This window comes from Jatropha curcas, chromosome 1 (genome assembly GCF_041381405.1).
Source record: "Jatropha curcas cultivar XTBG-Jc1 chromosome 1, XTBG_Jcur_1.0, whole genome shotgun sequence".
NCBI lineage: Eukaryota > Viridiplantae > Streptophyta > Magnoliopsida > Malpighiales > Euphorbiaceae > Jatropha > Jatropha curcas.
In genome coordinates, this window is record NC_143151.1 from 620,067 (window position 1) to 738,907 (window position 118,841).

General features: G+C 32.6%; 17 protein-coding genes and 1 pseudogene across 26 annotated transcripts; 8 read left to right on the forward strand and 10 right to left on the reverse strand.

Annotated features, from left to right (window-relative positions):
* Positions 1–315: 315 nt before the first annotated feature.
* FBX2 (F-box protein 2) lies at positions 316–2,695 on the reverse strand. The gene is made up of 2 exons (XM_012210901.4): positions 2,541–2,695; positions 316–2,175 (listed from the first exon to the last, which is right to left on the reverse strand). The coding sequence occupies exon 2, from the start codon at positions 2,156–2,158 to the stop codon at positions 542–544; it is 1,617 nt and encodes a 538-aa protein (XP_012066291.1). The 5' UTR covers positions 2,159–2,175; positions 2,541–2,695; the 3' UTR covers positions 316–541.
* Positions 2,696–3,335: 640 nt separating this feature from the next.
* Positions 3,336–4,721, forward strand: LOC105629408 (hyccin). Its single transcript, XM_012211000.4, has one exon. It carries the CDS (start codon positions 3,445–3,447, stop codon positions 4,582–4,584), a length of 1,140 nt encoding a protein of 379 aa, XP_012066390.1. The 5' UTR covers positions 3,336–3,444; the 3' UTR covers positions 4,585–4,721.
* A 108-nt stretch (positions 4,722–4,829) lies between these two features.
* Positions 4,830–6,703, reverse strand: LOC105629328 (Bifunctional inhibitor/lipid-transfer protein/seed storage 2S albumin superfamily protein). The gene is made up of 3 exons (XM_012210900.4): positions 6,146–6,703; positions 5,483–5,524; positions 4,830–5,217 (listed from the first exon to the last, which is right to left on the reverse strand). The coding sequence occupies exons 1-3, from the start codon at positions 6,570–6,572 to the stop codon at positions 5,009–5,011; spliced, it is 678 nt and encodes a 225-aa protein (XP_012066290.1). The 5' UTR covers positions 6,573–6,703; the 3' UTR covers positions 4,830–5,008.
* A 2,783-nt stretch (positions 6,704–9,486) lies between these two features.
* LOC105629327 (short-chain dehydrogenase/reductase 1) lies at positions 9,487–12,349 on the forward strand. 2 transcript variants are annotated; one of them, XM_012210899.4, is made up of 6 exons: positions 9,487–9,660; positions 9,802–9,895; positions 10,016–10,259; positions 10,578–10,655; positions 10,761–10,946; positions 11,729–12,349. In XM_012210899.4, the coding sequence occupies exons 2-6, from the start codon at positions 9,864–9,866 to the stop codon at positions 12,104–12,106; spliced, it is 918 nt and encodes a 305-aa protein (XP_012066289.1). In that variant the 5' UTR covers positions 9,487–9,660; positions 9,802–9,863; the 3' UTR covers positions 12,107–12,349. The 2 variants fall into 2 exon arrangements, with proteins under 2 accessions (XP_012066289.1, XP_012066288.1); XM_012210898.4 differs by lacking the exon at positions 9,487–9,660 and having other exon boundaries at positions 9,667–9,895.
* A 463-nt stretch (positions 12,350–12,812) lies between these two features.
* On the reverse strand, positions 12,813–18,631 carry LOC105629326 (Glyceraldehyde-3-phosphate dehydrogenase-like family protein). Its single transcript, XM_012210897.4, has 12 exons — positions 18,370–18,631; positions 17,969–18,119; positions 17,806–17,883; positions 17,469–17,584; positions 16,733–16,786; positions 15,939–16,026; positions 15,708–15,800; positions 15,393–15,433; positions 14,747–14,800; positions 14,432–14,595; positions 13,744–13,813; positions 12,813–13,262 (listed from the first exon to the last, which is right to left on the reverse strand). Exons 1-12 carry the CDS (start codon positions 18,463–18,465, stop codon positions 13,137–13,139), a joined length of 1,131 nt encoding a protein of 376 aa, XP_012066287.1. The 5' UTR covers positions 18,466–18,631; the 3' UTR covers positions 12,813–13,136.
* Positions 18,632–21,665: 3,034 nt separating this feature from the next.
* FRS3 (FAR1-related sequence 3) lies at positions 21,666–31,472 on the forward strand. 3 transcript variants are annotated; one of them, XM_012210896.4, is made up of 6 exons: positions 21,669–21,832; positions 22,379–24,748; positions 24,921–25,010; positions 26,186–26,335; positions 30,046–30,159; positions 31,030–31,472. In XM_012210896.4, exons 2-6 carry the CDS (start codon positions 22,508–22,510, stop codon positions 31,072–31,074), a joined length of 2,640 nt encoding a protein of 879 aa, XP_012066286.1. In that variant the 5' UTR covers positions 21,669–21,832; positions 22,379–22,507; the 3' UTR covers positions 31,075–31,472. The 3 variants fall into 3 exon arrangements, 2 of the variants coding, with proteins under 2 accessions (XP_012066286.1, XP_012066285.1); XM_012210895.4 differs by having other exon boundaries at positions 21,670–21,832; positions 30,046–30,162; XR_016321865.1 differs by lacking the exons at positions 30,046–30,159; positions 31,030–31,472 and having other exon boundaries at positions 21,666–21,832; positions 24,925–25,010; positions 26,186–26,324.
* Positions 31,473–32,161: 689 nt separating this feature from the next.
* Positions 32,162–41,079, reverse strand: SE (C2H2 zinc-finger protein SERRATE (SE)). Its single transcript, XM_012210894.4, has 12 exons — positions 40,517–41,079; positions 39,076–39,197; positions 37,475–37,532; positions 36,943–37,017; positions 36,778–36,852; positions 36,655–36,702; positions 36,441–36,509; positions 35,532–36,335; positions 35,393–35,441; positions 34,330–34,604; positions 34,049–34,228; positions 32,162–32,698 (listed from the first exon to the last, which is right to left on the reverse strand). Exons 1-12 carry the CDS (start codon positions 40,927–40,929, stop codon positions 32,638–32,640), a joined length of 2,229 nt encoding a protein of 742 aa, XP_012066284.1. The 5' UTR covers positions 40,930–41,079; the 3' UTR covers positions 32,162–32,637.
* Positions 41,080–44,938: 3,859 nt separating this feature from the next.
* Positions 44,939–47,644, forward strand: LOC105629323 (Fe(3+) dicitrate transport system permease). The gene is made up of 3 exons (XM_012210893.4): positions 44,939–45,368; positions 46,066–46,396; positions 47,260–47,644. The coding sequence occupies exons 1-3, from the start codon at positions 45,218–45,220 to the stop codon at positions 47,468–47,470; spliced, it is 693 nt and encodes a 230-aa protein (XP_012066283.1). The 5' UTR covers positions 44,939–45,217; the 3' UTR covers positions 47,471–47,644.
* Positions 47,645–48,637: 993 nt separating this feature from the next.
* On the forward strand, positions 48,638–52,284 carry EMB1379 (embryo defective 1379). Its single transcript, XM_012210892.4, has 6 exons — positions 48,638–48,948; positions 49,054–49,250; positions 49,927–50,007; positions 50,896–51,135; positions 51,557–51,634; positions 51,732–52,284. Exons 1-6 carry the CDS (start codon positions 48,834–48,836, stop codon positions 51,975–51,977), a joined length of 957 nt encoding a protein of 318 aa, XP_012066282.1. The 5' UTR covers positions 48,638–48,833; the 3' UTR covers positions 51,978–52,284.
* A 3,470-nt stretch (positions 52,285–55,754) lies between these two features.
* LOC105629320 (bZIP transcription factor (DUF630 and DUF632)) lies at positions 55,755–64,153 on the forward strand. Of its 2 annotated transcripts, XM_012210891.4 has the most exons (7): positions 55,756–56,029; positions 56,253–56,346; positions 57,069–58,233; positions 58,706–58,777; positions 59,394–59,608; positions 61,419–61,642; positions 63,001–64,153. In XM_012210891.4, the coding sequence occupies exons 3-7, from the start codon at positions 57,123–57,125 to the stop codon at positions 63,686–63,688; spliced, it is 2,310 nt and encodes a 769-aa protein (XP_012066281.1). In that variant the 5' UTR covers positions 55,756–56,029; positions 56,253–56,346; positions 57,069–57,122; the 3' UTR covers positions 63,689–64,153. The 2 variants fall into 2 exon arrangements, with proteins under 2 accessions (XP_089575887.1, XP_012066281.1); XM_089719761.1 differs by lacking the exon at positions 56,253–56,346 and having other exon boundaries at positions 55,755–56,029.
* Positions 64,154–64,752: 599 nt separating this feature from the next.
* LOC105629319 (NDR1/HIN1-like protein 13) lies at positions 64,753–65,857 on the reverse strand. Its single transcript, XM_012210890.4, has one exon. It carries the CDS (start codon positions 65,711–65,713, stop codon positions 64,898–64,900), a length of 816 nt encoding a protein of 271 aa, XP_012066280.1. The 5' UTR covers positions 65,714–65,857; the 3' UTR covers positions 64,753–64,897.
* Positions 65,858–68,070: 2,213 nt separating this feature from the next.
* LOC105629318 (Leucine-rich repeat protein kinase family protein) lies at positions 68,071–74,041 on the reverse strand. Of its 2 annotated transcripts, XM_020677466.3 has the most exons (4): positions 73,029–74,039; positions 72,298–72,482; positions 69,925–71,469; positions 68,071–68,965 (listed from the first exon to the last, which is right to left on the reverse strand). In XM_020677466.3, exons 1-4 carry the CDS (start codon positions 73,196–73,198, stop codon positions 68,379–68,381), a joined length of 2,487 nt encoding a protein of 828 aa, XP_020533125.1. In that variant the 5' UTR covers positions 73,199–74,039; the 3' UTR covers positions 68,071–68,378. The 2 variants fall into 2 exon arrangements, with proteins under 2 accessions (XP_020533125.1, XP_012066279.1); XM_012210889.4 differs by having other exon boundaries at positions 72,298–74,041.
* Positions 74,042–77,341: 3,300 nt separating this feature from the next.
* Positions 77,342–77,902, forward strand: LOC110008978 (pectinesterase inhibitor). Its single transcript, XM_020677492.3, has one exon. The coding sequence runs from the start codon at positions 77,342–77,344 to the stop codon at positions 77,900–77,902; it is 561 nt and encodes a 186-aa protein (XP_020533151.1).
* A 2,538-nt stretch (positions 77,903–80,440) lies between these two features.
* On the reverse strand, positions 80,441–83,979 carry LOC110008977 (protein ETHYLENE INSENSITIVE 3 pseudogene; annotated as a pseudogene). Of its 2 annotated transcripts, none has more exons than XR_005176997.2 (2): positions 83,515–83,979; positions 80,441–82,772 (listed from the first exon to the last, which is right to left on the reverse strand). The product of XR_005176997.2 is annotated as a protein ETHYLENE INSENSITIVE 3 pseudogene, transcript variant X1 (transcript). The 2 variants fall into 2 exon arrangements; XR_016319978.1 differs by having other exon boundaries at positions 80,441–82,775.
* Positions 83,980–89,511: 5,532 nt separating this feature from the next.
* Positions 89,512–92,373, reverse strand: LOC105629317 (ETHYLENE INSENSITIVE 3-like 1 protein). Of its 3 annotated transcripts, none has more exons than XM_037635571.2 (2): positions 91,977–92,373; positions 89,512–91,087 (listed from the first exon to the last, which is right to left on the reverse strand). In XM_037635571.2, exon 2 carries the CDS (start codon positions 91,015–91,017, stop codon positions 89,848–89,850), a length of 1,170 nt encoding a protein of 389 aa, XP_037491499.2. In that variant the 5' UTR covers positions 91,018–91,087; positions 91,977–92,373; the 3' UTR covers positions 89,512–89,847. The 3 variants fall into 3 exon arrangements, with proteins under 3 accessions (XP_037491499.2, XP_037491497.2, XP_037491500.2); XM_037635569.2 differs by having other exon boundaries at positions 89,512–91,084; positions 91,977–92,370; XM_037635572.2 differs by lacking the exon at positions 91,977–92,373 and adding an exon at positions 91,830–91,970 and having other exon boundaries at positions 89,512–91,084.
* Positions 92,374–93,790: 1,417 nt separating this feature from the next.
* Positions 93,791–101,298, reverse strand: LOC105629315 (Nucleotidylyl transferase superfamily protein). The gene is made up of 12 exons (XM_012210882.4): positions 100,799–101,298; positions 100,516–100,701; positions 99,368–99,419; positions 99,174–99,239; positions 98,646–98,732; positions 96,877–96,969; positions 95,568–95,648; positions 95,059–95,130; positions 94,846–94,914; positions 94,426–94,536; positions 94,246–94,303; positions 93,791–94,128 (listed from the first exon to the last, which is right to left on the reverse strand). Exons 1-11 carry the CDS (start codon positions 101,149–101,151, stop codon positions 94,253–94,255), a joined length of 1,221 nt encoding a protein of 406 aa, XP_012066272.1. The 5' UTR covers positions 101,152–101,298; the 3' UTR covers positions 93,791–94,128; positions 94,246–94,252.
* A 26-nt stretch (positions 101,299–101,324) lies between these two features.
* Positions 101,325–106,446, forward strand: MEE21 (PIN domain-like family protein). The gene is made up of 7 exons (XM_012210880.4): positions 101,325–101,513; positions 101,629–101,828; positions 101,944–102,024; positions 103,208–103,328; positions 103,978–104,283; positions 105,219–105,284; positions 106,020–106,446. The coding sequence occupies exons 2-7, from the start codon at positions 101,638–101,640 to the stop codon at positions 106,116–106,118; spliced, it is 864 nt and encodes a 287-aa protein (XP_012066270.1). The 5' UTR covers positions 101,325–101,513; positions 101,629–101,637; the 3' UTR covers positions 106,119–106,446.
* A 359-nt stretch (positions 106,447–106,805) lies between these two features.
* On the reverse strand, positions 106,806–112,900 carry LOC105629313 (L-ascorbate oxidase). The gene is made up of 5 exons (XM_012210879.4): positions 112,420–112,900; positions 112,085–112,177; positions 111,120–111,332; positions 110,322–110,519; positions 106,806–107,919 (listed from the first exon to the last, which is right to left on the reverse strand). Exons 1-5 carry the CDS (start codon positions 112,702–112,704, stop codon positions 106,960–106,962), a joined length of 1,749 nt encoding a protein of 582 aa, XP_012066269.1. The 5' UTR covers positions 112,705–112,900; the 3' UTR covers positions 106,806–106,959.
* Positions 112,901–118,841: the final 5,941 nt, after the last annotated feature.

A 118,841-nucleotide genomic window follows, 5' to 3' on the forward strand; every position in this document is an offset into this window, starting at 1 on the left:
CAGAAAAAACAAAAAAAAAAAAAAAAATTCAACATAGTTCAAACATAAAAAATAAAATAAATCAGAATCACCAACAGACCATGCCTTTCAGGGGGTCAAGAGTCCTAAATTATGAATTATTTCTGAGAAAAAATGGAATTTTCTTTCCATAACTTTGTTCAAATAACTTCCCCTACAGTGGTACTAAGGATAATTCAATTGATCAAGAAATAATATCATATGCAAGAACATTGTCGTAAAGCTGAAGTGGTTCTTATTTTATCAGCCTAACAACTCTTACAGGTAAATTCTATATTAAAGAAAAACAACGAAAGCTGCAGTAGAAAATATCAACTGACAATTGCAATAAGAAAGAAACAATCTTTGAATCCCATCAAATTAAACTAACCTTTAAAATTCCAATGCTATTGCAAAAGAAAAGACTAACTACATCAGTAACTTGGCATGCTCTGAACCATTGTTGTGTAATTTCGTTACATAATCATCCATATAGTAATAAGAATTGACAAACCTAGAAGCATGTTGTAATCTTAGCCTGGTGTTATGCCTTCACCTTGCTACTCATTCCACGTTTACTGTGCCAGACATTACTCCTATCGCTGTGCATGGAGTTCTTGGCTGCCACAGAACATTGGTCATTTCGACTACCCTTGCTCGTCTCTATGTGGAGTTTGCGTCTCCTCATCCTACTCTCAAGCCGTATTCCCCTTTGGGCACGAGCTCTACGCTCAATTTCCAAAGCTTGTGAGAAGTTCCACATCCTAACAACACCTTCCTCTCCTCCACATACAATACGGTCAGCCCCAATGTCCACTGAAAATAAATTCGGCCCAAATCCATGTAGCATTCTTTGGGGTGGCTCCACACTGCTACAATCCACATTTTTCACCCTTGAAACACTCTTTCCTAAAGATCGCCTGCTAGTCCTTAGTAGTTTTCTAACATCTATTAGTGACAGCTTCCCATCACTAGAAGCTGAAACAAGCCAAGGAAACTCAAATGCAACTGAATGTACAGCACCAGAGTGAGGAACCCAAGTTGCAACCTTAAAATCATAAGCTGTGTGACTGTGACGTATGATCTCAAACATATGTATAGCCCCATCTTCTCCTCCAGTAAAAAGGAAGTCACCCGTGTGGCTTCGCGCCAAAGAATAAGTGTTACCAACGTGAGCATGATTAATGACAGTTAAGAGATTTCCGCTATGAGTATCCCAAACATACACATCTGATCCTGAAGTGGTAGCAACTGTTGTATCATGTGGAGTAAGGCTCCATACCCAATCATTATGCCTCAAGACCTTTAAGCATTTCAATGAGGAACGATCCCATACACGAACAGTCATGTCCCAAGAACCACTGTAAATCCTCATAAGGTCCAAGGCAAGAGAAGTTATAGGCCCCTCATGTTCCCAAATTCTAAATTCAATATTTGGCTCCTCAGAACCCTTGAGATTGAACAAACATGGGAGACCCTCCACCACTCTCCAACCTTGGATGAAACCATCAGTACCACCAGCAACCAAGAGCTTTGTATCTGCAGCAACTGCTCGAATAGTGCATCCAAGAGGCCTTGATGATGCGATGGATAATCCATCTTCCATGTCCCACATTCGCACAACCGTGTCATAACCAGAGGTAAAAATAAGCTTGGCAGAAGCCAAAAGGAAAACCGTTCGAACAGCTTCAGTGTGACCATACAAAACATCAATGCTATAACGACCTAAGAAAGTTCTACTCCTAAATTCTCTCTCCACGAACAATTCCTTCCATGACTTCTCATCTGAAAGCCCCAAGCCCAATGGTGCAGGAACCAAAGGGAGACCCCATCTCTCACAATAGACTTCCTTCCAAACCTGGTTCTCAGATGCAAGCCTATTAAGAACCTTCGACACACATGAAACTATACCAAGCTCCTTAGGGTCAAGGCAATCAAGAATTTCAGAAATCAAGGCTGGAGGAAGGTCAGTGATTGACCGGCGACAATTGGGCAAAATCTCATTACAAGGCAACTGTTTTGAACTATCAATGATTGAAACTCTCTCCTTAGGATGGCAATCAAATGTTGGATTAGAAATTTTTTTAGCTTTAGAATTAGAATTCTTCTCACAATTGTACTGTTCTGACACCTCAGTGTTTCCTTGGCATTCAAATGCCATAAAAAAGAATAGTTAACCTAAACAAAGAATTGAAGAGGGTTAATAACTGAATCCCCTAATGCAAGAACCTCAAAGAACTAAAATCCAGTAATAACTGAACGCCAAGTTCAATTTGAAGATAATTGAAGAATAACCCAGCAAAACTAGAAGAAAACCCTAAGATTAAAAACCTAGAAAACCCAAATTACTGAAGAAGCAAACTAAACAAATAGAATGAAAATCAAATCAAATGCGAGAAAGATCAGAGTTGATGAATGTAAATCAAAAGGAAACAAAAGGAAGTTAAAATCAATGTAAAGCTAATAAAATTATCCTATTAGGAAAAAAATTGACCAAAGACAAACTAGAAGTTACTAGAAAGAAATTGGGTTCTATTACGTACCCTCTATCGATTAGAAGACGATCCTTTGAAGCACAGAACTAAGAAAATCGATGTAGCTCAGGTTAATGGAATTTGGAAGGAGGAGGAGAGATCAAGAACAAAAAGGAAAGCTTATATATATTATTATTATTTTCTTTTTCATGGAGGAGGCTAATGCAGAAAAATGTTTTGAAAAATCACAGGTAGTAATCTGACGGCCAATATGAAAGGAGTAGAGAACACAGGACGATAGTAACCGCAAGATCAATATGCTGTCGGTATATACTATATCGTCTGTGGCGTGGAATTAGAGCCATTACGTGGCGTGCGTCGTGCAGGACCCTACTTTGCAATTTATTAGGGCTTTATTTATTTATAAATTAAAAGTTGATAAATTACATAAATCTAAAGCTTTTTATTTTTTAATTGGTGAAAAATAAATAAATAAAAAGAAATAGTTTCATTTTTTTTTTTGAGCATTCTTGTATTTTATTTAAATAATATAATTATTTGCATAAATTGTAAAAAACTCCCACGTTCTCAAATTTTAAAGCCAAATTACTATAGATTCTTTGAGATTTATTAAAATTACCTTTTATTTTCACTATTTGGAGAAATTATTCCAAATTTTTTAATATATAGTTTCATTAAACTATTTGTTCTTTCTGTCTAAAAAAGTATATTTTTACTATGAAACGGAAGGCTAGATAGTAATTCAATAATAAATATAAAAAATTAAATAATAATAATAGTAATATATTAAATGTAAAAAGTAAATAATTAAATATATGTAAAAAGTAGTTTAAACAACCCATCCTATTTTCCCTCCATAATTCTCTCCTCATCATCCTCTACTTCCAAAATTTCTCTCTTTAGTTTTCATCATCTCTTCCATTTCCTATGCTTCTCTCCTCTAACAAAACTAATGTCTCAAGACAGCTTACCTTCAGAAAACGCTGCCGACACCACCAATACAACCACCGCCACCTCCTCTACCTCCACCTACAACTCTTTACATAGACATTCTCGCTCTTCTATACCAGTTGATTTCTCTGCCAAAATCCAATCTGCCATCCAATCCCTAACCTCCATTACTAAAATTCCCTCCACCATCCTCTCTGCCCAAGATCCCGCCTCCTCTCTCCTTCATGACTCCAACGTCTCAACCGCAATCTCCGCCCTCCTCCGCGAACCTGACTCCGGCGCAGGAGACAACAACCTCTGCAGATGGTTCTACGACACATTCCAATCCACCTCTCCTCAACTCCAACTCGTCGTTCTCCGATTTGTCCCAATCATCGCTGGTCTTTACCTCTCGCGTGTCCCACTGAGAAAACCTTTAGCCGGATTCGAAGCAGTTTTGCTCGCTCTCTACGCGCACGAAACGACATCGCGCAATGGCCAAGCTATAGCAGTAAACATACCTGATCTATCAAATTCTAGTGTATATCATGAAACCAAAGAGACATCAAAGAACAACGCGACTGATTTAAACTTAGCAGTGATATCTCCAAGCTTAGAGCCTCATGGAACCGTTAGATCAACAAGAAGAGCAAGAATTGTTGGGGTTGCATTAGAATTATATTTCAGCAAACTATCATTAATGCCAATTGGGTCAAAAATAGATTTCTGTGAATTTTGTGAGCTATGGGCAGGTCAAGATGGTGAAATGTACAAGGAAGGTTATATATGCAAGGAAAAGAAAGAAGAAGAAGAAGAAGGAGGAGGAGATAGTGAAAGTGGAAAGAAACTAAAGGAGGATGGTGATAATACTGAGAAGGAAAAGGTGAGAAAAAAGGAAGGGAGAATTGCACTTCCATGGGATTTATTGCAGCCTGCTTTAAGAATTTTAGGGCATTGTTTATTGGGTCCTCAGAAAGATAAAGAATTGTTTGAAGCAGCTTGTGGAGCAATAAGAAGTTTATATGCAAGATCTTTGCATGATATAAATCCTAAGGCAATTTTGGCTACTGGAAGTCTTCTTAGGCTAAGTAAAATGGCTATGAATCCTGAGAATGAAATTGATTATACTGAGATCACAATGACTGATGTTATTACTCTCTAATATTTTTTCACTACTATTCTTTTTTCTTTTTTTTTTTTTTTATGTTTGATCTTCTATAACATTGTAATTTTGTTATCTAAGTAGTTGTTGGAATTCTGAAATTCGATATTTCTACTTTTTCCAATTAAATTCGCATACTTAAATTCTCTGACCTAACACTCTTATTAGCCGCTAGCCGTAGCTGTTTAACTTAAAAGGAATTGAGTATGTAACTTAACAAAAATTAGATTATCAAATAAACCAAATTATAGAAAAGACTAGAAGATTTAAATTAAGATTCTGTTTCGAAAGAATAATGATACATTTTAGATAAACTAAATATAACATCTCCAACATATAAATTATTCATGCTACCATAAATACCATATCTGGTTACAACATTTCAATAATGGAGAAGAAACCCAAAGAAGTCATCAATCAAACCTCAAAAGAATGTTAGAAGAAATGAAAATGCCAAGCCAATAAGGAATTCTTTAGCTGACCCTGCAATTTTTGTAGCTCCATTGTCATTGTTTCCAACTGATGGAATGCTGGCTATGCCTTCTGGTGGCTGAACACCTGGAATATTTGTAGCTCTATTGTCATTGTTTCCAGCTGATGGAATGCCGGCAATGCCTTCTGGTGGCTGAACACCTGGAATATATATTTTTTTTTAAAAAAAAAAACCACATTTCAATAAAACTTACGTAAATATCTATCCTAAATTCTTCGAAGAGTAGTATTATACAATAGGGTTCGTATAAGTAGAGAAAATTTTATTGATCGTAAGAATATTCTAATAAAAAATTAAAATTCGACTATGAGATGAAAATAGAAAAATTTATTTCTAAGATAATTAATTTAAACATATATGTTAAAATAAGAACAAAAATAAATATTTTGAGAAGAGAAATATTACCTGGCGCACTTGCTGTTGGACCTGGTACCGGATATCCGACGGCTATATATAGTATATATAAAAACACAAAGAAATAAATTAGTTTTTTTTTTTTTTTGTCTGTGACAAAAATAAATATATGAAAACTAAAATTAAAATGAATTATTATTATTATTATTAAAAAGGAGAAAGTTGAGTAGGTAAGAAGAAACCAAGAATCATAAATGGCCTTTTAAATGTGAACCAAATTAGCTTCCCTCTGCACCATGCGGCTATTTATAACCAAGTCCATTTATAAACTATTTAAATTTTCTTTTCCGAAAAAAAAAAAAAAATTAAATCGGATGCAACTAATTGATAAATCAGTAAATCGGATGCAACTCGTTCAGGTCCTTCTCACCGATCTCAAACGTAAAAAATAAAAAGACTAATTGACGAAAAAAAATTTCTTTTGAAAATTTTCTTTGCAAATTGGGGAGAATATCAAAAAAAAAATATAACAATAAAGTAATTGACGAAAAAATAATTTTTATTTTATCTTATATAAAAAAATCTTTTTCTAATTTTCTCTGCTCGCTTAATTCACGCACACGTAAATAAAGCAATGTTAAATAAATAAAAAAAAATTAAAATCAAGTCTGGCGGTAAGGGTGAAAGCAAGTGACAAACAGAATTCAAAACTACCTGCGCACGTGCTAACCGGAGGAGTTTCAACACCACAAACAGAAGGAAGCTTCAGAGCTCTGTTAATATTAATCTTTATACCAAAAGACTCCGTCAAGCTACTATTCCCTAGCAACTGACACAAACATATAGGATTACTATCCACCAATCCAGCCAATTCCGGGCAGCAATTCTTGTCCGGAACTTTCGCCGTGCTCGGTTCCTGCACATAACTCAAGCAATCCGACATGTTAAGCAACGGCGTAATACAGTCGTTTGTTGTCGTTGCTGGTGTCGGCGCCAATGGCCCTAACGGCTTCAAAGGTTCAGGTGATAAAAACGGAGCAGGAGAAGGCGCTTGAGCTGACACTGTAGAAAATGGTGTGGAAAAAATGATAGCCGCGATGAGAGAGAAGGCGGCGGCCGCCGCGAAACGGTGAGCGAGCATTGTTTCTTTTTGGTTTGGTGGAGCTGTTAGGCTTGCGAAGGGAGGGAAAGGAGTGTATAAATGAGAAGAGTGAGAAAGGGGAACTTGAGAGAGTGTATGCTTTAACTTAGCTGAGCTAGCAATAGCATAAATCAATAAATATACGTAACCACCAACAAAGTCCCAAATATCTGTTTTATGTACTTATGCCTGCACCGCCAATGGTGTAAATGCATTCAAAGTATTTACATTTAGGAAATTATGCTTAAACCGAGTACATATGTCTGCCCATAAACCCAATAAATAAAAATAAAAATTTTTAATTTTTATTAGCTTGGTATATCAGTAGAGTTATGGATCTGGTCGAGATAAATCAATCCCTCTTTTACATTTATTCTAGTACTCAATCTAAATTTTACTGGCTTGATGCATATATTTACTGCAATACATTTTATTTCAAACTTATAAAATTATATTGATTAAACATTTATTCAATAGTTGAAAAATATAAAAATTATTATCTCAAGATAGTATTAGGCAATATATCAGAATATCATTGTGGGCTAAATAGCAAGATAAGTGTTCCCCTTTAAATAACATTCATCAAATTGGTGATAATCGAAGATGATTCGAACTTGAGATCTCTCACTTCTTACATCTTCTATGAGAATAGAAAGACCAATTAGACCATATCTGATTATGATAGATTTTTTAGATTGTTTGTTTAGATATGTTTGTACAAATTAGATGCGTAAAGGGAAGTCTAAAATACATCAATTACTACTTAATTAATAATTAATATTACACCTATGATTTATCCTTAAATTAAAAACTATAGTTAAGATGTATTACATATTTAGATTAAAAATGAATTACAACCTGGCAAACTCTAACCAATTTTGTTGTTAGTTACTTGTTTAAATCACACATTAATGCAAAGGTCACAAGAAAGAAGGAAAAAGAGAAAAAGCCTTTCTTTGTTGTATGAGTCATCAAACCTTGTCCATGGGAAAAGTTGAAGTTTCTTTGTTCTTTTTTGGATTAAAACCTTTATTCTTGTGTGGAGAAGTAAGAGAGTAGATGTTGAAGTCATGATTTCTAATAAACATTGGAATTGAACTAGGACATAAAAGTAATTAAATTTTTTATAGTTTCGTTCTATTATTTCGGTCCATTGATCTCTTAATAAATTAAAAAAAAAAAATATGAGATCTAATAATTAGATTTATAACATTATACTAATATACAACTCAAATTGGAGTTCATGCTAATCTCGTTTGGAGTGCTATCCCTCTTTACAAGTGTTTTTCCAAATATTGAATCTTTAACCTTCAAAAGATTGCCTATTTGATTCAAGTGTGTCATACCACATGAGTCACTTTTTATGTGTAAATTAATTTAATTAAACTATTGCCAACTATGAGAGATTAAACTTCAAATTAATTCATTTGTATATTATGGGTAGACACTAAGGTTGCATTCGACACATCTTTTTAAATAATTTTTATCGTTTTAACATAATGTTATTTTTTAGAGTGTCGATAACATAGCATTTAACTAGATTTTAAAGAATAAAACAATCTTTTATGAAAAGTCAATCTGAGTAACGTTTAACTTTTAGCTTTTTATAAAAAGTTATTCAAATAATTATTAATTTCTAAAAAAGTTAAACACCAGTGAAACGCTAACCCTTAATCTTATTCAACATACCCTAAATGCGAGATCTACAAATTGCTAATTAGAATTATAACATAATGCTATTATACAACCGAAATTGGGCCCACAATGATGTTGTCCACAAGGTTTTGTTTTGCAGAGTATGGCAGTGACTAGTGATGGTTGTTTTATTGTTTCTACTCTTGGGAGTTGGAAGTTGATAGCCTTGAAGAATGAAGTAAGCATTTATGAAAGTTTAGTGAGTTAAAACTTGAAAGGGATAAAACTTAATGCCATCACATGTTCACACGTTGGGTTGTTAATTTTTTGTGGTCAGTAATCTCTAGCTGATGCCAAAAGGCAACTCACAATGGGAATTTTTATAAATATATGTATAGTTTTCATGTTGGAGAGAATTATTAGATTTGTTTGGAAAAATTTATCTAAATTAGGTTTATGGCCCCATCTATGAACTAAATTAACGAATTTAGGATCCTTATTGAAACGAGAGTATTTTTAACCATATACTTTAAAAAAAAATTAGAACACTTTTTAAAAAATTATAAATTTCATTAATTTGGTTTATAAGTGGGACCATGGACCCGATAAGTTTTTTCCACTTTGTTTGTTAATATTTTTTTTTTGGATACAACGGAGGGAGAGATCCACTTTGTTTGTTACTATTACTATTAGCAAACTTAAACAGGTGAAAGTAATTTATAAAAAATAGAAATAAATTTAGCTGCACTAAGTTTTATTTTTAAAATTGAAAATAAATGTTTAGTAAAATGTAAATATAAAATCTAAATAAATTTTCATTTCATGAAATTTTATGAAATTTACTTTTTTTTTTTTTTTTTAATGCAAAGGAGGGAATTAACCCTAATTACAAAACAACTTACTTGAAGCAAAAAAGTTCATATTCTTTCAGCATGTAAAAGCATTTTTGTGTTCGGTTTGATTATGAGTATTTGTATAACTTTGATTGGTATTAGATTTAATATTGCTATTAGATAGATTGAAGATGTGTTCCACGATAACCTTTTAAGTAATTTTTAAAATGTTAAACGATATTTTTTATAGTATTCGATAACATGATGTTTGAATTAATTTTAACAAATAAATCTTTAAACATAAATAAATTTAGAAGCTCATACTCTTCAAAGCATATAGACTTCTATAGTCATGTTGGTTTTCTAAGCATGGAAATCAATCTCTCATAAGTTGTTTATATTTACAATTCTGAAAAAACATTTTAACTAACAGCAAAAAGGAGACGTTTCAGATATTTAAAAAATACCATACCATAAAATAGAGTTGTAGGGCAACATCTTTAAAAAATATCAATAGTAGTGAGCAATCATTTTCACTCGCTAATGCTAACTTGTCTTCTTACAGCCGCCTTGTCCAGTGCGACGCAGCATCATCATTTCCCAAAGACTTTCTTCTAGCAGTGTGTTCAATTTGCTTTAGGATTGTTTTTGTTTTAATGAGAATATATTTTTTTTATTAATAATTATATTGTTGGTCAAATGACATGACAAGAGATGATCGAAAAACTGGAAATGGTTGATATAGCTTAGTTTTTAAACAGATTCATAAACCCAACAAAGAACGAGAAAGGAGATAATCAATCCATCAAGATCTTGCACAAATATGGAAAACAATGGAAAGCAGTCACCAGAGAAGTAAGCTAAAGCTAATATCTTGCGTTTCTTGATTTTGGGTTGCAATATAAGCTCTAAATCAGGGCATTTCTTGATTGTCTAGTCTACTGGTCTTTTTAATGGCTATATTGTAATATATAGGTTTGCGGTGGTCACTGGAGCAAACAAGGGCATTGGTCTTGAGACAGTGAGGCAGCTTGCTTCTCAAGGAGTCACGGTGGTGCTAACGGCTAGAGATGAGAAAAGAGGGATGGACGCGACGTCTATGCTTCACAATATGGGTTTAACCAATGTTGTTTTTCATCAACTTGATGTTTTGGACCCAGTTAGTACTGAGTGTTTGGCTAACTTCATCAAGAACAGATTTGGTAGGCTTGATATCTTGGTAAGTATTAGTTTTCAATTAATTGAAAAATTTTGGTTTTTTGATATCTTTTATTGCTGTTATGAATTGGGGTTTGGTGCTTGTAACTAATTTTGAGTCGCTTCCAAAAATGTGGGAAGCTTCTTGTACTGGGTTACCTTTTGTTGCTGTTATGAATTGCATACAAGGTGCTCTATCATTTGACTAGTAGGTCAATCATGTTAGCTTGAACAATAAAAAACAATCTTATTTGCTAGCATCCGAATGTTGCTTTTAAAAAAGCAGTTTCAACCTCAATGTTAAACAGACTTTAGCTTGATTTGATATAACTTTTGACAGGTTAACAATGCTGGAGCCTCTGGAGTTGTGGTTGATGAGGATCGCCTAAGAGCTTTAAATATAGATCCTGAAACTTGGGTAAAAGTTTAAGCATTATTTCAAAGCATGAAAGAATGGTTTACATTAGTGTACAAAGTCACTGATGATGAGTGATGAATCCTTAAACCATATTTGTTGGTGTAGCTTTCAGGGAAGGCAATCAATATGATTCAAGAGGTGATTATAACAACTTACGAGAAGGCAGAAGAATGCTTAAACACTAATTACTATGGAGTTAGAAGAGTAACAGAAGCTCTAATTCCACTTCTACAGCTATCCACTTCAGGGGCTAGAATAGTTAATGTCTCCTCTTTGAGGGGCGAGCTAAGAGTAAGTGTAGCCTAATATTCATTCTTTCTCATAATTTTTATAATTTAAAAAACTAGCTAGTATTTAACGAAGATGAAGTTCTAATTATAATCCATTCATTCTCATAATTTATTATTGAGTTTTTCATATCAACAATGAACAAATTCTATTAAAATATAACATAGTTTTAGTTAAGTGAATCTGCCTGTGTCATGATAGTGAACCCAAAGTCTGATTTGAGGAGGATATGTTCATATCTGCATTCTTCCTTCTTTACCATTTCAGTTTAGAAAATTAATAATAGATAATTTTATATTTCTTTAGGTTGTTTAGCAAATTTATTTTACCTTGATAAGGTAATTGTCTCTGAAAACATATTTGGTTTTTCTGTTAAATTTTAGTATTTTGGATATGAGAATATAGGTTCTATGCAACAAATGAATTTCCTCAATCCTCTTAAAACCAGCTATTCTGGGCCAGCTTTGGGACTGCAAAATCTGGCCAGTACCGGTCCAAACCGGCACGTTGGCCATGCCTACTTTCAAGTTCATTTATTTCAATTAAGGGGTTAAATATAACAGTGATGGTCATACTGATTTGATGGTTGGCCTTATATGCATACATTTAGAATCTATTAGGATCTAAGATGTGTACTAAAATTTCACCCAAAGGCTCAGTTTAAGCACATAAAGACATTTAGCATTTCTTTTCAACTTCCAAATGGTGAAAGAAACCATCTACCAAATGCAGTGAATATAGAAAGTGGAAAAGAACTATTTTAACAAAGTGTTCTTGTTTTGCAGAGAATCCCAAGTGAAGAACTGAGAAATGAACTTAATGATATAGAAACACTAACTGAAGAGAAGCTGGAGGCAATATTGAAGAGATTTTTGCGAGATCTAAAAGAGAATTCACTTCAAGCAGGTGGATGGTCATTAATGTTGCCAGCATATGGCATTTCCAAGGCCACTCTTAATGCCTACACTAGAGTTCTTGCTAAGAGATATCCAAATATGCTTATAAACTGTGTTCATCCTGGCTATGTCAACACAGATATCAATTGGCACACAGGGCCAATGCCTGTAGAAGATGGAGCTAAAGGTCCTGTGAAGTGTGCTCTTTTACCAGATGGAGGCCCTACTGGTTGTTATTTTGATCAAACAGAAGTTGCAGAATTTTGATTCTATACTTTCTTAGTTACAAGTTGCAACTGGTTTCTGGTTTTAATCATGTTCTTAAAATGTGATCATTTTGGATATGAACACTTTTTGTTATCCTTTTTTTTTTTTTTTTGGCATGAATTTGTTTTGAGAAGTAATCCCAAAGCCTTCTAGTTCAGTATCATGTCATTGCTAGATGCTGGTGCATTTTTATCTCAGCCATTTTTGTTAAATGTAATATTTTTAGAATTATAGGTTCTATAATATCTATTACCATTTATGATGATAAAATCAGTTTTGATTGCTGATAAATTGCCAATATCTTCATAAATGCATGTACAAATTTTCACATGATTGATATGTGGTAGAATTGGACTTTGGGTTTCTTAGAATTTGACTTGTGTATACATATAGTTTTTTTTTTTTTTTTTGGTCATATCATTCCCCTTTTTTTTCCCTTTCAATATTCAATGTTAGTTTATTTAGTTTTAAATTTCCCTAAAAACGAAGGGAACAATTAATTAAATTTCATTTTTGTTACTTCAGTATTTATTTAATATTTGGACAAAAATATGTCTAAGAGAATTGAAAATATGAAAATACAAACATCCTTATTAATCATTTTATAGTGACCTCTATAGTAATCACTGAATTACCAAACTGCTTGCAACTAAGTACTAACTACCAACTACCGGCTGCAGCAGAATACTAAACTTGAACTTGCCAATGGACTCGGAATTAAAACTTCCTGATTTTCTTCAGACTTGCATAAGGTCACATATCCAAACTTTAAAACAAAGTTTAAAGCCTATTGCCCCTAAGTTGGAATTCAGTTGTATAAGTAATGTCAATCACTCACTGATATAATTTTCCTTCAAAATTTAAATGATACTTGCAAATGCATACTTTGACACCACAAAACTTAGGGCCACCTGCATTACTAGCTTCCACTATACACTACTTTTCAAAACTGGCATCAGTTTGTTTCATGTCTTCACCGTCCGTCAGGTAACTTCTCTCCCTTTCATAATAGCGCAAATTACCCACTTTCTCAAGGGAATAAATCTTGAATATCCAGGATATCGGCAAGTACACCAGCGGCTGTGGTGTCGTTCCCCGCTCCAGCACCTTGAATGACCAGTGGTTGTTCATTATAACAACGGCTGTATATCTCCAACTGCAAAAGCAATGAAGGAAACATTGTCAATTTTCAGATGAAACCCCCGAAATGTTGGCTATCATGATACACGAAGAAAAGAGGAAAAAATTAACATTTATACAGAAGGCCACCATGGACCATATATACCTACTAATTTTTTTTCCCCTTATTATTTTTAAATTCAGATATTCAGCAGACTAAAATACATTTTTAGGATGCTAGAAGCAGTTCATAAAGAGAAATATACTAGAACCAATTGACTAATTGGCAGCAGTCGATTGCAAGAGCCTGTAATGAGAGAGAAGTAAACACAATTTTTAATGTCAAAATAACCAAATTGGTAACGTCAACTCAGTCTCTTCAATTAAGTCAATATGGTTGAAGACATTAGACCAGAATCATCTAAGATGAGGTGCTGGATAACATAGTGTGAGGTTTAGTTCATTAAGAAATGGCAAACATGATGAGAAGTGAATCGAGGGAAAAAAAAGCGCTTTACCACATTGTCACTTCCTCTCAATCGCCCTAAAGCGGAGTTCTTAGGAAGTTCTTGAATTCCGACTTCACACCTGACAAGAAAATATTTAGTACTAACACCACCATGTCAAGAAAAGTTTTAACTTTTTAAGAAGAGAAGCATACAACAGTTCCATTTTTTTGTCACAAAATTTAAATGGTGATGGATTAGACCTTGCAAATGTCAGATATCACACATGACCAATACCCAATATGCTCTTTTGCAAAAAGCATAAGTGTGTACAATAAACTCGTTATTTTTTTTTCTTTTACTGCAAGAATCTTACATCACCTAGGGACTAACTTCCCCATTTCCCTCCCTGAACTACCATACCAATCAGCAGTTCAATCAACTTCCATCAATCAGATGTAATCTTTCCTCCTTTTACATGGTAAAATGTCCCAATATTAATAATTCATGCTATTCTAATACAATTATTAAAGTGGTCTGGCAAAAGATCTGTCATTTATATGTTCAACAACATGAAAATAAGCAACTCTTTCCACGGCCCTGAAGACATGCAACCAAAATTTTCAATAACATCTTAATGTGACTGCATGTCTCTTATTTCTCAATGACTGCCAAAAATGCTAGAATATGACATTCAGCAATGTGTTTATCCTCATGAAAAAATAACAATGAAAGCCAATGATGAAAATAGAAAGAATACCTTGAGCCCTCAATTACACAAACGTAGCGGAGCACATTCTGATTCAAGGATGCTTTTTTAACTCTTTCTTGGATGTTGTTATCAAGTAATGCAATACCACTACCCAAAAATTTTTCAACAGACATAGCATGAGGTCCCATTTCATCAGGATACAAGCTCTCGATCTACAAACAGGACAAGCATAACAAAGGAAACTCAGGGTTGAAGGGGCACCACCAATTTATGACTTTATTATTAATGCAGTAATGGTTTAGCATTCAACCAAGAATGATAGTAACTTTGTTGGGTATGTAGAAAATATGAGTTGGAACTGACTTCAATGTTATCCAAGTTGATGCGCCTTCCAAGAAGTCGAGCGAGAATCAAAGCCTGTTTGACGTCCAAAAGAATGGAGTATGATGTTGTAAGCATTTATCACACGCTCAAACAAGTGCAACTGATCTCAACAATGAAGCACAGTACATAGGAGCCAATTTTATATAACATCTTGCTTTTTGTTGTGACAAAAGACATCTGCAACAGATTTCCAACTTTACAGGGAGAATAAGCAAATTTAAAGACCAAGGATATCATAATTCTAGATATTTCACACATAACAAGCCAAAAAAAAACTATTTTAAGAGGTTTCATGAACTTGTGGACCAGTGTGTAATTGCAACTACATGGTCTGTAGATTTTTGAGGGAAAAAAAAATATCGTTGATCACAATAAAATTATTGGACAACATCAATTAAATTATCATAATAATATAATGGGACAAAATTAATTTGAATATTGAATCATCAAAATAAAATAAAAAAATATCAGGTCAAGAATACAGAACATACGTAGATGAAAAAATAGATTTATTAGATAGATGGTATACATTTTAGCTCATTTGCATCACGACCAGACACAGGTGAACTTAAAACGTACAACAACCAATCATTGATGTTCAATAGATATATGTTTATATACAAACCTTCCTTGCAACATCCATCCCACTAAGGTCATCGCGGGGATCTGCAACAAGGATATTAACTTTAAAAACCAAGTTGTAAAAACTAAATATTATAGCAAGAATATGGGACACAAAGAAGCTGAACAGAAGTGTTCCATAAAATAAACATAAATTATAAATACTAATTTTCAAGTGACCAGGCAATGCCCATCATAATTTTACTTTTATCTTCTCTCTCTCTCTTGGCCCAATGCATGCAGCATCCCAATGCACACTTAGAAGATGCCACAAGATTCAGCTGTCAAGAAAGTGATCTAAGAGAATCTAAAAATGCACCTGGTTCAGTGAAGCCCAGACTTTTAGCAGTCCTAACAACTTCACTCAGAGGCTTTCCATCTTCAACCTCACTCATTACATATCCCAACGTACCTGTTACAACATTTTTACAAGAACCGCATAGAACAAGCAATGAGTATATGCATATAATGATCGTATATAAATAAAAGGAGGCACAATTAATAACCTAACAATGAAAGCATAGATATAAATCTTGCCAAAAATTTTTACCACTTAAACTCCCAATTATACGGTGAACAGGATCTCCTGATGAAAGTATGCGATTTAAGGATGCTATAACAGGAAGGCCAGCACCAACCTGCCCAAACAATTTCAAGTCAGTAGAAATCAATTATTATATTACCATACCGTTTCGCATACAAAATCTATTCTAGAACTGCTAAGAGGATGTGTCACCAAGCATGGGAATATAAGAGCATCATCCCTTTTGAGGTCCAAATTTTTATATTCGTTAGTAATCTAGAAATGGGCCCAAAAGAATCATATGTATCGCATTCCGATGAGCATATTAATGAGATGTAACAAACCCAAAACAAAATAAATGGTTGAAGAGTGACTAAATTAGAATTTTTTCCCTGGATTAGGACAAAATGATATATCTTAACAAACCAAATGATTTTGCCTTTGAACATACACCTTAGCCACCAAATAAACCTCCAAAAATTTTTTGCAAGGCTAAAATTTGACACAAATTACCCATTGGATCAGGTGCATGAAAACAACAAGTTCTATGTTGTCGAGATTATAGAATGTTAAACTGCATTTATGTGCAGGAGCAACACCCAATATAAGAAGTTGAGCCAACATGTACTAGTGAAACGAATGAAGACAAATTTCAATACAGTAATAACACCAATACAAATTTCAGTCTTGAATCATGCTGTGTGCTCGTTTGAAGCTTCCATTATTAGTTTCTTTTACCACTCCACTCACATTTTGTGTTCATCTTTTGAAAAGTTTAAGAAAGAACTCTGATATATGCATCAGCAAATAATTTGACTTACAGTTGACTCATGCCGAATGCGGCGTGGATAGGAAACTAATTTGTCATAATCTTCCTGCAAGAAAGAGTACAAAACGTTCTTAATATGTTGAACAGCAGATCTGTAATGGAAGAAACATTTGAGCTGCTGCAAAAAATAATAGCAAGAGGAGATCTGTTTGGATGAGAGGAGTGAAGCAAAAAGTTTTCCTTTGTCCAAATATTTACATGAGAAGTGAAGAGAGAAATCTTATATTCCTTTCGTTTGATTACTTTCTTCATTACCAACCTCAGTTAGAGATATCAAAGTTCACTTCTCTTCAGTACCCTATTATTATTTCTATCATAACTGAGGTTGCCAAACCCTTTATTAAAAGTAAAAATAAAAGATTGGATTCAAGGGCACCTGAGAAGTGACAACGAGTGGTCCACATATAATAGGAAATTATTCCAAGTGAATTAGAATAAGTCTTATATTCACAAAATGATGGTCCCTTGGACCAGAAACTCAAAGGCTGAAGCCAGCTATTCACAAATTATAACCAAAAAGATACCACTCTTCAGCCTTCACTTTACAGTCACTCTTATCCTTTCCCTCCCAAAAATCAGGAAATAGTTTCTATTTACAATAAAGTTGTTATCATTCCAAAACAGATCCATTCAAGTACCATACAATCCATATGGGACATCCAAACGCCTATAAGCCCTTGATTATTTTCTATCACTAGCTAACAAGAATAGCAACAAGAGTTCATTACCAGAGTAGATGTAAGAGGCTTCTTATTTGCCAGGACAATGCAACATCTTAGATCGACCACTTGGTTTAACACTCCAATAGTCTCAGAACTTGCAGAGCAATCTACAAAAGCCAAACCTGTCACATAAAGGAACAAAATAAGGTCATCCCAGAATCAGAAAGTTTAGAAGCTGAACGCCACATTTCAGCTTCTGTTCAAATCATAAAAAGTAACAAGTGAAATAATTTCATTACTAGAAATGCAATTTATCATTTACAAAGCAATAGTGTGGAGTCTAAATATCTAATAACTTTAAAGGATTAAAAGATAAAAACAAGAGAGGCACAAACAGTAGAACCTGTTGATTTGCCCAGAAGAGCTGCAATATCTATAACTTTTCTTTTTGACTCAGAATTCGAGTAGACTAGGCATTCATCTATATAGAGACACAAAAGAAAGAATCATTAGTACAGTGGTGAATAAACTTTAAATCGACCCTCTCACTAAATCAGGTAACTCACCAAAATCAGCAAGTGTTGAAAGTGATGAACCATTCAACTTGACGCGGCAAACTTCAGATAGAAATGCATCATTCAATTCCCTGGTAAATACATCAGATGCAGCAACCAATGACTTACTGTCACAGACACCCACCACTCTCAAGTGGACTCCCTGCCACAGCCAAAAATTTGTACAGCATACAAAAAATACAAGTATATAACAAACATAATTTTGGTAAATCTATTCACAGGTACTGTTCGCAATAAGTACAGCCAAATTTTCAGTATTATATGGAAATGTGAATTCTCTGAAGTAAAACAATTATAGAATGGACTGATCATTTGAAGAGAAGACGATTTTCAATTTTAAAACATATCATAAAAATCAAAGAAACAAACGAAGAAATAAAAACAAAGTAAACCTGCTTGGCATGAAGAGATCTGCATGAGACAATGTGCTGAATCAGCTGACGCCCGACACCTCCACAGCCCATCAGAATCAGAGGTATGCTCTTCATTATTCTTCTGTTCTTCTGCTTCTTTTTTTTGTTTTTACTGCTAAGTTGTTAGCTCTGAATTCTGTGCCAATTTTCGGAGGGATAGCTTCACCTTCACCTTGGGTTTCTTTCGGTTTTGGTGAAGAAGGAATATAATTTTCCTGTTTGCGAACAGAAATGAGAGTTTAATTACCTGAAATAATACTGAATTTTTTTTTAAGTTCGTAAGGGAAAATAATTATTTCACCCCTGATATTTGTCATAATTATCGAAATACTCCCTACTTTTTATGTAAATATTTAATGCGTCCCTCACTTTTATCTCCGTCACTCGTAAAAGCCCATCCGTCCATTTTTATTGGATTTTGCCGTCAAATTTCTGAAAAAACTAGAAACCTTGATTAATGTCGGCTAATCAAAGAATTTCAGTTTCTTTAATATACAAGCAATTGAAGGAAAAACGACAAGTCACTTTCTTCCCCGAAGATCAACTTCACTTACTACATGCTTTCTAAATTATTTTGATGCAAAAAATTTCATATAATTTTAAAATGTTCAAATTCAATTGTTACATATTGAAGTCGTAGTATAAATAAAACGATGAAGATTTAAAATTCAAAATTTTCAAATTTTAAATTTATAAAAATATATATAATGGACTAAAAAATAAGAAACCATTGATTGACACGTAGTCAATATCCAAAACTTTCTTTTGCTGTATTGACACCAAAACTTTCTTGTTCTCTATTGACCTTTTCATTCCTCGACTACTTTGATAAAATTTTTCTCTAAGAGTTCTATTTATCTAATTTCAATAAGAGTATCTAATGTCATTTACAATAAGCCCCTCACTTCCCATTCAAGATTCAGCCAATTTTAACGGTCAAAATTCAGTAAAAAGTGCGATTGACTTTTAGAAAAATGAGCAAGTATGTGTTAAATTTTACATAAAAGGTAAATACCGTTTAACTAATTGTGTCAAATCTTATAAATGAAATAATTATTTTTCCTTGCATTAATTTTAATTCTGACTATGTTTTCATAAAATTATGAGTTAATTATATTTTCCTATTTCAACTTTCTTTTAACTTTATATATTTTAATATTTAAGCGGAAAAGTTTTTTAGTTAAAAATTAAATTAATAATTTTTATATAATTAACTATATTTATTTAAAATTTTTCACTGAAAAATAAAAATTAATTATTTACTTCATAGTCTTCATTTACTTATTTTTCAAAGCTATAGTTTCCTTTCTTATTTATATTTCTCTTTTTCAAAATTCGGCTAGATTTGCAAAAAAAAAAAAGGTTATGGACAATTATGGCCACCGGTTCAGACTGAATTGAAATCGAACCATACTGTAGACGAATCGAAATTGACGGTTCAAGGGTGATTTAAAGTTTAGATGAATGTTAAATTTTGAACCTAAATTGGGGGTTCCGCTCCGGTTCGAACTGAAATTTTTTTTTTAAAAATTATAATCACTTAACATATTTTATAACTTTTTGTCACAACCCGAAATCATAGACCGAATTGGCACAAGGGCCTAGGTGAGCATAAGGCTCTCAAGACCCGTAGTAAGCTTGAATCACTAAATTCAATCACATTACATTAGATCACAAGAACAATAAGCTCATATTATTTTATATAAAAAATCTTATGATTATACTATATCTTGGCCCAAATTCACTATTTCAAATATTTCATAACTTGGGCTCAATTCATTACACATTATCTATGATATGGGCTAATAGTCCGTATATGCACATGTAGTTCTCTAAATCATCAACCTATAGTTATCCGTTAACATGACTGCATTCGTACATAATTGAATTTATCATGATCCTATAATATGAATTATCATAGCCCTACAACTGCAGGGTTCAATATCAGACAATAATAAATAAGTTTTTACACATAATGCTCACAATTTAAATAATTACTGGAATTAAAAAATTACTTTTATAGTTATGCGGTGAAGGAAACAGAATTTTAGCCGGGACAAAGAAGAATATACTTTCTAATCGAAGAGTAGTCGAAAATTGTTCGAGGTTGGCCAGTGATACCAAATTGGGGTCTATCTCTCTCATCTTTGCGCTAAGACTAGCAAGCTGGAGATAAGGGACGCAGTGATCAGAGCTGTTGCTTAGCAGAGGAAGAGATTGCGCCCATCGGTTGAAGGCTAGCGTCGTTGGAAAAACGAGACCAAGGGGAGGGGAGAGCTGCTGGGGTCGGTGTTAACGGGAAGGAGAGAAGGGGGTTAGGACCTCATGAGATTTTTGCACTTCTAGACACTTCTAATTATGGGATGGTTTGGTCCGATTCAGGGAGGATTTGGCTCAATTTCGGGTTTTGCTTGAATTTTTCTTTTTTTGGGTTTCTATTGGGTTTGATTTAGTTTTTAGGTTTGGTTATCTATAAAAATATATTTACATTTAATTTTGCTAAATAAATTCGTAGGATATTAAATTTATTTAATTTTAAATAATATAGTATCCCACAATATCATTGGTTTAGAATTACTAATTAAATTTTTAAATAAAAAATTTTTGAAAATAAAATTCCGGGTTGTTTCAATTTTAGTATATACTTATATTGTTTAATACAAATGAGAGTTTAACATTTTTTTTTCTTGTTAAATATTTTACTTAGTTCAAAATTTCACTGTTTGAAGCATTTTTAATTTTTTTTAATAATTTATTTAATTAATAACATTTAGACAAAACTTAATGATAATTTATTTGATTATTTTATAAAATTAATTAATTTTATTGCGTATATGAGTATGAACATTCTAAGAGTTATTTAAAATAAATTTACCAATATATATTTTTAAATTCACATTAATTTTTTGAAAAGAAATATGCCTTGTAATCAAATTTTTATGTTTTAGAAGAAATTAATACACAAATTGTCGTAAACCGTGATTAAAACTATCAGTTCATTGAAGTCGGTCGAAATCGAAATCGGATCGAAACCGGTAATTCAAGAGCCAATTTAGGCTCAATATTTTAAAAATCTTAAACAGCCGGTTCCATAAGTTGGAACCGCGGTTCATTGAACCGGGGATGCCTAGTTAAGGACACTCGGTCTCAACCGGTTTGACTTTTGGACCGGACCCGATAGTGTCAGGTCAAAATGAAAAATCTCCAACAGGTTTTGGGTGTCTTCGTAATATTTGTTTTCGAAATAATCCTCGTAAAATTTTAAAAAGTGAACAGGTAAAGTTAGGGTTCCAGTTTCACTCTCTATCTCCTAAAAAATCAAAAATTTAATAAAAAACCTACCTTTACTGCTACTCTCACTTCTATTTTCCCCCTAAATTCTCTCTCCCTTTTCACGTAACCTGTCCTTTCTTTTACGAATTTCGCACAATTCCAATTCTAGGTACTCTCTCGTTACTCTCGCGCCTGTTTTCATTTCTGCATGTTTTGAAGATCACTGTTTCTCTTTCTCCCTCTAGAAATGATTTTGAGTTTTACTTAAATGGGTTTTATTGGACAGCTCAATCTTTAATTGGGTCTCAATTTGTTAAGCTTCATTGTTTTGATTAATTTACAATTGATGTGCTTCTTGTTTTTGTTCCTCTTCTTTTTTTGTGTTCTTGTTGCTGCATGTTTTTTATTGCTGCACACATTGTCTGAGTTGAGTGCTTTCTTTGGTTGATTTTATGTGGACTTATGAAAGACTTACCTCTATTAGTTTGTATGTTTATTTACATGTTCTGTTTGTAGGGGCTGTGAAGTGTAAAACCCTGCAATATATTTGGCTGTTCGGTTTATAATATTTGATTATCTAGAATCAGTGGGAAATTTCTCTGTAGTAATTCATTTGTTCCTTTTTCAGTCAAACTGTGTCTCAAAACTCATTTTAATTTTTTCTTTTAAGATTTCTTGCTGACTATGTTTCTTTCTCTTCTTTTTGAATGCCAAGTGTGTTGAATCAGCCGTTTTGTTGTTAAATTCCGCTACGGCCTGCATAATTCCCACTTAAATAGAGAATTAACATGCAAACTGTGCAACGTAGTTGTCCCTAAGAATTTGGTTTGAGTGGTGGGTTGCTATGGATGTTCATGTGATTGATGAAGAGGAGGGGATGGGTCACCGTGTAATGGCCTATGATGGTGATGCTGAACCCATTGAGGGTGGAGAAGTAAATAATGCGGAGCATTCTTCGGCACATGATGAAGATGTAGTGCCCGAGCCATATGTGGGTATGGAATTTCATTCTGAGGATGTTGTAAAAACTTTCTATGATGAGTATGCGAGACGACTAGGTTTTAGCTCCAAAGTTGTTCATTTTAACCGTACTAAAACTGATGGGATCAATGTTCGTGAGTTTGCATGTGGCAGAGAGGGTTTGAAAAGGAGGTCTGCAGATAGTTGTGATGCAATGCTTAGGGTAGAGCTTAAGGGTCAAAACAAATGGGTTGTAACAAAATTCATAAAGGAGCATAGCCATTCTATGGTGAGTCCCAGCAAAGTGCATTACCTTAGACCCCGCAGGCATTTTGCTGGTGCTACAAAAGGCATCGCTGAAACTTACCAAGGAGGGGGAATTGTACCTAGTGGGGTAATGTCTGTTTCCATGGATGGAAACCATGCACCTGCAGAGGCTAATCGTGGTCTTAGGAATTCTCCTGCTGCAGAAGCAAATCGTGTAAGTAAGAATGCTTTCCCATTAAATTACACCGTTAGGCCCAATTTTCGAAAAAGGACACTAGGGAGGGATGCTCAGAATCTGTTAGAATATTTCAAGAAAATGCAGGCTGAAAACCCTGGTTTCTTTTATGCAATACAACTTGATGAAGATAATCGCATGGCCAATGTTTTTTGGGCAGATGCAAGGTCGAGGACAGCTTACAACCATTTTGGGGATGCAGTTACATTGGATACAAATTACAGAGTAAATCAGTATAGAGTGCCATTTGCTCCATTTACTGGTGTTAACCATCATGGTCAAACAATTTTATTTGGCTGTGCAATACTTCTAGATGATTCTGAGGCTTCTTTTGTTTGGCTTTTCAAGACATTTCTCACAGCAATGAATGATCGGCAGCCTGTTTCTATTATCACTGATCAAGACATGGCCATTCAGCTAGCAGTGTCTCAGGTGTTTCCTGAGTCCCGACACTGTATTAGCAAATGGCATGTCTTAAGAGAAGGCCAAGAAAAATTGGCTCATGTGTGTCATGCACATCCTAATTTTCAGGTGGAATTGTACAACTGTATCAACTTAACTGAGACTATTGAGGAGTTTGATTCATCTTGGAGTTCTATCCTTGATAAATATGATCTGAGTGGACATGATTGGCTGCAATTATTGTATAATGCTCGTGCTCAATGGGTCCCAGTATATTTTCGAGATTCCTTTTTTGCTGCTATATCTCCAAATCAAGGGTTTGATGGCTCCTTTTTTGATGGCTATGTGAACCAACAAACAACATTACCATTGTTCTTCAGACAATATGAAAGAGCTCTAGAAAATTGTTTTGAAAGAGAGTTAGAAGCAGATTTTGATACAATTTGCACTACACCAGTTCTGAGGACACCATCTCCAATGGAAAAACAAGCAGCAAGTATGTACACAAGGAAAATATTTGCAAAATTTCAAGAAGAGTTAGTTGAAACTTTTGTCTATACTGCTAATAAAATTGAGGGTGATGGGAATATCAGCACATTCAGGGTTGCAAAATTTGAGGATGACCATAAAGCATATATTGTTACATTGAACTATCCAGAAATGAAAGCAAACTGTAGCTGTCAAATGTTTGAGTATTCAGGCATTCTATGTAGGCACGTTTTGACAGTCTTCACAGTGACAAATGTACTTACATTGCCATCTCACTACATCTTAAAAAGATGGACGAGAAATGCCAAAACTGGTGTTGGAGTAGATGAACGTGGTGGTGAATTACATGGACAAGAGTCTCTCGCATTGCGGTACAACAATTTGTGTAGGGAAGCCATCAAATATGCAGAGGAAGGGGCAATAGCTGTGGATACTTACAATGTTGCAATGAGTGCTCTTAGAGAAGGTGTGAAGAGAATTGCTGCTGCAAAGAAAAATGTTGCCAAAGTTCCTCCTCCCAGCTCGCAGGCTGGTGGGATTGGTTACGATGACAGGAAAAGCTCTACATCAGCATCAGATACAACCCCATTGTTGTGGCCAAGGCAAGATGAAGTTACTCGGCGATTTAATCTAAATGACGCTGGTGCTCCAGCTCAATCTGTTGCTGATCTGAATCTTCCCCGCATGGCCCCTGTGTCCCTTCAGAGGGATGAAGGTGCTCCTGGAAACATCGTATGTACATCGGGTCTCTGTGGGTTCTTTAATATATAATAAAATCAAGGAAAATTATGTTGACCTGGCAAATTAAAGCTTTCTATTAAGTCTTTTTCTTTAAAATACTTATGATGGTTCTAAAATGAGGGAAGTAGTTGATTTGGCACATTTATATGTTCCTTTTACGCAGGCAGTTCTTCCTTGTCTCAAATCGATGACTTGGGTGATGGAGAATAAGAATTCAACATCAGGGAACAGAGTTGCTGTCATCAACTTGAAGGTACACTTATTGAGTTATAACTTGAAACTGTATCAAGCATCTCAAATCAGGAAGTGGTTTGCCTGACAATCAGCAATCCAAATGCCATTGTCTGCATGTCACCTTTTTAAATGCATTAAAATTATTTGAAGAAGTAATTTAATTATCAAACCTCTGTAACCACAAAACAGAAACTAGAAGCTAGTTTGATTTGATTCTTAAGTTTAATAGTTTAGATTTTTCTTATAAGGTAACCCTGCCACCACCCTCAAAATGTTAACTTGTTCCCTTAAAGAGAGTGGAATTGGAGGTCAAGAACTAAAGAGCGAAAATTCCTTATGCCTTCACATATATGCACCACCACCCCTCACCCTCCAGAGCAAGTTTCAGGAATAAGTCTCCATTGCTATCACAATACAAGCAATTTAAAGTATTTATTGTTTATAATACAAGCCGCACTCTGACTTCCATCTATAAATGGCTGTCATACACTTATCTTTTGCTTCTATGACTTTTTTGCCTCAATACTTTAAGCACATGCCAAATGCATCCTTAGGACCCCATAAATGCACCCTTCAGAGATAGGAGTATAATGTAACTTCTATTTAAGATCTTGCTATTTAGGAAATTCATGATTTTAGTAATGTTTAGAATTCTGGTGTTTAAATCCTTCTGAGGATTTTTCTTTTTGTTATGGTTGTTTGCTTCCTAGTTATTATTGGACATTTTCTTATTTAGAATTTGCAGCAGTCCTATAAATTTCTACATTACTTAATGAAGTACAGGTTTACTATGAGTATTTCAGGGTTTAGTGTGGCTAGTATGCTTTCCGTCTTTCTCTCCTTGTCTATCATCTTCCTTTTCTTCTGCTTCTTTCTTACATAGGCTGTCTGCTGAGTTACTGAAGACAGCTTCATCAGCCACCTAATTCTCTTCTCAACAGCTGTAATGCAGTCTTCTGAAAGTGGACGTCCTTTTTAATCCTGGCCATTAGATTTGTTAATTACTTTGAAATTTGCAAACCAAACATAATTGTTAGGCAAATAACTGAACCTGTCCTACATCTATTAAGTTGATACCTTCTACTATTCTCTATTTAGATATTTCAAACCTGGTTTGGGTTTTGCTCATATTTATATATTTCAAACCTGGTTTGGGTTTTGCTCATATTTATATTTTGTTTATACCTGCTACAGTTGCAAGATTACAACAAGAATCCTTCAACAGAATTAGAGGTTAAGTTTCAACTATCAAGAGTTACGCTCGAGCCCATGTTGAGATCTATGGCGTATATTAGTGAGCAGCTTTCTACACCAGCTAACAGGGTTGCTGTCATTAATTTAAAGGTAAGTCTGTCCAAATTTTAGACTTATGTTTCAGAAAAACTGGGATTATGCACCTATGAGAGTCAATAATAGGATATTTGGAAGCTCTTCCAGAGAGAATAATGCAATTAAGGCTTCCATTTTATTAAATTTAACTGTTAGAGATGTCCATATGCCTTGCTAATATGGTTCTAACTAGAAAGAGCTGTGTTTTCTGCTCCTTCTGAAATTTATGGGGGCTGCATCTGGCATTTTTGTGAGCCTGACTTAAGTTTGAGCTGGACTCAGATCACCTAGCCTAGGCTTGGTGAGGAATATAGCATACTATGAATTTAATGAATTTACTCCTCTCCATTGCTTAAACACTAATTAGAACCGGACTCTTCGTTAAAAATTGAATACTTAGCAAAATAGTGATTTTTTGTTTTACAGTAATAAACTGTCTATTATGAATTAAATTTATTGATCTTAATGTATAATTCAATTCAAACATTGTATGAAATCATAATTTCCTTGTGAATTTATTTCATAACTGCTTCGTGTTCAATTGAAGAAGCCATAGTATTGCTTGCCTTCATTATGTAAGTCACTGAATAATCCTAATATAAGGAATACAGAGAATGATCCTTGTTTTACACAGCTGATTCAGAGTTCTGTTTCAAATATGCATAGTTGTCAAATCAAGAATTGAAATTCTTTATTTTAGAACCGCGAATCGAGAATATTGTTAGATTCATTGTATTTTTTCAAAATTAATTAAAAGTAATACTCATACATTTATGGATATATTTCCCATCAATTTATTAAAAGATACTAGAAATCTGATTGCAAATATTGTATTTATATAAATTTCAATCCAGATCGTGTACTAAATAGAAAATGAAAGAGAACCTAATGAGTGCAAAAATAACATACAAATCAAATTATAGGATAAGAGGAGCCAAAGAGAGATGGTAGAGATAAATGAATGAGTGCACCTAGAATTATGATAAAGAACTCTTTGGAATCGACTTGAGGTCAAGTAAATTTTGTATTGTTAACTAGCATTGCAATGGTTACTTTGAATGCATTAGTAGGAGCAACATTTTTCACTTTGCGACAAGGAAATCTACCTTGCCTTGGTTTGAGACCCCCTCACTCCTCATTTTCTCTCTATTGATATGGATTTTATTTTAAAGGTTTCATGTTTTAGTTGAGAGCTCTCAGTTTATGATGGCATAAAAGATATTGTGAACATTCCTACACAATCACACATTGGGCCATGCGTGTTTTTCCTTGTTCTTTGCATATTTTTGGCTTAATCTCCTTGCTTATGGTACTACGGATTAGCCTAATTCTTCCTTTATTGGCTATTATTGTTTGGGAAAAATTTCAAAATAGGGTCTTATTCAAATACAGCTGCCCAAAATTTAAAAATAGACATTTTGGTCATAAAAAGTTATAATGTTCAAAGGACTCCCAAGATTTGATTAGTTTCTTTTTTAACAGCTTATAGAGGATACCATGTATGAATTTGGATATATTTTTGTAGGATGAATTAGTTTGGTTAAGTTTCAGGAATAAAAATTATTTTTAGTTAGTTTTCTTTTGGATAGCTTCTTTGTTGGGGATATCATAGTTTTGGTTAGTTTCTCTTTAAACTTTTGTTTAAATTAATTGTATACTATATAGCTATTCGAATTAGGGAAATCAAGAAAATCAATATATAATTTTAGAACTATGTTCCAAATTTTGTCTAGGATTTGCATCAAGGAGAGGTTCCCTTTAATTATGGGTTTACATCAAGGATTTTCCTTTGTACTTATTCTAGTTATGGATGAACTAATGAGTAGTATATGGGATGATATTCCATGGTGTATGTTATTTGTAGACGATTTTGTTTTTAGTCAAGTAAAAGAAATTACGGCAAAGACCTCTTGAAAGGGTTTTAGGTTAAGTAGAAGACAAAAAACATGCATTGTGATTTTAATAGAGGTGAGTTAGGTAGCATGATGTTGTGGTGTCTAAGCACAATCAATTCATATACCTAAGCTCTGTTTTCGAAAAGGATATAGTGATAAATGTAGATGTGACCCATAGGATTAAGATAAGACGAATGAAATGGAGGAGTGCTACGAGGTGTGCTATGCAACAAAAAGATATTTAACAAAGTCAAAGTCAAGTTCTATAAAATGACTGTGTGACCAGCAATGTTATATGAGAGTGAATGTTGGGTTACCAAGATCTATCATATTCACAAGATGAATGTTGTAGAAATGATGTTAAAATTGATCAATAATCATACAAGATTGTATGAGATTAGAATTGATATGACAAAAGGTGCAAGCAACAAAGAATGGGCTAGAATGAGAGAAGGTCATTAAAGTGGTTTGGTCATGTCCTACCTAGACCTCAACGTGCCTGTTTTGGAAGTGCAGTACCTTGATTATGGAAGATGTTAAAAGGGAAAAACTACATAGAGATAATATGTCTCAAAAAGGTCACTGTTTCTTGGCATTAGTTTGGATTTAGCCATAAATGGAGTGGAATAAAAGCAAATGATTCATATTGATGTCTCCAACTAACTTGGAATTAAGACTTAATTATTGTTGATTTTCAGATATTATGGTATATTTCTAGCCTATTAGAATCTTTTTTATATATGTAGTAAGTAAACTAGTTGTGGGCAAATAATTTAAGTAAAAAAGCAACTTTTTTAATGTCCAACTTTGCTGGAAAACTGTCCTGATTGGGAATTGTTAGTTCTATTTTTAGAATCTTAGTTCCTTGTTGCTTGAGGATAAAATTATTTGTCTTACTCTTCTTTAAGAGTTCCAACTCCTTGAAGAATAACGGCCACTTTCAGTATTCCTCTACCTTCAAGCTTTAGGATTTCTTTGGTGTCTATAAATACTCATGCTTTCTTGTAAGGCTTAATTTTCAGTAAAGCCAGTAAATTCCAGCCAGCTATGATTTATTTCTTGATAGTTAATAGGATTAGTCCTAGATCCTATCAATATGATGCTCATAATTCTATAAAGAAATTCAGATCTGCCATACTAACTTTTATGCCCTTCGATTTCTACAAATCCAATTTCGCAAAAGTTCAACTTCTCAAGCTTTCCTACACCATGTAGATATAAATACTGCCCAAGCCAGATATGATTTCATCGACGAAATAGATAGTGCTGTTTTACATCTTGTGTATTATATGCTATGAGATGGGATGGTTTATCATGTGCAAGGAGGATTGTCAAGGTTATGATTGCAAATTGAATGGTCATCTATCATGATCAAGCTTAAATGGTATTGTATTTCTTTATCCAGAAAATGGAAAATTAAAGCTATCTTATGGGAGTACAAAGTGATAGACCCCACTAGAAGCTGCACAAAATGTAACTGACAAAAATTGGTATCTTTTGAAAATTAAAAGCTCTTTTGGAAATAAATGTACATTTTTTTAATTTTGGGATCCCTTATTAAATAGCACTCTGCTTTTTTTTAGGACTTATTTTCCTTGATATTTCAATATATTATTCATCTGGCAGTCCACTTTCTTATGGTAAATGAAGCATGGAATTATATAGGATTTACATGGAAATACATCTTCATTCAATATACTGTCTAGTCATGATCACAGTGATTATCATGTTGTCTTAGACTTTGTGGCCTCGTTTAGTTTATCACAGCGATTATTGTGTTGTCAATTTATTGTCCACCATTTAATTTATCCTTTCTTCTGCTGGTTTCAGTTGCAAGATACTGAAACAACTTCAGGAGAGTCAGATGTCAAATTTCAGGTGTCTAGAGATACATTAGGTGCCATGCTGAGATCAATGGCCTACATCCGCGAGCAGCTCTCAAATGTTGTGAGCATTCTCTTCCTTCTCTTATTAATTAATTAATTAATTATTATTATTAATTATTATTATTAATTTATTTATTATTAATTATATTACTTTTATATTTGAATATATTATTAAATTAAATATATTATTATGATTATGTGACTTTGCTTCATGAACTGAAATGATCCTTTTTTTTTTCCTTATATAAATATGGCGTTTTTTTCTCTTTTTTGGTGGAAACTGCACTCATTTTTAGACTCTGAAAATCTCTAGTTAGTAATGCTGAATTTCGTCCTGTTTGATTCTGGCATAGTGGACTGCTTCATGCTCTTTGTGGTTTGCTTAATATCAAACTCTTTTGGTAATGGCAGTTGGGATGATTTTGAGTCAATTTGCTTTGAACTATTAATTGAGAGGAATACAACAAATTAAGAAAATGTCCATTGACTGATAGAAGTGCAATAAACAAGGCCGGATCACTTCTACAACTTAAATATCATTGCATCACAAGCAAAGATATTTTTTAAGTCCACTAAATAATTTGAAGGGGCTGAATTCTATTAATAATAAGCCATCTCCATCGGGAATTTATAAGGTGCTCATTAAATTGGTGGAATACTAGTTGATTACTTGATCCTTCAGAAATGTCTTGATATTTGCTTTACAATTTTCTTCTATTGACATGTTCTATATCTGTTGTTGAGGACCATGCGCTTGACATTTCATTTTTGTGAAGATAGTAATGAAAAATGTAAAGATAATAATGAATCGAGTATATCAGATCTATAAGGGGTATCTTCTATTCTTTTTGCAAGAAAACTGGGTTCTCCTCTCAATTCAACCCTTATTTAAAATTTTATTCTGATCAATTGAAACTTTTATGCGCAGGCTGAGCCCCAGCCAGAGCCTCTATCAAAGAAGCCGAGGAAGTAAAGGCATCGAATTTGTTGCCCGTTTTGTTCCCCCAGGTGCAATCAGTTTGCATAGATGGATAGCAAATGTTTGTTAACCAAATTCTGTCATTGTCTCTGTTGCTGTCCTCGAAATTCTGTCATTTCTCCCAATGACTCGGGAACCCCCACCAATCCTCCCTCTTCATGGGGCTTTTGATCTGGCTAGCATTTTTCTATTTGTGCCTCCGATCTTCCTCCCCCACCCAAAGTTACCATCCACTCAATAACCCTGTGTAAACTTGTGTAACATATTTGTACATGTAGTGTTGCAAATTCAAAAATCAAAGGCATCAAGTTAAGGTTTTTGATCTAGTCTTTCTTTGTAATGTGCCTTGTTAAATATTTTTCTTTAACATTTGTCAAGAAGTAAATTCTGGATGTGATCTGAGTCTAACATAGCCGTGACGTTCTGAACTTTAGTTCACTTTTGCATATCGCAAGAGCACCTTTTGGAAGTCAAGATTGTGAGACAGGTTAGGTTTGAAGGCTTTTCCAGTGAACTTTCCATGCTCTTTTGTTAGGGAGGCATTCCGTCTGATCTGATCAATATTTTTAGGGAAAGCCATTATAAAGCTCCGGTAGCTCCTGGGTCTGCTTTTGTTGCATGTTCACCAGAGATCTATGATGCATGGAAACTCCTAGCAATGGCGTTTTCGTGTTTCTTTAGCTTTTCTCCGTATCTGTTTCTTCGCATAAAATACTATTTTTCTTCTATAATAGACCATTTTTCTTGATATAAAATTATATCTTAAATGTCATTTCCATTTACGTCAAACAGTGAGATTGATGCAATTATGGCCTAAACGTATGGCCTATTTTCCATGGGGCACTCCACACAGGATTCACTATTTTACCTCATCAGTACCATCCATGACAAAAATGTCACCAACAAAGAAACGTAATAAATTGTAAACAGCGAGGGCACATGCTTGTGTTGATTCAATTTTAGAACTCTACTTTTACGAAATAATATTAATCCCTAATTAAAGTTTTGACTGCCACTGTTATACTCGAGACTGCTGATAATAAAGAAACCAATTTTACAATCAAACTCCAAGAGAGTATCATTCGCAAATGTTCCAATCTTTTTTTTTTTTTTCTTTTTCTTTATTATCAACAAAGAATAAGGCTACTCAGTATTGTAAGTCTAAAAGTTAAAAGAAAAAAAAAAAAAAAAAACAAATGGACAGCTATCTGAAATCTGTTTTCCATAGAAGTCCATTTTACAGGTACAAATTTTTCTAAGATTGTATATTCCCACCCCTATATGCTTAAAGAGTAAGATTCAAGGTAAAAGGAGGGGGTGAAAAAAATGAAGAGCACTTGGCATCACTAAACACAATTTGCACTGATATCCACTAGCAATAAAAAGCCGTCAGCACCCAACGAGCAGTGAAAACCTCAAAAGGATGATTGCTTCTACAGTTGGATTAACTTAAACCAATAAACGTCGGGAGCGCTGAACGCTGACTAGACAAGAGTGCCTCCCTTCAGAACAAAAAATTGCAGCTTTGAAATTTTAATCTCTTCCAAATAGTGGCACCTACAAACTCCTGTAGTCTATAACAGTGACTTCATCCTCTGGTGCATCTAAGTCTTGATAGCTGAAAAAATTCAATACTCGAAAGAGTTCAAATCATAACCAGGGGAATTAATACAACAAATGCCACAAAGTTATTCATGCCATAATCAACATCGACTTCAACAATTACTTTTTTGTAATGAAATCCGCATCATTTATTTAATTTCACCCCACTTTAAATTGATTCTATATCTTTACTAAACATGCCTTGAGAATAAGCTAAAGCAGTATAAATCGGTTTAGCGGAACAATAATATTTATTGGGAAAATTATAATCTTATTCATGTATTTTGTAAAAACTATTTTGTCCGCCATTTTAAAAAATAAGCTGCTTTATCCTCACATTTCGCTACCATTCCAATGTTGTCCTTCAATCCAAAATTTTGGGTCTTAAACGTTAAGTGCATATGAAATCACAGAAATAACCTTGTATAGATTCACAATTATCCTTCCTCTTATTTTTCTTTTTCCTCTTCCTCTAAATCCTCATATTTCCCTTCACAATCACAAACTCCACGCTCTCTCTCCACTTCTATTTTCCAAGCATTCATTTTTTCTCTATACAAATCTCATCCACTTCTCTTCATCTTTCTGAAACTCTCCACCACAAGCAGCCACCTCTCATAAAACATTCATCCTCCTCTCGTCAAACCACCAACAGCCACCTCCACCACAAGCCGCTGCATCATTTCCTGTCTCAGTCATTGCAATCCAATACCACATATCATATTTCTTTTGCAAAGGATAGGTTATTGATGGCTTTCTATGTCAGATTTCCATTGGGTATTTTGGTGGATACCCAAATGAAAAATCTAGACATGAATTTTTTTGAGATGGGGTATTGATTTGTAGAATTTAAGGAAAAAGACACAAGATTAATTGGTGAGCTAGGTTATGAGTTCGTAAAGGTAGAGAATTTGCTTGGTTTGGAAAGGAAATGGAGACAGAAGGAAGAGTGGAGATGGAGAGACATGAAGAGAGACAAAGAGAGAGGGAGGGGATGGAAATGGGTGTCATGAATATTTTGGGATTTTTAATTTCTTCCATCTCATCTGACCGTCTTCCTTTAATTTGACATATAGTCTAAAATCCAAAATTGTGGACGGAAGGGAAACCGTTTAATAGGAGCAAAATATGAGGATAAATTAGTTTATTTTTACAAAGACGGGCAAAGTAGCTATTTTTGGCAAAATACAGGGACAGGATTATAATTTGCCCTGCTTTATTTGTCTTTGGACTGGGCATTTCTCTCTCCTGTTCTCCCTCAAACATCCATACACAACAAGAAACACCAAATGAACAGCTCATATACACAAGTGCACACACACAAATGAAAGTGAATGTTCATGGAAAAGATACAAAAAGAAATTACCTGCGGATTCGACGAGGATCCTGTCGAAAGGCTGGAGATAGAAGAATGGGGGCAGGTCCGCTTATCTGGGGCCCAGGCCTTCCATTTCTGCCACCACCTTCAAATGGAGCAGGACCACCCTGCTCTCTGAACATCCGCATTGCAACTTCAGGAGGAGCGGGGACAAAAGGCCCTAGTGGACTGTTAGAACAACATATTTCCATTAATAAAAGCCACGAAAATTAAGAACCTGTAGTATTGCCATTAAAACCAATATTTTTAGTAGCAACACATTAACCTACCCAGCACCAGGTACAGGCATCAATACTGGTGGAGGAGGAATATCTGAAGGGAAAGGTGGAACACGCATGCCTTGACCACCAAAACTGTCATACATAGGATCATCATGGTTGACAGCATCAGGCCCATCACTTGATTGAAAATCACCTGACTGTTGGTTTTCAGACCTATCATATCTTTCACTGCCATTTGCTCTGTTTTCACGATCTCTACGGCCACCTCGTTCATCCTTCAATCGATTTTCTTGACCTATCTTACGTCTCTGTGGCTTGTCTTTCTGAAAAGAAAAGATCAATTAATGCAAGTCAAACGGGTAAGGAATGAGAGCATTTGACACTGTCATCAGGAAGACCAACAGTACAAAAGTGAACACATGAGTTGATGTCTTCAACATTGCCATAATGGATCCTCACTTTATGAGTATAGGGCAGTGAATCAGAATGCAACCAAGTAGCTCAACATTTAAGGAAACACTAGTCTCACAGTACATGGAAGATAGACAAGATATTGTACAGACGAATAGGCTGACAAAGGCATCTATATATGATTCAGTAATACAACACATACAACTTCATGAAGTGAGTAAGCAAGCTAACATATGTGAGACATCCACATCCAACTATTTGGTGGATAAATCAGAGTCACAATATCCAAAGAAGCTGTATTGATCTTTAAATCTTCAAGGATCTTCACTTTGAATCTTTCATATCAAAGTAATAAAAGTATCAATTCCAAAAAAGAGAAAGAAAAGGGAAATACGTTCATGAAGCTAGGCAACCCCCGCACTATTGTACAAGACTGCCTAACTTCATTTTCATACTACAGGTAATAATAGACTGGGAAAAACAAATTAGATGGTCTGTAAATGTATCTAGGAACTTTATTGTATATGCAGACCGCTAAATAATTTCAGCAAGTGCCATCCTGCCAACTTATACTCAACATAGGAAGCAGCATGAAACAGAAGCTGAATTTCAAGCTTTCAAAAGCCAAAATTATTAACAACCATATATGTTGTGTATAGCCATGTGGATCATGGGTAGTATGGGATTTGATGGACAATACCGGTAAAGGCTGCTGCATAACGGGTGTGCCGCCAGGTGCATCTGGATCACTGGAAATTGAAGTAATGCATTTATCAGAAAAATTACAAAATTCAGGACAATTAAGGATAAAAGGAAGAAGTTATGTTATATGACAGTACTTCATATAGTTTTGGAAATACAGCTCTTCCCGCACTTTGGAGGTCAGCTCCATCACAAGCTCAGGGTGCTTCAGTTTGAGATGCTTGTGCACAAATTCGGCAGCATGAAAGAGCTTTGTGCAACCCTTGGCTCCACAACCATACTTCCATCCATATTTTTCATCCCTAATCTTCCGGACATAGGGATCCAATGATTCAACGGCAGCAGCGTCTATCTTTTCCTTAGCAGTCATTATTTCCAAAGGATCTTGACCCCTCAACCTTTCTTGCCAACGTGAGTCCAGTTTCTTTTCCCACTCATTCCCACTATTAGTTGCATCAGAACTTTTTCCCTCTGCTCTCACATGCCTAAGACCCTTAGCTTCAGCTGTTTCAATCATTCCATAATAATCCAAACCATGTACACGCCAAAGATAAGTAATAAGTGTATCCAATAGTTCAATGCCTTCCAGACCCTTGACAGAGGTTAAGCCTCGAATAATAATAACAGGACCACTTGAGCTGCTATGGGATTTCTCCCTATGCATTTTTTCATTATCAGATCCACCTAAAACATTTTCTTCAATTCCTTTTTCAGAGTCGAGCTTGCGTACAAGGGCCTGAGCTTGGTCCACATCAATGTGAATTCTTCTGGGTTCTGAACTGACTAGGTGAGCCTTAGGAGCAGCTGAAAGAAGATCAGTTTCTTTTGCTGGCGCACGGCCATGCCGTCTTCTTTTGCCACCAGCGTCTACTTCATCATCAGAATTTGGATCACTTGTCTGTCCTGATTTGTTTGAAGATAGAACATTGATACCAGGACCTCTGGCATTAAGAATGAAAACACAAGTTGAATATTGAAAGAGCAATTAGTTTGCATGCAGGTTCAATTGAGTCAACATGATTGCAGAAAAAAACTGTTCAACTTACAGGTCCAATGTTCCACTTTGCAAGTCAAGTAAAAAGTCCTTGGCAACCTTTCTCGCCAGTTCATTCCTCCTACAAAGAATTCCAAGGAATAATATAGTCCACACCAACAAATTATGATAAATCTGGAAATTAAGTGATTGACATTGCATCCAGACTGTTTAAAAAACGAAAATCTGTAGAAAACACAAATCCAAGAATTCTCTAAGTAGCATACCTTTCTATGACTGCAACCAAATTGGTTGGATGATATTTGTCTCTCAACCTACATGCAATAAAATTCAATTAGACCAATGAAGTTAAAAATAAAGAGATATATCGCACATGAGAAGAGAGATACCATTCCTCGTCTTTATGAGACTCAAAAAAAACCCGTTTCTGAGTTGAAATGTACTCTGACTTATATTCTTGATACCTGCAAAAATAAGACCATGATCACTTTCACACTCCAAGTCATGAGTTCGAGTCTTTAACTTTAAAGTGCCAAACAGTCAACAGTTTGTACCTGCGCTCAGCTTCAGCTGGTAGAATATCATCTTCAAGCTCCTGAATGAACTGCTTGTATGACATCAAGCCTTCTCTGAAAAAAAGATTAGCTTACATGTCAAATTGAAGAGTAAAACGAATTCTACACCAAAGGATGCCACTTTGTATTATTGTAAGCCATAACAAAGGATGGCAATGCCTATGCATGAACGAGAGAGAGAGAGGGACTGTATGTAATCATGTAAGTTCTGATCAATAGTACTGCTCAACCTATTCAAATATCAAAATTTCGCTAGGATATCTTCCCAAGTCATTAACTACTCATATATGACTTTGCGCTATGCCCGTATGTATTAATGTTATTAGTTCACACATCCAAAACTTTAACTATCAAGAAAGCATGGTTCGCTGTGAAAGGTAGATGGCAATAACAAATGGATTATGCTAAGACATAATCTGCAGCCCTCCACCAACCACATATATAGCTAATTATAAGATGAAACAATATGAAATTATCAGGTAAATAGAAAGAATGAACTCTAAATACAAACCTTTGAGCAGTCACTGTGTTGGAAGCATCAACAAAACCACCACGTCCAGAATCCCAGTCTGCAACAGTAATATAATCCAGTAAGTTCTACCTCAGCAAATAACAGAAAGGGGATTAAATGAAAGCCGTAGCCAAAATACAAAATTCAGCATAGAAATTTGCTGACAACCAGAGAACTTGCTACATTAACTCTATTGTCTGGCTCAAATATTTGAAACGCAGAACATATGTCCCGAATTAAGGTTTTAAGACAGCCTAGCCTTCCAACTGGCCAAAGAAGAGGGCCACCAATCAAAACTTTAACCAAGTCGAACCAGGTAAAAAAGGAATTAAATTAATCAGATACTAAATGTAATATAAAATTAATACTTATAAGAAAATTAAAACTCTTATAAGTAAATTAAAACCAATTGAAACAGGCAACTAGAAAAAAAGGCAAGTTCAACAAACCCAGCTCCGACATTTAGAAATGTCCAGGTAAGTTAAATTAGTGGAAAAGTGATAAGTCAAAGGACCCAAGGACCTCCATCAAGCAGTTATAACTATCGCCATGAGGTCAATAACCAGCAATTATTAGCAGAACTGTGAGTTCACTACTTTACCGTCTCCAAACGTTTCATAAATGTCAGCAGCAATAATTATAAAACAAAATAACCACCAAGGTAATTCAATAACCAGAGGTTCTATAACTTCACCAAAACAACAGGAATGCCACCACCAATTTATTATTACTAAAATACCATCAGTAAATAAAAGAGGACATGATACCAAAAAAGTATTGAGACGTAGACAGGCTTTCCTAAATCAGATCCTAAAAGCATTCCAGGGACCTGTCTTCACAAAAGACAAGAACTTGCATTGGCTTTAGAAGTTGTACCATACAGTCCACTTCAAACTAAAGCACAATGAGCATGCATCTTCTTGAGTCCTAATATATCATCTAAGCATTTCCATCTGGCTCATCAAACAATCGACAGTCAAGCAAATCAATATCACTTCAGAATGCACAGTTTATAATGATTCTCACATTCCATACAAGCTAAATGTAAAGACTGATTTCTTGATTTATACTCTCTCTTCTCTCTGGGCGTGCATGCAGGTAAGGATGGGGGCCTCAAAAGATGCTTATGATTATGCCAGAACTGAAGCATGAAAAACATGTTTAGCAATGAATTGAAATGATAGTAGGACTTGCAAAATGCAGAAGGGTTCGGCCAGCATAAAGACACATGCACATGTTGGCATATCAAGCTTGGCTCTCATTTGCCTGTCCTTTGTTAATAAAAAAATATGTTGAAGAAAGAAAGGATAAACTGGTCATCCTGATTTTACAACTGTTAGTGCCTACTTTGATCATTTAAATAGAAAACATCTAGCAGAAAACGAAATTACCGGGAAGCTTCCAAATCATATAAGTAGTAATATCTTGTAAACAACCAAAGTTACTAACATCCAACACATTAAAGATGACATCAGAGTGTCAAGAATCAAAGTTGGAATTGGGGGTTCAAATTCAACTCATTCTTTCAGATCCGTTACTAACTTTTTCGACAAACCAAAATCATATCAATGCAACAAATCTCAAAGAACTTGAGCACTTACCAGAGGGACCACTTTGATATCCACCACCACGACCCATGTAACGACCATGAGGACGATCGTCAGGATACCCAGGCCTACCCCCCATCTCACGTTCATATCCACCAGCATAATCATATCCAAACCTACACATCAAAGATCATGTTTTACTACACTGACCAAATTTTGAAGGGCTCAATTTAAAAATAAAAAATTGAAAGCCAACAAAGGCCCAAACAAAAAATAACTAAATAGAGTAATGCAAGGAAATGTCCTATAAATAGCTAAAACAGGACAATGACTAGCACTTCAATGCCATCAACTAAAAGTAGCATGAAATACAAAAAATTGACAGAAAACAGCACTGACACTATTAAAATGAAGTGTAATCCAACCACCGACAAAATAATGCAATATCAACCTGTCAAATGCTCATACGAATTATTACAATCAAATTAATCCATGAAAATATGTCAAATTCAGGTTAAAGTTCAATTGCAACCAATCTATCTCAAAGACACCTCATGAAACATCTGATCAGAACTTAAATCCAACACCAGATAGGTAAATGTTAAAGTAAACTGACTGGATAAACAGAATGAACATAGAATTTCCAGTGTGCTCTTCAATGGTCTTTCCTATCTTACTCATACGTGGGTAATTTGATGCTGGAAACCGTAAAACATTTCTTTCTTTTGGACATATGGCAAAGATAGCATGTAAATTTAGCGACACAGGTATACTTCATAATTCCACATACTGCATTAATCATCCCCAGAAATTGCAATAGCACATATTTCCATCTTATAGGCAAGTCCTAAATTTTAAATTTGGCAAAATTTACGGTTAAGGTAGTGTTTAGAACAAATCCATATGGAATTCATTTCATTTGCTTTCATTAAAAAAATTCAGTTAAAAATAAATTTTCATATTTGGATTAACTGTATAGCTTCACAAGCTTGTAGTTAGAATTCGTAAGTGTTGAGCAACTTATACTCTCTTTAAGTTTTAAGTTCAGTTTCGAACTCCAACAGGAAAATGTAGAATTCTATGTGAAATTTGGTCCGAGTATAACCAATTCTGTAGAGAGAGTTCATATACTCTTCCTGCGACCATCTACCTTATACTGATGGTTCTTTCAATCTAAGGTTAACTTGGCAATCCTCTCTAAATCTAAAGGTTACCTCAATGGAATTAATAAATCTAGTGTAGCAATTAGTAGCATATTCGCACTTTATCGGAAAAAAATCCAAAAGACAGACTCAATAAAAGAAAAGCAGAAAGAGCTACAAAGCTCTTGACCAAATTACTTAATTAAGCAGACAATTTAAAAATAAAAGCCACATAGAAAAAATCAGTGATCAAGCTACACAGTTATCAAATTTCCTCATAACACCAAAAAAAAAAAAAAAAAAAAAAAAAACCCAATAAACCAATAAAAATTTATCACACTAAACTCACTCACCTTCTATCGCCAGGTCCAAATCCACCTCTAGGGCTACCTCTCCTCCCTTCATAACCTCCGTCCTCTCTCCTCGACCTCTTGTAGGGTGGGGACCTCCTCGGAGGCGGCGAATGCCTCCTATCTCTGTAAGGCAACGGAGGAGGGCTCAAACTATTCCTCCTTTTATACTCTCTCTCCCTCTCCCTCGGTGGAGGAGACCGATTCCTTTCGTAGTAATCACGTCGATTCGGTGGCCTATCGAATTCTCTGTCTCTGGAGTCTCTGTCCCGTCGTCGGGGTGCATTCTGTGGAGGAGGAGGCGGAGGAGGAGGTGGCGGCGAGGACTGAGGGTCGTCGGCAGTTGAGGATTTCTCCTTGCGGTCTCGGCCCCGACGGTCGAGAGAATCAAGAGGCATGTTAATGACTTCAGCCATTTTGGGTTTGTGGGATTTGTTTGTTTCGGTTATGAGGTTGAATTTTTGGTGAAACCCTAGAAATTAGAGAAGGCAATAAGAACAAAAGAAGAACAAAAAAGCGAAGTATGATGAAATTAGAAGGTTTGGGTCAAAATAGGCGTAAATCGTATCGCGTGAATTTTATTTAGTGTAAAACTAGTTTATATATAAAACATAAAACTCTATAACTCTTTTATTAATTAATAATTATATAATTTTATTTTTTTACATAGAATTAGATAGTATATATGTAATATTTTAAATAAAAATAATAGAAATAATATTTAAAAAATGATATAATTATATAATTTTATTTTTACACAGAATTAGATAGTATATGTAATATTTTAAATAAAAATAATAGAAAAAATATTGAAAAAATGATTAAATCCTAAATAAATCAAATATGGATATGAAAAACTTATAGAAAGAAACGTTATCCTATAATTTTCCATACAAGCTTTAGTGCATGATGAAAATCCAATTAAAATTTGTAATTATTGTGTTACAATTTAAATAATTAATTAAAAAATTAGTTTTCTCCACTATCTCAAAATATTAAAAAATTCCAAATGAAATATATATTGTTAAAATGTGATGATACGTACATAGTTTAAATTTCGGTAACAAAAATAAGTATATCGTGAAATATTTCACAATAAATATATATTTTTTATTTTAAGATAATGCTATAGTGATGCATAATAATAATTTGTACATTCATTACAAGCTTAGAATTTAAAAAAAAAAAGATAAATAAGCATTTACTATAGGTAACTTTATTTATTCACTAATGAGTTTGATGAGCAAGTGAAAATCAACATTTATCGTTGGTATATATATTTATTAATTAAAAATATTTAGTAAATTTAATTGGTTAGAATAATATTTTAAATATTTCAATTATGTTAAAAATTATAACCAAAATACTTGAAATATTATATTTTTAAATTGATTTTTGACTGATTAACAATAATTTAAATTTAATAATAATTGACCAAATTGGCTATGATTCTAATCATATTTTAAAAAATAAAATAAATGCTTATAATATTATTAGCAACTGGGTGCCTCCTACGCTTCGTAAGGGTATACAGTATATATTTTATTATTTATAAATACATATACACTAATTTGGTAATAGTTACAGATGATGATAAATTAAAATGAAAGTGACAAAACACATGAACAATTGAGAGCACCAACAGTCATATGTGGAACATAAAACTAATAAAAAAGATAAAGAAATATTTATGGCCATATGTATACAATGTAAAACTATTAAACTATTTGGGTTTGGCCAAAATATTGAACTAAATTGATAAGATCTTTTTAAATTAAATCATCTATTGTATGGTCAGAGATAATCGTTGGATTTCATATATATATATATATATATATAATTTATTTTACTTTTATATGGAAAATACTTATTCGATTCGAAATAATCAAATTGAACCGCTTTCTATTACTCGGATTTTTTATTCCATTATCATAAAAAAAAGAAGTTAGATTTCAATTTTAGAAATAGATTTGTCCATACCAAATTTATGTTCTGCTTATGCATTAAATTGATGAAAATATAAATTTTTTTCAAAATAAAGGTACTTTTATCCTAAAAAAAAAAATAAAGTAAAAGTAAGTTTTAAAAAATTATTATTTTCATTGATTTAGTCTATAAATAGGACCATAGATTTGACCTAAGCATTTATTAATAAGTATTTCCACTGTAATGTTTTGACGAGCATAAATAGGCCAGTATGGCAAATCTAATAAATATAAGAACTACAAAAAAAACTAGGAAGTAAAATTAAAAGCGTAAGGTTTTAGAACAAAACACAAGAAATAAAAAAAAAAAAGGAAAAATCTTAGTGCTTCACATCTAAAGTTTATTTAGAAAATGGTTAATTATAAATTTAGTGTCTGAATTTTGCAAAAAAATTATATTTTAGTGTCTCAATTGGGCAGTATGGCAAATCTAATAAATATAAAAACTACAAAAAAACTAGGAAGTAAAATTAAAAGCGGAATGTTTTAGAACAAAACACAAGAAATAAATAAAAAAAGAAAAAGAAAAATCTAAGTGCTTCGCATCTAAAGTTTATTTAGAAAATGGTTAATTATAAATTTGATGTCCGAACTTCTCAAAAAAATTATATTTTAATATCTCAATAAAAAAACATTTGTAATTAAATATTTCAGCCTATTAAATTTTTCTATCTAGTGTCGCTTGATTGCGTGACACACCAGAAATACTACTAGGACGACAGGTATTGTGCTGATTTGGATTTTTTTACTAATGTGGAAAATTATACTGAGTTGTCCACTAATGATTAAGTATTCTGAATGAATATAAAAACTGAAGTTATTAAAATAACCTTAAAATGTTTATGCCTTTTATTGTTAATAGAGCATCGAGTTGAGATATTTAGAAATTGTAGTTTACAAAAATTGAAAAAGGAAATAGAGAAAACAGATTGAGACTTGAAAAATTAGGGTTCTTCATTGTACAATCAATCCTAACCACATAAAACTTCATAACCAAACAAAGAAACGAAGGCATCAACATAGACCCAATGAAAGAACATCACCAATCCACATAGCACCAAAGACGCAAATCTCACGAGCGAGATTTGAGTCAACGGCTTCTGTGTTGGCCCCTTCATCGCATTCACCCTCTTTCACTGTGCTTCGTTTTCGCTCCTACAGCAACCACCGTTTCCAACACCTTCATTGTCCCATCTCTTGCCTTACCTCCCTTTATTGCCATTACAAACATACTTTCTGAACTTTTTTTTACTGTGAGTCTAATTCTTTATGTTTAGTAGCTCCAATTGTAATCCAAGTGACTGGCCCATTATTAAATTTGAAGTCGAATCAGTCTGTTGCTTTATAAGCCCCTTCCTTACTCTTCTTTGTTGCCGATTGAGCATGTCTTTAGTATTTTTTTTTAGTTTCATGTCCAAAAGATGAAATTTTTTGGTGCTCTTCTCTTTTGTTTTGTTTGTTTCGTAGGAAATTTTTTGATAATACTAGAGAGAGAAAGGAGCTTTGTTTGTTTCGCAGGAAATGCTTTGATAATACTAGAGAGAGAAAGGAGAGGATGAGAGTGAATAAAAAATTGCAAAGCCATTTGATATACCGTAACCTTTGTAATGGTCTTTCTATTCATTCAGAATACCCAATCATCGGCGGACAACTCAACATAATTTTCCATATCATGAAAAAAAATCCAACTCAGCATAACGCCTGTCGTCCTAGTCATATTTTCGGTGTACCACATAATCAGGCAATATTAGATTGAAAAATTTTAATGGATTGTAACACTTAATAACAAACGTTTTCCGTTGAGATATCAAAATAGAACTTTTAAGAAGTTCAAACACCAAGTTTATAATCAACCCTTTAAAAAAAATAGAAAAAATGCAAAAAAAGTAAAAAAAAAAAAAAACAATACTCTATTATTTATTTTATTATGCTAAGTTATAAAAATTCTAACTTATAAATTTTAGGGGTGATTACTATATAGTCCTTGCATTTTGCTCAAATATATTAGTAAGGATCTCAATTTTTAAAGTTATACTATTTAGTTTGCACATAATAAATCATAAATCAGTTATACTGTAACTGTAATGTTTAACTGTTCAGTTTTTTCATTAAGTGTCCATGACCTATCAAAAATATTTTAATTACTATATAATTCTTATAGTTTGATAACATAAGTAAATATATCAATTTTTATAATTTTACATTATTTATACCTTACATTGTAATTTTCATCAAGGTGAAATTCACAACCACTCAACGAAAACTAGCCATTAGATTTAATAGTAAAAAAAATTATAATATATGGACTAAATAGTATAATTTTGAATGCTGAGATCTTTACCAGCATATTTGATAAAAACACAAGGATTATATAATAATTACCCCTAAACTTTTTCACCCTATTCCATGAAATTGACTGCCATTCGCATACAGGCCTTCATCCATCCGTATACTATCAGTAAAATCCTCTTCTACTTCTTCTGTTAAAAAGCATCAGTCCCAACTCGTTTTGGATCTGACAAAAACCTTTCTTATTTCCCACACCAAACCTTTGAAGCAATTCAAATATGGCAATTTCTCCACTCAAAACTCATACCAGATTACCATAACTGTGTAATTTAATCTCTGAACAATCCATCTAAGTTTCCTTTTTCTTTTTGATTTCTCATTGTTCTTTGGATGTTATATATTTGATTTAAATATAGATAGATTTGTATAAATGGAGAAGAGTTTCAGTGCCGAAGATCTGTCTACTATTGGAGGAATAGCTACCGTTTCGCTTCTTCATTCATTCATTCCTACGCATTGGCTTCCTTTCTCCATTGTTGGCCGTGCACAGAAATGGACTCTCTCAAGAACCCTCCTTGTCAGTATGTGCTCACCTTCTCTCTTTATTTCTGTGCGTGGCAATTTAGATCTGGCCCTAAATGGCAAAAATATTTACTGGGTTTCATAGAGTTTTGAAGTTTGGTGTAATTTGAACCTGAATAAATTGCAATTATTTGTGGGGAATTTGTTTCGGGGCTATAAGATTAGAGAAACTTGATTCAATGAGGTGGAATTTTCTGCTATGCTTGGTTTAGGAAAGCGCTTCCTTATTTAGTTCCAGTTTTATGATTTGCATATTTTAGCTTTGTTCCAGTCTGGCATGGCAGTTCATTGATGAGCATGACTCTATATGTATGTTGCTGAATGGTATGCATTTAGTATATGTATGGAATATTAAAGTTAATCTGTTTCTGTTGGATTTTGTGTGGGATGTTTTATTCTGTTTTAAGCTGATTGATTGTGTTGATACCCAAATGCTCTTTGATTTTAGTTCATTGGTTTCGAATTGGATTAATGCTAATCTGGGTAATCTGATCTAATGCTGTGACTTCAACATGCTGTTGTTAATTGATTAAGTTCATCAAATATTTGGCACATTATTGGGCCAGGCTATTGTTTGTGAATTGGTTCACTGGGGAGACTGGAATAGGAAGCTGAATTTTGCATTGTAATCTCAAAGTTTTGTGGATATAGAGCAAAAATATATTCTTCAATAACTTTTTTCTTCTCTTTATACAGCGGCTTTTGGGGCAGTTCTGCATGTGATATCCACTTCACTTCTTGGGATAACAGCAATCACCATGGCAAACACTATTGCTGGAGAAGAAACAGTGCACAAGCTTGCATCACTTCTTCTCATAATTCTCGGTGGTAGTTATGTATTACTTTTTCTTTCTGGGAAGGGTGGTGGACACAGTCATTCGCACAACCAACCCATGGAAAAAATGGCTGTTGCAGGGCTTGTCCTTGTACCTGCATTATCCCCTTGTGCAACCACACTTCCTGTTTTCCTTGCTGTTGGGAATTCATCCTCCATGATGGTGCTTGCTATCATAGTGCTGCTATTCAGGTATTAATAAAGCCATAATTCAGAATTTTGGTAGTTATTACCTATTCAATCATCCTTGTCTTTTGGAGATTACACTTTGAAGTAAAGCCATTCTGCATTTAATTTTTGATGTTGCCTAAAAGCTGCCCCTTGGCTGACCAGTGAATATATTTTGAGCCAAATTTCTGTCTCTGAGTTTGTAGATTTTTCAGTCTGTATAATTAATCACTGCTGGATGTACCATGACACTCTTTTTTTTACTTACATTTTCTTGGTTGGAAGGCAACATTACATTAAAATTAGCCCAGCCTATATTGAAACCACATCCAAGTGGCTTGTCAAGATGATGCATCTCTTCTAAAAGCAGACTTGGCATTGTAAAGTAATCTAGTTAACTCCACTTTTGATTTGCTACTTTTCCCCTTTTTTATTTATTTATTTAAATTAATTTGGCTATGATTGAGATTGGAATTTGAATTTGAAACCTCATAGCTCTGGAGATGACAAACCAAATATTCGTTGGTACTATTTAGCTCTTTTCTGATCGTAAGAAAAAGCAAAAAATTCAACTGAGCAAATTTAAGAATGACATCCTAGCTAGTGGCTTCCTCAAGATCGGATCTGTTCAAAACTGACTAGATTATTCTATATTTGGTCTAGTTAGTGGTTTTTTCTTCTCGTCAATTAGAAGAACTTGCCAAACTTGAATGTTAGCTTGGCTGGATATTCCAGTCGACTAAGCAACCTTGTTGACTTGATTGTTTCTACCATCACTCAAAACATGCACGAAACTTGTTGCATAATGAAAAGGGTATGCAATTGAAAAATCATTTTCCACCATTGTGTATGTGTATTGTTTTGACACGTTTTTATTTGTTTGGCAGCACTATCACAGTGATGACATTACTCGTGGCTCTATCATTTTATGGTGCTAGTCAGCTGAAGTTTCACTGGGTGGAGAGGTATGACAAACTTCTCGTGGGTTCAGTTTTATGTTTGGTAGGAATCCTCACTTTGATTTTTCATGATCACGATCACGGTGGAGATGAAGCTTTAACTGGAGATCATTTGCATAGAAAAATCATTGTTCTTTGAAAGTGCTCACACTATCTTGCAGTTTGTATTTTGGTATATCTTAGTGTTTATAGGTTACCCACTTCTGGCTCAAGAAGGCTGTGGCTGTGACCGTTAATTGTGCCTAAATGAGTATTGATGTTGTTTTGTTAATGTACATTCTGATTCTGATCCAAATAGTGCTTGTGTTGGTGAGTGTCGGCTCCTTAATACATATATCGTTATCATAGTTGATATATAGCTAGGAATAAATCTCAATTTGCCCCCTAATACGTAAAGAATAAAAAGCTCTTCAACTTTTTGTACAATTTACTCAAAAATTAACTTTCTATATAATTTTCGGATAGAAAATTGGGCATTGTTCTTTTGGTGCAAGTTCAGGAGTAAATTGTACAAAAAATTGATATTTGAGTAAAATCAATTTGAGTAAAATGTATATTGCTCTCAACATCACGAGGCAAATTGAGCCTTATTCCTTATAGCTGTATGCCTAAACCTATGCGTTGCCAGTTTGAGACTATTATTTTCAATAATAACACTGCCATTTCCCTAAAAAATGAATCAATAAATAAGCTTTGAAAATTAATTTTTTTGATAAATTTATGATTAAATAATTACTAATTGTAACTTGTGGGTTATGACTTAGCTAACAACGAAGGCTGGACATGTGATTTGAGTTGTTGGGTTCGATTTCCTACTAAATGCACCTGTAGGAAAGGGCGGAGAGTTTTAATTGTGACTAAACCTCGAGTCGGATTATACGGTTCTTGATAATAAGATTCGGATATTGGTGATTTATAAAAAAATTATTGATTGTAAGTAAAATGATAAATAAAAAACATAATTTATTTTCTGACTGGAACCACTTTAATTTTAAAAAAAAGTATTTGATTATCTTTTAATTAATTCTCAATTAATTGAGATAAAATTTAATAAATATAAATAAGAGTAAAGTTAGAATAAAATAACTAAAATTTGTCATTTATAAATGAATCATTGAAAAAAATAAAGAATTATCAAATTTAAGGAAGGCGAAAAAAAAAATTGTTATATAAATAGTATACTTCCGGCTAGGATACAAACAGAATTCGGTTTTAGATGCACTTATAAAAACCGGAAAACGCTTTTGACCGATTGCATACTGCAAATTCAGCCTGATATATCATCTTGATTAGACGGTTACGATTAAATATGAAGTTTGATCAAACGGCAATGATTTTAAGGCAAATGGAGAGCTACAATATTGGGAGGGAGCTAGCCCTTTAAAAATCAGAAAAGAAAAAGAAAAGGAAATGTTTGTCCGACCGTCGAATGGCTTTAGAAACTGATTCTCGATAAAATCTTAGGGTTTCAAAATTAAAAAAAAAAAAAAAAAAAAACGAAAATGGCGGTGCTGAACTGGAAGCACCACACTCTCATCCAAGTGTTGATGACGCGCGGCCCACTTAAGGAGAACGAATTCCAGAAGATTTTCACCGGCGTCACCGGAAAACACCCACGTAATAATTTGTCTTTCCCTTTTCTTTAATTTAATTGCACTTTAGTCTATTCGGTCTGTTTTGGTCACTGATAATCCAGGCTTATAAGCATTGTTGAATTTTCAGGCTCTTGTGAGCGCGATTTCAATGATTTCCTTCTAAAGATTAACAAGGAACTTTCCTATGTTCAAATGGAGCTTAGGCTTTGCAGAAACCAAAATGATGGTGAAGTTTGTTATGGGCTTGTTAACAATGTTTCTGATGAACAATCTAAGCTTGGAACTAAATATTCTGTTCCCCAAATTGCTCTATATAAGGGCGTTGTAAGTCTTGCTATAAACTTAATTACATTTACCTTTTTATGCAAATGATATATGTTTTCTTCTTTTTTTTTTTTCCCCTTATTTCTCTTCTCCTTTTATTACTTAATTTCCTTTCCAAATTCGAGGTTTAGTTTATTCATTATGAAATAAACTTGAATGCAAATATGTTTCTCACAAGGCTTTGGGCTAAGTTTATAATGTTTAGAAGTAAACACTGGAAGTATCAGTTTCTTTGAAATATAGATAGCATGCGTTTCTATTTATCTATGGCCGAGAATGATATCTTTATAAGAGATCAACTCTGTCGAATACACCTTCGACAATTGAGGGAGCACCTTCATGTCTTTTCATGTTTCTAGCTTGGCATTAACAATATTTTTCTAGCAATGAAGAGAATATACACTTCTGGTTATACCTTTTGTATTATGAGTACACAGCGTGAGAGATATTTGCCATGTTATTTGAAATGGGCTTTTATTACTACGCTAGTTTAGTTAAAATCACTTCTTGTTGTGTTGTGTGCATCTTTCACGATTCTTTGATTTCTTGGGAGGAAAAAGAAGTTGTTGATTTTTCCTGCTTTTTGTGCACATTTATGTTCTTATGTCAATTATTATGGTGTATAGTTTATGTTGTTTATATAGTCCTTTTTGTTTCTGCTCTGTTTATGTGCCAGATAGAAGCAATAGTGCAGGATGCCACAGCCCAAGGTAGCATATCCACAATTGATGCTCTCAACATACGGCTGGAGAGTCAGGTGTGAAAGTTTTTTTCCCTGAGCTTCAGTAATTATTGATCTAATCCAGCAACTGGTGATAAATAATAATACTTAATATTGTTGTTTACATTGTATTTCAGCTAATACAATCCAGGACATTTTGTATTTGCAGAAAAAAATTTTGTACTCTAATTGCCTTGTTTAAGTGGTATAGAGAAAAATCCAAGTGATATATAATTAGGAATCACAAGTGTCTTCTATGATTAGAGTTCATTAATAATTTGTTTCCATAAAAAAATGCTTTTGTTCATTACCCTAATATATGGTTTTGAAACAACAGGATAAATGAAAATTCTTTCAGAAGTTTGAATCTAAGGAAGAAGAAGTCTTTGTTTGGAACAATTCATTTAGGCAAATCCTATTTTCTGATTTCTAACAATGGAATTATTTTTACCTTTTCTGTAATATGCATTGCAACTAGTTACTATTATGCATATAGAGCACACAACTGATATTCTTAAGTTCAACAAATTATAATTTTCACTCCTCTAGATTGAAAGCCCTTTTTTTCTATGTTTTCAAAAAATTAATGCTTTATCTCTTGCAAGTCACTTGTGCTTTGTGATTCTTGGAGTTATACTTTACTTTTTCCTAGAAAAGAGCATTCATTGAAAATTATATCATTGTGGTTTGTTACAAATTAGAACATGCTCCTTTGATTGATAGTAAAATTGCCAATAGTATTTTAATGACAAAGGATTGCGGAATTTATGTACTTGCAGATTAAGCTATTTTTATAGGCGGACAAGTTTATGCTGGTTATATAAAATTTATTTTCATAGGACCAGAAACTTCATCGAACTTTTTTCTTCATTTTCTTGTATGCAGAGATGTTCATATGTATATATTACTTTGGTCTATTTTCAGGTTCATGGTGGGACAGGATCACAATCACAAGGTGGTTTATCTCAAGTGCCTCCTGCGTTAAGGAATTTTTCTATGTCACAGAAAGAAAAAACTCTTGATGAACTTGTGCGCGATAAGTGGCTTTGTCACACCCCAGATGGTCACATTGGACTAGGTGTCAGATCCTACCTTGATTTACGAAGTTTATTTCATAATTCTGGCATTCCATCATGTGAAGTATGCAATGAGGCTGCAATAAAGGTTTTGTTGCTTTGCTACTCAAATGCCTCTATTTTTGTCGTTGCCTAAAATTTCAAAGAAATTGTAGCTTGTAGTTGATTACTACTTATTCGACCCGGTTGAACTACATGAATTAGCCCATCATTATGTACAGCTCCTACTGCTTGTTGAGAAATCACAATTATTTGCAAGATGAGGTTGCCACTAGGAGGATTAAGTACATCAACATTCATGCAGCATCAAAGCCGAATATGTGTGCAGACTCATGTAATTTTAGAAGTTAAATATCCTTGTACTCTCACCAGTTACCTTAAGATAAAATTAATTCTATGCTTATTAAATAACCCATGACTGCCACAGCAACCGATAACAATTAGGGCCAACTGATGAATCCTTGTATTCCTATCAAATCCATTGATTCTGTTCTGACTACTTCTGGCAGGCAAAAGTTTGCCAAAATGAAGGTTGTGCGCTTCGAATTCATCATTACTGCCTGAAGAAAAAACTTTCCCAAAGAAGGGTATCAATTTGAATCTTCTGATGAATTTATTTTCTCAGAAATCAAGCATGAAGTATTTTTCTCATGTAAATGACTGGCAAAATGTTTGGCATTGCAGGGTAAAATAGTTTGTCCAACTTGTGGCATTCAATGGGATTGTGAAGTTCCCGAATGTGAAGCTGTAGAAGGAGAGGATGAGCCAAATGAACAAATTGAGAGCCACCCATCTGCAGGATCCAAAAGAAAGAGACATAAAGCAAACAGAAATACTGATGCAGATACTGTTGGATGCACCTCATCTCAAGCATCACAATCTGTATCTGATTTGAGAAGAGTTACTCGGTCATCTGCTCGAACAAGGTAAAAGCAACTCATTAGTGGTGGAAATTCTTGTATCTTTTGCTCCAAACTTGTTTGGATAGATTTAGCTAAGGGAAAAGCAGCTCTTATTAGGAATATTCTTGTATATGTTTGCCCCAAACTTGCTTGGATAGATTTGACTAACAATGGCGGTTAGGTTCTAGTATACACAAGATTGCTATTAACTTCGGATGCAAGGTAACCAATGACCATTAACCAGCAGAATCGCCATTATATATTAGATTAATGAGTAGATTCATAATTGTTGCATATTTTTTTTGTGTAATTTTTATTGTTTGGTCTAGAGATTATATGCTGGTTGAATTTCTCTGTTCAATTTTCAAGTTCAGATTATCATTTCTTCTAATCAAGAAGCCAAATGGCTAAAGAGTGAACATGGTGCCATTTTTAGAAGATTTATATTGTGTTTTTATGAATTCATTGGATTATTTAGTTTAAATGTTTGATGTGAATAATTTGCTGACACATTTGTTATATTTACATCTGCATAATTATAATTTCATGTGTATAATTATTATTAATTGGTTTTTTTTTTTTTTTGAATAACAAGATAAAATAAAAACGATTAGCCAACTTTTAGATTTTAGATCAATCAAAATAAAGTGTGGATACACTTTTTCTTATATATTTTGGCAACACCAAGTGGAGATCATCAACATCCCATGTGTAAAGACACTCATAGATTCCTTATGTGATGCTACTTTTTTTGCTATCAAAATGAGGCCAAAATCTTTCTTGCATAGCAGGCAGCTTTGTCATTGTCAAAAGATGATGGATTGAAGATCATAACCTGAATTATGATTTGAATGTTATTGTTATTACAATTATTGCTGGCTTGTCCTTTCACCCACGCATCTCTCTCTTTTCTCTTAAAAATAAAAAAATATTCACATCCTCGCTATTTTATGCGACTCATCTTAGAAATAGATTAGGGATATGATAGATAAAATTAGTTATTTTAGTAACTATTAGCTGTTTTATTTAGCACTTTATTAAACGTTAAAGGGAATCATAATTTGCTTTATCAAACTCTAAACATTAATAAAGTTACGCAATCGAACACTATAAATAATAGAAAAGCTGCTGCAGAGTAGGCCCTAGATAATAATGAGTTAAAAGTTTAGAACTACTGTAATAAATTAAATCTCTATCTCTATTAATTGTATTTAAACGCTTTAATGATAGTGTTTCGCAAAAATTAATTAAATTGTTTTGGCAATCGTATCAATTTTTAAATTCAACTAATTAAATAACTAATGTAATTTTTTTATTATTTTAAATTAAACAGCTATTTTTATCGAAACTTCATAAACAACTACAGTTAAGCTAATAGTTAATAACAGCTAACCACTATTAAAACAATTAATATTGTCGAATATATTCTACGTGTTTATTACTAAAAAAAAATAATTATAAGCTTGACAGCTCATATTGCAGTATTGTTGTGCATCTTCATTAGGGGTGAAGCAAGGATGTAAAACTAAGAAGGGAAAACTATTAATAATAAATATCAAAGGATGAAATTAGTTGATTGATCTCTGTATTAAATGAAAAGTGTTAAAATTAAAAAAAATGACAAATTCTAGTGTTTTTGTGCTTATTTAACACTAATAATTGACTGTTTTCATACAAAATGCCCTTGGTTTGTACATCTCTTGACTACAATTAGAAAAAAAGCAAAATGCTAAGATTTTTACTTTATTTTAATGTTAAAACATTGATATTAAAGAAATAACCAACAAAATTAATTTAATCATTTAAAAATTCAATTAGAAATAGAAGTCTTGGACTTAGAAATATACATATACCTTTATTTATATATTCTACATTTAAATTTCAATGCACAAAAAAAATAATATAATGACTTGATTACAAAATCTATGATTTCAAGATTGAATTATTTAATTTTGACATTCTAGCTCACTAACCTTGAAGTAGACATCTATTTAAGAGTAATAACTATTTTCAAGAATTAAAATAATTACTTATATGCAACAGACAAAACATAAGTGAAGTGGATATAATAATTTTATGTATTGGAGAAATGTAATTATTTAAACATTAAAAAGGGTAGGTGGGTCTTTATTGTTCTATAAATATTTGCTATAAATATTCTAGGGAGTGAGTTTTGTACATGGATTTAATTGTGGTCAAATAGAAAACCTCTAAGTCATTGATTTTTTTTTTTTTTCAAAAATTTGAAAAGCAAAGTCTTGGAATAAGGAATAGACCCCACTTCTTCTTTAACAGACTCAACAAAAAAACCATACTACGGGTTTATTCGGCAAAATTAGTTGTTTTAACAGCTGTTTTAGTAACATTTAGTTGTTAACTGTTCGAGTAACTTTTCATAAAACACTTATATGGATTAACTTGCATAAAACGCTACCTTAACATCTAAAAATTAGTCAAAACGCTATGATACCCAACACTATAAAAAATAACATTTAATATTTTATCTGGTCAAAATGCTAAAAGATTATTTAAAAAGCCGTTCCCCAACATTAACTTACATATCTTTTCTTCTTATTTCTTTCTTTTTACCCATTTTCATTTTGAATCAAACTTATACAAATTGACATTAAATTTGCTCATAATATTATTTTTAAACCCAAATTCCTTTTCGTGGACTTAGTACATTCAATAATATTATTTCTAATAAATCAAGCTCTAATTTTTAAAATTATTTTGATATTCTCCTCATTTTATTTTAGAGCAAGTCTAAAATGGATTTGAATATAGGACAAGAACAATTATGATTTATAAATAGAAAAAGAATGTATAAAACAAAAATAATATACAAGGAATAAATAAAAGTGTCCAAAATTTTATTGTCTTAATTTAAAAAAGAAAAAGAGAGAATCCAAAAGTAGGTTAAAGAGATAGATAAAGCTTTGTCCAAAAGGTAGCCTCTTAAACCACAAATTAAAAAAAAAAAGAAAAAAAAAAAGAAAAAAGAAAAAGGAGATGCTTTCCACATTTTTCTCTATTCATTGTGTTTGTTTACTCATTACTTTGTTGCCTTTTAGCTAAATCCACTTAATGCTTACTTTTCAAGAATTTTATCATATCATTACAATTATATTTTTTTTGAAAACTTTATCTAGCAAAAAAAAAAAATTTATACTAGTCCAACTAAAATCTTTTTTCAAAGAAAAACCTTATTAAAGTTATAATAAATAATAAAAAAAGAAAATTAATGTTCATATAGTTTCACCTTAATCATATATAGATAATGTGTAAAGATATATTCATTTATTTAGTTTTTTATATTTAATATTACATTACCGAAATTTCATTCCCAGAAAAATTATTGTGATGTCTTTAATATTTGATCCCTTTAAATTACTTAATCCATCGTTTCCAAAAATATTATTTCACCGTTAAATATTATATAATGTTTAGCTTTAAATATTATATAATGTTTAGCCTATTTAATATATTATTATTATTATTTAATCCCTTATATTTATTAGTGAATTATTATTTAGTTTCTCACTTAACAATGAAAATATAAAAGAGCTAAATAGTTTAAAACCTCAGAAATTTGTAGTAATTGTTTCAAACAGTAGGGATGAAGTAATAACTTTAGTTAAATCTCAGGGCCTAGAGAGTAATTTACCCTTTCATTAATATAATAATAATATAGTTTATTTAGTCACGGATGAAGCGCGTGGAAATGACGCTGCCTGGAGGTTTCTTAATGAGGGGTGGCGACTGGAATGAGGCGGGGTCCACAGTCCACAGCGGCACAGCGTGTAATGTGTCTGCGTTCTTCTGCCAGATTGCCTTTTGCATGGAACAGACCACAGCCTCCTCTCTCTCTCTCTCTCTCTCTCTCTCTCTTCTCGATCGGATTCTCTTTAATCGATTCTCTACTCCTCTCTCTCTCTAGGAAGTCTCTCTTTCCCTCTCTAGCCAAAGTTCTCTTCTTTCTGTATGAACCAAAACCAATGGGAATAATTCTGCTCAAAATCTGAGTCTCTAATTCCCTGAATTCCACGCTTGTTATTACTTTTTACTTCAATTTCTCAGGTCATATTCTTTTCTCTTGACTTAACTTCACTTCTCTTCACTTCTAAATATAATAATCCATAGTAGATTTAGTGTTGTTAATTTTAGTTTTACTTTGATTTTAATTGTTGATTGTTGTTTTTCAACTTCTTTTATTGATTTTAGTTTGCAGTTTTGTTAATATTGTATCTTTCTGTGTCTTATATCATCTTTACTGTTTTCTGCTTTTTTGTTCATTTTGCAGATGTTTTGATTGATTCTACTGAGTTCTAGGCCTTGATTTTTATCTCTTTTTATGCTATTTGTACTCGGTCTACTGAGTTCACTTCTATCTTGAGGTACTATGCAATTCTCCATCCCATCCATCTCTCTCGATGGGCTTTTTTTTTTTACTAGTTTAGTTTTAATTAATAAATTTAACAGAGATTGACGGTTGTATAATCTGCAAAGGTTTTCTTTTTTTATTATTTTTATATGGTTTAGTTATTTTTACTGGAAGGAACTGGATATGTGGGGCGGAGCTTTGTTTGGCAGTTGGAGTTTATAGGTTATGATAATCCAGAAATTGGTCATCTGGACATCTTTGCGTTTTGATGGCTAGTTTTGATGCTGTGGTTGTGTGTTAACTTTGGAGCTTGTGTAGATGAATATGAATAGATATTTCCCTCTTCTCTTTTTGGGTTTTCTTCTTTTTAGGCTTATGTTTCGAAATATAGCAACTTTTGTGTTCTTGGTTTCCAGAGCATTTTGATTTAAAATTAAGGATTAAAGATGGAGATTTGTTTTATGATTTCCCATTTTTTTACCCTTATTTTAATGCTAGAAGTCTTGGTTCATGGATCTAGAAATTAAGCTAGCTTGTTTAAAGTTTAAAACAATTGAACCAATCAGTTCTCTTAGCATCATTACTGCTGCTTAGTTATAGTTGTAATTTGTGGTTGTTTATCTCCTATTAAGTGATAAGGGAAAAGTAACATCAAAACTTGAGAGGAGCTGTATATATCAATATATATGTTTTTGAAGTTCCTTTGATTTTGATCTGTAATTGGCTGATTTTCAGGAAGAACCCCATGCGTTAAATTGTTGAATTAGTGGAATATTGAAACATTGGAAAATGGGGGCTGCAAATTCAAAAATAGAAGAAGATAAGGCTTTGCAGCTTTGTCGTGAAAGGAAGAAATTTGTTAGGCAGGCTCTTGACGGCAGGTGCTCACTAGCAGCAGCTCATGTTATATATGTCCAATCACTGAGAAATACAGGAACTGCTCTAAGAAAGTTCGCTGAAACTGAAGCTCCAATTGAATCTTCATTGTACACTTCCACTAATGCAACACCAGAGCCTCTTGCTTTAACTGAGAAGTCCATTTCACATTTCTCCATTTCCTCTCCGTCTCTATCACAACCAGTGGATGCAACTGAAAATCTTTCTCCATCACCCTCTCCTCCCAGCTCTAGTCGGTTTCAAACAAATCACATGAAATTTAGGGGTTTTTCTTCCAAAAAGGTTGAAGAGAAGCCTCCTGTAGTTGTTACAGGAACTGTGACCTCGTCCAGTACCCCACAGAATACTACACCTCGTTCCACTGAAAAACCTGAAGCATCACCATTTGAAGCTTCTTCAGTCCCACCAGGAACTCCACCATGGGATTACTTTGGACTTTTTCATCCAATTGACCATCAATTTTCTGTTCAAGAAGGAAAAGAAATGAAGCCAGGGTTGGATAATGCTGATGATTTAAGACGGCTTAGAGAAGAGGAAGGAATTCCTGAACTGGAAGATGAGGAAGAGAGACACTCATTTCATGCAAGTGAAGAATCTGGGGATTCAGAAGATGAGTTTGATGACCCTCCAGCAGATACTTTGGTTAGAAGTTTTGAGAATCTTAATAGGGTTCAAGATCATGTTGCACCTAATGCATCCCCAGCCATGCCTTCTGCTGGAAGTGTAGCTTCTGAAACTGAGTTATTGCATGGGGAGAAAAGTAACTCTCCTTATTTGTCACCATTGAGAACTCCATCCTCACAAGTGGCTGTTTCTTCTGACACAAAGAAAACTCCTGTTAAAGAAGATCGAGCTGAGAATAAGGTTCCTCCCAAGGACTTCTTTTCGAGTATAAAAGATATTGAATACCTGTTTATAAAAGCTTCTGAGGCTGGGAAAGAAGTTCCAAGGATGCTTGAAGCAAATAAGTTGCATTTCCGTCCAATAGTCCCAGGAAAAGAAAGTATGATCTCTCCCTCTCTCTCTCTCTCTCTGTCTGTGTGTGTGTTTGTCTCTTTTTGCCCTGTCTGTGCATGTATGAATGTGATACATGACTGTATGTGGACAAATTTTTTTGCCAAGTTATGTTTTTGATTCTGTTATCATTCTTAGCACCAATGTATCTAATTGGAGGTTGGCTTTGCTTGGTGCTTAGGACAACTTTACTTTTTAGTCTTCTCTATGAATCATAATAACCAACAACAGACTATGTTGGTCTTGTTGGATGAAGCTCGTTTGTATAGTTGGCTTGGAACTTTGACATGTAATTGTGGAGTTCTATAGAAAATGATAAAATGATTGAGGAATTTGACATTTTCTATTGGCTCAAGAAAGATATTTCTATTTCATCTCATTGCATGGGAATTATATGGAGGTTCCTTCTCCTAATATAATTGAGTTAAAGCATTTAATTAATTTATAATCTTCTCTGGCAGATGGATCAGTGGTATCAACATTCTTCAAAGCTTGTTTCTCTTGTGGGGAAGACCCTAGTCAAGTCCAAGAAGGTAGTCCTGCTCATCTATTTGCTGAGTTATTTTTTCGTGTCATAAGATGGTCACTTCTCATCCTGGGGTTAGATTTATATGGGCATTATTTCAGAATGTCAATCACTTAGATACGATCATGTGGTTCTAAGAACTTTGGCTGTTTGGATGACTTGGTGATTTATCTTTAACTTGTCTTTATAGTTGTGATCCCCAAAAGTAAATGCCATCTAACGGTCCATTATTTATTGGACTCCAATGTGTGATATAAGTATGTATTGGAGTAGTTTTAGCAATGTAGACTGCTTGGAGTGAAAGTAAATCAGTTAAAATGATGTGGAAATGGAGAAGCAAGAAGAGAGTGAAAAGTTTTGTTCGTGAATATTAATCGGTTAAAATTTTAGTGAAATTCCCATTCGTAATTTTAGACTCGGGGATCTGTAAATATATCATAACTTAGGTGAAGACAAATGTACAAACACAGCATGACTGTAGACATGAATATTTGAAAAGCTGAGTTGCTTAACTTGTATAACTTGCATAGTCTTAATTTTATACTTGCTCTCATATTAGCACTTAAGATATCCTTCATTTCTTTGGACTAATTACTCTACTAATTCGTTTAATGTTTGCTCAGAGCCTGCTCAAAACGACGTGAAATACTTAACTTGGCATAGGACAACATCTTCACGATCATCTTCATCTAGGAATCCTCTCGGGTCAAATATTAGGGATGACAATGAGGATCTTACCAGTAATATTTTTGAAAATTTTTGCATGATCTCTGGCAGTCATGCTTCAACCTTGGATAGGCTATATGCTTGGGAGCGAAAGCTTTATGATGAAGTAAAGGTATTGTGGTTTCTTAATATAGTTACAGGACTTTCTTAAACATATTTTTCAAATGAAAGCCAGAAAGATTTTCCACTTTTTGCCTACCTTTTCATATGAAAGGAGAAGTTGATAAAATTAGGTGGAAATGATTTGATATGACCTTTTCGTTATGTAGTGCTTGCATCTTTTTTTTAGGTATATAAATCATATGAATTTTTTCTCACTTCCTCTCTCTATTAGCTGTTTTACTTGTCAAATTGCTCTAAATTCATATTTTGGTTGCAATCAAATTATGGAAAGCCATCTGAATGTCAGTTTATTATGCTTTAAAGTTTAGGTGATTTACTAGCTGATTATGTTAATTTGCACTTCTTCAGTTGTTTTTCAACTTTAGGATGAATAACATGTTTCATTTTGGTTTTATGTTCCTTCTCTATTTTTATATATGTAAACTTTTGCTTGTCGATTTATTCACTTGGCATATGAACTCAAAACTGAATTTTTAACAATCAATTTGAATAGAATAATAAGAGGCAGCCCTATCATAAATTAGCTGAAGTAATGGAAAAGAATATAGCAATGATAAACTTTACTTTAGATGCAGCTCTGAATTAAGTAATTGAAGAAAAAAATAGGATTGAGAATAAGTCACAGCTGAGTTACTTTTCAAAGGAAAGAGATGCTCTGATTCTATATATTCTTGTTTTACAATAATCTCCACAGTTCAAAACAGTGGTGCACTGTTCCCTGTTAGTCCGTTACTCTGTTCCTAATTTGTTTGCTCAATTTCATGAGTAAGTGAATTATAATTATTACATTTGCTCTGTGGATTTTTTGCTGTTTATATCTAACTATATATTGGCAACATCCACTTTAACCAAGATACCTATTGTCAACTAATAAATGGGTTGGTGATGAAGTTACTAAAGTGTTCATATAAGATTTTTTGTTTTTTAAATGACAATTGGAAATGGTATCAGAAAAGTAAGATAGAAGATTGACTGGCTGCCATGGGAGAAAAATCCCTACCTCTTGAACCATCCATAATTCCACGACCTCCTTACAAGCGCGTGATGTGTTTGCATCTATTGATGAGAATTATTGGTATTTTCATTTTGTCAACAGTTCTTAAATGGTTTGAGGGAGGCCTGTTTTGGAGAAGCTATTCGCATGGATTTTGAACTAGTTGAGTAGTGGCTGTTGGCCAATTTTGGATGTTTTTGCAGTGGTCAAGACAATGGTCAACATATGTAGGTGAGGTGGTATCGCCAGATATAGGAGTGAATGTTGGTTTTGGGACGAGGACATACATTCGGGTTTTCTAGAAAAATCTATATTTGGGTGAGAATAAGAACTTAATCTGAAGATGAAAATAGCTGACATCTAGATGATTACCCAACTAGTAAGACTGTTATCTCACTTGATGTGATGTAGAAAGATCAAAAATTGAATTGCTGGTGGGTTGTTACTGCATTAATTTTCTTTTTCCTCTTTGCTGAGTGGAAAACTGTCTCAAGTATGTAATGTGAATGTTAGCTTAATTCTATAATGTGTTTAATTTGTTCATCTGCTGATTCGCATCTATAGATATCATGTCAATCTAGATGCAGGAATTGCTTGACTACATAGCATATCTAGAAAGCATAGAACATTAGATAAACGTGATTGGGTTAAAATGCAGACCAACGTTTGTTGCAAATTTTGAGCTGGCAAAATAGAACTATCGTGATGACACTAAAAATGTATAATTGGGTGTCACATGAATTCTATATGGTGTATTTATATCCCCTTCAATTGCAAATATATTTATTTATATTCTCAAATTCAGGCTAGCGAGGCGGTCAGAAAGGAATATGATGCCAAGCGAACTATTCTTAGGCAACTGGAATTTAAAGGACAAAATAGCTACCAAATTGATAAAACTCGTGCTGTTGTTAAGGATCTACACTCAAGAATCAGAGTTGCAATTCACAGAATTGATTCCATATCAAATAGAATCGAGGAATTACGTGACAAAGAGCTTCAACCGCAACTTGAGGAATTGATTGATGGGTATGTTTCCCTTTTTCTGTTTCTTTAATTCGAGTTGCTAATACAACCTGGGCATGATAATGTTCAACGTCAAAGCCCATATACTCTTCTTGCAACACAGTAGAGCTAAGAAACATTTTATGTTAATATGTTTATAGAATCAACAACATATCATGACTGCTATAGACTGCTTTAAGTAACACGATTTATTTTTGTTCTCGCCTGGCCTAATTCTGAAGACATCATCAATTAGAATGATTACCTTAACTGTCTACCAGTTTATCACCCAAATAAACATTTACTGAAACGAGATAAAATGAAATAACAACGATAAGGGAACAGTTGTTTTATTTAAGAAGAAGGTACTATAGTTGACTGTCGTTAGAGTGCTTGACCTTGCCATGCAAGTAATTGATGAATAAAATCAAATCCTTGTGAACTTCGCTAATGCTGATTGGGTGGGACACCAACATTTTTCCTCAACTCAGTGTTATGGATACTTTGACAGCACTTTCTTTTAAGGGCAGGCATGTACTTGTAGGAAATAGAATTTTAAATGTTTTTTTGAAACAAAACTTGGTCCTAGAATTCTTTTCAATTTAGGACCTAGTGCGTGTTTAAGCCTCACACCTCTCCGCCCAAAAGGAACCTCCTCCCTCTCCAAAATTCTCTGTTACTTATGACATTTCAAAATTGTTGTTAATTCTGGTTCAGGGAAAAGAATTGAGGATGTATCTTATTTTGTACGTATTCAAAGTTGAGTTATCTAGATGGAGCATTTTGTTTTCCTGAGTTGGTTTCCATGGACTATCTTTTTTTTTTTTTTTTTTTTTTTTTGGGTCTCAAGTTTCAATTGATTATTAGAATCTTCACTGTGTGTGTGTGTCTGCGTCTCAAAAGCAAAATTAATCTGTTGTTTGAGAGCCAAAAAGAAAAATATAATCTTGATTGTCAATTACTCTCAAGTTTTAGTGGGTACATTATTCTCAAATTCTGAGCAGCTGTTCAATGCTGGTAGTAGTGCTATTAAGACTTCCTTGTCTGATGGGATTGGACATTAGTGGGTACATTATTCCCAAATTCTGAGCAGCTGTATCCAAAGAATCTTTTGTCTGATCGGATCTCTGTGGCCAGGTGTTTTTAATTTTACTTAGCTAAGTGTATGTTTCCCATAATCAGCTCCATGGTTTTGCAGAACTTGGCCTACCAACTGTATGCTAATTTCTTAATCACCAGTGGTGATATTATATGCTCATAGTATGACTAAACAGACATTTTTAATTTTGTCTGATTTTGATTAGCATTTAAAATTTCAACATTTCTTGGTAAATACTTCTAATTTCCGGACATGATCTCATTACCCTTTTTGTCAATGACAGGCTAAGTCGGATGTGGGAGGTGATGCTTGACTGCCACAAGTCTCAGTTTCACATAATCTCGATAGCATACAACAATAGGAGTACCAAATTCTCAATACAATCAGAGTCACATCGGCAGATTACCATGCATCTAGAAAATGAACTTTACTCTCTGTCATCATGTTTTACAAAGTGGATAGGTGCTCAGAAGTCCTATCTGCAGGCTATAAATGATTGGCTTTTCAAATGTGTCATTCTTCCTGAAAAACCTGTAAAGAAGAAAAGGAGACAACCACCACCTTCGTTAACTTTGAGAGAGAAAGGTCCTCCAATATATGCCATCTGTGGTGTCTGGTTGGAGAAGCTCAATGAATTGCCTGCAAAGGATGTTGTGGAGGCTATAAAGGGTTTAGCGGCAGAAATTGCTCACTTTTTACCCCGCCAAGAAAAGAATCAAGGAAAAAGTGCAAACTTAGGATCATGGAAGGCTGATAATGGCAGTGATTCAGAAATTAATATGTTGAAAGATGAAGCTTTAGATGACTTCATTCCAGGTTTTGAGCGTTTTCGATCAAGCTTGGAGGGATTTCTTGGCCAATTGAATAACTTCTCAGACCGTTCCGTGAAAATGTACGCAGAAGTTCAAAAAGCCATTCAAGTTGCCAAGAATCCCCAACCTCAAACCCTATTCCAATCACAAGTTGTTTAATTGAAAAAGAAAATGGAACAGAAGAATTTGGTTGCAGTGGGGAGGGAAGAATTTCACCTGTGCAGCAGTATTCAGAATCTCATACATGAAGCATTTTGGACATATATGGCATTTGTACATGAAGAAAGGAATTAAAAAAAAAAAAAAAAAAAGAAAGAAAGAAAAAGCCAAGTGGAAGCCATTTATTGGTAAAGAACAAAATAAAGGAGCTGATATAAAGTTGTAATGGAAAGATTACAAAGGGAATGGTGTGGGTTTTTAGCAGTTCAGAAAAGCTATCACCATCTGGTTGCTGGGGGTGATAAATAGAGATTTTTGAATGCAACAGGATCCTGTGTAGTTTTTGCCTAATCCTTCTCAATTTTTCTCACATACAGGATAGGAACTCAAGATCAAATTCCACCCTGTTTAATATCTTGATTATGCAGAGCAATTTAATTTTTTAAATATTTATATTTTTCTGCATATCTCAATGGTCATATTTCTTGAGGGTGGGTTAGGTATTCATAATATCAGAACTCAAGTAATTAACAAAAACTACCTAATCATATTTCTCTTACAAGATTCTTTGCAGACCAAGTCACAACATTTGAATTTTTCTATTGCATGTTTCTTGTTAGAATTTAAAAAAAAAAAAAAAAAAATTATATGTGAAAAGAAATGAACTTAACTTCAGTGTCTGCTCCAAAGTAATATTTTTTACATCCTTCTCTACCAAATCTTGAACTAGTCTAATGCATGACAAATGGTGTTGCCAAATTGATAGTAACCATTTAATACCATCTTTTGAGTAAATTAAAATTAAAAAAAGTAAACAAAGTTTTGAAAATCTGAAAACTTAAAGCAAATAGCAACATCTATATTTGGATTGAAAATTAATTAATATTCTAAGATCTTCAAAATTGATTTTAGATTTCACATTCACATACATTAATTAGGGGATATTCTTAATTAATACATATCTAAAATTATAAAACAAACCAAATCCTAAATCACATTATATTAAGTAAGTAATGTGCAATACACTAATCTCCAACACGTAAGACATGACAAAAAAATCAAAATAATAATGAATCGTATATGTATATATTATATTTATATTAATATTCTGTCTGTCACATAAAACAATATAATTATAAATAAATAAAAAAAAAATCAAATCCCCACCCACCGAAATTCCCTAACTCTACAGCCAAGCACCCCCAATTCCTACCACAGTTCAACACCATAATCACAATGTTTGGACACAAGTTTAGATTTGGACGTTAATTTATCCACCGTTACATCACAGTCTACTTTAACGGTAATCGTCCACGTCTTCAGAGACCCTACTTTAATTCTCACCGGCGCCCTCAAATTCAACTTAAACGGTACCGCTCCTTTGGTTTCGCCGCTAATCAACGCCTTATGCACCGCACTCGTTAACTCAATTCCAGACCCCTTCAACGACGCTACAAACACCGTCACATTATTCGTCCCCTGATAAAACACCGGCAGTTTACCGTTACAGAGCCTAACATCATTATAATAAACATTAACGGAGCTTCCTGTCCGATAATAAATCCCGATCTTATTGTTCGGATTGTGAGCTCTAACAGCGACGTCAAATTCCGGCGAAAGAGGAGCAGATGACGTCAGATTAAAACCTTTAATGGAGACAGACTCAATTGAGTACTTAGGAGCTTCCGGCCGAAAAACAAGGTATAAGACACCAGCAGCGATGGCGGCGAGGAGAATGAAAGTAAAAAGGAGGCCAAAGAACCAGCAGAGGCAGCAACAGCAAGTGCTCCGGCGATGCTTCCGGCGAGAGAGCTGTTGATAACGTTTAGCATTTTCTGGTGGCGGGACTCGGTAGACCTGGTCTTTTGGTATTTGGATGACGTAAGTTCCAGCCGGTGGTGGAGAAACAGGTTTCTCCAGCAATGGAGCTGCCGGTTTCAAGGGACGATCCGGTGAGGCAGACGGCGTCTTCTTTAACTCAGTGGATGAAGGAGGTGAGTCACGCGGGTGAACTCGTTCAGCCATTGTTTAGACACTGAAAAACAAAGATCAGAAACACTGTAAATGAGAAACAAATGTTCTGTTCCTTACAAATGGTTGCGGTCTGAAACAGAGAGAGAGAGAGGCTGCATCCAGAGTTGGGGCTGTAAGGCTCTTAAGTAAGGTAAAGTGAGAGTATGAAACCGCGTAAGGGAAATGGCGATTTCGTACAAAAATGAATATAGTATCTGTTTGTAGGGGTAAATATGGAATTGTACATTACTTTTATTAAATATTTTCCAAGTAAGGAAAATAGGTGAAGGGGATGGTGACGTGTCGTTGACAGCTAAGACCTAGTCAGCAAACCATTTCTTGCTTGAAAAAAATATCACATAATATTAGCTAGGTTTTTTTTTTTTTTTTTTTTTTTATATGTTCTGGCATTAGCAATTAGCTTTTAGTATAAGTAATTCAATGAAAATATTATTAATATGATCTTTTGTTTTTTAACAAAGCAATCAAAAGATAATTAAATTATAACCATAATTCAATTAAAAACAAATAAAATTTAAAACAGGAAAAAAAATTCATACGAAATTTTCAATTTATGAATTAATTGAAAAATATTAATCCAATAAATAAAAATTCAAATACACAATAAGCTAATCGAAGTGTTTATATATATTAAGGAGCGAGATCGTGTACCTGGAATTAGTAAAAACAAAAGATTGCTCTAAGAAATTTAAAATAAAAAAGGGAGATAGAGTATGCTAGGAAGCTGAGGAGAGGAAGAGCATAGAAGGAAAGATATTATATATACATATAAGTGTGTGGAGGAGTGGAAAAAGTAAAAGATTTTGGAATACAGTTCATTCATTGATGTCAATAAATAATAATGGGAAATCAAATATACTGCCTTGAGAAGTGGAAACAGTCAAATGAAATGAATGAATTTGGAGGCCTATGTTTGTATTTTACTGAATGTTTGGTACCTAGACACTCAAGAGTTGTTTGATTCTTGACGAGAGCACACTATTTTCTATAAATTGACCAAATTAGCCTTTTTGATTCGTCAGGAGGCTAGATGACAGGAAATAACACTGTACAACACGAGTAGTTCTCTGCTTAATTCACAAAATTTTTTAAAACTTTAATAGTTGAGTGGACTCGAACCATATTAAACTTAATTGAAAAGACTAACCAGACCAAATCTAATTAGCCAGCTTTTTTTATATATTAATTGTAAATTTGGTAGTCAATCTCATGAATTTAAATTTTGATTTTTTTTTAAAAGGAAAGTTAAAGTAAATGCATTAGCTAGCAAAATCAGAAAATAATATAAGAAAGTAAAACTTTAAACAAACAAATCAACATAAATAAATAATTAAAAAAAACTTAAAATTCAAATAAATAATAGTTTTGAACCTTAATTTCACAGAAAATTTTATTTCTAAAAAATTTTCTCAATACACTTGACCGAAGTGAATTCAATTATCTTGTAATATAAAAATTTAAAATTGATACCTAATTTTTAACACATGTAAATAAATAATTATTTAATTTATTTATGTGAGTTAAAAAATAAAAATATCAAACATTATCAATAATTTTAATAATTAAATTTCCATTTCATGTTATAAAAATTTTTTACTTTTTTAATACACATGTTTTATAAAAAGGGCATTATCGTCATTGTAATTACCTAAATTTTCATTAATCAAATTTTGATTAAATGCTAAAAAACAAAAAATGGAGGGGTCAGGTTCGGAATTCCTTGTACCGCGTACAGAAGTCAAAGCAGTTGGCGTTATCCTTTCTCGGCAAACGCAACCGACAAAGTTTCAATTTCATTTTCATTTTCATACTTTTTACATTAACTCTAATCTGTTAGTATTAACATTCTAGTATTGTTGATCCAAATTCAAGTAAATTTGTATTATATATTTTCAATTTATGTATTCTAATTTTTACCAATTTGCCTCTACCTTTCATTTTTCAATAATGAAAATGTTAAGCGTGTGTTCCGGTATGGAATGAATTTACAGTCAGAGAATCCACTCGTTGGAATCGATTAATATAAACAATTATTTCTAATCTGTTGTATTGGTACAATTGGAGGTTTGCTGGAATAATTGCAGTACCCATAATCGCTGGCCGGTCAAATTCCATTTTTGAGCAGCAGTTGGATTTATAGGTTTTTGGAGACTAACCATTAAGAAGAAAAAGGCAAAACTAAACATTATAAATTCTTGAAGTACTGTAACTTGGAAAAAAATTGAAAATTTTCTATATAAAAAGATTTATGTTTTAGATTTTCTATTTAATATTATTTATATGTTTGCTGATTGATTTTATATGCTATCTATTTAGCATAGCAATCTCGAAACTATAATAAACAAATGTAATCTTAAATATAGGCCTCAATGAATATTCTTTCTGAATGGTAAAAGTATCATCAATGGAGATTACATTACAGGAAAGGGCTAAAAAGAATGAATTAACCCAACAATCTAAAAAAGAAAAAAAGGAAAATTTATTTCCTTCCCACTAGCTAACAATACCCTATCCAATGGCATTATTCACAGGACCAAGAGCAGATTCAAAACATTAACATTGTAAAGAAACAAATTAGAAGCTTCAATAAATAAATGGAGAAGAAAAAGGGGTTAGTGACAGAGGCTGCAGTTAGAATGTCTTGAAGAGAGGCCTTTTATAAAACTATCATAGACAAATCTTCAAAAACTGATTTTATGTCAGGCCTCTCAGCTGCTGGTAGGATACATTTTAAAGCCACTTGCAGCATTTCTCCAAGAATCCTGGGTGCCTCTACATTTGGTCCATCTACAAGCAGTTTATCAAAGCACTTGTCTGAATGGTTTTCTTCAGCCATTAACCTTACCCATTCTGTCAGATCAACTCCTCCTGGGTTTGCAGAAACAATTTCTCCTGAACATTTTCCGGTTAGGAGCTCCAACAGAATAACCCCAAATGCATAGACATCGCTCTTTAATGATGGGCAGGGTTTACTGGAGCTAGCAAATTCGGGGGGTCGGTAACCAAGAGCACCTGCATTTAAAACTTGTTCTGCTGTGCCAGCTGATGTCAGTATGCGGTGGAGACTGTAATCTGTAAGCAATGGATTCATGTTTGGAGGTTCTAATAAAATGTTTGTGGATTTGAGATTTCCATGGGGTATTGCTCTCTCATTGTGCATGTAGTTCAGACATCGACCAACATTAACAGCAATGTTGAGCCGATTATCGAGAGATAAAGGTGGGAGTTTCCTTGGCTCTGTATCTGCAAAAGTGAATTCCTTTTTAAAATGAAAAATGCATGAAATAGGAAGAAAAGGACAACACAATATCCCTATGAAATATAGATTCTCTTCTGGCAAAGAGGATATAGGATTAAAATTCAGTCACAACTAGAAGCCATGAGGCATATATTGACCATAAAGCTGAACAACCTATAGAACAAATAGGCAAATAATATTTGATGGAAAATAATCTCTCTCCTGCCAATTCTGTTTCTCTTCCTCTATGGCACTCCAATATCTTAAAAAATCCCAATTAAGAAAGCTAAAGAACGCTGTTACTCGTTTCAAGAACTAAAAAAAAAAAAAAAAGATGACTTAAAAAATGCATACAAAAATCGCAGAAAAACCATTACGCCAGTAGTCCGGTGGTCAAGCACCTGCCTCAAGTAGTTGAGGGTTTAAATCCCAGCTTCCCCCTCTCTTACGCCAAAATATCAGATTACAAAAAGTCAAGTGGAGTAATTGTGATGAAACATTCCAGAATCAAAAGATGGGCAAGGAAAAACAGGATGGGTGAGGAATAATCATATGCAGTCAAAGTGACAATCTATTATATAGATCGTACCATTTAAAGTTTGTCATCCAAAGAATTTTCTGAAACCAAATTTTTTTCTGAATCTAATTACAAGCAAAATTCTTGCATTACAAATGAAATAATGAATCATATCAGATTATTTGTCTAAAAGGCTTATTGATTTTTCACTAGTGTAAGTAGATCCTTTTCCACTTTTCTAGATATGAAATGATTAATACGTGCATGGAACATAGATAGATTTGTCTGATAGGGATAAATTGCATATCACTCTAAACATAAAATATTCAGTGTGGAAATTAATTGGATACTAGTGCAAACCGTCCAAGTAAATGCACAATTTAAAACACAAATTTGATCCAGAATAAGAAAATATCATAAATTCACATTTCAGAAATGGTATCTTACCTTGAAAATAGAAGGCTATACATTGTGCATTTATATATTTAGATATTATCATCTTCTCATGGTCCTTTGGGCCCCAGAAGTAACCTTGAAGAGAAACTAAATTTGGATGTCTGATGTTCCCAAGTTTTTTTACTTCCCTTGAGAATTCCTTTTTCCCTTTGGCTATTCCCTCTTTTAACCATTTTACAGCCAACACATTACCAGAGTCAAGTGTTGCCTTATATAAACTACCATGGCAACTCCTCCCAATAACTTCTGCTGGAGCACGTGAAAGTTCTTGTGCTGTGAACACTAGGGAGCCATCAAACAAATGTAAATCCCCAGCCAATCTTTCTGGAGAATATACCTGAAGACCACCAGGATATTCAGATGAAAGCTGGCTTTTAGAGGGTGATGGATTTGAAGATGACAAAACAGACAAGGGAGAAGATAATCCTTCATATTTCCTTATTGATTCCGGATCATTAGGCTTCCATATAGCTGATGATGTGTCCCCAGGTTGATATGCTGACCCTACATGTGATGACGGATGAAGACTTTGATGGATACTAGATGATGATAATGATTGGTCCAAATTTTTGTTACTTGCTAGGGTATGAGAAATGGAAGAATGCTCTTGTGTAACTGCTTCATTTCCCTCATCTCCTTTCAAACTTCTAAGATTTTTATTCTGCCTATGATTCCTGTAGTGAATCATTATGCATGAAATAGCTATTAGAGCAGCAATGCCAACGATACCAACTATAAGAGAAATTTTAATAGCAGGTTTCATTTGAGATCTATGATCCCTCGAAGACAGCTCTGGAGCACCCCCAGGCGACAGTGGCAAATTAGGAAAAATCAACAGGGAATTTCCAGGATGGAAAGCTGAATCAGGAAACCGCCTTAAGTTATCAGGGATCACACCAGAGAGATTGTTAGAAGACACATTAAATTCTTTCAATCCATCTGGAAGGTCCCCTGGGATGGTGCCTTTGAGTTTATTGTTGGATAAGTTAAGAATCACCAAGTTGTGGAACTTGCTGATTTGAAGGGGCACATTTCCATCTAAGGAATTATATGACAAATCGAGAGACTGCAAGTTAAGGTTCTGGGTGGAAACTTGTATTTCCTGAAGTGGGATTGGCCCAGTGAAATTGTTGGCTGACAGGATGAGATCAGTCAATGTTGATGAGTTGAAGAGGCTTGGAGGAAGGAACCCACTAAGATTATTAAGGCTAAGATCAACAACTTTCAGTTGTGAGTATGTACCCAACACTAATGGAAGTTCACCATTCAATGAGTTCCTTGATATCTTGAGAGAAATCAACCTCAGGAATTGAGAAGTTTGGTTAGGCAAACTTCCTGTCAATGAATTGTTACTCAACTGGATAACTTCGACATAATTTCCCCAGTTCTGCATTCTTGACAAAACCCCAGAAAACAGATTATTACTCAGATCTATAACAGCACAATATCCTACAGTGGCAGGTAAGAAACCTGACAGTTTATTTGAAGACAAATTTAAATTCTTCAGAGTTCCAGAAGTGATACTTCGAAGTGGACCTGCAAAACATGTTAATCCTTTAAAATTTTATATGCATAGATATAATGGCATGTTGAGAAACTGAAATTCAAAGCAGATGCAACTTTTGAGAGATAATGACTACATCAACCAACATGGAAAACCTGCAAAAACTGTGATGATAGAGATCTCTTCACATCCTGAATCAGTTCGAATTTTCTAACTGCGATGATATGTATTTATATGATAATGATTTTCAGGAAACTGACATTGCAATACACTTTCTTTGATATGATTGCTGTTTCACTATGTGGTGGGCTTTTATATTTACTTCCACGTTCAAACATAAACTGTAGAAGGCTACGTTTTTCCTGCTCACATGCCAAAGTTGCTAAAATTATATTTGAGGAAAAATGACAGGATGTTATTCTATATCTAGAGCCTAAAATATTAACAATGGTTGATGCAACCTAGCATATTATAGAATCAAGCAAAACTCCAAAGAGTAAACTGAACAAACTCTAATCAATGATAGAGTAAACTCTTAAATAGCTTTAGCAAAGATATGCTATAAAGGTGAGCATTTTTCACTTTAAATTGATAGGTAAAGCTATTTTTGCCTTTCAATCAGTTTTTATACCGGATACAAATTTGCAAGAGTAGAGCTGCATATGTTTCTTATCGCAACTCTTAATTGAATAATAGTTTCAAATGTTAATGTTAATCTCAAATGCAAGTTTAATGCAGGAATAACTAGCATGAAAAAAACAAAAAATCATTTTACATAAATTCACCAGAACTATGAGAAAATAGAAAGAAAAAAGGAAAGGGAAAAGAGAGGGAAACGGTGAACTGTTGGAATCAGGTACCTTCAAGTCGATTAAGGCTAAGATCCAGTTCAGACAATACCATTGATTTATCTTGTAAAAGAGCTTCAGGAAGAGATCCTGTTAACTGGTTATTTCCAAGCCTAAGAATCCGAAGAGAGACAACAAATTGAAATGGAGGTATTTCACCAGCTATCTGGTTATTACTGGCATCAAAGACCTCTAAACTGTCAAAATATGGCATTCCATCATGAGCAAAGAGCTTTCCAACCACAGAATTATGACTTATATTCAAATATACAATTGACGAAATAAAACGGCTATTCCCAAGTCCCAAATCCAAAGAACCAGAGAACTGATTGCTGCTTAGGTCGACATGAAGCACATTGCCCAACTTGGAAAGAAGATCCATTATATCACCAGAAAAGCTATTACTTCTCAAATCTAAATATTTCAACATCTCAAGACTGCCAAAACCAGAAAGAATCATGCCTTGAAAATTATTTGAAGAAAGATTCAAAAGCACTAAATTCTTTAACTTGACTATGCCAAAGGGTAAGAACCCATGAAACAAATTGCGAGAAATATCAAAATACTCTAGGGACTCGATAGAACCAACATTTGAAACAGTTCCCACAAATTGGTTATTCGAAATTGATAAGTTTCTAAGCATTTTAAGACCAGTAAGAACTGGGAAACTAAAATTGCCAACAAGGCCTATGTCATTCAGAGTAAGGGAAGCTACGTGACCATCAATGCAGACAACTCCATACCAGTTCAGTGGACAACCATCAGATGCCAGAGACTTAGAATCCCATGAAACAAGAACTTCCCCAGATGGGTCTTTCTCAATACCCTTTTTGAGTTCCAACAGTGCTTCAAAATCTGATTGTCCAAAAGCATTCACTACTAATAAGAACAACATCAAACTGGTTATCTGCATTGCTTCAACAAGGGTCCAAAATCACAAATTTCAACGAGAGAGATAATGGGAATACACCAAACCGGATTAAAAGAACCAGTTTGAGAGGGGAAAAGAAATCGACCCAATTTGCAAGAAGGAAGTACTATACAAGTAACAAATCAACAATATAATCACAGCCTACGCGAATCTACAGGAAAACTCAAATGCATTGGTCAAAAAGTAAGGAGTAGTGGAAGACTAAATTGAACCAAAGACTATAAAAAATAAAACATACTAAAATTGAACTTCACAGCTCAAGAACTGCTAAATTCATAAATCCATTTTCTCATAAATGGAAATAATAGATTCACTGCAACAAAAAGTACGTCACAAAAAGAAGAAAAATAGAAACCCAATAGCTAACATAAATAACAAAAGCAGCTAAGCAAATCAGCAAGAAGTAAAGAAATGAAACAAGCACAAGAATCTACATTTCTTTTTTCAGTTAAGCAGCCTAGAGAACAAGAACGTAAAGGAAACACAAATGGTTAGCAAAAGAATAACTTTCCACAAATACCTATCATTTCAAGCATTTCTTGAAATGAGCGGAACTAAAGCTTTTGGAAGTAAAAGAAGATAATGAAATGGAAGTGCGTACTCAAGAACAAGAAAGAAAGTGAACTTCTTGAAGAAGCAGAGACAAAACAAACATAACAAAGAATGCAAAAACCAGTGAGATTCAGAGAGAAAGTACAGTCATATCAGAAAGAGAGTGAGCAGCAGCAGCACTAGCAGCAGTAGGAGTAGGTGAGTGCTGTTAGCTTGTTACACTATTATTGTTATGCCAAATTGCAATGTGCAATAACTCTACAAGAAAAGGACAGATTCACTTGTGGGTAAGTGTTAAATGCTAAGGATATATAAATATTGATTTTGAGTTAGCTGGGGATTTGACTGGTAATTACCTGTTTTTCTTCTCCTTGTCTTTTACAAACTTTCTACCACATCTTACTGATCCCAATACGCAAGTCATTTAATGATCCATATATTTATTATTTGTCAAACTATCTATTATGTGTTTAAATTTTCAAGAGATAAATTTTAGAGATTAGCTCCTATAAGAATATTTTTACATAAAAATAAGGATTGGATTATATTTTATATTATCAATATATTTTTATTGGACAAATTTAGTTTTTAAATCCGAAGGTTGATAACTTTTTCTTTTCTTTTTTGTTTTTTTCATTAGCTAGACAAGTATTTTTAGCCTCTTAAATTAACTAAATTCTGCTCGAATCCGATTGAATTACTGACATATTGAAATTTTATAAATTTATAATAAGCGAATATACTTTTAAAGGTTAATATATATTCATTTATTCTGCGAGTTTATAGTTAAATTTATAATATTGAAAAAATAGATTTGAGCTGCGGAAATAACCTTTTGATAAAAGCAATAATAGGCTACGTGTATCAACTCTCTAAGTCACAAGTTTTACTTAGCATTAATGTTATAGCAAACACCTCCCAAGTAGGATTTAGAGAGTACTTATTGGACAAAAGACCCTCTATCTTATCAAAGTCCAGCCCATTTTGTACACAAATATTAGGCTCATCTTCTGAATATATAATATAAGTGTGTCCATAGAACAGAAGGCCCATAAAGTTGACAAAGCCCAATCTGTTTATTTTTGTTACGCATAAATTTGACCCATCTTTTCGGAATTGTTCCTAGAATAGGGTTTTAGATTTAACTATGAAAAATAAAAGAAAATTAATTAATTATAATAAATTATTTAGTTATTTAAAAAATGAAAATAATAATAATTTATTTAATAATTATTTGTTCTTATATGAAACAAATCATATAATATTATTTTAAAAAAGTATTAAACAAATAAAATTAGTTGAAACTTATTAATACTCGTTTACGTATACTCAACATAAATGAGTTTCGCTAGCTTATAATTTAAAAAAAATTATAAAAAAGCCTCAAACTATAAGTCGAGATTGATTCATTTATTAAATAAACTTAATAAACAAATTTGAAATTAGCTCATCAAGCTTATTAAATAAATTTTAATGATTATATTTTTTCGGTCGACTCTTGAATAATTGTTTTGTCCCTAGAAAATTCATGGGCAGTCAACTAGATAAAGAAACTTTGTCATAAAATAAAATGAAAGGGTTCATGTCACCAAATGTTTTCGAGATCATGAAAAGTCAATCAAATATAATAATTGATAGGCATTTTGAGGATGACCATCTATATTTTAATATATATATATATATATATATATATATATATATATATATATATATATATATATATATATTCAATATTTATGCTATGAATTAGAATTAAAAATTGATTTATTGGCTAAAAAAACTCAGCTAATTAAAAAATTATTAATAAGACTTGTAGCTGTCATTTTGCATATTCTTATGCCAGAAGTGTAGCCTCAAGTACATAGACTAATGCCTAAAAAATGAAACTAAAAGCTTTTAATTTAATTAAGGTCAATGGAAAGATTTGTTTCAATTTCTTGAAACATAGGGTTAGCTTTATGACCTGTCATACCTGTTCTAACTGCTTTGTTCATGTATTTCTCTTCTTTTGCTAATTTCCTTTTAAAAAAATAATTTTGGAGTCCCTACCATAAAGGATCTCTCTATTTTAGTTTATTATATTTGATAATCATCTTGTGTTTATATATTCACCTTGTTCATAAAATTCTTTAAAAATATATAATTTTTTTTTATATTCGGGATAACGTATTAAGATAATAAAGTTCTTTCAATAACCACGAGCATAAAATTTAAAATGTTCTGTTTGGAGATAAATTTCATTTAGAAGATATAATCTAATTTCATTTCAATAAGTGGGGATTTTGTTTTTAGTGCAAGGTGTCTATCTTGGCATGTTCTTGGTGGTCTGCAATGCTTGTTTTTATACATTAAAGAAAAGGAAAAATAATAAAAAAAAAATTAAAGAAAAAATGTGTCGGTCTAATGGTACATACGACGAACAATGTCATTTGAATTTATAATTGCCTCTCCATATTGTAAAGTGGTGGTTGATTTGATAATTATTATTTACAATCTTTTATTCACAAGATAGCAATTTATATCGTGACCTACATAAGGTAAAATAAACAATCAACAAAAGAATAATTAAAAACTTTAGGGTTTTTACTCTAGTACCAATTTATAATTTGGGTGTCCTATAGGGATGTACCAATTTATAATGTATAATTAGTTTTCGATGTTGGTATTTGTTAAGTTGGTGATGATAATAGGTTTAAGAGTTTAGTTTTTTTGTCGGAGTTCGGAATATTATGATAAAATATGTCGTTTTATGCGATTGCAATTTTAAATATCGCTAATTAATTTTAAATGTTGCTACTTGTAAAGTTGGTGGTGTTAATAGGCTTAAGAGTACTTTAATTTCCTTAAAAGTTACGAAAGCTGAAAGTTTGGGATATTATGATATATTAGGTCATTTTGTATTATGATAGTTTTAAATATTGCTAATTAGTTTTAAACGTTGCTATTTGCTAAGTTGGTGGTGCTAATAAATTTAAAGTTTAGTTTTCTTAAAAGTTACAAAAGCTTGAAAGGTTTGGGATATTATGATACATTGCACTATTTGTGTTATGATAGTTTTAAATATTGCTAATTAATAATAGGTTTAAGAGTTTAGTTTCCTTAAGAGTTATAGAAGCCGAAAAGCTCGGAATAGTATGATATATTAGGCAATTTTGTATTATGATAGTTTAGTTTCCTTAAGAGTTATAAAAGCCGAAACGTGAATGAACTAACAGAGATAAGCTAAAAAAAATTATTGATATGACTATATTTCATTAGATGGTCTATAGCTGACGTCGTAGACTAAGTCTAACTAAAAATTTCTCGAGCTAATGGGTTTAAGAATTTAGCTTCTCTAAAAGTCATGCGGACTTATAGTTTATTAATATTAGCTTGAGTTGATTTGTAGCTATTAATTTCTAGTTTCAAGCCACAAATAATGGAAAAAAAGTATTTATAGTCATGACTATAAATAAGTTTTCATATTTAGGCAATTAGCGTGGTAAAAGCTTGATCAAGTATTACCAACCTTATAACTACTATATAAGACCCTAAATCCTTAAACTCCAATGCAAAGAAAACCTAATTAAAGAAATGGCATTATCCTCCCATGGCTTTGCTTCTACTATACTTTGTATTTCCCTACTAGTTCTAACCATTGCTAATTCCTCTGCGGCTCATGTTGTCGTCACCGATGAGAAAATTATGGAGATATGCTCGAAAGTCGAGCATAACGCTCAATTTTGCATAAATCTTCTATCATCACATCCCGAGACGAAAACAATGGATCTATACGGTTTAGCGCAAATGGTAATCGACACGGCGAATACTAAGCTTCAAGAGATTATTGCCATAACTACATCGCTCGATCAATCGACGAAAGATCACGTCTTGAAAGCCCGATATTCATCTTGTTCAATATATTTTGCTATTGCGGTTAATGCCATGCAAGTATCGAAAACATGTGTGATCACTAAGAAATTTTCAAACATAGATCTTTCCCTAACAAGTGCTAAGATTAATGTGGTAAATTGTAGAGATAATAGAATGGGAGGTGGAACCATTCCACCAAATCTTGCACAAATGATTCAAGAATTTGATTGCATTTGTCAAACCGGTGAAGCAATCACTAGGCGTTTGCATTTGAAGAATTGAAAGTAGAAAATTATTATTGTAATTAGCATTGAAATTTTCAAATAATAAAAAGAAAATAAAGAGACAAAATTAATTATTTTGTTTTATGGAATTTGTTTTATTTGAATTTAAGTTGCTTTGTATGTATATGGTTAAACCTAAGTGACAACAACGTTTAATAAATACTCCTTTTTTTCGATGTTTGTCCAACTAAAATTTTTAGTTTTTAAATCCCCAATTAGAGTTGAATTAATATATGTACTACAATACACGATGCGTATATACGATTATAAATGAGTTGAGTATAACATTATTTGATAATATGTAATTCGAGCTCAAGTTGAGTTTTAGTTTAATATGAAGCTCAAAATTTATTTCAACCACGATTTGTTAATTTTCACAACGAACTCAAACTTGTTCACGAGCTTATTTAATTAATTAAATTATAAATTTTAATATACTTTTTTATATCTAATAGCAACATTTTAACTCAATATTATATATTCATAATTATTTTATATATTAAGAATTTATTTTACCTTTTGTATTTCATAAAAAACTTTATAAAATATAAAAGAAATAATTATGTTTATGGTATAGATATATTAATTATTTTTGTTTCATGCTATTTAAGAACTTTCGAGTTCGTCCAAAAATTGCTTGAGTTTATTCATCAATAATCATCGAATTTTAGTTTATGGTCAGAGATGATCTGCTTTGTTTAAAAATAAATTTCAATTGAGATTTTATCAAGTAAATGATTTGATTATCTTACCACGTTATATATTAAAAAATTAAAATTTTATTTATTGCAAAGCACCTATTTATTTGCGTAGATTTGAAAATGAATTATACGTTATTTTAATTTAAATAAGAGTAATTTTTCCATAATCCGATCCATTGTCATCCTTAAGCTTAATATATTTTTCATACGAAGTCAGATGTTATGAACTCATTTTCTAAGAAAAGCAAACAATGCCAAACATGCCGTAAGCTACACGGCTGCCGCTAAAAAACAAAGGAGATGAGACAAACTAAAGTTTCATACTGTGTGGTTATTTTAATTTCCTAAGGAAAATATTATAAAAAAAAAAAAAAAAAAGAAAATCAATAACTTATGACTGCCAATAGACCTCAAATAATTGGAGTACTTGCTTTGGATATGGTTCAAATATTTTATAATAAATAAATAAAATTTAGACTTCTCACGTGCTGTTTACTTTTCATCTTGCTTGAGGATTTAATGATGAAATTAAATCGAAAGGTAAATATTTTTTTACCATTTACATTAAAAATCAGAAAATTCATAAAAAAAACACCTTACTTTAATTTAATTTAATATTTTAATTAAAAAATATCGTCATTCATTTAATATTTTTTAAGGATGTTCATTTTAATCATAAGAATGTATATATTAATTTCAATTTCAAAAGAACACGTGTAAATTTAATCATACAAATTCTACATGAATATACTTTTATTCATGTTTTTTTTTTAAAAAAAAAAAGCTATTTTATTTTTATTTTTTAATCCGACTTAATTCGTCTTCCAACATGATTTACCTTAATACATCACTCCAACGTGATTTACCTTAATACATCACGAATAGTAAAATAGATATTTTTTTAGTTAGCAGATATAAATATTAAAAAATTCGTTCGCAACGACCACGAACATGCCTAATTCTTATATATATATATATATATATATATATATAATTCTATTATTTCAGAAAAAAAATTTATTTTTATGCGGAGATGTTCACAATCACAAATCACATATGCTGATCGAACGGCTATAACAATAGAGAACACGCAAAAGTTGTCAACACTAAAATCCATCCTGTAAAAGCGACGTCTAGTTTCAACTTTCAACCGATTATTGTATTATTTAAAAAAAAAAAAAAAGGAAAAAAATGGGACCCACACATAGTGAAGTGATAAGTTCCGAACTTTTTTTTAGTCTAACACGCCAAAGTATGTTGACAACTGGCCAAACATTGCCATCAAAGCTTGAAAAAAATCCCCAAAAGCTTCCAAACCCAGCCGCCCCTCTTGAACCTTTGAACACAACCTCCCCACCACCGCTTCCTCCGCCGCCACCCTATCGCATCTCCTCTCTTCAATTATAAAAATAAAAACCCTACACCGCCACCACCCTCCTATCACTGCTTTTCTTTCAAAAATAGCGACATTGTTGTTTCAAAAGTATTAATTTTTTTTTTTTTCATATTTACTCTTTATACATTATTTATAATTAATTTGAATCCATCTGAATATATTAAATTAAAAATAAAACAAGCAATTTATTTAATAAATTATTATAATAAATTATTAAATTAAAAATAAAACAAGAAATGAAAGGAAAATTAGTTTGAAACCTTTTATTTCCATTTTTTTTTCTATAAAAAGATATCTATTTTTGGAAGAAAAAAAAAAAGTAATAATGATCCACAATGCGAAACATGCCATCACACAAACAAGTGCTAGTCAACTTGGCATCTTCAAACCTAACTGCTCTGTTGTGTGTCTCAGAATTCACATGGGCAGACCAACAAGATCCATAAAATGACAAACCCTTTCCATTACAAGACAACTTAAACAAACACTTGCCATCAGATTCCTGACCACAAGGGCTGAACTGATGAAACCCACAACAATAAAATACAGCAAAACACTAATTACTTATTTATTTCACAGTCTTATATTGTGTATATAATTATAGTAATCAACGGCAAGAGGCGATTTTTGGGACTTTGCTAACTTCTTTATTAGCCCATTGCTTGCCATTGCTTATAGCTATCTAAATCTTCTAGAACTACAAAGATAAGGGAAATACATTTAAATGATAAAACAGTTCTTAAAAGCCAGTGAAGCTTTCACTGGATTTTGCAGAGCCTAAACAAGATAAAAGATAGTTCATCTCTCATATGGAGAGTGATTCGAAATCTGTGTGTTTATTTCTTCACTGGAACCAGATTGAAACATCCTGCTGTTTTGGCAGAGCATCCATTACCAAGCCTTGCAAGTCTTCTTTGTAGTCAAAGGAAGCTAAATCGAATGGAGATCCGAACTTAAAGCTGCTGTTGTTGGTGGCGGCGGCGGTGGGGTGGTGGTTGCTCTCAAATGGAGAATTCAAAGCTTTAAACCTTTCAAATTGATTACTATCCTGAGAAAACATTTGATGGTTATTATGAATATTGGATTCTTCAAAAATATTTCCCTCTATCACATTCGCTTGACCTCGGAAGTAGTTGTCCGGTTGATGATGATGGTGAATTTTTGGCTGGAAAAGACTGTGACTTTCATTGACATTGACCCCATTGTTGCCAGCATTTGTATTCTTGTTTCCTTGGATGTTAGTGTCATAGATTGACATGAGTTCACTGATCATCTTTTGCCCATCTTCCGGAACTCCTGATAGATCGAAAGTAGGTGGAGCTGCATTCACCATTAGAGGAGCTGGCTTTGGATGAGGAAAGATAACAGGCTTCACTTCATTACAGTGAAAATTTGATCCTCCAAAGTCCAGAGAGCATCTATATGGGCAATTTAATTGATGATTGTCCCTAGAAGCCCTATCATTAAAACCAAGACGGAGTTGACTGTAAGGACATTGAACAAACTCACATGTATATATCTTCTGATCCACCATCATGTCTATATCACTGGGAGGTTTTCTCTTCCTAATAAAATCAACATTAGTGACAATCTCTCCCTTAATCGGATAAGAAGGTTGTCGAAGTGGAAGCCTTTCCCTCATTCTCTCCATTCCCAAATTGGAATTCAGATTCTCAGGTTTGCACTCTTGCACATCAAAGTTCGGCTCATTTTCAACCCCTTCAACATCATATTCACTGCAATCATGAATCACTAATGAACCACTCCCTCCAGTCGATGACAAGGGTGGGCATGAATCAGGGTAAAGCTCTCGGGCCAATGCCTCCTCTTGGTTAATAATTGCAAGCCAAGTTGCACTCTCCTTAGCTGTCATTTTGTCCTGTAAACACTTTGACTGTCTCACAAGCTTGCGAATTTTGGCAATGTCTGGAGACATATGTTTGATCACTGCAGTAAGAACCCCAACCTTCCATGCCTTTTTCAAGTCATGAGGCTTCTTATAAGGTGGAGGACCCTGTTCCTTAGGTAAGCCTAATTGAGGCCACCACTCTTCATTTCCATTGGGCCACCATGGTGGAGGAATACCTTTCTCCAATGGAAACCGCCTCTGAGGAGGATCACAGTGCTGCATCAAAGCTGACAAAAGCGAACCCAAAGTAGTATCTTGAAGCTCCTGCAAGGTATGTGGAGTTGGACCAATTGAATTACAACCCTCATTCTTGCCTGGGATCGAATTATCCGCTTGATACTTGGCAATGGCAGCCGGACCATTTCGATCAAACCTTACTTTATCCTTCCACCACTCTCGAAGATTATCTGATGCCCCAGTCACTGGCTTTCCTTTCTCAGGAATAATCCCATAAACAAAGCCTTGAGCTTTACAAACTTCCATCATCTTCAACATATATTTTAAGATCCCATCTTGAGCCCTTGACATCTTCTTCCTCCTAGCTTGTTCCTGTGACTGCCTCTGCTTAGCAATATCAATACCTTCTTTACTCTTGTTCTGCTCTTTCAGCCTTTTAAGACGCATCTTGTCCCTCCACATCCTGCGCTCAAGCTCATCAACATCAGTCTCCTCATCACTATAATCATCCTCCACAGTAGGCTCCGGCTCAGCTTGCGGAGCAGCCACATCTTCTCCAAAAGGCGCAGAGAAGAAATCCATATCACTACAAAATCCCATCTCATCGAACATCATCATCTTGAATTTGTAGGGACCTCTAATGGCTTTAAACCCTATCTATCTTACTCTGTCGGTATTTTCAAGCCTGCTAAGAACAGCAAAAGTTAATACATACTAAAACCCAGCAAAAATCTAAATGCTTTCCTGTGTATCATAATTCAACAATTCAATAGAAGTTCCATTTCAGATTTTCTTATTTGCTACAGAATATTTATGCACAAAATCTCAAATATCAATCATTTCAGCAAATTTTGATCGAGACAAATTAATTCCACTAAAAAACTTTGATGAAACATCAATTCCACAACAGAAAATTTTATATTCCCAATTCATAAAAAAAATTAATCTTGAATTATTTTCTATTGAAAGATATAAATAGATTTACTGGCAGCAGATTAAAGTAACCAATTTTGATATTAAAGCCCAAGACTAGATCATAAATCAAATGAATCTTATCATCCAACATATAATCAAGTGAAACACCCAGATCTCACCGTTTATGACAGAAGGTAAGGACCTCTCGGGAAAGTTTTCAACTTTCCTAGAAAAAAAATTGTTCATGCAATAACATACAGGTCAAGTAGCTTGGATCTAAAAAAGAACACAAAAATTCTTGGTCTAATCCTAAAACCCACATCTAACAGTAAACCCAAACGAGAAACCAGAATCCAGACCCAAAAGATTCCAAGTCGGAGAGATCCAGTAAACGTAAAAAGAGAAAAAGAAGAAGAAAATAGCAAAAAGTTATAACAAAAATAGAAAATTCAAGAACAAAAAGAGTTCAAACTGAACTTTAAAAAAAAAAAAAAAATCAAACAACAATTTACCTCTTTCCCAGATAGATTCAAGGTCAATCAAACAACACCGACAGACCCTTTAATTTTCTTTTCTTTTTCTTTCCTTCCCCTTAATTAATTATATTTCAAGTTTAAGAGAGAAAGACAAAGAAAGAGGAAAATAAGAGAAATAACCACTAATCAAAATATTATCTTTTGAAATGGGAACTTGAGGGATGATGCAGAACAGAGTAGTATTATTGGTGACTGTGTGGAGTGGGCGGTGGGATTAAAGTAACAAGATTAGCCAAAAAAAATATAAGAAAGCATGAGGAAGGAGAGAGAGGGAGAGAGGGAGAGAAGAGGTGAGGTTTGATGAGGTTAATTCAATTGAACCATAGTTATGTCCGTTTGGAGAGAGAGAGAGAGAGAGAGAGAGAAGAGGAGATTATTTAAGACAAAGAAAGTGAAAGTGAAAGTGTACGTGCTGCGAGGGAGGGCTTGAAGGGGCTCCGTGTTGTTGCGTGTGTGTCCTCTGATATACACCTGACGTTTCACCAAAACTTATCCCTTGTTAGTGGGAATGCATTTACTTTCATTGATTTGCACCTGATTTTCTCTAGATTTTCTTTCTATTGCTTCCCTTCTTACAGATAAGAGTTACAGTTGTTGTTTCATCAAAATGTTTATTTTTAAGGTTTTGTTTCTTATATTAACAATTGAAAATTTTAGAAAAAAAAATAAATACGAAAATCTAAATTATTTTATAGGTTAAATATTATTAGTCTTTAAACAATTTTTAATGACTTCTGATCAGTTTTCTTAAAAATTCAATTTTTATAAATAATTTTTTTCTAAACGTATCATCCCTTTCTGTTAATTTAATTTATAATCAACAATGACAAAATATAATGCTCATTCCGTACCAAAAAATTTTAATCCATATTTTGATTTTTAAATGTCTCAAAATGTTTGTCCAATTAATCGAGGAGATATTGATATTTCCTTTTATGTTTTTTTTTTATAACTGATTTTGGTGCAAATTTTTAGAAATAACCATTTTGTTTAAAAGAATCACAATTTTGGAAGCACAAATATTTTATGTTCCCTCTGTCCCAATATATAAGTCGTTTTTGTATAATTATTTTATTTTAAAATATAAGTCATTTTGAATATTTCAATGAGTAAATAAATAATATTTTTCTAATGTTACCGTTGTTTACATTAGATACAACAAAAACTTTCACAAGTACCTATTAGTTTTAATATAAACGATTATTTAATCAATTTACTTTTAATTTTATTATAATCAAGAAGAATTAATTACTTCCTTAATTCTTATACAAAAACCTTAAACGAATTATATTTTGAGATAAAGGAATATGTTACACTGTAATTATTTTGTTTCTTAAACTTCGTGTAAGAGTAAACATGATAAATTTTTTGAGATAGAGGGAGTAAATATTTATATCGCTATTTGGCAAAAGCGTTCAAACATCAAAATTTCCAACTACATTACAATGTCTGTGAAAATCTTTTGTAATTAATACTAAAATTTATAAATATTTGAAATTAAATAATATAAAGTAAATGAAAAATCTTAAAAAATCCCTTACTTAAAAAGTGAATTCCATTTCAGGACTTTCGTTGATTGAAGAAATTTAGAATGAAAATTTGAACTTTTTCTTATTTTTTAATGAGTAAATAAGGAAATTTCAGACTTGATTTTTACCACTGGAATTTAAAAAAATACCAATAAGATATTAATGATTTAACATATATATTTTTATTGCCTAAATGGGTATAAAGACTACTTAAATTAGACCTAATACTATATCAGTCTATTTTTCAATTAATTTGAAAAAATTTATATGATATCTACTACTAGCCTTTTATTTTATTTTATTCTTATTGATAATTCTTCTTTTTTATTTTTATTTTTTCAATAAATATATATTTTTCTAAATTTATTAATCTCTCTTTTGAGCATAGCTTTAAATTTAATTTATTATTATTATTATTATTTTATTCTTTTTACAGAATTTTTTTTTCTTTTCATGTTTATACCGCGAGCTATCGTGTCAACATTTATGCATGTGGTTTGCTTTTATAGGATTCAAATCCCACCAACTCGAATAGGTTTTATTCTTTTTATAGTGTTTATTATTCGTTTGAAGAAATGGAATATATTTTTAAAAAATTATTATATACTTCTAGAACTTTTTAATATTTTTTGGAATTTAATTTTTTTTATTTTGAATTTTATTAAAGCAGAAATAGTTAAGCTAATAAGGTAAAAGAAAGTTCGAGTGGCACCTATCGAGGAAGCAATAAGACAATGAAGGTGAAACTAGAAAAAGAAGACGAAAAAGATGATGATATTGCAAATCAAAAGTGATTAAGAAAGATTTGGATGTGTTAGGTTTTTCTGTACAAATAATGAAAAATCTATAATTGTAATTAATTCTCCCATAAACACTAATTTTTGTGGTTTATTTATATATATATTCAGAATGAAAGTGGTATTCAGATAATTTTTTTAATAATTGTAATCCTAATTTTTTAAACAAAACAATTATTTTTATCGAGCATTTTTAATTTAAATTATTATATAAACAACTACTAGTTTAAAGAGCTTATAAAATAACTAATATTGCCGAATAAATTCTTACTAAAAGAGCTAGTATTGCCAAAACAAGCCTTATATATTTTATAAGTTGTTTATATATATATATTATTTTGTAAGTTATGACACATTTTAATTCAAAAAGATCATATCATGTAAGAATTTTGGTGATTTGATTTGCATAAATCAATTAAATATAAATAAAAAGGGTGAGAAATTATAAAAATCTTAAATTTTTAGGTACCCATGCCATATTTAGAGGTGGAACTATCCGTAGATGGATATTTCATCAACTAGAGAAACCTCAATGTTTTTTTTTTTTTTCTAAAATAAAAATGAACACTATAAAATTAATAATATTTATGATTGTATTGAAAAATATTTTTGTCAAATCAGTATAATTCAACTTAATTTGCTATAAATGTGGTTTTTATTTCACAAACGTAATTTTACGATCAGATTAAAAATGATATTCCGATAAAATATTTTCAATAATAATATATCTAATTTATTTTTATATTTTTAGAGCGAAATAATAAATTTATATATGCATTTTTTATAAAATCTCCTGTAACACTTTTAAATTTTATTTTATTAAGCACTTTAATTTAACAAATTACACTTAATAAATATTTCAACTTAATGCAACGAATATTTTAATTGATAAAATTAAATCAATTCAACACTTGTTAAATAGTTAAAAAATATAAAAATTATTAGGGATATCTACTAAAATATTAACTTGGTTTTCCAATTTATATTTTATTTGTGGAACATTTCGTGGGTTTAATAGTAACTGTATTATCCACGGACTTGGGGATGTGACATCAAATGCTTTGTGTTTATCAAGTCAAAGACCTTTTTTACTTTTTTTTTTTTAAGCACGTGCAGCATTTCATTGCGGCAAAACTAATTACCAATTGCATGAAATTAAAATAAAATAATCCTTAAAAGTTTCAAGATAAATTGTATTTGGTCAATTGTACAGCTGCCAGCGTAAGCCAAGCACTACGCACGAAATTAAAATGGACATCTGGTGATGGGTTAGGAATCTAATTGACTGGGGTGAGCAGATTTTAGGAAAAATCAAAACTCGAATCGAACCAAATTATTTTTTATTTTTAGTTCAATTATTCAGTTTTTGGTCTAGGCTTATGTTTAAAATTTTTTCATAATTTCAATTTTCTGTATTTGGATTGGTTATACCAAACGTTTATTTAATGTGTAAAACCAAATCGTTTAACTGAATTCATACCTATCAAACCGGATTGACCATTTTGGTTCGGTTCGATTTCAAGTAAAATGTATTTTCGATTTTTGGTTCTTGCAGCTTGGTTTAGTTCGAAATCGAACCAAAATTAATTGATATTTCATTGCCTTAAACCAAAATTAGTTTAACCTCCTTTTTGTGGCCTTAAATAATATATATATATTTTTTAAATATACCCAATAATTATATCAAGTTAAAAAAATTACTAAATTCCTAAGAAAAATAATATCTTTTAAATTTTTCTATCAAAATTTTGTTTTGTCATTTATACAAAAAAAAAAATGTAAAATTGTTAATACAATCGTTCTTTAAGTCTTACCTATTTATAAAGAATGAGAAATGCTTTAGCATTTGTTTATTTAAGTGCAATATTTATTTATGAGTAATTGTTATTCTCCATAAGTTCTTAGTAGTACGAAGCAAACTTGGTTTGGACTAGCACGTTGATAAAGGAAGAGGAGCATGATATATATCATAGTCCTCGAAACAGAATGAGATTAGATAGGGTTGTAAATAAGTCAAATCAAGCTGAACTGATCGAAAAGTCGAGTTTTGATGAATTTAAGCTCCATTCGATTATGATATACTTGATTTCGAGTTTGATTCATTTAAAAATGGAACTTGGCTCGCTAATCGTAAATGAGTTGAGCTTAAATTCAAATTGGAAATCAAGTAATGACATTTATGAGCTAAACGTAGGAAGTGAAGAGGGACATGAGTTGGAATTACTAGAAAGAAATGACGCCGTTTTCTTTAATAACGTGTTTTTACTTGTCTCAGTTGAAACTATGACCTTCTCCGTAACCTTTAGTAGTTCCAACTAAGGCAAGTCTGCTAAAACAACTGACTTCCGTTAGTTGCTTAAATAATCAAACGATAAATATCCTACTTTGTTAGGCAGATGTCATCAAGTCTGTTAGAATTAGTGACTTGCCTTATTTGGAGCAATTTATGACACCTGAAATTTATATCCACACTTTTTTTTTTTTTCGAAAAAGTTCATAAATAAATTTATATATTTTAGTGTTGCCAAATTTCATCATTTACCCGCCCATTTATGACTCTTGAAATTTAAAATTTTTATAAAAATCTATTTGTAATTTGTTAATAAATTATCAACCTACGCGCAAATTTATAACACACTTTTTGCCAATAAAATTTAAATTTATTGGTAAACTCTGTTGGTAATCTATTCTGTCGATAATCGATCGTTAAAATTATATGATCTTTTTTAATTTTAAAAATAAATTTTATCAATAAAAATTTCTAATTTGTAGGTAACTACCAACAAAATCTGTTTATTGATAAATCAGACGTTAAATACTAATTTTTTTTAAAAAAAATTATTAAATTGAAGTTATGATAGTTAGACCTATACAAATGGTAGACATGAAAAAAAAAAAAATTTATTACTCTTAAAATCACAAATATAACAAATATTTTAGAATAAATTATTTCTCCAATATAACAAATATCATAAAACTGAGATAATAATTTTTAGATGTTATTGCTTATAAGGTTTGACAAAACAACCAACTGAAATAATTAACAGCCAGTAAAATAATTAATGAATAAAATAATTAATTTTTCTGAAAAAGGGATTTGTTCTGTAGAAAACCAAACATGTGCATGTTACCAAAGCACGTAAACAGTAAGCCTTGTCTTGAGGCTATTATTGTCTATTTCATAGTTGGAAACAGCCAACTGAACCTGGTCCGGTTTCAGGCCCACTTTAGCCCGTCATCAACTCTCCAGTGCGTTTCCCCAAATGACCACATCAAGACACTCCTCAAAGTTCGTTTTTCATCTTTAACATTATCTAAAAATAAAATAAAGAAAAATTATTATTTATCCCGAAGTATACTTCTCAAAAAGTACTTTTTTAAAGAAAATTATTTTTCAGCATTTGGTATATAAAATAAAATATGGCAAGACAAATTTGACCTTCATCTCTTTTTTTTTTTTTTTTTTTTTTTTTTTTTTTTGTATATAAACCTTCATATATATATATATATATATATATATATATATATATATAATTTTTTTTTTTTTTTGGTTAAGCATATTTCCTTGCATATATTTTAAATTTCACCCTAATAGTCTTTCTAATTGATAAGTTATTCCTTCCAAAAAAGTGAACTTTCACCAGCAATTGAAAATAAAAAGACTACAATAACCTTTTAATCATTGAACTAGGGTAGAATACATGTGGGTCCTTAATTATGCCCTGATTAACATTTTCATTTCTCTAATCAGTAGAGGGACAAAAGTGTTAATTATGACATAATTTAGAGTCACAGATGTATTTTACCTAGACATAAATAAAGATCTATAGTATCTACAGTAAGCCAATCTTTTAAACTCCATGGAAAGGGAACTCTGTGACTGGAGAAAATATTCAACAATGCAATGATAAAATGCCACGAAAAAAAAGATGCAATTTCCATTTTCTGGTTACTCTTCTTTCAATTGCTAATAAAATTCTCCTCTATAATTTACTAAGTAAAAAGAAGATCCCATCTTGAGCCCTTGACATCTTCTTCCTCCTAGCTTCTTCCTGTGACTGCCTCTGCTTAGCAATATCAATACCTTCTTTACTCTTGTTCTGCTCTTTCAGCCTTTTAAGACGCATCTTGTCCCTCCACGTATTTTTACCTCCCTCATTTTCAACCCCTTCAACATCATATTCACTGCAATCATGAATCACTAATGAACCACTCCCTCCAGTCGATGACAAGGGTGGGCATGAATCAGGGTAAAGCTCTCGGGCCAATGCCTCCTCTTGGTTAATAATTGCAAGCCAAGTTGCACTCTCCTTAGCTGTCATTTTGTCCTGTAAACACTTTGACTGTCTCACAAGCTTGCGAATTTTGGCAATGTCTGGAGACATATGTTTGATCACTGCAGTAAGAACCCCAACCTTCCATGCCTTTTTCAAGTCATGAGGCTTCTTATAAGGTGGAGGACCCTGGTCCTTAGGTAAGCCTAATTGAGGCCACCACTCTTCATTTCCATTGGGCCACCATGGTGGAGGAACACCTTTCTCCAATGGAAACCGCCTCTGAGGAGGATCACAGTGCTGCATCAAAGCTGACAAAAGCGAACCCAAAGTAGTATCTTGAAGCTCCTGCAAGGTATGTGGAGTTGGACCAATTGAATTACAATCCTCATTCTTGCCTGGGATCGAATTATCCGCTTGATACTTGGCAATGGCAGCCGGACCATTTCGATCAAACCTTACTTTATCCTTCCACCACTCTCGAAGATTATCTGATGCCCCAGTCACTGGCTTTCCTTTCTCAGGAATAATCCCATAAACAAAGCCTTGAGCTTTACAAACTTCCATCATCTTCAACATATATTTTAAGATCCCATCTTGAGCCCTTGACATCTTCTTCCTCCTAGCTTGTTCCTGTGACTGCCTCTGCTTAGCAATATCAATACCTTCTTTACTCTTGATCTGCTCTTTCAGCCATTTAAGACGCATCTTGTCCCTCCACATCCTGCGCTCAAGCTCATCAATATAAATCTCCTCATCACTATAATCATCCTCCACAGTAGGCTCCGGCTCAGCTTGCGGAGCAGCCACATCTTCTCCAAAAGGCGCAGAGAAGAAATCCATATCACCAAGAAATCCCATCTCATCGAACATCATCATCTTGAATTTGTAGGGATCTCTAATGGCTTTAAACCCTATCTATCTTACTCTGTCGGTATTTTCAAGCCTGCTAAGAACAGCAAAAGTTAATACATACTAAAACCCAGCAAAAAACTAAATGCTTTCCTGTGTATAATAATTCAATAGAAATTCCATTTCAGATTTTCTTATTTACTACAGAATATTTATGCACAAAATCTCAAATATCAATCATTTCAGCAAATTTTGATTGAGACAAGTTAATTCCACTAAAAAACTTTGATGAAACATCAATTCCATAACAGAAAATTTTATATTCCCAATTCATAAAAAAAATTAATCTTGAATTATTTTCTATTGAAAGATATGAATAGATTTACTAGCAGGAGATTAAAGTAACCAATTTTGATATTAAAGCCAATTTTGATATTAAAGCCCATGACTAGATTATAAATCAAATGAATCTTATCATCCAACAGATAATCAAGTGAAACACCCAGATCTCACCGTTTATGACAGAATGTAAGTACCTCCCGGGAAAGTTTTCAACTTTCCTAGAAAAGAAATTGTTCAGGTAATAACATAGAGGTCAAGTAGCTTGGATCTAAAAAAGAACACAAAAATTCTTGGTCTAATCCTATAACCCACATCTAACAGTAAACCCAAACGAGAAACCAGGATCCAGACCTAAAAGATTCCAAGTCGGAGAGATCCAGTAAACATAAAAAGAGAAAAAGAAGAAGAAAATAGCAAAAAGCTAGAACAAAAATAGAAAATTCAAGAACAAAAAGAGTTCAAACTGAACTTTAACAAAAAATCAAACAACAATTTACCTCTTTCCCAGATAGATTCAAGGTCAATCAAACAACACCGACGGACCCTTTTATTTTATTTTTTTTTTCTTTCCTTCCCCTTAATTAATTATATTTCAAGTTTGAGAGAGAAAGACAAAGAAAGAGGAAAATAAGAGAAATACTCACTAATCAAAATATTATCTTTTGAAATGGGAACTTGAGGGATGATGCAGAAGAGAGTAGTATTATTGGCGACTGTGCGGAGCCGGCGGTGGGACTAAAGTAACAAGATTAGCCAAAAGCATGAGGAAGGAGAGAGAGAGAAGATGTGATGTTTGATGAGGTTAATTCAATTGAACCATAGTTAAGTCCGTTTGGACAGAGAGAGAGAGAGAGAGAGAGAGGAGGGAGATGATTTAAGACAAAGAAAGTGAAAGTGTACGTGCTGGGAGGGAGGGCTTGAAGGGGGCCAGGGCCCCGTGTTGTTCCGTCTGTGTCCTCTGATAAACACCTGACGTTACACCAAAACTTATCCCTTGTTAGTGGGAATGAATTTACTTTCATTTATTTGCACCTGATTTCCTCTTAGATTTTCTTTCGATTGCTTCCCTTCTCACAGAGAGACTTACAGTTGTTGTTTCATCAAAATGTTTATTTTTAAGGTTTTGTTTCTAATACTGAAGGAAAGTCAATCCTATTGATCGTTCAAAATCATCGAAGTATTAACTTTAGAAGCTCTATACTGCGCTATATTTATAAGCTGACAGTATGTCAAGTAATGACATTTATGAGCTAAACGTAAAAAGTGGAGAGGGACATGAGTTGAAATTAAAAGAATAACGTATTTTTACTTGCCTTGGTTGGAACTGCTTCCATTTCGGTTATCCATAGTAGTTTCAACTAAGGCAAGTCTACTAAAACAAGTGACTTGTGTTAGTTGTTTAAATAATGAAATGATAATATCATACTTTGTTCAGGTCAGTTAAAACCAGTGAGTTGCCTTAGTTGGAGCTACTAAGGGCTCAGTAACCCTCAAGCAATATTAGCTTTCTGTGAGCTTTTAAAAAGGAGGCGATAAATGCTTTCATAAAGACATTAGTGCATGTGAATGAACAACGTAGCTAATGCTAATACAATCATCTGCAACAAGACGACTCTTTCACCAAAATTCTGCAATGAAAGAAGCACCTCTCTGTTCAACAATTATTGCACAAAGCCCTGACCCCTGGTGGTCAAGACAAGTAAAAAGCTTGGGAGACTTTAAGACCGATCAAGGATTTCATTCTCAATACATAAAAAAACTTTCAATATTGAAAAGAGATGAGAAGAGAGGCGCGACTGAAAAGTCATTAAGAAAGGAAGTAATAATCCGTGAATTCACACTATTTGTGAATTTATTGGTCTAATTTCATTATATTTTTAAATTCATCAAATTGAATGGTTCACATTGTATTGAGTTAAACCGGATTTGCAAGGTAAATACTAAATTTATAATTGTTATTTGTATAAATTTAATTTATAATCACTCATGCAATTAATTGTTTTAATTTCCTAACGTTTTCTATTTATATCTCTTCCTAATTTAAACATACAATTGATAAGTTTATTTTCTTTTTTTTTTTTTTAATTTAAAAAAAATCAACAATAGGATGTGGGATTGCAAAGCCTACAAAACCATGTCAAAAATCAAAAGAATTAAAAAAAAAAAAGCTTTGAACCATGAAATAAAATCATAGCATGTTTTTGTTTTTCATATAGAAAATCAATTTAAATATCGAAAAGCATATTTCCTTGCATATATTTTAAATCTCACCTTAATAGTCTTTCTAATTGATAAGTTATTCTTTTATAGATCACATTTATTTTCTAATACTTCAGATTATGTCTTAATCAACACTTTTATCTCTTTATTCATAAAAAATAACTACGATGTCTGTTAACTTATTACTTCTGGCTCACTACCGGATCCTTCCTTACAAAAAGTGAACTTTCACCACCAATTGAAAATAAAAAGACTACAATAACCTTTTAATCATATGAACTAGGATAGAATACATCTGGGTCCTTAATTATGCCCTAATTAACATTTTCATTTCTCTACTCAGTAGAGGGACAAAAGTGTTAATTATGACAAAATTTAGAGTCACGGATGTATTTTACCTATACATAAATAAAGATCTATAGTAGCTGTAGTAAGCCAATCTTTTCAACTCCATGGAAAGGGAACTCTGTGATTGGAGAAAATATTCAAGAATACAATGATAAAATGCCACAAGAAAAAAAAATGCAATTTCCATTTTCTGGTTCCTCTTCTTTCAATTGCTAATAAAATTCTCCCCTGTAATTTAGGAAGTAAAAAGAACTAGTAATATTTAAAATGGCCACATCAATGTAAAGCAATTCCCAGAATTTTTAAAGCAATTGCAAAATCTTTTCAATACAACACCAGCATTACCTCAACTTCAGTCAAACATATTGGGAAGAGGTCTCACTGCCATAAATGCATCCACCATCTGAAAGAAAGCAAGAACTAATATTAGTTCCAACATCCTTCATTTGAATATAATCATGTATATAAAATTCTATATCTACTGTCTATTAGCGTAGATTTAATGACGGTATGCAAAAAGCTTACTTCATCAGTCACAGCAGACCGTGCCAAACGATGTCTTTCCACCAATTCGGTCAAAACTTCAGCAAGGCGCTTCTTCACCTCTCCTGTTAGCATGTGTCCAGCAGCGTATTCCTGAATAAGGACAACTTCAAAATTACAAGGAAGATCTTTTCGCTAATCAATTTTCAGCGAGGTCCCAAACAATTGCACTCTCCCTACCCCAAAACGAGTGTCTAGTCTAAAAGTCACAAGGTCGAGAATTATTTGAAGCAAATTATTGACGAAATAACATTTCGACTTGTTCACTTTTAACTAAAATAAGAAAGTTGATACTCTTCTTAGGATAATCCAAATTAGTAATGTAAACAATAAGTTAGACAAAGGGCTGTGTGGAATCCTCACTACATGAATGGCAAAATAAACTAGAAATAGAAGTTATACCTTCTTTATGTGTTCAAGCTCATCATCATCCTCCAGGAAAAAATTCAAATATTTGATTGGTATATCTACCTGAAGAACAAAATATATATCATGACAGTTCATTCTATTAGGAATCAAACACATAAAAAATATATATCATAACCCACATCCCATTCCATGATGTGTGCGGGGGTCTTTTTCCCTTCATCAAACTTCAGCAGAAAGGTTTAGTACCTCAAGATTTGCTCCATATTTTCTGTGTTTCTCTAAAGAATCTTGCCCACCAGAGAATGCATACCTGTTTATCTGTTGCCAGCATCACAACTTACCATTAGTATAAAAAAAGACCAGAAAGAAAAGCATTCATGCAAAGCACCTGACAAACGTGCCATTAACCTATTAACCTAATCATCTGCATTTCTAAGCATGATAACCATTATAGGGCCCAGGCCTGTATTTACTTGGAGTATACCAACTTGTTTAACCTTCCCTCTCATTCCTTTTAAGAGACATAAAAGACCCAAGCATATAATAGATGATACAATCAGAGTATGACCAGACAAAATCAGCCTCATACAAAAAAAACAAGAGTCATAAATGATAAAAATGGAGACATTGGTCAACAGTAGCCAAAAGGAGAGAGAATAAAACCATAATAAATGTGTGCGCGTATCTATGTGTGTTTATGTAATTCACAGTCGCGTGTTTGAAAGAGAGAGTGTCTCATTTTTCAGGACCCATACCTTGTTCTTGATTTCTTTAGCCGAATCAGTCACATATATAGCAGAATTTGGATCACTGGCTGACATTTTTCCTGTCTCCCCCTGCAGCAGAAATAGAAATCAGTTATGCTAGTGCAAAAACCAAACCTGTATGAGAAAATTTAGATGCAGAAATTGTTATCATTGTGTACTATTAATGTCAGGAAGGGAATACGAAAATCTGACAACAATAATTCTACTTAATATAATGCTGGAATCTTCGGGATTGCACAATAATGAAATGCTTAATCTTTATACAGACACAAACTCTGTTTTTCTTGGCAGCAATAACGGTTTAGTGTCTTAATTTGCATTGGAAAAGCCTTTAGTTTCATAAGGCACATGTGCACTCCCTCCCTCCCTCCCTCCCTCTCTTAATTGCAAGCTAACTTTTCTTCACACTTTCAGCTTCTCCAAACACTACTCTTTATCCTTTGCAGGAAGTTCCTTCTCTTTGAATTTATAACCTTAACTACAATTTACAAGTTCAAGCTCATTGGTCCCATTTGGTGCAATTTGGAGAAACTTTAAAGCGGTTTAGTAAAAAAATAAAAAATAAAAAATTTATACCTAAGCAAATAAATACATCCAATATATATTTAATATAACTATATCAAGTGAAATAGTCTTCATAAGCAATTGACTCGGGCCGGATGGAGGAATCAATCAAGATTTCATTGGCTGGCTGAGCTGCACAACGATCAGTGTTTACTGATAATACAGTTTCTTGATTACAAGTAAAATTGACGCATATCCACATTAAAAAATAAAATATTCACAGCAAATTTTTTGGAGTTAAATATAATTATTATAGTTTAGAATAAACATGATAAATAAATAATTTAATCATATATGTAAAATGGTTTATATAAATTGGTTGGTTTTATTTTTTTAATGAACTGAATCAAAAAATTTTAAACCACACCAAACTGCTTTAATTCAATTTTTTCCAGTTTGGTTTTATAGTTTGAACTAAATACTGAACACCCCTTACTACCCATCCTACGCATCAGTAGGCAGATTGTTGGAGTAGTGCTACACCAAAATGGCACTCAACAGAGTTTTACTGAAACTGGACAATCTTTTTGAAGTCAGATTACATACGATGTTTAAATATGAAAAGACAGCATCTCTATTATATCTGGAGTCAATTAAATTGATGAAAACATCACAATTTTTTGGTCAAATGAGAAAAGAAACTTAGAGAAAAAAGATACTGGTAGAAATAACAACAACTAAGCACAACTGCATATAAACTAACAGATGCTTCTATTCCTATATATAAGTGTACCTGAAGAGCAGGGAAGAATGATGATTCAATCAATGAAGGTTTGTGATATCCTATCCGAGGAGCAACATCTCGTGTCATTCTGAAATATGGATCCTGGGAAATCAAAAATCAAAAACAACAATAAAGAACAACTAGATCTAAAGTTCAAACATCAAAGCACAATTAAACGTAAATCATCTACATGTTTGTAATGAATATCATAGGTTAACTGCTTACATTTGGTGACTCATCCAATTGGATGTCCACCAATCTTGAAAAAAGAAGGAAAAAGTATCAGCCATCAAACAAGATGCTCAAAATTACACCAAATGTTCCAGAGAAAGCAAAGCACGAAGGAAATTTCCCTTGAACAGTGTTGCTCTTATTCTTCCAAGCAATTATGATAGTAGTCCTCTTTTTTAACATTATATGACAAACTCATGTTTTGGCTGAGTTGGTGACATTTTTTTCCCATTCCTTTTTCACACATCTCACATTTAACACCGGCTCGCAATATATTATTCTATCTCCACTATGTTCAAAACATTTATTATCCAGCATGGAGCCACAAGTCACATAAAAACAAACAAAGTAGGCCTGCACCTTCCCAGTGATAATCCATATAAACAGTCTGCTAGTACCAAGAAGTACCGTGAAAAGTATTTTATTCACAAAGTTCAATTACTTGGCAACCTTCAACAAATAGTAACTTTAGATTTATATACCTTTTTCTCACTATAGAATTTCCAGAGCACAAGATGAAATGGAACTCGGCAAATCTACTTGCATCAATCTAACTCTTCCATCAAAGACCACCAACATCACCATATCTTAGTAAGAATTCAAAAATCTGTCTTTCCTAAGCACTTCAGAAGATTCAGTTTAACAAAATAACCTAGGAACATCCCATATTTTTACAGCTGCTTTGATGTCTTCCTATACTTTTATAAGCCAAAGCAATATTTAAGTTACACCACTTCCGCAGTTTAGCCTGGAGGTACTGTTTCAATATATAATATGTTTAAATTCACAGTGCCACCAAAAGCATTTACTAACAACACCTTCCTCTGTTTGAGAATTACTTTTCTATTTCCAATAACAGGCAACTTCTCCTTGGAATCATCCATGGTATGTCACAATGAATGGCAAGAAATCATTCTAATTTTCATTCATAATAGAAATAATAAAAGGAACATGATAAATGCAAATTTCTAATGAAGACATCTACTTGCTACCATCTCACAAACTCAATATCAATGTTATGCAAAATAACCTCATGTTCCAACCAGTTGGCACGATAAAAGTGAAAACTTTGCACAAAGATTGAGAGATAATTTTAGTACTAAAGATTTAAGAGCTGAAATGTGATTGAAATTTTTAAGCTTAACAATAAGAACTAAGTGAACAATTAAATAAGTTGTGAATAAATTCATTGCTGCTTTGATGACAGATAAAACAACTAAGTTCGGGGAAAAAAACAACTAAGACAATCAAAATAACAATGATGGTGGCAGTGGTGAAAATGGTGGTTTTATTGGTGATGGAAGAATTGGTGGTGCCGCCGCGCCAAAAAGAAAGAATGAAGCATTTTAAAAAATTTATATGAAACTTAATGGAAAAAATGGGAGTTAAAAAATCAAACTAGGACAAAAAACTTAGTACTAATGAAATTATCAAACAAAACAAGAGTCAAGGAATTATATTTATACTCCATATAAAGCAGTATGTGTTCATCAACATTAATTACATGCAAATAGCATAGAAACCTTCAGGACTGGGAGGGGTTTTACCTGGTCAATTGCACATGGAATTAAGCAGCGAAGGTTATCTTTGCCAGAGAACAGATGTGGAAATGAACTGGGAAATGATGGAACTGCCTGCATCAATAGCAAAAGTATATAAATACCTCCCACAGCCATCATAGCAGTCCATGATGATGAAAATAGAGTTGAGATTCGAGAAAATAAAGACATGTACAAGGTCTTTTATACTTTCAAAACTATGTTCGTATAATTATTTTACAAGGTGACAATAGCTTATTGAAAAGGCACAAGTATCTTTAAATACTAACAAAATATGTTTTTTCATAAAATTGTTCTGCATGGGTTCAGTCCAATCAAAACTCAGTTGAATAGTTATTATCGTGATTTTTCAAATTTCTGTTTCCGTGAGTATAATTGTCAAGTTACAAGGAATTAAACGCTCAAAGTAGCAGCCACATAGCAATGAGACATTAAAGGGAAAACAACTCTTGCAGGCTCAACACTACAATCATGTGAACACATTTTCAGATCAGTACACAGCATCACAAAACTAACCTGCACAGCTGGGAAGCTAACTTTCCCGATATGATCTTCACCAGTAAAACCAAATATACCCACAACCTGTGCAAAGCAGCAAAATTTTAAGATAAATGTGGTAAACAGTTGGTTCAATTGGAGAGGAATTCAAGCATCCCAGACAGACCTCCATACTTGTGCAAACAGTAAAGATAAGTAAGAAAAACAATGACCTTATTATATGTAACACACTTCTCAACCTTCACCATGTTATTGTAGAAGGAACTGCACAAACGATTTTAGAATAAAATCAATTGGTAGTACAATAATACAGGTAAATTCATGCATGATTTGTGAACTACATGCTTCAATTAATATCCACGGAAAACTGAGAACAGAACAAATACATAGATATTTGTTTGATCAGAATAATCATCCATTTATACATACTACATATTGTTAGAGGAAAAACTCCTCCTAAGACTAAAAAAGAAGTCCATTTATGCAAAAAATAACTAAAATTTCATTATTGGAAAAGAATGCTTTAAGGGGTTGGAGCTGTGGAGGTCATTCTTGTTTGCACATGTGCATTCTGAGAACACTGAACCAAAATTAAGATTGGAGGCACCTAATCTTAGCAAGCAGTTCATAATACATGAATCGATAGATCTCTTTAAATCCAACAGGAATAAAGCTTTAGAAAGCCATGTACAATAAACATTGATGAATAACATCATAAATAATATCGAAGAACTCTTCTTAGCAAAAAGAAAAATAATCACTCCACCTATAATAATTCATTATACATGTACTTGAGCAAAGAAAAAGATTAATAAGAAAAGTCTCCTCTCAACAAAATCTTTATATGGCATAGGCAGATGATACAGTCCAAACAATTTCCCATAAAAACAGAAAAGATTTAAGTATTGCAAAGGCTACCAGAAGGTGAATAGTGATCACTTTTCTGAAGCAGCCTAATGAGTTCAACAATGTGACAGGAAAACAAAGTAACAACTCAATTAAATACTTTCTACAACCCCTAAATAACAACGCCTTTTTCATTAACTTCCTAATGGATCTTGTAATTTACGGTTTGTATAAGAAGAACCAAGAGAAACATTTAGCAACAACCAATCTTCCTCATTAAATAGTGCCTTGGATAATAAATTCTTAAAGCTCAAAACACCCACGCAAGATTTTTTATGCTTATTATCAATCTAATATGCTTAAAACATTCAAGAGCATTATTGTGAAATTGCACAGAATTTAAACAAGAACAATTAAAAGCAATAACCAAACAGAAATATACAAAAAGATATCATTTTTTTCCGGCTTTAGCAACATCTAATGGGACATTGAAACAGTTATTTCAGTTACTTACCCACCAACATACTCAAAATCTTGGAAAATGAAAGTCTTAGTGACGTCAAATCCACAAGCAATAATATCTCTAGCATTTTCACGAGCCAATCTTTTACTCTCCTCCACTGAAAGGTTTTTCCACATGCATTTCTCATCATCAGTGAGCTGTATAACAAGCGGAACCCTAAATGCCTCTTGAAGATATCTACAAAGCAGTAATCAACAAGTTAACTATAATATAATAAAAAAATTGTAACTACAAGATTTAAGTTAGCTGATTATTGTTACTAGTATCCACTTACTTAGTAAACATAAAAGGCACAAGATGGCCTAAATGCAGGGATTCTGAGGAAGGGCCTCTGCCTGTATAAAGATAAAATTTTTGGCCTTTTTCATAAGCATCTAATATCTCATTGAAATCTCTATGAGCAAAAAAGACGCCGCGGCGGAGGAGTACATGAGGAGGACGGCCGGTAAGACGGTGGACACGGTCGATTAATGATTGGTCCAGTCTTTGACATCCGAATTTGTCAATTAGTTTGTCGTAATCGATTTTCCCCCCATCTTTGGCCGAAACTTCCCATGGATTTACTACTTGATCTTGCTCTTCGGTTTCAGTTCCTTCTTGTCTATTAGTTGCTTTGTCTTCTACCATGGTGTTTTCGGCTGCTGCTTCTATCTCTTGCAAGTCGAAAGGTTGAAGAAAGGGTAAGATTGAGAGTAGTCTACTGTACTCAAATGAGCGGCTATATAAACGTCGTCGTATTAATAGTCAACATACTATATATATATATATATATATCTATAGTCGCTAAAGATTCCTATTTCACGCATAAAAGGCAAGAGCTCATCTTCCACTATCGCGCTCCTACACTCCAGCCATCGGAACCTTGAAATGGAAACCCAATAAGATCTCTGTCGAGAAAACCCTTGAGCCCTATCTTGCCTCAATATCTTTTTTCTTTATCTGTTGCATTGTCTCCTTCTGGGTCTCGACGACTCTCACTAGTAGTCAAGGTAATTACTTTTGAATGGGAAATTGCAATATTTCATCACTTAGTTTATAGATAATAACTATTTGTGTCTTTCTTTTTTCTTCTTTTCTTTGACTTGTATATATGCCCGTTCTCAGATTTAAAGTATGAGAGTGAGGAAGCAAAGACGCCACCGCAAGGCGGTGAGGTTTTATACAGCATGTTTTGGGTTCAGGCAACCGTTTAAGATTCTGTGTGATGGAACATTTGTGCATCACCTTATAGTAAATAGCATTGCGCCAGCTGATAAAGCTTTGTCTAATATACTTGGTGGCCCTGTGAAGCTCTTCACCACCAGGTCTCCCTGCTTGCTTTCCATCAATATCTCTTTCTGCTTTATGCTGTTCCTTAAAATATAAAGGATGTTTTTATTTAATATGGAGTGGTACTTGTTTCTGTTGTTCGGTTTGTAGATGTGTCCTTGGGGAGCTCAAAAGACTCGGTAATTCCTATTCTGAATCTCTCCAAGCTGCTCATAAACTCATGATTGCGAGGTAATGCCCTCTCTCTATGTCTTGACAGAGATGTTATCTTTTTGTAGTTGGTGAACTGTAATTAGTCTAATTGTTGTATGTATTTTTCTAATCTTGCAAAATTCATATAAATTCTTCTTAATTTGAGTCTGTTGTGTTGATTCAGGATATTATAAGTATAAAGTTTAAGATATTTGAGTTCAATTACTAATGAAATGGGTATTATCAAAAAAAAAAAAAAAAAAAATTACTAATGAAATGGGTCTTGCTTTGAGTGATTGATAACTGGGGATGTTAAGGGCAATATATGATGGTTCCTGAATTTGTTGTTAATTGAAGCTACTTAGATCTTTAGCTTGATCGGTCTTAACTAGTCCGCAAAGGAACATGGTTGTCCACTTCTTTTTTGGCTTATACTGTGGCTGCAATACTTGTTCTTATTGAGGTGTTTACATGGACGTATGCAATGATTGAATTGAACATAATAGCTAGACTTGAGCATTGCAAGTGCATATTCTCAGTGTGACACTGGACTGAGAATATTTTGGACTTCCAAAATAAACTAAAAACGAGTAGCATTATCCTAAACCAAGAAATACTGAAAGTGAGCTTAAATATTCCTAAATAAATATGGACACACTCCAACAAAGCTGAAATTATAGAATTGCCCCTTAGACTTAAGGTTCTTGACTAGTAACTTATTTATATGACTCTAGGTGAACTAGAAATATGTATCTAAATATAAATCCTAGAAAACATAGACCATGATTCTAAAATTCTTGAGCCATAAAATTTGAATTATGATTTCCTTTTCTTGTCACAGTGATATTGGTGCGTCTTAAAATGTGTTATGTTAGTCTATGTGTTTATGTATCGAGTACTTGAATCCATGTCAGACGTAAGCATATTCTGATATATGTTTGATATTCTTTCTTTTCATAATTTCTTTGTGGCTTTAAAATGAAAACTATGATTGGATTGGGCTTTTGAAATGTTTCATCATTAAATATTCTAACTTGCCCTACCATCCTCAGTATGTCTTTACTCATTAAATTGGTTCCTGGTTCTCTTTAGTTATTTAAATATTTGGTTTGGGAAATTTTTGTTATGAACTTATTTTCTTTTCTGGGCCATATATATCTAAAAATATTTCAGTAATAATTCATTTCTCCTGATGGATACTGTGATTCAATTCCAATGTCAGATGTGATCATGAGAATAAAAAGAGTGCTGAAGCTTGCATTGTGGAGATTATTGGAGAAAATAATCCTGAGCATTTTTTTGTGGCAACCCAGGACTTTGTTATGAGGAAGAAGTTTCGGGAGGTTAGTCTGTCTCATCTTCTGTGGGTTCCATTTTTATCTCTTTTCTTTTACCAATTATGTAACTATTTGTTGGTTTATAAATTTTTTCTCTATTCTGGTATTGAAACTGCTCTGTTTGATGTTGTTATGTTTTACAATGCATGAGGAATGTCTGCATATATATCAATTTCTTTGATACAGATATTAAACAGAGCAAGTTTAGTCTCAATTGTAGAAGAAATGTGCTAACAAATCTTCTCCATTTATTGGCATCATCTAGTTTTGAGAAGTGATGATGCCCAAAGTAGTTACCTTGCTTTGCTTTGGCATTCGAAGTTGAAGTTGGGTATGGGGGTTATTGTTTCCCATCATATATAAACACATATTTTAGCATTATAGTTAGAAGGTTAGTTAACAAGTGAAATTATGAAACAAATCAGTATATACTTGTATCAAATGATACCCTGTCTTGACTCATCTTGGCTTGACCCTGTTGAATGCATACCAAATGGATCTAAGTGATGTGCATACTAGTTGGAAAAGTTGTTTATATGCATAAGCCCAATGAATTTGTTTGTTCTGTAATTCAAATTTGAAAATTACTTTACCCAACTAGAAAAATACCCTTTTGACGCCCTTGTTCATTCCTGAAAATTTAGCTATTGTGCAGGTTCCAGGTGTCCCCCTCATTTTTGGTCTGAGAAATGCGGTCCTCCTTGAGCCACCATCTGCATTTCAACATGAGTTTGTCAAGACCTCTGAAGAAGAACGCTCACGTGTGACCGAGTTAGAACATAAAATGTTAAAAAACAGGACCAAGAGTATGTTGACTAAAGAGAAATCTGGACATTCTTCTGATGAAAATGAAGGTCCAAGAGATCAAGATTTGGAAATGCAGCCTGTTAGAAAGAAGCAAGGCACTGGAAAGAGAATGGATGTCAAGGATAGAGCTCAATTTAAAAGAAAGAAAGTCAAGGTATAATTGTCTTGAAATCCTAAGCTAAAATATTATATTCTCCATATATAATCTTGAAATCTTTAGTTCTGGCTTGTAGATTGATTTTTATCAACCATGCGTCCATCATCTTGTTCTTCTCAAATGCATATGATTCATAACCAATTCAGGCAATTAGTTGTTGAGATATATTGGGAAATTTTTAGTTTATTATATTCTTTACCATGGTTGCCTTAGCTATATGATAATAAAGTTTCTCTCTCTCTCTCTCTCTCTCTCTCTCTCTCTCTCTCACACACACACACACACACACACACACACACACACATACAAGACACATCTACTGGGAAGCATGATGGAATTCTCTCTCTTGCTTTGGGCCTCCACAATATATCATTATGTCTCTACTCTGTGATTAGATGAGGATGTAGCTGTATGCTTCATTGTTTTGTTGATTCCCTCCTTTTAATTCTGGGTTGCATCCCCTTGGTGATTTATAGTGGATCTTTAGTGAGCCCAGAACTGGATGTGTTATGAGTTGAGAATGTGAGGATGTTTTTCTTTGAGGGAATTGAGAACAGCAAATGATTCTTGCATCTAAAACTGTAGAATGTGAAGATTGCTTGTTCTATTTCTACCTGTAATATTATGGATCCGTGGCTGCCAACCAGTACATTTTTCCATTTCCTATGTGATGTTTTTTGCATTACATGCCCAATTTTTTGTTTTCTTTTTTTTGGTCATCAAATAGCATGCACATGTGATGATGTCAAGAATGTCGATATATTAGATGTCAAAGAAGTGATGTAGTTAATTGAGTACAGTTACTTGATATTGAGTGGATTAATAAGAACAAAATATACATGTTTTCATGCTTTTCATTCCTTTGCTAACTGTTTTCTTTTAAGTGTTTCTCTATTCTCCTATGGTTAAACTTCATGTCCTAAATTTTGCAGGGACCAAATCCACTTTCATGCAAGAAGAAAAAAAAGGATGTAAACCTAAAGCCTTCATCTGAGAAGGTGAGGACAACATTGCTTTTGCATGACCCTAGACTTTTGTGATTTTTTTGTCCAGGCAATAATGGTGGGTTCTAATCAGTGTTGTTGAATGATAGCATGTGGGGAATGATCTGTAAAACAATTGATAGAGTTTGATTTCTCAACTCATATAATTTTAACCCTAGAGTTCTCCCAGAGAAATCGAGATTATATTGATCATAGCTCACATATGTGGATACATTGTATGGATAAACACTTAACCTGAACCACTTGTACACCAAATCAATCTAATGAAAAATTTGAAAAACAAGCTAACAAATAGAGTAATGGTTGATAGTTGTAGTGGCCAGGGTTCTACACTAGGGAGCAGATATGTTTTTCTTTCCTTTTTGAAAGTGTAATTTTTGTTAACAAAAATGAAAAATCTATGCTAGAAAAAGAAGAAAATAAAATATATGAAAAGATATTATTTTTGGCCACAAGTTTTATGTGGATTAGTTTATATGTAATTAGCATGCCATATGAGCTATTAGGTTCATCTCAGTCAATAACGAAATATAAAGCTTAATTACACATTTTGATATGGTGCAATTTTTTATTTTTTTTATTTTGCCTACCAATGGATATTGGAGCAACATTGCGAGGTTTATTCAGATAGTAGTGACGGCTAAATGTCATTCCACATGAGCTCCATTTTCCACGAGTTAAAATGATGCTTAAATAGTGTTTGCTAAGATGATAATGCTTCTTGTGCAGGAAAGTAAAGCTGTTGATGGTTTCGTGAGAAGTAGGAGCAGGAAAAGAAAAAGATCACGCAAAGGCAAACCACTTTCCGAGTCTTCCCCGGCAAATTGATAGAGCTTCTAACAATGAAGTAAGCATGCATTAAATTGGTTAACTTAAGGACTCCTTATGTGAAGATGCTATATTATCATTGGCAATGGGATCATATGTTTTTTATACTCCTTTTCCCCCTTCCTCAGAAGTATTAAGTATTCAGGTTTAGGAACTTGAAAGGAATAGATAATGTGTCATATATTTACATTTATCGAGATGGTATCTGACATGTGTAGCCTCAAAAGCCTTGTGTGCCAGTTTTTTGTTTTTCTTGTTTTTAACTGATGAGCAGTGTTTGAGTGAAATCTATTCATAGTCATTGAATTTCAGATCATTATCAACCAAATATCTCTATTTTATTTTATTTTTGGTAAGAATCAGAATTGCTAAACTTTCATATAGGTTCACCTGTGGAATTTATTTATATATTAGTAACAGAATTTAGTTTCGATATGGGGTGAAGTGGACATTTTTATTCATGCAAACATCAAAATGTGAAATTCAATTTGGAAGTATATCAAACATAACCATAGCGAAGATTTCTATTACCTATAGAATTATATTATAACAGTTCATTTTATTATTGGCTAAAAGTTTAGCTGAAGTTTCGTGGCTATACTGAAATAAATAATAGTTGCAATGATCATAGGTAAAAATAGGTGAAATTAAGCCCAAAAACTGCAAAAAAAAAAAAAAAAAGTTAGATACGTCATATGAACATCTCCATTCCATAATTTATTACAATAATGTAAAACTTCACAATGCAGATACAAATGTTGTAGAACCTCACTTATTACACTACACATCAAAATGCATAAAAATTTTAAGCCTCAACTAGCTAAAAAATCTCAAAATAGCCTTAATGCTTATTGTTTTCCATAAACATTTTCCCTGTCAAACCACAAGCAAGAGCCTCATGAGGAACCTCGCCGATATGTTCAATCCCTTCAGCAAAAACCACACCCATACCCATATGCAAATGTGGCTCAATGTGGCAATGAAATGCCCATACTCCTGGATTATCTGCTACAAACCTAAGTGCAGTCCACCCATAAGGAAATATCACTGCAGTATTTCTCAAAGGTGGATTCTTTAAATTAAATTTCTCCTCATCCTTAGGTGTAAACTTACCTTCTCCATACCCTAATAGCCAAAAGTCGTGCCCATGCAAATGCCATGGATGGATTTCACTAACATTGTCACTTAATGCATTAGCATTTTGAAGTATCACATCTACTGTTGTTTGGTAATCAAACTTGTAAACCCCATTTCCAAGAGTGGTATTAGGGTTAGCTGGTGGTTTCATTACATCATATTGTGCAGGGTAGTTTTCAGGCGGGTTTGTTTGATCAAAAGCATGGAGGAGGCCGTATTTCATAGAGCCTAAGTAAGGAGTAGCAGGTAATGAGAGAGAAACATTGTTGATTGACCACTTAGTAAAGCCATTGATTTTGTTCTGGGTATTGAGCAGGATGATCCGACGGCTGAAATTCTTGGGAGGTTTTGGAGAACCCATTGTTGCTAAAATTTTGTTAGAAAATGCTTTGCTATGAGCATAGTCATTCCATTGAGGAGTTACAGGAGGGGGAGAATCAGGTAAATTTTCAACAGAGTTTGGTAAATAGTTTAATATTGTTAGCCCTTGAGGAGTTTTAGGTTCCCTTGCTCTTACACCTACAGAAACCCAATAGTTCTTTTTTGGGTTCTGATTTGTGGAAATCAAAACAGAGTAACTTTCACCAGAGTAAATGTCCAAATCAGCAGTTTCAAATGGCTCGACATAATTTCCATCAGCTTCGACTACTAGCATCTTGTGATCCTGTAAACAAGAAAGTGGAAAGATCAATTAAAGAAATAATTTTATGTAAGATTCCTTACAGAAATAGTTTTTATTAGATATTCAACAGGCAATATATTATAACTGTGCTGTGCCAAAAGCAACAATGGTCACCCTACCCATCTGAAAAGAACTGATATGATACTAGGGATGTAAATGAGACAAGCCGTTTGTGAGCAGTTCGAGACTCGGCTTGATTTCACTCGATTTTGTTTGATAAGATTATCAACTTGAGCTGGAGCTTGGCTGTTTTTAAACGAGTGCAGTTCAAGCTCAAGCTCATAAGCTCTAGTTAGCTCATTTAGACCTTCTCTTGTTTGGCAGATTAAAGCAAATATTGCAGAATTTCTGAGCAAAGGATGTGGTTGTCACATGAGTTATAATGGAAATATAATTATAACATATCTAAATTTATTTTTAATATTACTAGGGAGTGAGTATTAGTTTGAAGCAATTGAATCAAATCGAACTTATTGAATTTGATGTTTCAAAGAATCAAGTTTTAATTCCGGTTTTAAAAGAAAAAACCAATCAATTTTTTATTCAATTCAATTCATATAATGCCGAATCAAATTATTTTTCAATCCAAAAGAGTTAAAATAGAGCTGCAAGAACCGAATCAAATCAGTTTAGTTCAAAATTTTGATATATTGCCACTTAAATAATTATCTTGTGAGCTAATTATGGGAAGTGGCAGGCCGTCCATTTAAGTAAATAAACAAAATCTTCAAGAAATTGATAATAGGCCAAATCCTTCCGTGTGCAAAAACAAAAATTGTTGTCATAGATCATTCAATGTTTGACTAAAATCTAATTTTAACGTTATCTCTCTCTCTCTCTCTCTCTCTCTCCTTTTAACAAAGGTTCATGCATGTAAATACAAGATCCTTGTCCTACCAACTTACCATATGTCTTGTCTACCTACTCTTTCATCAATTGTCAAATGATTTTTCTTTTTTCATTAGACTCAAATGAATGATTAGTGCTTGTAATTTACTATTTTTATTTTTATTTTTATTTTAGTTGTTATTGTAAATCCTAACCCTTACAAGAAACTTGTAATTTGGATTTCTACTTGTCAATTAGGGCTAGACAATACTAAATTACGAGGATTTTTATTTTTAAAAACTAATTATAAATATTATATATATATAAATAATATTATCTTTTTTTTTTTTTTTTTTTTTAAGAAAATGCTATCTTAGATTGTATATTAAAAGTGCATTTATATGTATTCTTTCACTAGCTACCAAACCCACCATGTGTTGTCGCCTTGCCTACATCAATTGTCATTTTATTTTTTTTCTATTATTGTCCCAAAATGAATTATTAGTACTTGTAATTTACTATTTTTGTTTTATATTTGAGCTATTATTGTAAATCCTAACCACTATAAGAAACTTGTAACTTGGGATTCCTACTTATTATCTTATCCATAGTCTATTCTAAATTTTGAATCAAGATTAAACTGTCCAAAGTATTATCCTAATAATGATTTATATTAATTATTTTTATCTATATCTAATGAATGATTATATAAATTATTTATTTTGAGAAAGAAATTAAAAGAAAATTTTAAAATTTTGAAGGTGACTTCCTCAATCAAAGGAGGAACATGAGACTCATATTATGCCAAGGAAAATGATGGGGAACCCACTATCATTTTCATTGGACACACATTAGTATAATAATAATATTATTATTACAATTTGGATGTTTTGACCTTTTTGTCTTTTCAATTAAGCTTTGGACAACCTTGTTAACCTTTATTCTTCAAGATATCAAATGATACTTTTTTTATTCCTATTCTATCCCTTTCTTCTTCCCTAGTGCTATTAAAAAGTAAAACCTCTTTACATTTGTCTACACTCACCACTGCACATTTCCCTTTCACAGCTTGCCAACAACTTTCTTAGTGCAGGAATAAGAACTTTCCTAAAAAGTGGTTGCCCATTCATCCCATATTCCATGAGTTCTTTCACCATCAAATTAAAGCTAACCATATTATTATTCTAAAATCTATGGGCAGACCAAAAATCGGTCAAATCGATTCGGTTGAATTAAATTTATCAATCCAATAAAAGTGTTTGCATGTGGGTGATTATTTAAAAATTATCAATTTAACCCAAAAATAAATTAAAATTGAAAAACTGAATCGAATCAAATTAAACTTATTCTTAGTTCAATTTTTATGTACAATCCTTTATTTTCTTTTTACGAAATTTAGTTATTCGATTAAAATTGGTTGAATTCAGTTTGAGATGATAATAATATCTAATAATATATGATATTGTAAACACTCCTAGGTCAGTCCTTTCGGACACGGGTCTAGGGAAGTATCTAGAAAATAATATAATAAGCAAAATAATAAGTAATGTACTTACGCCAATGGCCAAGTTGAGAGAAGCTAAAGCAGTGGTGCTTGCAATTCTTAGCCTGTAAATCTTGTTGGGAAGAACTTTGAGAATGTCTGGTGCCCACTGTTCACCACCTTTTAAGTTACACCCATTAACCGTAGGGTTTTTGCTATAATGCGCTGCTAGTGAACAATTATATTGTCCTCTTCCATTGATAAGCAGGCTCTGAAAATACAGCAAGCAAATCAATCATTATTTTCAAAGGAAAATACAATTATTCACCAAAAGAAGTAAACATGACTTTCTTGCTTTTTTCCCTCTTCTTTTTCGCTTTTGTCCTAAGATTCAAGAAAGGGTTAAAAGAGAATGATTTAAAATGTTAAAATATCAAATTTTGATTCAATCATTCACCTAAAAAAAACATTACCATGCTCAATTACTAATTATTAGCAAAAATATTATCCTGTTAAGCTCTGCTTGGCAACTGCTTTTGACGTAGCATTTAATGTTTTTTAATTCATTAGGAGGGCGAACACGCTAAAAGAACATTATAGACTATACAATAAACAGACTGCATTTAGTTGATTTGGTCAAAACACTGTATTTATTATCTATTATTTAGCGTTTAAAGGAGCGAATTATGAAACTTTACGCCTACTAAAACCCCAATAAACTATTAAAACAATTAATTTTTATGAATAAACTTTTATTCAAATAACATTTTTATTAATCCAATAATAATATTAATATTATTTATAATTTTATAATGAAATAATGAGAGGTGGGAAAAAATAGATTAAGTAGATATATAATATGTTAAGTTACCTGGGATTCACCAATCCAACGAAAGGGTTTGGAGGAGAGGCCAACTTCTTGGTGATGAACACTTTGGTGCCACCAATCACTCAATAGTAGGTTAAGCTCATCGTCATAGTGGAAGGGTTCTTTCTCTCCTTCTGCGACGTCAACTATCAGAGATCCATACAGCCCTGCTGATCTTTGCATTCCATAGTGTCCATGGTAAAAGTATGTTCCTGGCTGCACCATATAAAAAAAATTTTCACAACTTAGTATAACCTTAAAATACTAGGTTAGGTAAGTAAAGAAGATGGAAACCACTTTCTATACCGTGTTTAAATTTATTATTGAGGAAGCGTAGATCCAACTATTCTTTTTTTTTTATTTATTTAGTATTAATCATAATTATCCTCAGCCTACCGTTTAAAATTAAATTTTGTTTGCGCTTCGTGACCTAATAAAGGGCAAAGCGCACCCAGCGAGCATTTGCGACTGACCTCACTTCAAAGAGAACTGGAAAAGAATGATGAATGCAGGATTCAAAACTACAGGGACTCATCTATTTTGACATGGGCTATAAAATGTGTGTTTAATTAAGGACCCCTCTATTAGGAGGGAGGCAGAATATAAGAATGAAAAGATATTTAGTAAAATTGAATTAGAAATTTCAAAGAAAAAAAAAATTATGAGAGCTCAGGGCTCCTCCCACTTGAAGCTTGCGTCTGTAACTGGTGCCGAATCACTCGTCCCAACACGGAACTGATTTATTTTTTAATGTTTTGCTATTTGCTTAGATCACAAGTTTATTCTGTAAAAATATAGTAAATTCATGAAAAAACAAAATATTCTCATGCTTTTTGCATATAGGCTATTTTCGTGATTGAAACTCATATCCTCAACTCATGACCTTCAGGTCATAAATAGAGTAATTTTTTACCGTTACAATTTGAAAGGTAAAAGCAGAGAGAGAGAGAGAGAGACAAAGATTTTACCCTATCAACTGTGAACCTATAAGTAAACTTTTCACCAGGGTTAATAACACACTGTGAAATTGAAGCAGTCCCATCCGCCCAAGGTGTTCCAAGCTGTAAAAGGAAACGATAGAAATTACAAACCAGAATAGGGAAACCAACAATTACCTAAATATGAAAAGCCAACGTGAAGTTCACATGCAAGAAGATTCGCTATCTTCACAGCTTACACTTACATAGAAATATTTATATACATAGCTTTTTACCAATTCAATTATAACCTATCTTTTGAAAAAGAAAAGAAAAAGAAGTGTATAAAAAAAAGAGTCAATCTCTGCAGAAAAAGAGGCAATAACCTGTCTGATCCCATGCCAGTGAATAACAACCCCTTCTGTGTGTAGTTTGTTAGTGAGTTCCACATGAATGGTTTCCCCGGCTTTTGCCCTTATCGTCGGCCCCGGAAACTGGCCGTTGATACCCATCACGACATTTTCTACACCGTCTGGTGACCCGAACATATACTCCACTTCCCATTTGTAAAGATGCCTTTCTTGAACGGTTGCTAACGTTGTTTCTATCAAAGATAAGAAAATGCAAATGACAAGTAGTAAAAATGGATCATACCGTTTTCGGGTGTCCATAGTTTTTTGGAGGCAGAAAGAGAAAGAGATGAACTGAGAGAAATTTGCAGAAACTTAAAAATGTTTATCAATGGAGCATATTATAGAACAGTACTAGTGCTGCTATTGCTTGATCAATTGCAAGCACATATATAGTAATGTGACGAGCAATAGAGCCTCTGGGCTCCACCTTTTTTCAAAAAAAAAAAAAAAAAAATCACAAGCACATAGAATCGTGTAATATATATATATATGGCTGATGTTATGAATTTGGTAACATATATAATAACAATATTTTATTGATTTACTTCAGCAATATATATAATAAAGATGACAACTAACAGAAGCTAGAAAATAGGAATAATAACAAATCACTAATCACAGCCCTTGAAACTAGGACAACTATCCAGGAATAATTCAAACTATAATAAAATCAGAATTAGTTAATTAACAGTTACAGTCAACAATAGTAATCCGTAGTTACTATAATTTTTAAAATAATAATTTTCACATTTTTTTAAATATAAATATCTAACTGGCATAATTTTATAAGTTGAAATATTTAATAGAATAAAAAAATTAAAATTTTAATAAATGCGATTTTATAAAATAAAGTACTCAATAAATTAAAATAAAATTTAAAGATATTACAGAATATTTTATATAAAATATAAAAGTGAATTTATGCATTTCGCCTATAACTAATTATGTGGTTACACATTTATTGAACTTTCTCCTCTTGATCTTGATCTATAGTTTATACACTATGTGAGTGGGTATCAACTCACATGGAATAGTATCAATTCTTAAATTTCTTGTTGACAACTTGTTGGTGATATTTTTTTAAGGTAAAAAAAAAATAATTGAGAGATGTATAAAAGTAGAAAAAAATTGATATATATTTTTTTTTTATTTAGGCATTTGTAGTTTCATGTCATTCAGAGTGACATGAGCCAAACCATTTGATGTTTGAAACCCATATATGAATGGCTAAATTATATATTAGAATAATGGTATCACCACTTCACAAATTAAAATGGCAATATAATTAAAATGAGACACCTATTAAAAATAAATTTTGCAAATTAAAACTAAAAATAGGAAAAATGAGAATTGAGTGATTAAATATTTTTATTTTAGTTTATATATCTCATTTTTAATAATCATTTTCTATTAATTGGATTGTCATTCAAACTACGTAGTACCTCATTTGGCAAGTGATATGCTTTTAGGTAGGTACGTTAAAACTCATATTACATAAAATACCAATTAATTTATGGTAAGTCCAACATTATAATCCTAAATATATTACTATATTTTATAGTTAATCCATGTAATATTTCATTTCCAACTCACCTCTTTTTTTGTAATTGGTTTGATATATAGAAAGATAAATACACAGGGTGTAGGTAAGTCTTTCCCCTTCCTCCGATAAGTCAGTTATAATTAATTAGGATTTGTTCGGTAAAATTAGCTGCTCTTATAGTTACTAGTTGTTTGAGTAACTTATAGTTTTTCATAAAACGCTGAAAGTTAAACGTTAATATTACCAGACATTGTAAAAAATAGCATTTAGCGAACACCGATAAACTGGCAGGCAACCGTTAGCAGCGCCAATCTTACTGTGCCAGAAATCAGAAGTTAACCATTCAACATGGAGAATCCAAAGATAAAAATCTTACAATGCTTGTTTAGTGTTGAGGTTGAAGAATCTAATATTCATATATGTACATCTTACATTATTTGTGTATGTTTAATCCAGATGAAAAATTTCCTCGTACATTGTCAACCTCGTACATATGAAACAGTTTATAGATTTTCTTTATTATTATATTTGATAGAAGACAAAATGATGTTGAAAATGGTACTGCTCTTAACCTTTTTTTTTCATCTGAAAATATTTATATACACAAGTACAAAATAGGAAAATGTACTGAGTATTAAAATTACAATACTGTGAAAGCAATATTTTTCGAAAGTCAGATTTATTTATACGTGATTTATCGATTTACTCATGTATTAAATTAATTAAAATAGAGATTTTTTAAAATTTATTCTTAATTTATCTCATTTCTCCGATGAACAATTAGAAATATTGTTATTTTAATAAAAAAATTTATTTTTCATTGATTTTTTTTATATATATAATCAGAAAGTGTAATCTTTTTCAAGCCGTAAAAATAAAAATAGAAATAGAAATAAAAAGCGAATAAACCGTAAAAGAACCAATTCAAAACAGGACCATTTATGGACTAACCTTATCTCTAAGGTTTTTTTATTTTTGGAAAAATTTATATCTCAAAACCCCACCGAATAATTCATGTTTCCGCGTGAGTAATTATACAAGAGAAACATGTTGCAACCAACTGCCCACGTGGCAATTGTCAAATCATTTATGCTCTTTTTAAATTTTTTTATTTAATAATATTTTTTTAAAATGTAAAGTTTATTCTTATTTTACAAAAAATAATAAATTTTTTCCTATAAAATTTTTTTATCTATGCATAAAAATTAATTTATCAAAATATATTAATGTCGTGGTGATATGATTCATAAAATATACAAGAAAAAATGTTTTTATTTTTTTCTCGCTTTGTAAAATACAAAAGTAAATCAATTTTTATTTTTTTATCGCATTTAATATTATTAATTAAAAAATATATTATAAGATTTAATAATTTAAGTTATATACATTAAAAATAATAATAAAGCATCAAAGAAAAGAAGGAAATGAATTGTTTTTGCAATTAATTAATTACTAGAGAATATCTTCAAGAAGAAGCAATGATGTGAAAACGCGTACTAGGAATTTGCAGAAAGTTGATATTCCATTTGCAAATTGCAACTACAAGAAAAGCACAAGCTTTAATGGAGGGAGTTGGTATTTTGCATATAATAGAAATATAATTTTTCCAAAAAGAAAGAAAAAGACAGAAAGAAAGAAAGAAAAATCAAAATGTAAGTGGTTCATTAAAATATAAATGAATCAAATTGCTTGCGAGTCACTCTAAGTTCGATTAAAAATAGTTTAATCGATAAATTAAATGAATTTAATTCGAGTTTTGAACTAAAGTTCTTAGTTTAGTCTAGTTCGATAATGAAGCTTGCGAGTGAGATTTAAAAATTATTTCAATAATAATACCAAAGAATCCTTTATTAACCCTTAAATTTAATGCAATTTATAGGAAATTAAATTCTCTATTTTATGAATTATGAAGTAAATATATGTATTGGTACGTCTTTTATTTATTTATTTATTTTCTAATCAATTTATGGATATTTTTCACATGAAAATTAAAAAAATGCTGTAGATTTTACAATTTGTGGTTTTGGATTAGAGGTCCCAAAACCATGATTTTGTCTTAGAAAAAAAGAAAACAAAAGGAAAATCATCAGTTGTAGTCAATTTGTTAATCAATGCCTCCCGTATGCTTTGGCATTATATGTGTTTAAAAATTATTAATTTTTTTTATTATATGTAACCAAAAATTTAAAATATACTCGACATAATAACAATTAATACATTTTATTATTTTAAAGAAAAAGAAAATTAATATTTTTTTTTCTTTTTTTAGAAAAAATAAGCAGACAACTCACTGAGCGGCTCCTTTTACAATATGCTTTAATAATTTCTTTATAAAAAGTAAAAATAAAAAGTTAAACAACTCATATTAGCTAAAGTTGATATAAAATAATTATTTTCTCTCCACGTTTTTAATTAATTATCATTTTTTTTGTTAAAATGAAATATTTATGTTTTATATAATATAATGTGGGCACTTCAGATGATGGGAATGGCAATAGATTATGTAAGTGGAAGACAATTGCACTTCCTTAGGGGCTTTTTCTATTATATTTTTTTTTATTTGCTAAAAAATGTATGGTAATATAATTTTTGTATTAAAATTCTATTTAATTAATATAAAATTTAGTTTATAAATATATAAATATTATTGTAAATAACATATAAGATATACCATAGTTATTTAGGAAAAGAAAATAATAAAAAAATCTTAAATCTATTTTTGTTTTGTATATTAAATTTTTAAATTTTGCTGTTTTAATTTAGAAATTACACCCGTCGAACACTTTAATTTATAAAATTATATTTAATATACACTTATTGAATAATTAAAAAAAATTTTCAATATATAGATTTATGCACAAGATTAACTCGATTAAATTATTTAATTCTTTCATAAAAAATACTATGTTTTAATCATTAAATGTTAATAAAAAATAAAAAAAGTAAAAAATATTAGAAACTAAATAATGATGCCATATTAAATATTAAAAATTTAATATTTTTAAATATTAATTAGTGTTTTAAATCTTTAAAATTCCTTGATGTCCAAATACATGAATCAAATCTAAAGAGGTAAAACTTTTTCTTTATTTCATCTTTCTTATTCAATTGGCAAAGGTATCAGAATCGTATCAAATTGGTTTTCAAACAGAAAAATTGTCTCATCCCCTTTATATGGCAACCCATCACCTTCTTTTTCCCATTCAATGCCTCTTCTTTTATTTTAATTTTTAATTAGGGTTTTGTCACAACACCTCTTTTTTTTTTTTTTTTTCAAATCTATTAACTAATTAAAATTATAAATTTCAATATATATTTTTTTTCATCTAATGATAATATTTCATTTCAATATTACATATTAATAGCAATTTCATATGCTAAAAAATTTACGTAAGTTTATTTAAATCTAAAATTTTATAAAATATAAAAAAATTTTCAAACCATTCGTCGAGCTTAGAAGTCAAACTTATACTATTCAAACCTGTTTGTGCTAATTTCAAAAAGTAACTAAGGAAAAAAGCTGTTGGAAGAATGTGAGTCAGACAGCCAGTTCACTGAATTGGAAACTGGCAGTTTCGTTAGATACCCAACAGTTTCAGGCCTATAACGGTCAGAACTGGATCAAAAGCCGTTTCGCTTATTTCTGGTTATTTGGTTGCAAGTAAGCAGTAGAGAAGTGTAATTTTAGGGTGAGTAAGCGTGTATATTCCGTAATACTAACCGTTATAACTGTTGGTCTATTGATTATTAGTTATTTTATTAATGGTTAACAGTTTAAAATAAAAATATTTAATCGAAATAATTGTATTAATGGTTAAAATTAAAATGACAAATTGATATATAATTTTTAACTTATGACCATAAAAGTAAATTCATTATAAAAAAATGGATTATTTCTTATTTATTTTCTAAGTATTGTCATGTGTTATCCCTATATTTTAGGGCTTGTGAATTCGTGGAAGATCAATGGGTATAAGTGTAAAGAAAATTAATTATTAATTAATTTATATAAAACATTAAATGTTATATTAGGATATGTAACGTTTGACGAAATGTTTATCCTAAACGGAACAAAATAGTTAATAGAGATAGAATTTTTTCTAATTAAAACGTTAAAAGTTACTTCAAACCCTGTTGTCGAATACAATCAAATTATTTATATTATTGAATTCAGAATAGATCATTCAACTTCCTTTACACACGGCAAATAGCTTCCTTTAGAGATGATTAGACAAATTATATTTTTCTAGTTAAATGCAATCGCTTGTTTATCTTATTATTTAAATACACTTGAATTTATATTATGAATATTATCTTCTTCTGTAAATTGACAGCAATTTATTTTCTGTTCACATTATAATTTACTAGGAAAGAATATATTATCCACTTTCAGCTTTAGTTCAAAAACACTGTCAGCAACTGATAGCCATCGATTGTGGGACGAGCATTCATTTGGCCACAATGTCACCGACCCACCAATCACTTCCACCACTGCATTCGTATGAATAGACAACATGCACTTTTTTTTTAGTTATTAGAAATTTAAAATTTCATTGGTATTATTAGAAGTTTTGGAATAGAAAATCTGATTTAGTGGAGTCAAATCAAAAAGTAATTAAATCGAGGGCATGAAAGTTAACGAATTTACCGATAAAATTTAAATAAATCAAGCTGTTTGTGAGCTGCTTGAGACTTATTTTGATAAACGTTCGGGTCAGGGTCAAGCTCAAGCTCAGCTCATTAGCTCGTTCAGTGGCTCGAGCTCAAACTCTTGATAATAATCAAGATATATATATACCCGCAAACGAAATTGACAAGAAAGACACAACCAGGGTACTAAAGCCTTGGAATT

Coding starts and splice junctions, on each gene's coding strand:
- FBX2 (XM_012210901.4), bottom strand. CDS start 2,158: ATGGCATTTGAATGCCAAGGAAACACTGAGGTGTCAGAACAGTACAAT.
- LOC105629408 (XM_012211000.4), top strand. CDS start 3,445: ATGTCTCAAGACAGCTTACCTTCAGAAAACGCTGCCGACACCACCAAT.
- LOC105629328 (XM_012210900.4), bottom strand. CDS start 6,572: ATGCTCGCTCACCGTTTCGCGGCGGCCGCCGCCTTCTCTCTCATCGCG. Junction 5,525..6,145: donor TCCGGTTAGCACGTGCGCAG/GTAGTTTTGAAT, acceptor TACTATATATAG/CCGTCGGATATCCGGTACCA. Junction 5,218..5,482: donor TCCAACAGCAAGTGCGCCAG/GTAATATTTCTC, acceptor TATATATTCCAG/GTGTTCAGCCACCAGAAGGC.
- LOC105629327 (XM_012210899.4), top strand. CDS start 9,864: ATGGAAAACAATGGAAAGCAGTCACCAGAGAA. Junction 9,896..10,015: donor GGAAAGCAGTCACCAGAGAA/GTAAGCTAAAGC, acceptor TGTAATATATAG/GTTTGCGGTGGTCACTGGAG. Junction 10,947..11,728: donor CTTTGAGGGGCGAGCTAAGA/GTAAGTGTAGCC, acceptor CTTGTTTTGCAG/AGAATCCCAAGTGAAGAACT.
- LOC105629326 (XM_012210897.4), bottom strand. CDS start 18,465: ATGAAGAGCATACCTCTGATTCTGATGGGCTGTGGAGGTGTCGGGCGT. Junction 17,585..17,805: donor TCTTCTGGGCAAATCAACAG/GTTCTACTGTTT, acceptor TTTATGTGACAG/GTTTGGCTTTTGTAGATTGC. Junction 15,434..15,707: donor TCTGGGCTTCACTGAACCAG/GTGCATTTTTAG, acceptor TCCTTGTTGCAG/ATCCCCGCGATGACCTTAGT.
- FRS3 (XM_012210895.4), top strand. CDS start 22,508: ATGGATGTTCATGTGATTGATGAAGAGGAGGGGATGGGTCACCGTGTA. Junction 25,011..26,185: donor TTGCTGTCATCAACTTGAAG/GTACACTTATTG, acceptor TACCTGCTACAG/TTGCAAGATTACAACAAGAA. Junction 26,336..30,045: donor TTGCTGTCATTAATTTAAAG/GTAAGTCTGTCC, acceptor TGCTGGTTTCAG/TTGCAAGATACTGAAACAAC.
- SE (XM_012210894.4), bottom strand. CDS start 40,929: ATGGCTGAAGTCATTAACATGCCTCTTGATTCTCTCGACCGTCGGGGC. Junction 36,510..36,654: donor TTGGTTGCAGTCATAGAAAG/GTATGCTACTTA, acceptor AATTCTTTGTAG/GAGGAATGAACTGGCGAGAA. Junction 34,229..34,329: donor ATGCCTGTACCTGGTGCTGG/GTAGGTTAATGT, acceptor TTGTTCTAACAG/TCCACTAGGGCCTTTTGTCC.
- LOC105629323 (XM_012210893.4), top strand. CDS start 45,218: ATGGAGAAGAGTTTCAGTGCCGAAGATCTGTCTACTATTGGAGGAATA. Junction 45,369..46,065: donor CTCAAGAACCCTCCTTGTCA/GTATGTGCTCAC, acceptor CTCTTTATACAG/CGGCTTTTGGGGCAGTTCTG. Junction 46,397..47,259: donor ATCATAGTGCTGCTATTCAG/GTATTAATAAAG, acceptor TTTGTTTGGCAG/CACTATCACAGTGATGACAT.
- EMB1379 (XM_012210892.4), top strand. CDS start 48,834: ATGGCGGTGCTGAACTGGAAGCACCACACTCTCATCCAAGTGTTGATG. Junction 49,251..49,926: donor TTGCTCTATATAAGGGCGTT/GTAAGTCTTGCT, acceptor TTTATGTGCCAG/ATAGAAGCAATAGTGCAGGA. Junction 50,008..50,895: donor ACATACGGCTGGAGAGTCAG/GTGTGAAAGTTT, acceptor GTCTATTTTCAG/GTTCATGGTGGGACAGGATC.
- LOC105629320 (XM_089719761.1), top strand. CDS start 57,123: ATGGGGGCTGCAAATTCAAAAATAGAAGAAGATAAGGCTTTGCAGCTT. Junction 58,234..58,705: donor AATAGTCCCAGGAAAAGAAA/GTATGATCTCTC, acceptor CTTCTCTGGCAG/ATGGATCAGTGGTATCAACA. Junction 58,778..59,393: donor CCCTAGTCAAGTCCAAGAAG/GTAGTCCTGCTC, acceptor ATGTTTGCTCAG/AGCCTGCTCAAAACGACGTG.
- LOC105629319 (XM_012210890.4), bottom strand. CDS start 65,713: ATGGCTGAACGAGTTCACCCGCGTGACTCACCTCCTTCATCCACTGAG.
- LOC105629318 (XM_012210889.4), bottom strand. CDS start 73,198: ATGCAGATAACCAGTTTGATGTTGTTCTTATTAGTAGTGAATGCTTTT. Junction 71,470..72,297: donor TAGCCTTAATCGACTTGAAG/GTACCTGATTCC, acceptor CATGTTTTGCAG/GTCCACTTCGAAGTATCACT. Junction 68,966..69,924: donor TATAGCCTTCTATTTTCAAG/GTAAGATACCAT, acceptor TCACTTTTGCAG/ATACAGAGCCAAGGAAACTC.
- LOC110008978 (XM_020677492.3), top strand. CDS start 77,342: ATGGCATTATCCTCCCATGGCTTTGCTTCTACTATACTTTGTATTTCC.
- LOC105629317 (XM_037635571.2), bottom strand. CDS start 91,017: ATGATGATGTTCGATGAGATGGGATTTCTTGGTGATATGGATTTCTTC.
- LOC105629315 (XM_012210882.4), bottom strand. CDS start 101,151: ATGGTAGAAGACAAAGCAACTAATAGACAAGAAGGAACTGAAACCGAA. Junction 99,240..99,367: donor AGTGTGTTACATATAATAAG/GTCATTGTTTTT, acceptor TGCTTTGCACAG/GTTGTGGGTATATTTGGTTT. Junction 94,537..94,845: donor AGCTTGAACACATAAAGAAG/GTATAACTTCTA, acceptor GTCCTTATTCAG/GAATACGCTGCTGGACACAT.
- MEE21 (XM_012210880.4), top strand. CDS start 101,638: ATGAGAGTGAGGAAGCAAAGACGCCACCGCAAGGCGGTGAGGTTTTAT. Junction 103,329..103,977: donor TGAGGAAGAAGTTTCGGGAG/GTTAGTCTGTCT, acceptor GCTATTGTGCAG/GTTCCAGGTGTCCCCCTCAT. Junction 104,284..105,218: donor TTAAAAGAAAGAAAGTCAAG/GTATAATTGTCT, acceptor TAAATTTTGCAG/GGACCAAATCCACTTTCATG.
- LOC105629313 (XM_012210879.4), bottom strand. CDS start 112,704: ATGGACACCCGAAAACGGTATGATCCATTTTTACTACTTGTCATTTGC. Junction 112,178..112,419: donor ACTGGCATGGGATCAGACAG/GTTATTGCCTCT, acceptor TTCCTTTTACAG/CTTGGAACACCTTGGGCGGA. Junction 107,920..110,321: donor CTCTCAACTTGGCCATTGGC/GTAAGTACATTA, acceptor TCTTGTTTACAG/GATCACAAGATGCTAGTAGT.